This window comes from Hirundo rustica, chromosome 1, assembly GCF_015227805.2.
Source record: "Hirundo rustica isolate bHirRus1 chromosome 1, bHirRus1.pri.v3, whole genome shotgun sequence".
NCBI lineage: Eukaryota > Metazoa > Chordata > Aves > Passeriformes > Hirundinidae > Hirundo > Hirundo rustica.
The window spans coordinates 23,036,400-23,178,948 of NC_053450.1; the positions used below are offsets into that span (position 1 = coordinate 23,036,400).

At 43.8% G+C, this 142,549-nt stretch overlaps 4 protein-coding genes across 8 annotated transcripts; 3 read left to right on the forward strand and 1 right to left on the reverse strand.

Annotated features, from left to right (window-relative positions):
- Positions 1 to 5,115: 5,115 nt before the first annotated feature.
- PTDSS1 (phosphatidylserine synthase 1) lies at positions 5,116 to 34,363 on the reverse strand. Of its 3 annotated transcripts, none has more exons than XM_040075176.2 (13): positions 34,089 to 34,363; positions 28,728 to 28,819; positions 27,180 to 27,224; positions 24,922 to 25,046; positions 21,624 to 21,782; positions 18,910 to 19,061; positions 17,374 to 17,515; positions 16,274 to 16,386; positions 14,722 to 14,787; positions 11,844 to 11,943; positions 10,624 to 10,692; positions 10,027 to 10,096; positions 5,116 to 8,704 (listed from the first exon to the last, which is right to left on the reverse strand). In XM_040075176.2, exons 1-13 carry the CDS (start codon positions 34,265 to 34,267, stop codon positions 8,595 to 8,597), a joined length of 1,422 nt encoding a protein of 473 aa, XP_039931110.1. In that variant the 5' UTR covers positions 34,268 to 34,363; the 3' UTR covers positions 5,116 to 8,594. The 3 variants fall into 3 exon arrangements, with proteins under 3 accessions (XP_039931110.1, XP_039931102.1, XP_039931119.1); XM_040075168.2 differs by having other exon boundaries at positions 5,116 to 8,707; XM_040075185.2 differs by having other exon boundaries at positions 5,116 to 8,707; positions 10,000 to 10,096.
- A 163-nt stretch (positions 34,364 to 34,526) lies between these two features.
- On the forward strand, positions 34,527 to 50,010 carry MTERF3 (mitochondrial transcription termination factor 3). 3 transcript variants are annotated; one of them, XM_040059128.1, is made up of 8 exons: positions 34,527 to 34,640; positions 35,063 to 35,411; positions 37,592 to 37,744; positions 38,717 to 38,906; positions 41,915 to 42,062; positions 43,261 to 43,332; positions 46,039 to 46,200; positions 48,052 to 50,010. In XM_040059128.1, the coding sequence occupies exons 2-8, from the start codon at positions 35,081 to 35,083 to the stop codon at positions 48,244 to 48,246; spliced, it is 1,251 nt and encodes a 416-aa protein (XP_039915062.1). In that variant the 5' UTR covers positions 34,527 to 34,640; positions 35,063 to 35,080; the 3' UTR covers positions 48,247 to 50,010. The 3 variants fall into 3 exon arrangements, with proteins under 3 accessions (XP_039915062.1, XP_039915079.1, XP_039915071.1); XM_040059145.1 differs by having other exon boundaries at positions 34,626 to 34,651; XM_040059137.1 differs by lacking the exon at positions 34,527 to 34,640 and adding an exon at positions 34,645 to 34,803.
- Positions 50,011 to 50,525: 515 nt separating this feature from the next.
- LOC120750438 (cytochrome b-c1 complex subunit 7) lies at positions 50,526 to 56,104 on the forward strand. Its single transcript, XM_040059158.2, has 4 exons — positions 50,526 to 50,613; positions 51,848 to 51,919; positions 53,579 to 53,745; positions 54,960 to 56,104. The coding sequence occupies exons 1-4, from the start codon at positions 50,595 to 50,597 to the stop codon at positions 55,035 to 55,037; spliced, it is 336 nt and encodes a 111-aa protein (XP_039915092.1). The 5' UTR covers positions 50,526 to 50,594; the 3' UTR covers positions 55,038 to 56,104.
- Positions 56,105 to 89,005: 32,901 nt separating this feature from the next.
- Positions 89,006 to 99,877, forward strand: GDF6 (growth differentiation factor 6). The gene is made up of 2 exons (XM_040073079.1): positions 89,006 to 89,365; positions 98,997 to 99,877. Exons 1-2 carry the CDS (start codon positions 89,029 to 89,031, stop codon positions 99,866 to 99,868), a joined length of 1,209 nt encoding a protein of 402 aa, XP_039929013.1. The 5' UTR covers positions 89,006 to 89,028; the 3' UTR covers positions 99,869 to 99,877.
- The last annotated feature ends 42,672 nt before the right edge of the window (positions 99,878 to 142,549 follow it).

Sequence of the window (142,549 nt, forward strand, 5' to 3'; positions counted from 1 at the left end):
TGGATGCAGCCCAGGACACATTTTGCTTTCTGGGCTGTGAGCCCACATTGCTGGGTCATGTCCAGCTTTTCATCCGCCAGAACCCCCCAGTCCTCCTCCACAGGGCTGCTCTCAAAGAGCTCTCCCAGTTTATATACAAGATCTACTTTGCCCTATGTGTGTTGAACCTTTAGCAAGCCTTAATTTTACATCAACAGCCAAGGTATTGGTCATGAAAGCTCACTGGAAAAGGTAGATAAATTGAAGTCAGTGAAACAAAATTAAATGATGATCAGAATATAAGAATAGAGGGGGTATCACCTTGCTCCTGTTCCATCTTACATTATATTTTCATTTTTAAGGACTAAGAGATGTGGATAACATTCATATATTTACTACACAAACTCTTTCTTAGGAAGTCCCATGGTAATTTTCAGGTAACAGCATGGAACCCAAAGGTCTGGGATTTTACTCTTCTCTTTGTCTTCAGCTTCCTGAGGAAATGTAGACAAGTGACTTACCCTTTGTCCCCATTTCTATTCTTTAATGTGAATGTACTGGCCACTCCCCCCCTCAAGTCTGCAATTACCTATGCATTGTTCCAAAGAAATTTCTTCAACATGGAAGTGGTACAAGAAAAAAAAACTCTACAGCATGAAAGATCATTACTGGTAATCATGTTACCATCCCTGTGAGAAGAACTGGAACTGAATGAACAGTGTGTGCTCCCGACACCCGAAGTCACCAAGTGGAACATTTCACCCTGAGAGATATTTTGGGATGTTTAGAGAACATGTCACCAGGAAATTGCAATTCAGCTCTATCTGGTTTCCCCACCCCAACCTCTGTCCTGCTAGTCCAGATGCATTTTAAATGTGGGCAAATGGAATGCATAGATGTGGATTTGGGAGCCAAATATGGCAAAGTCAGGAAAAGGGCAGAAATAATAGTATTTAAAAAGTTATAAGCATCATTTTGCATCACCTACAACCCTTAGAGAACATAAATAAGAAAAAACACAACCCTAAATGTCTCAGCTAATGTAATAAAAGGTCTTGGTTTTCTTCCAGGTTATTTATTTGATTAATGTAAAAATATGACCCTTAGCAATATTTTTCACCGTATTCTTTTTCCTCTCCATTAAGTACTGAAGTCAGGCTACAACAAAAACCAATACAGGCTTACCTATATTAGTGGCTACCCTATGCAGAACCAGATTGAGAAGAGCAAGGACACTGTTTCCTCCCGCAAGGAATGATGGCTGCAATTTCTTCTTCCAGCTGACCATATAGAAGTTAAATGATTTTTCTTCCCAACAGCCATCTTAGCGTTAATAGATAGAAGTCATAGTAATTGGTACAAGCTGGGTGCCTTGTTGAGGTTTGTGACCAGAAGGATTTTCCAAATCTTTAGAAAAAAATGACACTTCAAGGAGAAATGGGAATTCTTTGCAGATGGTATGAAGCTCTGAATGCTTGCTGATAAATACTCTGAGTCATCCAAAACTCTGAGCCACATAAACACACACAGCAATAACAACCTGCACCCAGTGGCTTCCCTGTCCCAAAGAGATTGGCAGGGATGAGGGATAGGCTCATCTGAGCAAGGAGAGGAACTCAAAACTTCATGGCTACAGCCACAAACTCAAGGGATTGGGCAGCACTGGAGATCATGCCCTGGTTCAGTTGAGCTCCTGGGAGCAAAAACCAAACCACCTTTCCAAACAGCAGTCATCCTATCCCTCCCAGTGCCCTACACAAAGGCCAGTGGGAACAAGAAGAAAGCTGTAAGAACCCTGCCCAGAGCTTCATCTCAAAAATCTTCAGCAGAAAGTAGTGCTCCCTTCAAATCTGGAAGGTACTCAGACAAGAAATTGGTAGTCTGTGTATGGTGGAAACCAGAATAGAAGTCCATTGCTCTTGCTCTCCAAGGACAAGAGCTATCATTTAATGCTTTAAATAAAAGTCTTCTCAAAGCTACTAATTTGATTTTATTTTGCTTTGGTTATTCTTTAGCAAGTTTGACAACAGGGGCACTTTGCAGGACTGTGCATATGGCACTTGTAATTAAAGTCAACGGGAGTTATGAAATCTTTAAAACCGAGCCTGGGTGGCTGAAGCCAGCAGCCCAGAATTAGAAGCAACATTTGAAAATCCAGGTCACATTCTTTGTGTGTTTGTGCTACAGCATCACCTAGGGGCTGCAACTGAGATTAATGCCTACTCCTGGACCTTCCAGGAGTACAGACAAGACTTGGATGCTTTCAAATGTTTAGGTGTGCTGTAGTCATTGTCACAGATATTGTACTGAACCAGGCTCTGAGCATTTTGATGAGAAAGTTCATCTGGTAGATTTGTGTGTACATATACAAATGCACACAACTATTTTATGCATTGTTTTTTGAGCAAGAACCACTAAAATACTGAACTGGAGGGCACAGCAGTTGTAGAACTTACTTTGGATCACAGCCACAGGAATGCTGCTGCTGTAAATTCCCCTACTCTAAAAACATTAAATAAGCCATCCAGTTATTTCATGATCATCTGAAAACTGAGATCCTCAAAAACTATGAAAATTGAACCCATGTGTTTCCTTAGTATAGTCTGGCACTCACATTGTTGCTGATTATAGGAATTCAATGTTTATAATTTGCATTCTTTCCCACACTTGCCTTTTTTTTTTTTTTTTTTTTCTCCATTGAAGTAAAAACTCACTTCATCTTACCATAATGTAATTTAGACTGTTGAGGGCAAGACTGCTCCTTTGTGAGAAAAACAAAATCCAAGCATGAGAGACCAATTCTTGTCTTTCACTGAGAAATTATGGAAACAGAAGAAGATGCAGTCCAAATTAAAGACACAGGAAGGAGTTGGAAACAAAAATTGACACCCCAAATTTCCAAAATCTGAGATAATCATGACTTGGACTCAGACTACGAAGGAATTTGATAAATTTTGCTGAGCAGCTGGCCAAAGTGAACATAGAGGTTACAAACACAACAGAATACTTGTGCAGGATCTACTCTTTGTGATGTTCTTCAGATGGATAGCATAATTGCAAAAAGCAACAGCATACGTGGAATCATCCAGAAACAAACCAACCAACCAACAGTACTTTCTCCAGACCCAAACTGGGTTGCTAGTCACCCTCATGGTTAACACATACAGCTCTCACATGCAGGCAGGTTACTGGCTTCATTGGTACAATATAAAACATAAGCAAGCCTGAAAGCCTACTTACTATCTTCACACTGCCAATGCTAGGTCCTCTGGCCCCAGCTGTGCTGACACGTCTGAAAGGTGTTTCACTTAGTCCAAAAAGAATTGAAAGTAGCAGAGTCTGACTATCAGCGGGCTTCAGAGGGGGCTCCTACAAATGAAAGCAGCACAGGGGAAGGCACCTGAGGTGCACCTGCAGCACTGACAGATGAGTGAGCAGGCATAAAGCTAACAGACCGTGTATCCTGCTGGGCATAAGCCGGGAGCAAGGTTGTCCTTGTATTTTTCAGCCCACTGTACGAAGAGCTTAGGGTTTTCTAGTCCTACTTTCTTTGAGCAATATATAAATGACCAATTCCTGACCAGCCATGCTAAAGCAAAAGTGAGTAACGTGGGAAGGGTGTTAGTCCAAAACACATTTCCACTTAACTGGGAAACTGCACCTTTAGGGAACTACTTGAATTTTCTGAATTAGGACCACGGCCTGCCACGGCTCCAGAGAACAAAACTGGTGTGGATATGAAGGCAGATCACACCTGCAGACATAGGGAGCCAGAGTACTGCAGGAGGTATTTTGAGCATACAAGAAGTAAAATCAGCTCAGAAACCTCTGGTTAAACCTAATTATGTGCTCCTTAGAGCGCTCTGGTCTATACCAGAGGGAACAGGTGGCTGAGGAGAGTAGTGCTTAGGCCCATGCAGACATTAATAGGACATAGCTGAATGTGAGGGCTCAGACACTGGGCACACCAACACCTTTTTCAATCACAAAGCTTTTGGCTCCAGCTTCTAGTCTGGGCCAAACCATATGATCTTAATAGTGTGCAAGTAGTGCCACAGTGTGACTGAGAACAAATGAAGCCCCTAGGCCCATCTGACACTGCTGATTAAGCTCCACCCTCAACAGCAACTAACAAGACAAAAAAATCAAAGATTGATAGTTTAAATGTAGTAGAGCTCCATGCTTATAAAGGACCACATTTCTGAAGTGTTGCTTCTTAAACAAAGTTTCTTCCACTGTTACAATTTTTTCCAAGTATTTTTAATGCTTTAATGAAGAATGAAAAGATAAACACTTGCCCTTTCTCTAATGTAATAAACAGTGTTCTGAGAGAGGTGGCTCCTATAAATTTTTAATCAGGTATTTTCCCACCCTTCAGAAAAGGTTTAGAAACAGAACACTTGACTTTTAGGTGCTCCTCCCAGACTATGAACAAGGTTAAGGCCTTAAGTTGGCTATCCCTAACTTTACTACAACCTCAGAATATATGGCCTCTCTGTAAATCAGAATTCAGAATGACAGGTCATGTTAAAGGAAAGCCCTTCCCAGCAAATCAAAGTCCCAGTATTCAATGTCTGTATGGAGAAGTTGAAGAAGAAAAGGAAAGCTATGCTGCGTTACAAACTACATATCTGGCTATGAAGAGCAATCAACAGCTCACAATAGGTTTTAGGAATAACAGAACTGGAAACTGCTGTTGTAGGAACTGTCAGCAATGGAAGCCAAAGCAAGGTGTTTTAGACACTCAGTGCCACCTTTATACTGGCTGTTTACTTGCTGACAGCCTATCCTACAGTCCTGGAACAGGAGGCCTTGTTTCTTCTTTGCAGATCTGATCATGAGACCATCTTGCAACTCAGCTCTCCCATGCAACAAAAAAACCACCAAAAAGAACAAGTGAGATAAGAACTTACCCTGTACACTAGAAAAATTTCAGAAGGGATAATGTAAATGTTCTTGTTATCAGATCTACTGCTCCAAAATAATAAATTACAGCAAAACCTCAGAGTGCACTGTAGGCTGCTCAGGAATGACACCATTTGTCAAAATTAATTTACTTAGAATAAAACATAATAGCTTCTAAAGGCAGTATGTAATCATTTCCTATGCCTTACAGGTACAGACAAACACACATACTGGTGACATGGGTTGATTTACTCAATTATTGCAAAATACAATACTTTGCAATCAATACAGAGTAATTTTATTCAAAATTATTAAATATGTGGTAACATCCGTGTCCTCTTGTGATAATAAAGTAAAAAAAAATAATGTTTTAACAGCTGGAACAAGTGATGATCTTCACAGAAGAGTAACAAAAGAATTGGTCGAAACCATGCTCAAAATATTTAATTAGATGTGGTGTATGAACTATGCAGCAACCTCACAACTGGAATTCAGTGCTCAACACGATCTCTAGTTCATTGTATACCTCTGCTTTAAAATTCTCCATTTTTATTTAATCTACCACTTAAAATTCTTGCCACTACCCTCTGCTTACACCCCACTGCCTCAAATTAGCCTCCCTTCAGTGACTGACATTGATGGACAGCCTCTGGAGGGCTAATTCCAATCTCTCCATAGCAGCACGGGAGATCACTGGAGGACAGAGAAAGGAAAGAACATCAGAAGCAGGAAAGTAGGAACGAGAGGCTGTGACAGAACAAGCAGTTAAAAACAGGACAGCACATCCATGACTGGTACAAAACACTGTTCAAGCAGCAGAACTCACACATGGATGCGTGTTGCTAAACAGCTCAGTGACTTGTCATTATAGGTGTTACACACATAAGGAATTCAGCAACAGCTCGGTAACTGATGAAACTGAGATCACTAATTTTACAGCAGTGATCAAAAGCACCTTTCCAATGCCTTCCAGTGCAAAGCTCACATCCAAAGTGATGGGCTGAAAATACAGTTGCCAGTCAGTGGAGGACTTGTGAGAACACATGTGAATTCCAGCCAGAACCGCTGATAGAACAGACAAAGTGTCATTTACCAAGCAGCACTTGAATAGTTTACTTACGCTTCCCTTCTCGCTAGCCATCTCTCTTTTAAAGTAAAGTAAGAAAAAACCCCAACAAACCCAAGCAAAACAAACAAACAAACAACCTCAAAAAAGTAACAACCAAACCCCACAAAAAACCAAACCAATAAACACCAACACCCTCCCAACCCCCCCCAAACCAAACACGACACAACAACCAAAAAAACCCAACCAAACACAAAAGTTTAAAGTAAAAACACTTAATTGGAAATAATTTAAATGTTGTCAAACAACATTTCTTCAAGGCCAAGCTGTTATAATAGTATACAGAAGTCAGCTTCCAACGAGATGACACTTCAGTATTTCTCTTTCCAATATTTTTAGGGTGCAGTTCAGCAATGTGAGCACCAGGTCTACATTTACAAAACTTGTGCTTGTCCCCACAGGCAGATAGATGTTGTACTTCAGCATCTGTTTACACATGTAAGCCTTGTATACGTAGTTGGTGTGTATACCCCTTACAAGTACAAAATAAGCTCTCACATTGGAAAACCACAGTACTTAAAATACCTAAACCATTAGATTTCAAACCTCTTACTTTGGTATTGAATCGATAGAAAATTTACAATGCCATTCTTCAGTCTTACACAGACTGAGTTTTTAACCAAGGAAACAAAAGAAGTAACAAGTCTCAGTATCCAAAGAAATCTACAAATACATTCATCAATATGTAGTACATTACAAGTACAAAGGCAATATATGGAATTGCTATAGTATGAATGAAAGCAAAGTAGTTGTAGGACAGCCTGAAAATCTTCCTAACATATTTTTTCATGTTACATTAAATGTCACTGCACCAGTGATGATATAGCAGCTTCCACTACATTACTTTCCAAGTTGTATGCTCCATGTTTGATTGAAAAGCAGGGAAGGAAATTAAAGGCCTCTGAGGAACTCAGCACAACACTTAAGTGCATTGAAAACATTGATAATCTGTGGCACATAGGAATTGATGGATTACATAGGATACTTTCTTCTATTTACAGTATCATACACTTGTATAAATTCTCTACTGCATTTTTTCTTTAGTACCTAGCCTGTGGCAAATCACAGTAACATTAGTCAAAAAAAAAGGGGAAATCCCATTTTCTCATAAAGACTAAGTAACTAAGGGTATTACTTATCCTTGCTTAGGCTACCTACCCCCCTGAATGCCTTGAATACCAAAATTTAATTGGCACTAAAACATTTTGATAACTTAATACAGAAACTGATTGCTCATGATTTCTTACCTCTTGACTTAATTACTACATTCACTGCTGGAGAATTATCCACTTTGCTAGATGTCACAATTAATATATATTAAAAAACAACAACAACAAAACAAACAAACAAAACAACAAAACACAACCACCCAGATAAAAAGTAAATCATTCCTCTCAAAAAACAAACAAACAAACAAAACCCCCCCAAAAAACCAAACTACCAAACTTGCAAGAAAGAGTAACTTTGCTGTTGAGTATCTGATGCATGATAGGAAACACCACAGCAATGGGGTCAATCACAGTGACCTCATGCTGCCTCTCAGACACCAAAGACTACAGCAAGTCTTCACAAATAATTATGTTTATGGAGATAGTACGCTACTTAGCTTCAGCAAAAAACTGCCTTATCACCAAGCTCAGTAGGGCATCTGAGCCTTCAAAGCAGTTTCTGATACCAGTCTGAAAACAATAGGATTTCTGGGTCCAGATAGGATGGAAGCAAATAGAAGGAAGTAGGAAGAAAAGTACACAATGTGGCACAGGTGAAAAAAAGACAAATTTACACCTGAAAATGCAAAACACTACAATAGAGAAGGAAAAACAATGAAATAAAGTGACCTCTGTCACTGAGGACAGGAGGCACAGCCCTCTACTATGAAGCAGATTTTTATATATGTATTTTAAAAACTTAAAAAAATTGAAAATGTATGACTCAGGCAGAAGGACAATGTGGAACAAAAACCCTCTGTGTTTGAAGATCAATTTCACATCATTTACAAGAAACCTGGACCCATTTACTTCCAGGTAAAACCCTGACATAAGGCCTAAAGAGCATTTAAACAAAAGCAAGCAATATTAAATTTTTAAATACTAACAATTGCATGGGAAATTTTGATGTGACGCTGAGAAAGAAGGGCAGAGTAGTCAAAAGGGTTGCATACTCTTCTAGAAAACAGCACAATAAACCAAACAAAAATAAAATTCCAATTAACTATGCCAACTGACCATCAGTTTACTAACCTTTGGGTTTAAGTCCTCAACTAAGATATTAAAAATGAACTTGCAACACCTGAACACAAAACAGGGAGTACCTGCTATGATAAAACAACATTTTTTCCAGTATACCCTTCATGAACTTTTGGTGCCACACACTGAAGAAACTGTATTTACATCAGTGAATGGCAAGTGTCATCAGGCAACGGTCTGCACAACACTGTTGGCTCCATCTTCATCATCCTTCTCTTCAACACCTCCTTTTTTAAACTTTTAATTTAAAAATTGATCTTCCATTTGGTAATTCAGAGCCAGGTCTGATCTTCTTTGTCACTTCTGGTCACACTGTAGGATGTCTTTAGATACCATTCTTATTTCTTGCCAATTCCATTTGATACTTTTGATTTGGAGTGTCGATTCCTCCTCCTAGATGAATGGCTTTCACTATTGACTGACTGTTTTGGTGGACTACTGTCAGCACCTGCTGAGAAATAAATATTTATTTAATACATATGCATATTTATATAGTTGACATTGTCAAGCTCCTATCTTGAAAGGCAGTAAGGCTTTTTAGAGTGTTTACAGTATGGATTATTTCAGGCTAATACAAACTGGTTGATACTTCTACTCCATCTAGTGGCCTATTTTTTTTAAAGCAATTCTTAAGATTCATGTAAAATTCTTTCCGTCCCCCCCCCAAAAATCAGTTGTTTGCTATAGCAGAGTACAGTGGAGAAGCATCTTCCATTTTAAATCATATCAATAATCAAACCTCCCCATTTTTCTTAGTGGCAGGTACTACTATCAGAAATTAAGAATCACGCAAGCAAGGTCTTTTAAGGATCTTTTAAGAGTACACCTTCTAGATTTCAGTCTTTCAAATTACAGAATATGTTTTATTCTGAGAAAAAATGGGAAGCAGTGGACACCAAAACAAGAAATCAAGAACAAAACGTGAAAGAAGCTGAAGCCTGTAATTAATGAAGTAATAGAAAGTTACAAAGAAAGGATTTTTTTTTTAAATCAGATTTCTCCAGCATGCATAAATGGGAAAAACATTCTGAGTACAAATAATTTTTCTCCAAAATATAAAAGTCCACAAATTTACTAAACTGAGAATAAACATCCAGAAAAATCATGTATGAAATATAAAGAAGGTCTGCCAAGGGTGCTGTTCAAGCATATGATACATAAGAAATATTTCTAATATTTCTAATTTTACAAATACTTGGAGCATAAACTCTAACAGATAACTTCCAGGTGTGAATTTTTGATATTTTTTCAATAAGCAAGGCCACACCAAGAAACCAATGGAGGAGACAGGTAACTGGTCTCTACTGTAGGGAAACCAAGTCAGAAAGAAGCTGCTTTGCTTAGTGCAGAGAAAGCTGCTTATGATCATCAGCACTGAACTGACAAGGCAAGTGTTCGTAAACACAAGGTCCAGGGCACATTGCTGACTATTTCTTAACAAGCAGAAATAAAAGTACAGCAAATCAAACATGCTATGTTCAGAGAGAAAACCTGTCCACAACATTTATGAAATGCATAATGCCTTACACCTACAATAACAGCCTGGAGTAACAGCAGAAAAAAATCAGTTGACACATTAAAAAATAAATACATTTCCAAGAATCAGAATTTAAAAGGGACTAAAGAAAAATAGCATTGCAGATGATTTATCTGCATTGGTCCCACAGGGATGTTGGACCAAGTCCAGCTGAAACTAGGTAAATATCTCAAGCCTCATTTTCTAGCATTGAGCCTTAATGATACCATTTCAGGAATACAGCAACAGAATACCTCTGCTGAATTTAGAATGAAGCCAGGAAGCATCTGGACTGTATGGACTGTCTTCACTTTCTGATAAGGTCTGCAAAAACAAGGACACGTGTCATTGGGATGTTGGGGGTTCTTGTTTTCAGTACTCCTTCCATTTGCAACTGGACTTATAAACTGTGGTAGAAGTCCTCATAAAACATTCAGACATTGCTTCAGACTTTTCCCTTCCTAGTTAGAAGGCACCACATAGATGGTACAGTATGAACTCACCACTTGCCACGTGATCTGTTGTGTAACCAAGTATTCTTAATATTCCCCTAGCATTCCACCTGTACAATGGGAACATTAGCTAACCATTCATCCTTGAATGCTTTGCTAAAATTACGGCCTCATTTTGAGTAACTAAGAGGACAGCATTCTTTAGAAACCACAGTGTAATTTGGGATCTGTCCAAGGCCTGCTGAATTCAGAGTTCTTTCTATTGACTTCAGTCACACTCTAGACCATCCCCCCCTCATCCCCATTTATGCTAACTCTGGTAAAGAATTCCAATATCTAGGAGCTTTGGAGTCTTAACTCTGGAATAAAAGAAAAACCAGGCTTCTTTTATATAAGTACCTTTTCTCGGTGGCCGTAGTACTCTGCATACCAAACCATACCATATAAACACAGGAAAGTTGTAAAGGCCTAAACAAGGGAGAAGGAAAAAGAACAACAACAACAAAATAATCTGTAAAACTTTTTCCAAATTCCTTGCTGATTCAAGGTCTTAGAGTCCCTGGAGATGCTACATTTAGACTTTCATGTTCTGTTTCTACCTGCATCTTTTGTCAGGACAAGTAAGACTCACGCATCAACTTCAAGCTACACACAGAGCCTGCCATGGGGTATGCAGAATAGGGAGCAGGAAAATACATCCAGATCAACCACAGGAAACACTGCCAGTAGGATTTCTATCCACACTGTACAGTCAACACACAAAGGCAGTTGGTAGACACTTGTAGGGATATTATCAGGAACCACCAGTCTGGGAGAAAACCAAATTCTGCTTCTTCCTGCTCCATGATTCAGGCTAGGTTACATACTTGGTTTCATGGTACTCTGATCTGAGAAGCAATTCAATACTTTTCTCCTCTGAAGTATCAGGAATAAAACCACAATGCTAAATAAGAGAACAATAAATCCCGACTCCCCATCACCTGTTCAAACTGTGTAACCAATTAGAAAGGAGAACTATTTATCTGCCAACCCATTATAAATGCCTTATTTTTCACTGACCATGAAAAATGTGTTTGGCATCAGAGTTACAAGTCTGGCAAGACAAACAGCCATTTAGTGTTATAAAATGGGCATTTCATGCTGCATTTGCAGTAATCACACTGAAGTACAGAAAGTTACAGGCTTAGTGAGAATGATTTGCTTGATAAATGAGGGGTGTTTATGTAGTTGTAAGACTTCAGTGTAGCAAAACACACATTGCTTATTAACACTATCCATTAAGTCCTGTTCATTTACAGCAGGCACTACAGCAAGCTCTGCTAGGCTCTATCAAAATGACATCATCTCTCATAAAGATAAAGCATCCTATAACTACTGTTTGTTTCATCATTAAGAACCAGTAATCTGCTATGTCAAGAAATGAGAAAAGAAGTTATTCTAGTCCCTTCAAAGTGAGTTCTAGGCAATCTAGCATTTGCTTTTACTAGGACATGCACAAAGCTCTCTACCAGCATCGCCCCACAATGATCCCCTGCTGCCAATGTTCCAGAGAGGAAGCTATTTAGATGCTTTCAATGCTTTTGTCATGCTTTATGTTTCACATGAGAAATCTCACTTACCACACAGAGAAGCCAAAACACAACATACAGTATTTGTGTTTTGGAAAAAAGATCTTGTCCAAACTTTATGCACACAATAGCTTCGAGGAAGGCAATTACCCTGTGGGTAAACAAAAGCAGGGGGGAGAGTGATTAAAAACATGAAGGATTTAACTCACATGTTCACAACACAGACCCCAAACTCTCAACTCTAAACAAGCACTACCCTCTAGTGAGCCCACACCTTCCTGACACCACCATTAACTGAAGTTCTTTGACAAATGTCTTTTTCTTTCTGTACTTTTCTCAGCATAAACAGCATACAAAAAATGATTGACTGGCACTTCACTGTTCCATGGGGCTCCAGGGAATAAGGAGCGTGTGCCAATAGTAGAGAATCTTCAATCGTGCCTACCACTGTGCTTCAGCTCTCACCACATATAAATTTCTTTTCCATGCTGAACACCCAACAGACTCCCTTGATGGATGAACTAGAACTGTGCTTTGTTTGTTTCTCTACTAGATGCAAATGTATGACAATTCTAAATTGTTTAGTTTGCTTGCTTCACATGTATTTCCCATATTTTCACATATGAGAAAATTCATATAAAACAACATTTCAAAGTCTCTGAGAATCCATGCATTTGCTCTGGTTTATCTGTAAACTCAGGTCCACACAACAATATCAGAGGATTTGGAAAGAAATGTGAGAGGAAAAAAATGCAGTTTTTACTTTCCTCTCTGACACTAAAACAATAAAAAAATGTATCTCCATCTCTCTCCCTGCTACCAGGTGTTTATAACTTTTCAGGTTCAAAGCTATGAAGGCTTGTCCACCACTTGTTTATGAATCCAAAGTTTCTATTGTCTGCCATGGAAATAAGTACAGTTTGTATAGGTCCTGAAGAGAAAATTACATATGTTTAACAATACAAGTGTAGAAAAGTGACACTAAAACCTGCATTAAAAGTGTAGAAAACTGATTCATCTCAATCTGAAGCAAATCATGAAAAACACCATTAAATTTAAAGTGTAATACTTAGCTTGTTCAATAGAGCCTTTAAGGTTGTACATCTGAGCAGTACATGAAAACTCCTCACCCATGTGCAGATACACTTAACATCAGGTTAAGTGTTCCAGTCTCCTAAGCTTGACACTGCAGGATGCATTCCTTTCAGAGAAGACCCAGTGTTCCCCATGAAAGAGGAAGGAAAATGTGTGCTTGACTAAACCACTGGTGTTGCAGAGATGATCCTGGTACAAGTAATAAATCACAGCTTTCCCAGTACTATTTAATGTGACTTCCAGCATAATGAGGGGGGCCAAAACTTAAAACTGTGGTAGTGACATCCAGCTGACCAATATACAAATCAATGAGATGCATATTAGCAAAAAACTAAGAGCAGTATTACTCTCTTGGGTCACTAATTCTTTTTCTTTCTTAGTTTTATACTATTCTTACTGATCCAGCTGCAGAGTAAAAACTCATGAAACCAAACTACAGGAGTGGGAAGAGAAAGGGTTATGAGATACTCAAAGGTATAAACAAAACAATAGACTATTTTCAATAAGGACTCAAAAAAAATACAGCTGTTTGCCCTGAATTTATACATTCCTTCGATTATTCCTGTCAAGAATACTTGGGTTAAACATTTTTTACAATAGGACAGCTATCACAGTTGATGAAGTGGTAAATCAAGAGAAAGAAGGATACTAACATTGAAAGGTGTTAGTGTCCTACTGAAGGGTGATGAGAGCACTCCATAGAACTAAATATGATAAGTTTTCATTCAAGCAAAATGGTCTTGTAACATCCTAACAGATATTCCTTTTTGAAAGGCTTCATCTTAATGAAAATAGTGCAATTTCAGCAGGGCTGTTGCAGTGATCTTGTTCATGCTTTACGTTGCTTACTGTACATCTATCAAGAGTTACAATAGTTATGTCAAGTTGAAAAGAAACAGTTGCATACTAATGAAAGGCACTAATTTTAATTATACCCATAGTTAGGCTGCTTAAAATTCCATTTGTGCCTTTAGAAGTGTCTCAGTTAGCACAGATATGAATGTTCTATATACTTCTTTTATTTGCTCCAGAAATTATATTCTAGGTAGTTAAATTACTGGAATATTTCCTCTTTTTCTGCAATCAACAGGAACTCCTAGCGAAGCCCTGGTTTTTCTAGCAGATCACAGAAGTAAGCAGTAGGAAGGAGAATAGTTATTCCATACACACTTCCTACTATTAGATCGATTGTGGGTGAATGTTCTATTGCAGTTCTTGTTAAGCAAACCTATAGACATTTGGATATCTATTTATTGACACACATGACATCACATTCAGTAAGAGCTTTGGACCAAGGATGATGGTTCTGTAATCCATAACAATTTTTCATAAGTAATCATGCAAACTCTTCATTTAAAGGTATCCTGTAAGAGAAAAAAAGAGAGTGCAGCCAAGGTGACCATGGCTCATAGTACACTCATTGATGTACTGGATAACTATGCCTTGTTTCACTATCTTCTGCTGTGATGCTGCTAAAGGCAGCAATGCCCACCTTGGCAGCCAGGGAAACATTACTCTCACAACCATCAAACAAAGGCAAGCTGCAGAGGCAAAAGCTTTGTCCTTCTCACCTGACTGAGAATATGGGCAGAAAGGCCAATGGTACTTTGAAGGAGCCTAGCTTTATCCAGTAGTTCCTAGTTCTTCCTTCTGTTGTCCTTACTCATTCCATCACTTCCCATGTTCTACCTCCAAATTCAGAATTTTCCTTTCCTCTGAATTTGCAAAACCAAAATAAGACAAGGACCAGCTTCATTGGAAGTGCCTGTTCCTGTGCTGGACCCATCCTTAACACTTGCCCAAATGCTTCAGGAATGCAGCAAGAAACACTTACCCGAACACCCAGCACTGAGTTCCCACCCTCTTGCACTGTGTGTCTGTGAGGTAAGCATAGTATTGCCTGAGAAGAGGAGCAAGAAATTTTTTCAGTGAAGTTCAAAGTCCCCAGAATGTTTACATTTAGAAAAAAACCTTTGTGTTGCAGATGTATCTATAGTGAAAATGAAGTGCTGATGGTTAAATTAACATGCAATCATTCTGGATGTCTACAAGATGGTTTCAATTCTAGTAGGACAGATTACCACATATATCAAATAGCTTAAGACAACACAGAAAACAATCCTGAGAGCAAGGACTGGGAAAGTACCCAAACTAGTAGGTTGGCAACATTTGTCTCCCACCTCTCCACTGAGTCTCCAATTCTCATAGGCAAACTGCAACAGTTTCAAAAGAATTAGGGAATCCCTCTTTTTTTTTTTTTTTTTTTTCCCTCCCACCCCCCCAGTTTGTCTTTTACTTATTAACAGCTGCATTTTCTTGAGAAAAGTAGGTTTGAATCTTGAAAGGATATAGCTATATAGCTATTCCATCTCCTGTTTGAATAGTCTAACTACTGTCATATTTTCCTCTGAAGAACAGTAGAATTTTTCACTATTTTGAAAACAGTATGTAGACCATTCTGCTCTGCTCTCTATGCTCCAGAAATTTAAGAGTTTAGAGAGGGGAATTCCAAAGAAGTGGAATCAAAGTTCCTGTTCTCAGTTTCTGATTTCCACTGACAGCTGGGGAAGACAAGTGTTATTAGTTCAACAATACAAGGACTGCTAAAGAATGAAGACTTCTATAGGTGTGCAAGTGCTATAAAGAAAAACAAAAAACCTTACAAATTCACATATACAAGAGCTCACAGGGTGTTTAGTGTGATTTAATTGTGTCAAATCACTGCACACAATTTGAGACAGTATTTGAGGAATAAACCAATTCATGGCTGCCATTTAACGGTCCAAGGTAACATCACTTTGGACATGCACAGGGAATTCTCTGCTTCTAACTTCAGATCTGCATGCATTCTGTCTACCTCCAACTATGTAATGGGGAAAAAAAGAAAATTAAGGGACTTTGCTAACAATGCATGACCAAAAGCAGATTCATGTTCCTATAGAGCTGTTAATGCTGCATATATACTGTTCTGTTCTCACAATAAGCTGCTGCTTGATCACAATAAGGAGCTGTTAGAAAAACCAACAGTTCTATTTTTCCTCAGCTGCACTTTTGGGAGCACCTGACTCATTAACTTGAACACTTTCACATGCAGTCCTCACGGATAACATATGCAGCTAACTCACAAAACAGGGAGATGCTACACAAACAGGAGAAGGAACAGACTGGCTCTGCATCCCTATGGCAACACAGTTGTTTATGTACATTTTACCTCATTAGTTTATTTGTCAGGAAATACATTTTATTGACAAGAGATGATTGCTTTGCATTTCATGGTGGCATGTTGTGTAATGTGCCATACTTATTCATAAACTATATGTAGTTCTGTAGCCTAGAAGTTAAGCTACTTTAAATGAAAAAAAAAACCACCAAAACAAAAGAATTACCTTACAGTGGGTGCTGTAATGATTCCTATGAAGAGAATTCTCCCCCAGCTTAAAGGGTGGCTTGCTTGGAACACAAAGATATGTTTCAAAAAGAATGTGTTCAACTCAGTTAGCTAGATTAAAAAAAAAGCTAGTTAATAGTGTTCAACTTATATAACTCCTAATGAGTTAGTACAGAAAAGGTGCAAAGATTAGTATGAAAACATAGAAAGAAATCTGTGTTCTACTATAGATTTCTATAGTTAGTAAGTCTACTATAGTTGGTAAGACTGACCATTGAAAGAGGAATTCCTGCTTGGTCTTTTGTTAGGACAAGCAAGTAATATACTAGTAAAACAAAAAATTCTCCCCTAGAAACCTCTATGAAAGTATTTGCTCTCTTTCCCAAAACTCATTAAGGAACGAGACACTAATTCACACTTCAGAGGTCTTCTGATAATTTGCATATCCTAAATTAGGTACAAATGACCAAGGCAATTTTGAGAGAGAAGCAGAAGAGATCATATATTAAAAACAAACAAACAAAAACCTCAAACAACTATATCAAATATTTATGGTTTTCCTTTAAAACACTAAATTAAGAAAGTAAAAAAAAAAAATCACAAAAGTTTTAGTTTTAAGTTTTTAAAGCATTTGTGACACATTATAGACTCTAGCTGGATCAGTGACAGTCTTCTGAGTATCACTGAGCCATTCAACAGTCAGTGGGAAAGGAAAAAAATCCAAAAAAAGGAAAGCAAGCAAACAAACACCCCCACACAAACCAAACAAATGACCCCCTGCCACATCAACACAACAAAACCAAAATAAATTAAAATTCCACCACCCAGAGCTCGCTGCCGAGCAGTTTTTAAATCTGTGTCAATTGCAAAAATCCGATGTAGCAATCTTTAACATTTGGTTTTTTCCACATATTCTGTAATTACACTCCTGAACTACCACATAACTCCCATGAAAGTGCCCTGTCCAATTCTGCATTATCAATTCTACTGTGTATTTCACTAACAGACATACATTCCACCAGAAGGTTTTTTCGTCCAACATAGCCAACAAGCAACTGAGCTGATGGCAGCTTTGATTTCATAGAATTTATTTCTTACCTGCCAAATAATCATGAAAAGGTAGACTCCAGCAACTCTCTGAAATGAAGACTTTGGATCAAACCAGCGGACATAGGTCCAGCTGGCTGGGGTGAACTGTAATACAGCTCTTTTGATTTTCCCTGTGGTTGTGTGAATGTCCCTGGAAAAAAATAATGGCTGGAGTAAATACAAGGAATATACCAGAAGGAAAAAAACAAAAAAGCAACAGCCCTGTTACTGATGTTTCTGAGGAGCATTCACATTTTTTTGATCAACACCAGAGATCTTCTCAGACACAACTTTGTACCAGGCAAGGGGGAATTCATAAAAATATTCTATTAAGCATTTCAGTCAAAGGGCGTATTCTGCTAAAGAAGTCCACCCTTCTCTATCCTTAGTCAACAACTCAGTAACTACAAAAAACCTTTATCATTCTTTTCACAAAGAAATAAGGACAGCAATTCTGCAACTTCCTTGCAAAATCTAGAGGTTATTTCCTCCTTGTCTATGTTGCCACTGCTCTAACCCCAAACACTCCCTGTTCTAGCGCTCACTGACATCAATCCTTCAAGAATCTGTCAGATTCATTATTCATTACTTTTTTAAGGGGCTGGCTCCACAGGTTTAATAATACTGCACCTCCAGAACATATAAGCCCTGCTGTTCTGATATCAGATGCATGTGGACCTCCTGGACAGGTGTGATAGTACTGTTAAAAGCTAGAAAGCATTTAAATTCCATTTTGAAAGGAGATTTAATGCAGGCTCATCTGACATGTATTACTGCATGTATTACATGCAGTACAGAAATTCACACAAGGTACAAATTTGGAAGTCATGATCTGAGTTGCTTTTCTATGTCTCAAGGCAATTCACTGCACTTGACCCTGTTTCATCTACACCATTGGTAATGTGCAGATAACCATGCTTGCTACCAGCTAGCAAGAAAGAAGGCAGGAGAGAGGCAAAAAGCTATGGAAGAAACCACATCTGGACAACTAGGAACTGACACTAAGCTGTTGCCATAAGGCCATAAGCTGTTGCCCTTTTACACAACAAATGCCTCTTTATTTTACAATTACTCAATTTATTTTAGAAGGTCAGCAATGAGGTAAGGCAATTCACAGTACAGGTATAATCAGCCCCATGTCCCTACTGCAATTACAGCTAGTGCTGACAGGTTGCCACACTAATGCATCACCAAGGTGAGCCCAAATCTAGTTTAAAAATGTTCAATGAGAAAACCATCACCATTTGTTTTGCTCCCTGACTTTCTCAAAGTTTTATGTATACAAACGTCTTAGTTTGGAAAGACAGACAACAAAATGCAAATAGCTTTGCTATTTTGTACTGTCCATTGGCATCAATGCTTTTAACTTAAAATTGCAAAAGAAAATTATATAGTCACATTTACAAACACACGCTGTACAGTAACATTACTATGACTTTGATATTTAACATTTCAAATAAAATTATAGCACTGTTAGCACAGTCAGATTTCATGCTAATTTTATATGTGCAAAACAATGTTTATCAAGCTTTAATTTAGACCTACTTGAAGCTTGCCCAGTGATAGGTCCTCATCTCCAAGAAACGACAAACTACCATGCCCAACCAGATGCCACCCCCGTTACAAAGGAGGATGTCCAAAATGACTTGATCCCACCAGCATTCAGCAAAATTAGGCAGAAGGTGCATGAAGAAGAGCTATAGAATACAGCAAAAAGATTCTGGGTGAGGAACAGCACAGAATTCATATAAATTCACTTTTAAAGTACACATTCAAAAATCAGTACACAGCATACTTTGAGGACATGAGCCACAGCCACTGAAATTTGATGGGCATCCTTCCATTAACTTCAGAAAGTCTTGAACAGAACCACACAAGACATCAGAAGTTCCCTTCTCACTGTTTCCTGTTGAGACTATGCTGTATATAAGGATACCATGCAGCTGTTGGCCTCTCAAAGATTACACACAATACATTAATAGAAATGTATAAAACAAGCAGAACTACTGCATTTCTTGGAGGAAATAAGGCGGTTTGTGCTTTTAAAAAAATTAAATTAAGAGAATCTTTGTTCCATTTTTGCTAAATAGCTTCAAGTAGTATGTTTTCTAAACCAGCAAGAGGATGCAGCAAGTAAAATGGATGCATTTGTAACAGCTGTCAGAACTAAAGCATGGTGGTGTCCACGACGTAAGATTTCTCTATTTCAAAACTCTATTTTCAGGAAATTTAGTGACTGTAAAAAAAAATTAAGAGTCCAACCACATTAGATGACATTTCAGCAAGCTTTGCTGTTGTCCTTGATACAGAATGGCTCAAGAAGTTAAGAGGATATTCCACTCTACTGATGTAGTGAGGGGAACAACTGGGCAGAGTTAAGGCAAAATATAAACGTTTTACCAAGAGCTAGAAACGGATTCACTGCCTCCCTTTCTCCTTTAATAAAAATAATTTTATTTTCTTATTCTACGAGAAAAATCATTGCAATCCAAAAAATAGACCGGAAAAACTACCTATGGACAGGAAATCAAGACAGCCATGTGTTAAGCAGTCCCTCTGCTATACTTAAAGAGATAATTAACAAAACACATAGCAAACTAAAGAATGTACCTCCACAAAAACAGTACAATTATAGTCAGTTAATGGTGTGGCTGTGGAAGATTACTGGTATGATTTTGTAATAAAAAAATCTTTTGTTCAGAGATGCAAGCATAAAGTACTGAAAAAAATCAGATTTGAGTAAAGGAACAAGAAGAATGTTTTCTGTATACAGCAAGAATGAATGCCGGCCCATTTATAGTACATTACAGTCACTAATGCTAGCAATGACAATTCGTGTGAAAACTCCTGCAAAAGTGTATCAAAACCACTTGTTTTTCTTTGACAAAGCTCTGTGAATTTCAACCTTTTCCAAACCGAAAATTTGAGTTTCTCTTCAGGACCTAAATGATACTGTGTTGTTCATTACCCTGCTAAAGATTCCCTTTCATCATTTTCATTAATTTAGCCTCAGCAGGGCGATAGCCTACAAATGTCAGTCAGATCCAGGCAAAGACACCAGAAGTTACAGATAATGAGACAACAAAACCCAGAGCTCAGGTGTTTGCCTGTCCCTAAGGTTCTCTAGCTGCCTTCCCAGAGTGAGAGACCAAGGTCTTCCTGCTTCCCAACTTTAATCCAACAGTATGGAGCATGAGGCAAGTTTCCCATTTCAGAACAAGGAGTTGGCTGAAATCCATTAATGCTAAAAGGAGATGCTCAGCTAAATCCCTGTCTAACTGCCCTGATAGCTTCTGGAGGTTTCTAATTACTCTCCTGAATTATCTAATTCATCAAAAATACAATTGAGTGGTGATAACATATCTGTTTTGAACCTTGTCCAACATATTACCTGTTCCAATAATCTGCCTTCCAACAAGGGGAATACTTGACACCTGATGCTGTGTCAAATTGAAGATGAGGGTTGTGCAATGAACAATAAGAGTATGGATGAAACAAATCCAAATACATTCTTTTCCAGTAGGAAAAAATTAGTACAGTAACTAGCTAAGGTGTTTTCTGTGAATGGGTACTTGTGAAATCCCAGTCTTAAGCAATTTCAAAATCACTTAGAAAACACAGTATCCTTCAATGCCACAGAGCAAAAACACATTTTGAAGAGGAACTTGTGGCACCAGGATTTTCAAACTCAAAGGTTTAATTTTAGACAAACAAATCCTTATCTATATTTCTAAATTATAAATGCTTTGTCAGATAAGCCAAGCATTCTCAAGACAGCAAGCTTTACAGAAAACTGATTTTAAAGACTAAGTTTAGGTGTTTACGTCAAGAAGATCCCTCAACTCCATTTCACTTGTACATTATGCATGACTATACACAATGTATGATATTGTTGTATGTGAGGTAAAGGGACTATGAGAGTAGATCACAGATACTGCAAGGTGAAAAAGAACAGTTGCTCTGAATCAGGAAATATGTGAAGTAGAAAAAGTAGCATGATCCCCATAACAGCAGAAAATAAATTATGAATGGCACAAATAGGCTGACCTAGACTTCCTTTGTATTCAAGCAGTAATAAATCACTTACCTAAAACCCAGCCTGCTGTTGTCTGCTCATTCAGCTGCATCAATTAGTCAATATCTGGTTTATAAGACTTAAAATGTAAATCTATACTGAGAACTAGTAACATTCACTCTTCCCCCAAGAACAATTCACATGTCACAGCTTTGCTGGTAATTAAGATAAAAGGGAGGCCTACCTCAGTGAGCTCCCAGGTGATGCTAATAGTCCAGCACAACCCATAGCTGCGGATCAGCAAAGCCTTCATAGCCCAGCCCCAGAAATGTCCAAAAGCAAATATATCAAAGTGGCTGAGGATTCTCTCCCAGGTGATAACATGACAGTTCACTGCATACTCCTGTTAAGAAAAGAAAAAATCCAGAACAAAATTGCTCCATCAACACACAACTTCAGAAAGAAGAAACATCTTTCCATCCAGTGCAATAAGCCTGGAATTATAAGGGTATTAAAATTAGTGTTATTTAATTTTCTTATCCTTCTAAACTGTGGCAGAAAACTTCCAGTATTAAGACTCAGTGCCATCACAGTACAGCTCTAATTTAAAGGGAAATAGAAGACCTTGGTGCCTGAAGAAGAACGTATTTCCTAAGTGACAGAGAAGCAACAAAAACAATAAAATCAGGAACAATAAAACCAGCAAACAATACTCCAGAAAATACTTATTTGCCTCTCTTTGGAGTCTTGATTTGAAATAACCACCTTTCCCCAAATTCATGCTGCCTGATAATCAGATGTGGCTTATTAGTGGCTAATCCTCCCCATTTGCTGATGTAATGTTACTCATATCAATGTTTACTTGAGTATCTTTTCTGTTTTATTTTTCTCACGATAGCAATTTCCCAGAACCCATTCATATTGAGGATGTTCAGTCACAGGCTTGGATTGAAAAAAAATTTAGGAGAAGATCAAATGGAACTTGCAAACATTTTTTCACAGATGAACAGCAGATTCCTTAGGAATACTATTTAATGTTCCAGTCACTAATGACAAAGGAACCGGGTTCTCATAACATGTACAGCAAATGCTAGAAATCACTGCCCAACAAGAAAAAAAAAATTGTTAGCCATCAGGAGGCTGCAGCTGTGGGGTTCTTTCTCACCACTGGGCACAAACTGAACTATTCCTAACAGGAAACATACATGTTTAAAAAAATCTCTGCTCTTCAATCCTCCTAAAATACACATTGCCACCTGCAGGTGACAACACAGCACTGCTCAGTGCTGTTGAATCAAGAATTCTCTTTCAGGCCAGGACTATTGCTAATTCTGCACAAATGAACACAAATTATCAAGTTGAAAAGGAGATAGCACAGGAAGATTTAAATCCTGCCCACCACAAAGAGAAGAATGCACAAATATATATATATATATTACATATAAATCCTTCTATCAGCAGGCAGCTAAGTCCCACTGTGGGATGATAGGAGCTGTGTAGGTCACTATAAGCAACCCTTACTGCTGGTGCTTTCTCCTGCATGCCTGTGCTGCTGGTCAGAGAAAGGTGCACCACCTGTTCTAAGGCTTGTAAACCTGCAGCTTTGGTGCACTGAGAGAACTGAAACTGGCTCCTTTGCCAGCATGAGAAGCATGGAATACACAGTAGGTATAGTCTCCTTGCTATATCACGATACCTTATGATGAGTGAACACAATGAGGCCACTCCAAAAGTAAGGGTTTTTCCAGAGCTCCTACTTTCTTGCTTTTATTTTTACTGGGGCTTTTTCCTCTCTATCTCATTTTTCCAGCTGCAGTTCTGCCAGCCATACAGTGAAATGTGTTGAACTTTTTTTAAACCCAAGCAACTTTGCTAGTCCTGCGCAAGCAACCAAGCTGCAGCCTTCATTACAGCTGCACTTTAAAAATTTACTCCAGCTTTAAATGACAATATCTTGATTGCAAAGCAGACCAGGGCAAGTTTCCACTGACTGCTACAGTGTACTGTGGTTCTGTGCCAGTAGTAAAACTAGTCCTCCCCTAGTTAGAATCTATTTCTAATTTAAATGACAGGAGAGCCAGGTGAATCTGATAAACCAACAGACTCCTTGCCTCAGCACCCTTTTGTTGCTCAGCAACACCACTGACGCCCGTGCTGGGGCTCCATTTAGCCATGTGTCCTCCCCCAGTCCGAAGGGCACGCTGCCCTCACCTCTCCAACAGCACAGGTGGCTCCTGAAGAACCCGAAGTCACAGCCCTAGAGTTGCACAGCACACACTGCTGACAGGCTGAGGTGCAATACCTGAAGTATCCAGGATGTTTCCATGATTTTCCAAGAAGCCTGCACGCAGCCCTCACTATCAATCAACTAATGTGAGCTTACTGGACTGTCAAGATTTCCTTTCCCACATCTGCTACAGGGCAGGAGTTTGCAGGCACTGCTGATGAGGTGCTGTGCATTGGTTTGCATAAGCAATAAATTGCCACGTGTGAAAGATAACCTCAATTTCCCTGCTGATGGGGCACGAGACTGATAAAAGCACCTAGTATACAACAGGTGACCACGGTGGACAGATGCACAAACCCAAGGTCAAGGGAGCATGTTGGTCAGGTGGTGAGGAGTAATTTAATGTGATAGTGAGGAGGGTAAGATGGGCAACTCTTGCCTCCCCATGCGGTAACCCTCTTCTTCTTGGTGCCCATCTGCTCACACTGTGTTCTGCTTGCCTCCCTGCATAACTCACACCCTTCTCCCAGGCTTCTTTTTACAATCTCAGCTCTCTGCGTTCATGTCCCCACCTGAAGGGGAATGTTCTCTGTATGGAAAACTCTTTGCAAGCTGCTCAGTAAGCAGAAGAACAAGCCTGGCTTTTTACGCCTCTCCAGATTATGGTCTATGGAAATAATTTCCCAATGGTAACATCATCAGTGCTCAGTTGCTGACTGACTGGAAGGGAGTAGAGTCCTGCAGTTGCCATACAAACATGTGCTCCACAAGCTCCATAGCACAACAGTAATGTACTAAGGTCTGAGCAACAAGATGAGACAAAAGTTCTTTGAGTGTAGCACTGTGGCATCAAAAACCTTGATGTGGGACACATATCATACAGGCTTCATTTAGATTCTACCTTGCTAAGTCTATTTTCAGTATCCACAGTCATATCTATTACCAAAAAGATTCCGAAGCCACCCCGCTGCAAACAATATCATATTCCAAATTGCACACTCATCCAAACATCTACATTAGAAAAAAAAAAAATACTGAGAAGATTTTTTTTCATATCAGCAGATTTCAATGTAAATAAATTGTCATTGACACAAAGGACTTGTTGACTCTGTCAAGTATAGGCACAAACTTGCATTGCTCATGCCAGCAAATTCTAAACCAGCAACAAGGTGCAGCAAGTAAAATGGATGCATTTGTAACAGCTGTCAGAACTAAAGCATGGTGGTGTTCACGACATAAGACTTCTCCATCTATCCATTCCCACTCATATAAAACATGCCTTAAGTGTGTGCAATAAAGTGCCATGGATACATACCATAATATCTGCTTCCCTTGTGGCATATCGAAGATTAGGGTCCAGCCAGTACATCACTGCTTTTACCTGCTCAAAGTTAAGGAAGAGCACGAACACCAGGAACAGAAAATAGAGCACACTGAGACCTGCAAAAAGACGCAGTTTTAAAATCATGTTCACTCATGAAACTGCTTGGAACACAGAGCCCAAAAAGCTACTTTCAAACAGTTGTCCTACAAATTAATTTCTATATGCAGCAGCTACATGCAGAAAAGCTGAAGAGATACCAGTCAGATGGCAATGTCTGAGCACTCAGCCCTTCACACCCCTCCTGTGACAAGTGATACAATACATGCTTGACTGCATGAAGCCAATCAAAACAAAATCAATCTAATCAATTCAGACGTATAGTACAAGGCTGTGATCAGGAAGCTCCTCAATAAGATATCCATTAGGATCCAGGATTGCATTAGCTCTGTCCTTTTGCTTTAAGTATTCTTGGTCTCATTAGTGCAAACCCCTAAGCCTTTACACAGATTTCAACATAAAGATCAATTAAATAATGCCACCTGGAAATTCTGAGCTGCGCTGCCAATAAAGAATAATTATAAATATAAACTAATGCATGTCTGAGTTACTTCTGTGAGCTGGCAAATTTGCTGCTTGAACATTTTGAAGATAAATATGATTACTATTTATTTTCACACCACTATAAGTTATGAAACACAATTGCATTTGGGAGTACCATTTCTCTCCTCCCGTCTGAATAAGGATTTTTTTTTTTTTTTAAGAAAAACTTATTAGAATTTGAGTCCTAGGTGTAGCTGTGGGTAGCTGAAGCTTTTGCTGGAACCATATCTTTACATTATTGACAAGCTCACAGATATCCAAGACCACATTTGGAGGAGGCATATAAACACTATTTCCATAGCCTCAAACATACTTGTATCCTGCTGCAATGTCATTAGACAGAAAGAAGGCAGAAAGATTAATGTGAATAAACTTAGGATCTGCCATTCTAAACAAACTGCAGCACTACTAAAAAGGCCTTTTAAACTATAAAAGGACACACATGTTGATAGCCCCCAGTGTACACCAGAAAGCAACTTTTGTTCTGAGACACACACACATGCACGGGAAGTATCTATATGGTCCTGTGCAGTCCCTCCCAGAAACACAAGAGGAACAGATGTCACCCTGCTAAAGGAAGCACAGTCTGCAGGCCAGAGTGCATCTGGAAATGTTGAGGACGCACCAGTCCTGCCATTCATCTACCAAAGGGGTCTGAGAACTGAAGCACAGCTAAATGAACCACACCAAAAGAAGCAGAATTACACAGAGAAAAATGTTGCTCCTGATTTTGCACGCAGCCTTTTCCCAAAAGTACAGGGGTCAAGCTCTGACAGTATCAACATTGAGAATGACCTTTTACTCTACACGTGGTGAAACTTGAAGTGAGCAGTAAGACCTGTGCTCCCCAAACTTCCCAAGAAGCAGGTTTGTTTAATGGGCCCTGTCTAATCAGCAATATCCTCTCAATGTCAACAGATGAGTAATCAGCTACTTTGGGAAGCTACTTATTTTTAGATATAAGGTGGCAGGAGAGAGGAACATTCAGTCTGCCTAAAATAATCAAATGTGCAGTCTAGCATATGTTCTGTGAACCCTGTAAAATTCCTCATGATTTTGCTATGTAATTCAGATGTTTAAGGAGCAGGATTTCTCTTGTTAGTTTTGTAGCTAACAGAATTCTTTTTCAAACTATGAATGCAACTGATATTTACAGGTACTTTTAATGAAATAAGTTACAATTATGAATCTATACATATCAAGAATACTAAAAAATGTTAACATATACAATTATACAATTCAATAAACATATAAAGTAATAGCATATTTTGCCAATAATGAAAAGAAACTACCTACTCAATTGGATTTAGAAGTCAGACAGTATATGCAGTAGCTGGGGTTGGAAGAGCTGACAGCAGGAAAGGTGTGGGGGAAGGAGATTGGGAAGCACAAAACAGAATTAAAACAGAGTATAAGAACGAATGACACCTTTTCGGTGATTTCTTTTAGACCATCCTGACACAGAGTAACTACAATGATATTCCCAAACATAACTAAGAATAGATTATAAGCAACTGCTCAGGAGTGGGAGGAAAGTAACATTCACACAAGTTTGATGCACAATTAGGTTTCATTACAATTCCATTCACCAGAAAGTTAAAAAGGCAGGTCCCGCAAAATCAGTGCAGAAGACGGAAACACAAACTTACCAAAAACCATCCTCCATAGGGCAGGGTGAGGACGTGTAAAGGGTCCTAGAGACAGCAAACAAAAAGCTTATCAGGACACAGTCAGCAAGAACCACAAGATTTATTTTTGTCCATATCATGTATGACTACTTGGCATGAGCATAGATCAGTTCTTCATCAAACTATGTAATACACCTGAAAGCTGGAGCTCTGTATTGCTAAAAAAAAAACGTAACAGCATATTTCAGAGTGAAAAAAAGGAGACTGCCATTTGGTAACACAAAGAGAATTTTTCACTGTTTTTATGGAGTCATTTCCAGAACAGTAGCATTTCTTTGTTAAGCAGACACCACATCTCAGGTGTCACCTGAGGATGTCCTGACCTGGTTTCCAGACTGCAGCTTGCTCCCAGTTAAGACATCCCATACAAATTTGTCTGTGTTAACAAAGAAGCATGGTACTTAGCCTTCAGACCAACAAGAAATGTTACCGAACAGGCCTCCTGAAATTTCCAAACTGAATGTCATATATAGCTGATAAGAGGGAAGATATCTATGCTCTTTACCAGTGTCAATTTATTTACTTTAGAGCCAGTGATGAAACAGGTTTATTAGACTAAAAACCTCTCAGCTAATGTGAACAGCAGACAAGGTAAATCTGGTGAAACTGGAAAACATCTAAAGATGAATCATACATCCAGGTAGCAAGAAGTGGCTCAACAAATATTTTCAGCACAGACTGCAGACCTCTCTTTCACCACTCTACACATAAAGCTTGTTTTCCTCTGGCATTTAGTTTTTCAGGCAGCACTTTGTGAAAACCGTGCATATAGGACTTTTAACATATAGGAAAAACACATCCCAACTCTGCAGTACAAAGCTGCCCTGAACATGATCACTGTTTTATCCTGAACACTGCCCATTGTGAGACAATTTAGACTTGATCCAAGAACCACAATTTTGCTGAGAGCAATAAATAAAAATTAAAAAACCAAACCAGACAAACCAGGTAGAAGCTCTTCTTCCACAGAATTAAGTGACACACAAATGTTCTTAAGTTTTTACACTTTCTGCTCCTCACACAACTACCGAACTTTTGTCCGACTTTAACTTCTACTGAGCAACTGTGGTTTTACATTGTAAATGCAACTTAAACCATTTATATCACTATCTTCTGGTAAGGTGTTGTGTCTGAGAATTTTCAGAATTATACTTCTGTTGAAACACACTGAGTTAAAATTGTCCTAAACATTATTTAAGGGTCTGTTAGCATCATCACTGAGCAATCTGAGCTGCAACTGCACATCTGCAAATAGGACACTGCTTTTGAGAACTTGACTTCCTTGTTAAATACAGACTATAAATAACAAGCTATAAATAACACTTATCTCTGCTTGAGTATGACTACAACCCATTTTAGACTGTTCCTTAACATAAAAGAGTTCAAATGAGTAAAGAAAAAATACACTGAAAATTTGTATTCAAATAAAATTCAAAGTAAATATAGTGGCAAAAAAGAGAAATTCATGTTTAAAAAGCATGAAGTATAAGCTGTATAAACCTTACTCACCATTAGGAAAAGCTAGAACACTGATGATTAGAAAGAAGAAAATCACAGAGAGGATACCCCTCCAAATATTATCCTCTGGTACAGAATCATCCCTAAAGAGACAGACAACACACTATTAAAGTACATTATAAGGATGAAATCAATAGGCCCTCAAGATATATTATTTAAATAAAGAATACATGGAAATTAAATATAAGAAATATGCAAGCTCGTTATGTAACACATTAAGATAGTAATTGCACTGAATGATTTTCACTCTACATTTCTGGGCATCCCCTTCTTACAAGAGGTTTAAATATTTAGTAAACACATGCAAGCCATGACGTGTTAGAAGTGGCACTGTTAGATGCATTGTTAGAAGTGAGTGTAGAAGCAATGACCAAATTTAATATAAGATGGAAAAAATCTTCCTGCTTTAATGTTTATAGAAACATCATCAAATTACTTTTACATAGCAATTTTTACACCTAAACTAAAACCTCTGGAAGCCTCGATGCAATTCCTAGGTTTCCCTCTGCTGTTTTGGTGCTACATGCAATTCCCTTCACTTCCCTTTGCCTATCCCCAACAACAAATGCCTGAGATAAGGGCAGAAATAATGATTACAACCAGTCTTTAGAAATAATTAATGTACAGCTTGAATCTGTAACAGAGACACAGCACAACTTAAAAGACCCACAGAAAAATATCAATTTGGTTTTAGATCTATTAAGCCAAAGCTCTGAATATAGTATCATGCATTATTTGTGCCACTGTTATATTATTATAGCCAGAAGAGAGACCCAAGAATTCAGTTTGGAATGCCAAGGCAAACTTGACAGAGCCCTTTCTCTTCAAGCGGGTAGAATATGGTAGCAAGATTAACAAAATAGCCCTCACCTAACTTTTCTAACCAGCAGACAGCTTCGGGGATACTTCAGTAACACAAACAAAACTTCAGACTATCATCATTTAAACACTGAATATTTCATAATTATCACCAACTACAACTGAAGTCAAAGTTTTATTATCTGCCTAGTTTTCACGTACTTACGATGAGTTTATCCATTTAAGTATATTTCTTTATTTATTCACAACATGGTAACAAAAGAATTCCCAGCAAACTTTAAAGGTATAAAGCTCTTCCTGGCAGAGCATCTGTCACATTTCTGGATGGTTCAGTAAAGAACCCATGACAGCATAAATGCTCTCCACATTAGATCCTTGCCGCAGTTAGAAAATATTTCTCACTTAGCCAAATTATTTTCCTTTTCCTTGAAACCAAACTTTAACAGCTCCACTGCAGGCTTTCATCACTGTGATGCATTTAAGCACTGTGTTAGTTTAAATGTATGGAAGGAAAAAGTGCATTAAACACGAATGGTTTCTCTGCAGGCCTTAGGGACTCCCCACAGCATTTTTTTAAAACCAGTTGAGTTCAGCTTTACCTGTCATCTTCCAGCAGCCATGCTGCACAGGCTGACATTTTATACCAGCTATAAACCCCAAGTCCCAGAACTTTACTCTGGCTCCCTTGGCAATCCCAAGACCTTATGCCATCCAGTGCACTTCCTAGCCAGAGCCTCTGGCTCTGATGGCTCAGAGAGCAAAACCATATCCTTCTTTTAACACATTCAAATACCACATGGGAACATGCTGTCATGACTGCCACGAAGACAATGAGCTTCTTCTTCTTTTTTTTTTTTTTTTTTTTTTTTTTTTTTTTTTTTTTTTTTTTTTTTTTTTTGTAGATGGAACAAATAACTACAATCACATCAATTCATCATGGCCAAACAAAGAAGTGGAAGACGTTGTGATCACAGCACTTAATTGCTGCATCAGGTGGGATGAAAGGTCCTCACCTTTGCATATCAGGATTCTAAGTACTACTCAGCTTCAGGAAAGCTGTCCTAGTCATGTTGGCCCCACTTCCCCCCAAAATCAACAAAGATGTATGCAGTGCTAAAATGCATTTCATTCCATGTGAGTGGCGAGGCATTTTATTTTGTCTTGCAGATCCATTTCACAAGGGATAGACACCCAATCTTCTTGCCAGAAGCAGATAAGGACAGGTGGGAGCAAGAAACTTGCTGCTGCGCACTAGCTGGTATAAGAATTAGCGTTTACCTGGAAGAACTATTTTGGGGAATGCCAAAGGGAAAGATGCAATCACAACAGGCTGTAATTGGGAAAATGTGTTAAATCTTCCCCTCACTTAGCCCCAGAAATATTTCCATTTTGAAATACAAGCATTCATGCAGCAAACCCAAGATTTCTAATGCTTATGTGGGAGGACAGATGAAAATTCTCTCAATTTTAACCCATTTTATGAGGGCATTTTTCAATTCTGTGGCTTTTTAGAGAGTAATAAAAAAAAACCCCAAAGTGCACAATAACTGCATAATCTTTATCCCTCTTCTCTTCTTCTCCTGAGCACTAGATTACAAAAATGTCAACTAGTGAGTTATTACATCACAAAAAGAGAGGATACTCAAATGAGGAAAAAATAGATAGGACACTAAATTGGAATGTGGGAGAGGGAGGAAAAATATCTTACATAAACTCAACCAAACCTAAATACACAATAATCCAGTTTAATCAAGCTCATTAATCAAGGGACATGGAAGACAAAAGCCCTACATCCTCACAAGTCTTACTTCTGCTTCTACAAACCCCTGCAGCTTCATACCAGAAGCTCCTAGTCTGTCACCTTCCTCGTCCTATTGTATCCCACAAAATATCCCTTCCAGGACTCACTCCCGCTAGTTGCCTCTGGGCTCAAAGAGGACCACACACCTCTATCTAGGGTGGAAGAGGACAGGGAAAGCTAGAGCCACTCCGCACCTCCGCCCCAAGGTGTAAGATGGAAGAAAGAGAAGCCTGTATCTGGCTCATTCAGCAAGAAACAACCAAGGAAGCTGCAGTCATTGTTAGAAGCACTAGAAGGATGTGCTTTAAAGAACAGAAAACCTCTATTCCCTACTTTAACATAGAAAAATTAAACACACATTTCTTTTTCTGGATGATTATTATTACCATACCTGAAAATTACTGCTATCTGTTTCACCCTTATCTGTCAGCTCAAAGACTGTAGCAGCTGCTCTCAGTGATCCTAAGTCCTAAGGAGGACTTCATGCTATGTATGTCTTGCTACACGCAAGGGAAAAGCAATTTTCAACTTTCATGGAACCCTTCACATAGTGCTGACACAAAATTATAGAAGAGACAAGAAAGGCTCTAAGGAACAGAGCATTTCCTCTGTCTATAGTGAAGTTCCTTAAAAAATAAATTTTACTTCACAACATCAGCATGAATCTATCATAGAAAATCCCCCACTCAACGAACTGACGAGGAGAGCTACGGAACAACTGACAGCAGAGGGGAAGCAAAGAATCACTTGTGACACCTTACAGGGTCCTTCGCCCAGGAAGTGGGAAAATGAACTTAAACATCACCTTATTGCATGAGTCAGTGTAGACTCAATGCAATAAGCTGATGGAAACGGACACAGACTGTAAAAGCATGTGGGAAAGTATCTCCTCTTCCCCAGTTTCTCAATGAGTGTATATGGTTTGGATAGTGTCTCAAATGAGGCCCAGAAGCAGCACTCATATCACTCAGGAGATCTATGAAACTCCTACAATAGTTGAAAATAGCAGAAGGAGGAGAGGGGAGAAAGTAAAATGAGAGCACCTTCCACAACCTGAGAAGAGGTTAAATAGAGAAGAGTTAAAGAGAAGTCAACTAGTATTTAAACACATGAAGTGAGGCAGAGAGAGACAGAGGGAAGAAAATGAAACTGAAGAAGTCAGTTAGAAAGTCAGCAAAACAAATGGAAAGACAAACCAGCAATCCTCTTGGAAAAATGCAAACAAACATCCCAGAAGTGAAGCAATTTTTATTCGGGCCTAGAAGACTCCAAAGTGATGAAATTGCTTCTTAGCTCATCCTCTGCTTGAAAGAATTAATGGCAAAATTCCTTCCCCAAAGGTGAGAAATCAATTCCATTAATCCTTCAGAATGTCATTGTGATGAGAATCTCTTAGTGACTCAGAAGCTTGACCTAAATTAGCCCTTCAGGGAGAAAAGTGATCAGGCAAAGGGATGAGGAGCACTTGTAGCAAGAGGTCTGTAATTAAACATTGTAGCAGAGCACAGAATACTCTATGATCATGGAGTTAAGATGGGATCCAAGTAGAACAAAGGATGTGCTCACCAAAAGTATCTTCCTTGGGGCCATGCACATGTTGAAACAAGAAAAGGCATACCTCAGACCATTTGCAGTTACGCTATTTTACATTTCCTCATGCTCCTGTCTCAACTCAAGCTAGGCTTGGCCATTGTTGCACAGCTGATAAAAACTATCTATTTGGATTCTTAGAATAAAACATAAGATTACACATTGAACTGTGTATCAGACTTAGTGACAAATAATGACTTTCTTACATCAAATGGAGAGCTGTCATGAATTAATCTTTTAAGGTGACTTTTAAGGGAGTGATTCACCACCATAAGAGTTTAAACCACAAGATCACTGAAATCCATGATTGTGTACACACAATGCCACAAAAGCTTAAATGAGCCTAAACCCACACTGCACTACCTAGCCAAAACCTCTCAGAAATCACTGCCTAGAGACTACACAATTTAGTCTCAAGTAGGATTATGCAATCATCTTCACATCCAGCAGGAGGCAATAAAAAGTATGCACAACTTCAAAAAACATGCAAGATACCCATCAGACTGCACCTCTATACCCTTTGTTTTCAAGTAAGGCTCCCGAAAAATCTGTCCATTCCTAGCAGGATCACCACGAATGACTGCACGGGTGATGCCCACAGAGCCCCTCCTGTGGTGCACAAAGGATGGGCTAAGCCCATCCGTGCCAGGGCCTGAGCCAGCCTGAGACTGGCCACAGACAGTGTGGGGTACAGAAGCGGTGCCACGGAACAGTCATTCCCGTCCACTGCACGCTTGGGAAATCATCGACATGACTGATGTCACTGCGGGGCTGCTCGATAGCCTAATAAAGCCCATTTTTGGCAACTCCTCGAAACACACATTTTAGTAGAGACTTTAGCAGAGATCCTCAAAACGTTTAACAAGTTCCCAGGAAGCGCAGTGGGGCTGATAACCGCTCTGGAAAGGAGGGCAGGGTGCCCGCTCTCCAGCACGGGCCTGCCGAGCAGGGGGCGCGGGCGCCCGGCGGCGCAGCACCGGCCCGGGGCGCGCACCGCAGGCACGGCACGGCCTGGCCCGGCACGGCCCCTGCTTGCCCCGGGGCCGGGCACCGACCCTCCCCATTCCCTGCCCGGACCCTCTGCCCGCCGGGGCTGCCGGCACCCAGGGGCGGGGCAGCGGCTCCCCGCGGCGGCCGCGCACCTGGTGAAGGCGAAGGCCATGAGGCTGAGGATGGTGAAGCTGAGGAGAGTGATGGTGTGCGGACGGTAGAAGAACTCCAGCGTGATATCCTCCACCTGCTGCTCGTTGATCATGCGGAAGTGCAGGCGGTAGTTTACGTCGTCCTTGCTCAGGGTCCGGCTCCCCACACACGACACCATCTCGCCCCCTCTCTCTCTCCCCTCGTCTCAGCGCAGCTGTGGTTGCACAGGGCGGCGCGGCCCGAACCGGCGCGGCCCGAACCAGCCCGGCCACCAGCCCGGCCGCCCGCGCCGCGTCCCGCCGAGCGCAGCCGAGCGGGGCAGCGCCGCGCCCGCCGCGCCGAGGGGCGGGGCTCGCCCTGCCGCGCCCACAAGGCGAGAGAGGGAGCAATGGAACACGGGAGGGGGGGAGGTGGGGCCACACCGACCCTTTAGAACACGCGGAGAGAAGGACGCCGCTGCCTGTTCCCCCCGTTTCCTCCCGAGTGGTCTCGCCCGGGCCGGGCCGGCGAGCGGGGCGCGCACGTGGGCCGCGCCGCGCCGTGCGGCGCAGGTGAGGTGCCGGTGGGTCCCGCTGCTCCCGGGCCGCGTGGCACTGCCCCTTCTCCCGCAGGCTGTACGCAGAGCCTGTCGGTCTGGGGAGCTCTGGGAGGGGAGGGCGGCGAGCGCGGCCTAACCCAGCCTCCCCGCCCTGTGGCGAGTGTGCGGTGGCGGCTGTAAGCGGAGGGCCCCATCTCCCTGTGAGGGTTTCGGTCCTGGCTTAGCTTCCCCCCTGCTCCCAAGGGAACGGCTGTTCGTACAGGGCGGCGGCCTTCACACCCGGCTCCTCCGTTTCTCGCGCGTTTAAAGCCTGAAGGCAGCTACGTGGTTCATTGTAGTGAGGGATTGCTGTAACGCCCGGGGGATTCACGCTCCTGGCTCTACTGCGAGGCAGGCAGCACCTGTGTCAACTCCGCACCCATTTTCTCCCTGTAGGATGCTGTGCTGAGGTGGATGATGGCTGTGTGGGCTCGGCAGGCCTCCCGCTGGTGTTGCCGGCTGAGCGCGGCCCGTGCTATTGAGTTTCCTCGGAGGCCGAGGAGTGGCGGCTGCCCCGCACGGGCCTGCCGTGAGTTTTCCCCTCTGAGGGTGCTGCCCGCTGGAAAGGAGGCGGCTCTGTGCAGACTGCAGGCATACAGGCAGGTGTCCGTAGGAAGCTGTTCCCCGCCCGACAGCGCCAAGGATGGATCCCTCTCTTCTCCCGAAAGTAACTTGCCTTCAGTACGACAGGAACAAGCAAAAGCAGAAACATTACCTGATCTGAGTGCAAAAATACTGGACGAAGGTAAGGGGCTTTAAGGGATACCATTTCTCCCTGGTCTTCGTATTATGTTTTCAGTATGCTGCTCTTTAACCCCAGCCGGGTTCTCCTTTTTTGCCCTGTTTGCGCAAAATATGTATCTGGAGTTCCCGACTTTCACTTCTGTTTAGCTTCGTAGTTAATTCCGATATTTATGGTCAATGTAGCTTGCAAAGAGTACCTTTAAAGTGAGATAAAGGTACAATGCTTTGGGTAGAAATGTAGGTCTGGAGCTGCCATTTCAAGGAGTTTTCATAACCCTACCTGCATCTGCTGAGTGTTTGCCTTTCCCTCACAGATGTGCTGGTATTAACTAAAAAGGGGGGGGGTGGGGGGGGAGGTGTTTGTTTTCTGGAGGGCAGGGTTGTTTTTATTTTGAGCGAGGCTGGGGTTTTCCATGCCTGAAGCAGCTCACACTACAGGGCCGTGTGAGGGATCTAGGATGACCAGCAGGAGGTAGTAGTGTGAAGCCTCCTTAAGCACTGCCCTGATGAGAAATGCTTGCCCAACTGTCTCCTGAGGAAAGGAGATAAATGCAACGGCGCTTTGTTGTTGTTGCCCTGAGGAAATTTACTCACTTTCCCCCTACTTTTATGTCTAAACGAGGATTATAATATTTCCATCCTTTCAAATTATTTTGGGCATGCTGAGGAAACTTGCTCTGAATTACATATCAGAATTGTATGTTCAGATTCTGCTTTGAGCCCAGCCAGCCTGCATCATACAGAGCTTACTATTTGGGGTGTCTCAGAGCTGCAATGGAGATCTGTGTGTGTAGCTGGTTCTGAAACAGTGCTGCACCAATGTGATGGTGTGTGGCTGCACCTGCGATGCAGTTTATCCACATGCCAGATTTTTATCTGCCAGCAGACTGACTGGAGAATGTGCGTGTGTAGCATTTTGCCCAGTTGACAGTCTATATAATAGGATAAACATAATTGATAATTTTGGGGGATTTTGGTAACTTGAAGTATGACTCCCAACAGGCAGTATAAAGACCTCAAAGTGGTAATAAGAGATGTGCATGCATCTGGAAAGGCCTTTATTGTATATTGGCTTGGTCCTCAACAAGTTGAAAAAAAAAACCAAAACCACTTTATATTCCTATAGATTCCTAGAGAGTTCCTATTCAATTGTAAATATTGCTGAAAACATTTTACTGTGCTTTTGTTTCTGAGGCTGTGAGAAAAAGACAAGACCCTCAACAGCTATCAAGCTAGTCTGTGCAACTCTTTCTGGAGCGTTAGGCATATCCTAATTACTTTGGAATCTGTTGTAGTAGAGTTGGTGTGCCTTTGTTTCTTGACATGGAACAGTGTTACCCTGGTCTCCAGGAAGCCATTATACAAAGGTGTAGAGCACAGAAAATACCCTTCCTGAAAAGTTTATCATCAGGGTGTCTGATCAGTAATCAAACTGATGATTGACATGGATGCTAGAAGCTAGCCTGCAAACAGTAATCTTAATCTTGCCACTGTGAGCTCCTGTCAGTGGAAAAATAGATCTGTTTAAAGCATTGTTTTTTTAAAAGACACTGAGTTCTGTAACTTGGAACACTTAAGGGAAAACAAGCACGGTCATGTTCCCTTTGAAACCTTAGTGAGCAGGAGATTATTCCTTTTGCTATTAGAGATAGTGGCAGTCAGCTGCCTTTCTGTAATGGATAAGATATAATGGCTTGGCTGGAGTTGACTATGAAATACATTGAAAGTTAAAACAGCTGCATTTCAGGCATCACATTCAGGAGACCCACAAATAGTGGGCTTGTCAGGTTATGAAAAATAATCTTTGCAGTAGCATTTTATTTGGCTGTGATCAGGCAAGAATGCGTTTGTGAAGATGTAAAAGATGATTCTTTTCTAGAGGGTGATGTGATCTGTTGTCTGCAGTGGTCCAGGCAGCAGACTGAGGGCAGGCTTGCTGGGTACTACTCTCAGATTTGGCCATATGAGTAAAAGTTGATGGGCAGTGACCAGGAGATGGAACAGAGGCAAAAACTGGGAGCAGAGTCTGTTTTTATGTTTTCAAATAATTGGTTGGCTGTTTATCATGTGTCGCAGTGTTCCTGCATTTTGAAAAGGATTTTAGGAGATCTGTATGGCATTAGGTGGGACCAGCTTTGTCTTTCACAAAATGCATTTGGGTCTTCTATATTTGTTTCTTAGACTGGGATGACATCCCACCTTCATCTGCTTTGGAAGTGATTTCTGAGGAAGAAGCTGTACAGATCATTGCAGAACCACTTCTTCCCATTCAGTCTTCCACACTCCGAGATTATGTTGATCACTCAGAAACCCTTGAGAAACTTGTCCACCTAGGTATGTGTGATTTTGTTTGTGTGATCTACCTATGGCAGGAGCTTTGGAGATCATGTAATCTGTGCTTTGCTCTTACTGGTTACTCTGTAAACTTGAAAATGGGAACAGTGACCAATGGTAAAAAGCTGCAGAATGTTATCCAGGGTAAATGGACAGAAACAGGGGACTGTGTCACTAGCAATGCCATGCTACTGGGAAACAAAGCTGGCTGGTGTTCGTCCCTTAGTGCCTAGGGAGTTAGAAGGAGGCATCTCCCATGGCTTCAGGAGATGAGGATTGCTGCATAACTTAATTGGTCTTTCTTCTTTTGGGCTGGTTAAGGATGCTTTAATTTGTTGCAAAACAACTTGCAGCTCTCAATCCTTGGAAGGAAGGAGAGAGAATGGTTGCTGTGCATAATCTTAGGAGTGAGGCAGAGCACATTGGAGAGGGATTGATGAGAACCTTCCTTCTCATCAGAAAACATTTGGCCTACAGAGATACCCGAGTTCAAGCTTCCTGACCACCTTGTTGCCCAAACATGCAAGGAAGACTAGAAAGAGGTGTGAGCAATTAATATTTGAGGGGAGGAATCTGTCTCCCTGTAGTAAGAAATTGCTGTGTATGAGTCAGTATACAAAGTCACTTCATTGCAAAATTTTCATCTTCCCTTTTATAGCAGATTTGGAAATTTCATGCACACATACTTCTGTGCAACAAGAGCAGGTCTCTAAATGTGGCACATGCAGGATTCACTGCAAATGCCTTTCTTCAAAAAATAAACTCAGCAAAAGCTTCTAAAATGACTGCTTATTTTATCTGGAGTCTCTCCACAATATACAAGGTGTTGTAGTCTTGCTGTGTTGGGTAATTAAAGTTTGCAAAATCAGTGCAAAAAATTGAGTAGTCTTATAAAGTCCAATATGCCTTTGTGAAACATTTACAGAAAGCAGGGTCTCTAATTAAAACAACTTCTAATTTTATTTGTTGTAGGAGTTGACTTATCCCAAGTGGAGAAACGTCAAAAGGCAGGTCAACTCTTACTGACCTTGGACTTTGAAAAAGATGTAAAAAAAATACTTCTGTTTCTTAAGGATGTGGGTATAGAAGACAATCAACTGGGACTGTTCCTGACCAAAAATCCATACATCCTTGGTGAAGATCTGGAAGCTTTAGAAACCAGGTAAGCCTTTCAAGCAGTAGCAGGGTGTTAAGCCCTTTGGCTTGAAGATCTTGTTTCCCAGTTGCTTTAGCCTTGTCTGAAGGAACCTGTGCTGCCTGCTGCCTCCTTTCTTACTCAATCCCTGTCTCCGTGTTCTTGTGCCTGTTGGCACTAACATGCAATGGTATCATAAGTCAATACCTTCGTCCACCTATTAACAAATTGTAACAAATTAACAAACTGTCTATTAACAAATTTTACTGTCCATCTGTGTCTCTGCCGCAGAGGAAGCAGCTTGCCATCTTAGGGCACTTGCTTTACTTGTGTCAGCTTTCTTTCCAAAATGATATCCCTAAGGCTTTACATAAATTTGTACAATATTAAACTCTTCAGTCACAATTTGAAACCTTGTGAATTCTGCAATCAAAGAAGCAGACCAGATTCTTCTGTGTTGACATCTAATAGCAGCAGGAGGTTTTGATGACATATTTTTCCAGTTGTCCAGCTGAAACTCAATACAACACTACAGCGAACTGATTTGTGTGTGTGTGTGTGTTGTTCACACTTGTATGGCCTTAAACTGTTCTTCAGTCTTTAAAATGAACTTTTATTTATAATATTACTCCTAATTCAATAGCGTTTTTTTCAGAACAACTCCTCTGTGTGTATGTGCATATTTAATGAACTCAAAACTTCCCAGTACTCCGGGGAAGAAAGTCTGTCGTCTTGGCTCTTGCATGTAGTAGCATTTCTGTCTGAAACAGAAATCTGAAAGTACAGATGTTTAGAAACAGGCACATGAGTAGACTCTTGTATAGCATAGGTCTAGCTTCTTTCCCCTCTGTTCTTCTAATCTCGTGTTCAATGAGTGGCCTTTCAGAAGCAATATCCAAAAAAATAGCCTGTGTCACTTTCCGGCGGTAGTTTTGAGTCTAAATATCAAAGCATATTGCTTACACCCTTCTGAAGAGAAGTTTTGGGGGGGGATTTTGTGATGAATATCCTAACTTTTTCATGAAGTCCAATTTTATTTTCAGTGACTCTCATGTGGCACCAACTGGTTAGTGAGGTAGGGGCTGAGCAGTGCGATCTGATTTCTTCTTAATTTTATGCAGTATGATTCCTCTGTAAGTTTGACTCTGGTGAATGATTTCCTGCAGGCTTTAAAGTAAGTAAGTGTGCTGTATAGGCTGTGAAGTGAGTGTTTCTCAAATAGCTGTCTTTCGAAAGCTGAGTATCACCTTTGCATAAACAGTTTGGTGCAGATGGATGTGGTATTGGTTACATCACTCTGGAATGTTTTATTGCTATGGATTCCATGTTGCCAGGAAACAAAACACAAATTTCAATAGGTTTGGCATTTGACTTCAGATAAACACTGTAAAAATCAAAACATTCCATAATTCCTAACAATTTTGACAGTTGCAAATCAGTGTCTGTACTGCAGCTGCACCAGATGCTTTGTTTTATGCTGGTGTTAATAATGACTTAAAACTGTTAACATGCTACATAGAACTGCTGAGCCCTGTAGTAGAACATGGGCTAACCTTGGTGCCAGCACTCACAGATGTATCTCAAACTTTGGCCAGGTTGGATAGTTGTGTTCCTTTAATTATGCTAGTTTCTAGAGTCAGATTACTACAGTCTTGCCATCCCTCTTTTAAGTTTCTTGCCTTGCCAGGAAGAAATACTTCAGGTGTGAATCTTAATGACTTGTTAACAGAAAACAAGTGGAGTCAGGACAGCCAAAAGATGTGATTTTTAATCTGCTCATTTAGCAGTTTCTGAGATGTTTGGAAGCTGTGTCATTTCCATTGTCATTGTCTGGTGCCTAGGGTGCTAACTTCTGTGTTGAGGTGTCTGCTCAGTTAGGAATTGGTCCTCTAGAGCTTGTTCTTATATCTTCCATGTGGGGGGTTTTGGCTTGTGATAACTTAATTTCTGAGGATGTGTAGAAAGAGGGAAGTTATACTGACTGGAAAGTAATTTTATTTTTTTTCTTTCCACAAGACATGGTTTAACAGAGAGCCCATTTTTTGCTAAATGTCTGCTTCTGCGGAATATTCTGCAACCCATTTAGTATCTTAATTACTACCAGATAAGCCAATTCTTGTTTGGTCTTAGTCGATCTGACTGCAAATACTTCCCAAATTGCAATTACTCTCATCTATAACCAGAGGAAGCCTGTCCAAATTGTAGTTTAGTTGTTTAGTACATGGTAGTATGTGGATTAATTGTGTCTCTTTACTTTGTGTGCTGTATTTCCCCTCTTCATGCCTTTTTTCCTGCGAGCTATGATAATCATCTACTGCAAGTAGTACTTGAAATAGGATTTTACTTTCACTGAAATCAACAGAGTTTGGAAAGAAAAAAAGAAAGAAAGCTCTGTTAAATATCAAAACTTTAGTCAACTCCTCTTGCTTTCTGATGACCAGATGTTTGTTACTCAATTGTTAGACCAGTGACTGAAAGTAGGGACCTATTTGTGGCAAATGTAATTTCAGCTGATGTAGAAATGTCTTTTTCGACAATATCTCTGCACACAGCATCATTGTATGATATTTCTACTCCAGTGCTATTGGCAAAACAGGAATGCATGAGGTATAGTATTCTGTTCTTTCAGCAGTAGAAATGGAATTCATTAAAATAGCAAAAGGCTGTATATATCTTCTTGTCCATACCCTATGATGATCCATTAATGTGTTTGCAATCTAGGAGACAGGCTGGTCGTTAAATGTAGGTTAACATAGTTATCTGCTTAAGTACAGCTGGAAGGAATTAAAATCTGTCTTCGGTATTGACATTCTGCTCTGAGGTTTATTTTACTTCTAATTAATTGGAAGGGAGGCTATTTTGCTTTTACGATAACTGCAGATTTCATCCTAATTATTTTTGGCAGGGTTGCATGTTAATGCTAGAACATCTGTCCGTTTATAAGATATCGCTGAGGAATTTAAGTGATCACTGAATAAACGGAGGCAATAAAATTTTCATCACTGGATTTTATTTTGTTTTTGTTCTCTTTCTAGAGTGGCTTACCTAAAATCAAAAAAATTTGGTCAGTCAGAAATTGCTCAGATGGTCTCAAGAGCTCCATATTTGCTGTTGTTTTCCGTGGAAAGACTGGATAACAGACTGGGTTTCTTCAAAAATGAACTTGGTCTCAGTGTAAAAAAGGTAAAGACTGAAGTCTTCAGGTATTTTGTTAGTGACAGTTGTATGAATACTCCAAGTGTTTGGAGGTTATCAACAAAAATTGTGCTATCCAGTAATGTCACTAAAGGGTTACAGGAGGGTAACATCGTTTTAGCTGTCTGTGGAAGTGATATGGACACCTAACATTCAGAGGACCTGAAATACAGTTTCTGAAGATGACCTGCTACCGGTTATTATCAAATAAGCATGTGTATGTCCAGTTTATTTGAGGGGGTTCAGAGGACTGAAATAATTACTGAAACAGCAAGCAGCTCTTTGAACTTCCGGAAAATTATTTGGTGCTCTTCATCTCTTTAAGATACTGTAACATACTTGCATCATCATTTAAAAAATAGTGAATATCATATCAAGATAAATGCCAAATCATATGCTCAGCTCATCGAGAGTGACATCTGGCTTTGCTCATGAGTGCATACCACATTATGTGCCTAGTGGGTATTCAGCACCGTGCTTTGGGATCTTCAGGGCAGGTAGTAGCTGGACTTGCCTGGAGTAAGTGGGCAGTGTTAGTTGTGTCCTGCAGTAGGTGGGGTTTGCAATGAATGCCAAATTCCAAGTGGAATCTGGCGTTCTTCTATTAGCTGAACAGTTGTAACTGCTACAGTGCCCTGTTGCTGGCCTTTCCATGTTTGAGGTGAGAGATCTCCTTGGAAAAGGGTTTAGTCACTACCTTATACTCAGGGTGGATTACAAGTAATCAGACACTTTAGGGAATGTGGAGTAATTTCTTGTAGTGCTGTTACACCGTGGTCTAACCAGATTCTGAAGTTCGCTCCACTGCCACTGAAAAATCCTTTTATAGCCTCCATTGGGTAGTGTGTTGTTTACTTTTTTAAAAAAAGATGGGAAGAAACAACTTGAAGGCTGAGAGAAATTGGGCACTTGAGCTTACTTTCTCCTTTTGATGTGTGCTTTTATTCCCTCTTCCTGTCTGCTTTACAACTGTATTATATTTTGTTTTCCAAAAGAACATTTTTGAGTAATGTTTTGCATCTTAACATACTGCTGCTTTGTGCAAATTTGTCTTTGGTGTAGATAAAATGAAATACAAAATGAAATGCAAAAAACAAAGTTTAGATAGGATCTTTGTTTCACAGATACATTTACAAAGAAGCCTTCAGTAAAACTCTTTAATTTATGTGGTTTTTTCTGATTGTAGACAAAGAATCTGGTAATTCGTCTTCCAAGGCTACTGACTGGCAAATTAGAGCCTGTAAAAGAAAATCTTCAGGTGAGCTTATGAATAGATAATAAAAGTGTATTGTATATCCATACAGTGTAAGGGTTGTCAGAAGATAAAATTCCTGTAGGGGATTGTGTACAGAAAGACTTTAATGAAATAATTTTAGTGGTGGTATAAAATAACTGTTGAATAATGTATTTTCCTCTATAGTGTGCAAGCTTACCCAATACATGGAGAGTTATCTTATTCTGTCTTCTACTCTGATGTAGTGCCTTCCTGCCATAAGTTGCTATATGATGACATAAATGGTTACCCATTTTTTAATGAGTAGAAAAATACTCTATCTTCCCCCTACCCCCTTAATTATTATGGGTTTTGCTAACTTGGATTGTCCGTAAGTATTTAGGAGCAAGAAATGTGCAGTTGATTATTTTTCTCCTGGCAGGTAACCAGCCTGCCAAAATGTGTATTTGACACCTATTGTCTGGTAGCAGATGGTCGTTATTAACAACTGTTGGGTAAATAACTTCAAACCCATGGGGATTACTTTCCCTTTTGAAAATGTAACTATGTATTGGTTTAATTACTGTGCTGTAAAGCCATCGAGGCCAAACAGCATGATGTAGTGTAACAATTTGTGAAATTCCATTATCCTATAACAAGTAACTATGAATCAAAATGTATAATTTTCAGACAGACTCACTGCCCTGAAACTATGAAACATTAGAAATCTTGCCATCTGAAATGTGTGTGTGGTAAGGGAGGAGACTGGAAAGTAGCAGACTGTTCTAATTAATAGTGCTTTCTTTTTAACACACATTGTTTCCACAGGCTAGGGAGCCATTATTATAATGAATGTGTTTTTAAGACCTTCAGTTCTATGTGACTATCTTCTTTATCTACCAAGAAATACAGTGTAGCACCTTTATTTTTAAAATATGTGAGAGAGGGAAAGAAAGTAAGAGTTTTTAGGTCCTCGCTGTTGGAATCCCCTAATTCTTAAAAGATCAAGCCTTTCAAGAGGTTGGATTCAGAGTCTGTGTTCAGACCTGCATGTCCTAAACTGCTGGTGGGAGGAACATAACAGTTCAGAAGGGAACCGGTTGTATCCCTCATTCTGAATGGTCTGTTATTTAGAAGGAAATACAGCAGCTGATATTGGTTGTCATAAGATACAAGCTGTGGACTAAATGTGCTGAAGGATGGCTTAGTCCGTCCTCTGAGGGTTTTAGCAAGCACAATTAGAGATGCACTGCCAGGGTAAAACCTGAAAGTTTGCATTAGCATTGCCTATTGTGGGAATAATGCATACTTTGTGGAGTTTTGCTAAGGCTTACTTACACAGTAAGGATATTAGCGTGTGTGGCCTAGAGAGTTATTGAATATTAAGTATATTTGCCGTCAGACTGACTGCAGTCAAAGCAACTTACACTTGAGCTCACCAATCGTGTCAAGAGAGCTATTCCATGTCACAGAGTAGAACATAAAAGCTCAAGATTATTGCCCCAATTAGCTCTACAGTGGGCCCAGCTTTATATCTGCAGTGATTTAACATGGGGTCTTAACTCTGGTTGTGTATCTTGATCCTGCCAATGCAGGTCCATGGAAGATACCACTCATTTTCATACTTGAATGTGATCTTAGTTGATTGGTATTTTGTGTGGTGCACATATATTTATAAAGCAAAGAAGTTAAAACAAGGATTTGAAAGACCTGATTATAGTTGCCTCTAGAAACTGTTCCCAGTAAGGATTTGGAAGTCCTAAGGTAAATTCAAAACCCAGATTCTAAGCCCTTCCCTTTATATTGACAGGCAGTTCTGGAAAAGAGCTGCAGTCTTGGCACATCAAACTGGGCAAAACAAAAACACCACCTTCTTGCCTATTGAAGTACCTTAGTTTGATATGAAAGTCTGGTTATGTTAACTGGCAAGCACACCCACTTCATGACTGAAAACAAGCTGCTTGCAAGTGTCACTGGAGGATAGAAGAAATGACTGACTTAACAGACACTCTTGTATGCTGAATTCTTTCTCAACAACTCAATTAATTGCTTGCCATTCTGCACTTTGGGAGGAGTGCTCATGATTTTATTGAAAAAATGTGTTTTGTTTTCCTTTTGGGAAATCGTAATTGAAGTCAAGGCAGTCTCTGAAAAAGACATCTTACTTTAGACATTGTTGAACTGTAGAATACGTTGAATACACCACATACTCTACACATCTCTTTTAGGTTCAGCAGTCTTAAATTGAAGGCTATGGAAATAACACTCCCTATTATAAAAAAATGTAACTTGGATACATTAGCAAAAGAGGTAACACATTAACAAAAGTAGGCACTAGCTATTGGATTGCTGTGTTTTACAGCTCCACAAGAAGAACTTCCCTTGACAGCTTGGTATGGAAAATGATGAAGGACTCTTAGGAGAGAATTTTTATGCTTGTAACTGCCATATATAGAGAGAGACAGGGGGTTTTTGTTCATATCTCAGACAAGCTGAAAAATACATAACCCTCACAGAAGTCATCTTTATTTTGGGGATATTCTGTAGACAAATTACACTTTAATCCAGAATGATACATGATTTGCGTTGTCTGACTTGAGAAGAACTGAAGTGGCAGATATTTTTGTGGCTTGCATTCTTGGCTGCATGAAAAAGGATAAAGGAATTTTGCATTAGTTTATTTCAGTGGCACTTTAAAATAAGCTGCTTGCTGTAGTTGACTTGTGAAGATAAAATTGTGCTCTCTTTTAGGTTTGTCAAATTGAACTTGGTTTTCAGCGTAATGAAATTCAACAGATAGTGTATAAAACTCCCAAGATTTTAACTGCAAGTAAAAAGAGACTCAAACAGACATTTGACTACTTACACAACATAATGGGCATTCCCCACCACATGCTTACTCGCTTTCCTCAGGTGAGTTGTTAATCTGGGAATAAATTGTCGATGCTTTTGTCACAACCACTTTACTAATGTGCTGAAGGTGGAGCCTTGCTCTATGCAGAGCATAAGTGAATTCTTCAACTAGCCTGAGACTTTTATTCTAATTGGGGTAATTTTTATTAGCAATCCAGAAAGTATTGAGGATTTTAGTGTGGAACTGCTGCATTTTTTCCCTTAGCACGTGTGATGTCCCTACCCACAGTCTTGTGAATTTTAAGGTTTTCAACAGAGGTAGTCATGCTTATTTATTCTGTATTCCTGCAAGAGAGATAACTGCCTGCTTAGGGATTTGCTTTTCCTGAAATCTTACCTAAGAGACACAAGAGAAGACAGATTATACAAAAGATCTGTTCATTAGATAACATTATATGTATAACACAAACACTTCTTTCAGGTTTGTCTATTTAAAAAAAAAAGCTTTAAAAATTTTAGGGTCTGAAAATGCAGTGTAAAAGTTGTCTTATTGTTGGCTTTGTGGTAGTTCATCTCATTATTGTTCTTCCCTTTGTTTCGAAGGGTAAGTGGAGAGTTTGCTCTGTTCCTTGTTCTTGGCACAGTCTCTCCCTCTTTCCTGTTCTTCGCTTTCACCCTCCAAAACTGTGAGTTCCAGGATACAGGTTGTGCACTCAATCTAAGGATGGTTGAGCCTTTAACTTGTGCATTCACAAATGCATGTTTTTCTCCCTGTACTCACTTCTATCCTGAATGACAGTAATGTTGAAAATAGGAAATGTACAGGAATTTTTTTTTGGTCAAATTCTCTCTGATGTTACAGCTGCTTTTATAACCATTCTTTCTGTCAACCATCTCCATAAATGGCAGTTAAGTGGGTTTTTTTCTCCTGTATTCTGACTCTTAAAATTCAAGGAAGGTAGAGGAGGAACAGTAGTTTTGTTTTTCCCTCGTTGTTCAAATTAGTTTGCATCCTCATGGAATTCTTCCATCAATGTAGTCTCTTTTTTAGTAGAACCTCTGCTTCTTGTAGCATTCATATTTTCATCATTATCTCCTCTATAGCATCTTTCATCTCCCTCTATTCAGTTGTACTGCTTAGAAAGGAACTTTGTTTTTACAACTTTAACTGTGCATCTCATCTTCCCCACTTCCCTCTCATTTTAAATGTTTTGCTGATTTCTGTTTCCTCTGCCACTGTTCTCATCTTTGACTGTCTAGATGTTTTTGTTTGTTGTTGGTGGTGTGTCTTGTTGTTGTTGGGGGGGGGGGTTTTGTTTGTTTGGGTTTTTTTGTATGTGTGTGTGTGGCAAGTATCTTCGATGGTAGGTATTGCTGTGCAGCAGAAGACAAGTGATTGTTTTGAACCACCACACTGCTTTTTGGCCAGGTTATGATGACAGGAGTCACATCCACTCACCTTTGCCCTTACCACTGTGCCAGTTTGTTGTTTGCATTATGCCATCTGGTCACCTCTTCATTTCTTCCTTATAACAGTGGTCATTTGAATCTGATGCTACAGGGAAAGCACTCCCTGTTACTGAATATCTCCACTTTCTTGGCTGTGATTACACAAAAGTAGTATAGTTGTTATATAGAAACAACGCTCAAGCACATTAGTTTTTTTGTATCACTCCCTGTTTTCTGTTGTGTGTGTGTGTCAGCATGTTGTATTGAAGTATTTATTTAGAGCTTAGATAATTTATTTATAAATGTAACCTACCTGGTGTTTGACATAAATTAAAGGAAAATAAACGTTTTTTTTTTTTACTTCCTAGATGTTCAGCTTTTCTAAAAAAGGCTCTTATTTTCGATGCCTCAGGGTCTGGAATTTAGACAACCTAAAAAAGTCTTCCCTTTTTTCTTTCTTAGGTTTTCAACTCAAAGCTATTACGAATCAGAGAGAGGCATATGTTTCTTGCATTCTTGGGAAGAGCCCAGTATGACCCAGCACAACCCAGCTACGTCCCTCTGGATCAGCTGGTATCCTTGCCCGATGAGGTGTTTTGTACAGAGATTGCCAAAGCGTCTATGCAGGACTTTGAAAACTTCTTAAAAACACTTTAATTAGTAACACATGTAAAAAAATATATATAGAATTAAGCTATAAAATAAACATAGTTTATAAAACTATTTCCCTCTAAGGTCTCTTAACTTTTTAATTACTGGTTTAAGAAGTCATTGTTTATGAAGCATGTAGGATTTAAAGGCCCACAGTAATACTTACAGTAACTTAAAAATGTACTTCAGAAGGATTGAGCCAATATGTTGATTGCTACTAATGCAAGCCTTGCAATTAATCACTAACTTAATTCAGAGTGGATGATGCAGCACATTAACAGAAAGGTAAATTCAAATTCTTCTTTTTTCTTTTGATAATGGCAGAATTTTGGGAGATTGGAAAACTGGCTAGTGACTTAATTCCCTGTCTTGTCCTCTGTTGTCTTCTCCTTTCACCCTCTTCTCCAAAAGTTAGAAAAGAAAAGATAGTGTGGTAGTGAAATAGTGTTGTGTTTACCAGCTTGAGCTAACAGTTATTTTCCTTGTATGGTAGAAAGAATCACACCATTAATATGTGACATTCCTCATACAGAAAGGCATTTGTTTCTATAGGTTACAAAGGTGTTTCCTTGTGAAGCTGACTGCTGAAATTAGTATCCTAAAAGCTGGTTAAAAATGTCAAAAAAGAAAAACCAGCAAACTGAATTTAGGCAAATTATAAAAAGAAAATAAAGCTGTTATTTCAGCTGTCCCTGAAATCTACAAACACTTTATTTTAGTTACTTTTCTCTTCCCCTTATTCAGTTTTTCCCCCCCCCCTCATACCAATGAGATTTGTGTGGCTTTCATATACAAGTTACCATATGAAAAGAGGCTGTAGTATATATTAAGGTGATAGAGTTGGTCAGTTGTAAAAGCTGAAGTAAATGCTGACATTGGGCATCATGGGAGTATTAAAAATACTTGATCTTATCATTATGCAAAGCATGTTAATATGGAATTATCAAATGCCTCACAGTGTATTTGGGAAAAATGAAAAGGCTGCCTAAATCCACATGCAAACTGATATTGTTTAGAAGTTTCCATTCCTTCATTAAAAACAGTCAGTTTCCTCCAGTTCAGGAAATCCGAAATCCAGATGTTTTAATTCGGATTTAAGCTTATTTAATGAAAAAGCCTCAATGATTTAAAACCTCATTGTTGAAGCTAAAAATAGCAATTTTTATGCACACAGCAGAATAAAATTCAAAAGGTGGGAAATAAAGTAAGGTTAAAGAGATTTAAAGAATGAGAATAGTAGTGATCTCTGGATTATGACTTTGGTTAAATTCTTAGTCATCCAAATTAAGATTCTGAAAAAGAAGTGCTTGAAACACATTGGAAAACCACATTCATTGTCTACAATATATATCTGAGATGACTTGCCTTTTTTCTCATGTTTCCTGTTCTATGGTCCTGGAAGGATTGCTTAAAATACTTTATTAAATAGACTGTTCGTGGTGGAGATGCATAACAAGTTTCATGGTGGCTGAAATGTGATGAATAAGCACTTTCCCCCATTTCCTCCAGTTAAATAAAAGTATCCATGTCTGATATGCTTACTTGGATTTTTGGCTGTATTAAATGCTAATAACAAACTATAATCTTCAAACGGTCTTGTAAAAAAATAATGTTTATAGTAAAAATGTTAATAGAAAGTATGTGGGCTCATAATGTTTGAGTTAACTTTTGCAGGTTTGCTGCACTAGCCTTATTACTATGTATTACCATGTGACAAAACATTGTAACAGAAACTATATTACAGAGTCTGTATATTTTGAATGCCTCAAACTTTGAGCTTTAAATTCCTTTAATATTTTTAAATGTAGAAATGATTGTCGCCAGAGCTAAACCAGTTTCTTTGAAATGTTAAATGCACAAGCTTCTGCCGATGAAGAATGGAAGCAAAACATTTAGTGGGAGTGCTAAAATGGGAGAGAGGCTCGAAGAACTTTGAGGATCATGACATAAACTTTGCGCCTTTACTATTAAAAATAAACAAACAAAAACCATAAAAACAAACAAACGAAAAAACCTTTTCTGACTGAAACTGCCCTCTCCGTTTCTTTCAAAACGCAGTGGTCCCTTCCTGAGGGAATGGCTGGGCAGATGCAGCGATCAGAACGCAGAGCCGCTCACCTGGCGGCTGCGATAGTTGAGCAGAGATGGCTTTCTGCTTCTTGGCGTGACCGATGGGTGCTTTGCTCATCGTGCTTTACAAAGCTCCTTTTTACTTGTTTTATTATTTTCGGCTGTCACCTCTACCCGCCCTCCCGCCAGGGCGCATGCGCCGGTGCCGTTGGGGGGCATTGGCGGGCCCGCCCCGCTCCGCCCCGCGCGTTTCCCAGGAGGCCGCGCGCCGCGCCGAGGTCAAGATGGCGGCGAGGGCGTCTGGTGAGGCGGCGGGGGCGCTGGGGGGGCGGCGGGGCCGGGCCCGGGACCGTCCATGTCCCCCACCCGCCTGCGCTGGGCAGCGAGGCTCGCCCCGGGCAGCGAGGTGGGCCGTGTAGGGAGGAGGGGGAGCCGGGGAGCCGGGCTGCGTCGTGTGTCCTTGACGGGGACAGCGAGTTGCCGGTTCCACAGTCGCCGGGCGAGTCTCGTCGCCGGCCGTCCCGTGGAGGGGAAGGAGCCCGGCTCCGATACCTGAGCTTTCTGGGCGTAGAGAGTGCTCTGGAGCTCTAGAGCAAGCCTTGGGCTGCTCATGAGGGGCCTCGGGCGTCGCTGTCCTGCGCGGATTCCGACTCGGCGCGCAGTTGGGCTAAGGTTATTCCTTGTCTGGCCCTAAAGGACGAAGGAGCAACTAAGTGACCTGCTGAGGAAATGCTTTATTGACCTCATTTGGGTCAATTTTATTGACCTCATTTGGTGTTTTGGGGTGATGTGGTAAGGCACATAGCTTAAACGTCACATAAAATAGCTCGCCCGCGCTGCGTTTCCGGTGTTGTGCCGTTCGTGGCCTTCTAGACGCCTTGTTGAGGTACTTGATTATGTGTAAAAGCATCTCTGCCATCCTGAACCACATTTAAAGGAAGGAGGTTTGATTTTTTTTTTTTTTTTTTTGTCTGATTGATTTTTTTGTTTGGTGGGGGTTTTTTGAGGTTTTAGTGTGGATTTCGTGGTTGACTTTGGCAGCTTCTTGAAAAAGGAATAGCAGTCAAGTATCTGGAGCGGAGAAGAGAGCAGAGGGTTAACAGTATAATAATATTCTGGGCCTGAAGTCACATAGCAAAAGCCGAGGAACTTAGATAGATTATTGAAAAAGAAGCCTCATGATTTTGCTGTATGTAGACACTATGGGTTTGGCTCATGTAAGTGCTATGGAATACAAGTTCTGTCTGTCTGTCTTTGATGAGGGATTGGTAGCATTTTTCCAGGTCTTGAAGCAGCCCAAAATTCAAATCTAGTGAAATGGGTTAAACTCATGTGTAATGAGCAGTCCTTCTACCAGTTCAGTGTCAGTTATGGGATACTGAGAAGTAGAGGCCAAGTCATATATGGTCAAATTCAAACTTGATGCAATGTTACATTAGTGTATGCATTGGAGGCAAGGAAGTATTTGTGTACTGCCTCAATAATGTGTAAATGTTGAATTTTACCTTGCTGTGCAACTGATGATGGTCACGTTCAGTTGCAGGAGGTGGTCGCCTGTTAGACAGGATTCGCAAGTGGTATTACAATGCAGCTGGGTTCAACAAACTTGGTAAGTGTTTTGCTGAGTTTTAAAAAACTGCAAATATAACAGTTCTCAAACTAGCTATGGTTCATAGGCGGTAGATGTACATGCAGGTTGGCGTAAGTATTTTTGATCAAAATTAGCTGCTACTTCTGTGGCAATAGCTTCAGTTATTTCTGTTATTTCTGTTGGCTAATGTTCCAGTGAATTGACTTATAACAGCTAAGGCCAGGCTGGGTCAGTTGAAAATCTTTGATAAAGCAGTCCTGAAAACCCAATTATTTACATTTCCCCACCGAGTCACTTTTACTGGCTGGTGTCTTCTAACCCAAAGACTGTCCTTGAAGCTGGAGAGGTTCCCACTGATAGTAGTCAGCCTATGCAGTACTTATGCAAGGTATCCAAAGTGCAAAAAAGATTGTAGTTTTTCTGCGCTTTGTGTCACCATAACTTCAGCTGGCGTCACTCTGGCCTGCGCAGTGGTGGAATAGGTGTCAAAACAGGGCTTCCTTAAGGAGAAGAGGGTCCCTTAATGGTATTGTCTTCAGTTTATTCAGAGTTGTTACCAAGTTTGTTTCAACCATTTAGATGGTAGAACAGTTATTGGATGACAAGAAACTGAATATTCAGATGCTGCAATTTATTGCTCACCACAATGCAGGCAAATCTCTTAAAGGAAGTCCTGCTCTGGGGAAGTTAGAAAAAAATTGCAAGAAAACTGAAAACAGGTAAACTTAGATTCTTCCTCCAAAGATGCAGTGCTTAATTCCTCTTTGATAATGCCTGTGCTGAAATTATTACTTCTGTTGCTGCTCTGGAAACGTGAGTAAAAAATTATAGAAGCACCAAATTTAATATAGTGATTAAACTAGCAGCAGTGCTCCCTGTGCCTTTGAAATAAATTACAAAACTGAATTTAAGAATTTGTGACTCAAAAGACATTTTTGTTTTATTGAGACGCTACTGCCAAATCAGTCACATGAGATGAAAAGCTTTAACCACAAGTCGATAGGTATGTTGTAGTAATCATCTTGGAATGCTACAGAAATAATATTTTGTCCTATTTTGTTAATACCGAACCTTACAGAAAGGTTGGTTGAGTTTCAAGAATCCTTTGTTCGACAGAAGGTGTGGGAGTGTCCTTAGTTTTGAGAGGACTGGGTGTTTCTCCCTGTTTTAACTTTCAATTTTGAACTCACGCACCAACGCAGAGCTTCAGGTTTCCATAGCTTCATATAGTCAGCAGAGATATTATGAACAGCTCAGTTTAGAGAAAAAATCTTCTGTACTGAAGGAATCTCATCTGTGGCTGACTGACTCTAATGGATTCAGAGCTGTCAAAAATCCTTTACCTGGACAGTCACCTTAAACAGAGATATAAAATTATGTGCACATAAGTTGACCCCTTAGATCCTGAGAAGTTTTTATTATGTATATTCTCATGAAACACATTGAATTAAATACCCATTTTCCTTATTCCTCTTTAAGAAAAGGAGTGAGAAAATAGAGTCTGTGAAAATCAGTGATTTAGGATTGCATGTTCTCTGTGACCAATTAGTGGCTCTCCTGGATTTGTTTGATTTTTCTTCATAATTTTGTACTGGAAGTGTTTTGCCCATGGTACATGAGTCTGTCCTAAGTCTTACTGAAGAGCATTTATTCAGTGGTAAATTCTTCTTGGTACAGGGTTAATGCGAGATGATACATTGCATGAAGATGATGATGTCAAAGAAGCGTTGAAGAGACTTCCAGAGGATCTGTACAATGCAAGAGTATTTCGCATAAAGCGAGCGCTGGACTTAAGCTTGAAACATCAGATCCTTCCAAAAGACCAGTGGGTGAAGTACGAAGAGGTACGTGCATGGAATGTTTCGAAGGTCTTAAACAGCACTGCTAGGACTGATGGTTGGGATTTTAATTCTCTGAGGAGACACATGTTTATATGCTCTTTATAATGAGTAAATGAGTCAGCATCTCATGCACTACCTCTGGAATACACTTTTGATTGCAGTTTAAAAATCTGTTTTTCAGTACGAATTACCAAATTTTTCTCAAGATGACAGAAGCTTAAGCTGCTGCTCAGACTTGCAGCACGTTGTTTGCGTTCAGACAAAATATTTCTTCTGAGCTGTCAGATAAAGAAATACAATATAAATGTAAATAGCTTTGAAATTCTTAAAGAAGGTCTCCTGCTTTTGTGATTAATTTCTTAATCTTGCAGAAATTCTTGAGCCAAAGCTTTTATTCATGAAGGTGCCAAGGAAGAATAATTTGAGGGGAAATCATGCATTAAAATAAATGTTATCTTGTAATTTAAAAAACAAACTGCACTTTCCTTATCAGATGTGACTAAATTTTATTTTTTGGTAGTGAGTTGATTCACAGATTTTGCATCACTGTCTGCCTCAGCTTTCTCCAGATTACCCGTCAGAAAGGAATTTTATTGTTAAACTTTTGACTAGAGGAGAGTATCAAGGTGTTAATGCATCTCTGGATAAGCAGAGGCTGTTGTGGTCTCATAGGTCATATTTCAATAACAGCTGCATTGAATAATTGGTCGTGTATTTCCTCAAGCAGCAGTTTGGTTTGTGTTAAACATGGTCAGGGTGTTCTACCAAATGCAACTTTACAGTGCTGGTTAGAAGTTAAGCTCAGAAAGAGATTATCAGGAGTATTATTGTCGGACTTTGAGCTAATTAAAGTGGATACTGTGCATTACTATAGTTGGACTTTGAACTAATTAAAGTGGATCTTGTACATTTGGGTATCTGCCAAAAATCCACTGTTTCTAAAGGCATGGCTGGAAGCATCACTTTGCCTGTTAATGCTGATGTGGTGTTAGGAATTAGTGGTTGCTGCAATAGAGAACTTGTCATTGCAGACTTGGCAGATACAAAGTTTACCTTTTCAAGGTAAGTAAGGCTGGATTTATTTTTTGGGTCTTTTTTCTTGATAGGTTGGTGTTTAGTCAAACCTGGGGAGGAATGAGGAGCAAATAGTCTGTGGGAATGATGTGAGATGTTTCTGGACCTTGCTGTAAGTTTAAATATATTCTCCTCTTTTTCAGGATCACCCTTATCTCGAACCATACCTAAAAGAAGTAATTCGTGAAAGACATGAAAGGGAAGCATGGAACAGGAAGTAACTATTGAACTACTTCATGCAAATATCCAGATATTTCTGATATTTTTAAACATTTGGTCGTAGAAGTCCGTAGGGAGGCAGCTGTGAGGCTGAGGAATACTGTTTCAGCTTGTTCATTGAGTCTGATCATCCAACTAAAATAAACATGTCAAAATATAAAAATCTTGGAAGAGTTCTTTCTAAATGTTAACAAGCTAATGTTCGAACCTTTCCTGTGGGCATATACGTTACACATTAGCTTAGTGGTATGCAGTCTTCATCCCAGCTTTTGAATCTTACTCTTTTCATCATACAACTGTTTTCTGCAGAAGTAGAATTAGGTCAGAAATGTTCAAGGCTGTTGTTGCTAGTTGCTTTCTAAGTTAAAAATGAGATTTGGTATTTATTTGTCACTTGTTGCTATAGACAGCAATACTGAACCGGTGTTTGATGTTACAATGGTATTGTGAGACAGCAGAATGTAATATTCTGTGTACCCAAGTAGATACATACTGTAAAAATGGAAAATATTGATGATTCCTTAATCATGAAATAGGAAATGTTTCACTGACTTTTTATACCATATACATTGTTAAGCCTTAAAAACTATTTTCATGCAAACCATAATGACTGTCTCACTTAAGTTTTTAGACTTTTTATTCTTTTAAAGAGTAAAAGTGGTATTCTGATGTGCTTTAAACAGCACAGCACTTAACACAATTAACTTCTCATGGTTATTTTGTTGGGGTTTTTTTTCATCACTTAAAGCATGCTCTAGTTTTCAGTGATCAGTATCCAGAAAATACTGGCCCTTACTGGCTGAAGGCCTGGAGTTTAGTCTTTCAGTTTAATGGTAGTATGAATTTGAGACAGATCCTGGTATTAGGCATGAAATTCAGAGCCTGTTGTATAACCTTCTGGGTGAAGTACAGAATTTTGCTTGATGATGGCCCCAAGGTTTGCTTTGTTCCTTTTGTTGTGCACGCTTGTCTGCCAAATGCAGTACTCGGTTTACCAAAAGAAAAAGGAGAAAACCACATCTGATGTTTTGAATTGGTATCACCAAATAAATAAAATACTGGATTAGAAGCTTTTAGCTTTGCTCATCAATCTGTTACTAACCTTTACCTACTTGCTTAAGTCCCTTACATCTGTAGGATTGATATAGTGATCCCTCAGGACTTAACAGCCGGATGCGGCAAAACAAAATTCTGCAAAAATATCTGCATTGCCAATATTCCTTTAAAGTCTGCGTAGAAATTATATTAAGAATATGAGGTTTTGTTTTTCTCCTATAGTAAAATCTAATTATTGAATCGTACATACAAATATATTTGATGTATTTTGGGAATTTAATGATTTTCTTCCAAGAGACAAATTGGGCACCAAGTTTTACACTTTATGGAATTATTAGAGTGTAGTTTTCTAATGAAATTAGAACTACTTCATTATCACTTAGAATTATATTAGAAGGCTTAATTACATAGTGAAAGTAGTACTTTAGAAGCATAGCTGGTCAAATTTCTACAAAAGCTAGAATTCAACGGAAAGACTCTGTCTGCTTATTTGACCGCAGGCTTTAATTAAGAAAAAGGTCTCTCAAAAAGTCTGGACAAAAGGGCTTTATTGGCATAAGGCGCTTAGATATAGGCTGACCTTTGAGTGAAGTGCAGAGCAGCCGTGTCCCTGTTGGCCTAAAGCATCTGGAATCACTGACCCCTTTACTTTCAAATGTAACATCTTAAACAGTCAGAGATGAGTAGTAGCAGTTAATAAAAGAGTCTTTCCGAGTGATCTTTTGGGCAGCTCAAGGGAAAGAAGAAAAAGGAAGCCATGTTTAAAGCTTACCTGTTCACTGAGGCTTCATTTAGATGAGTTTTCAGATACTTCTAACTTGGATTGATTATTTTTAAATTTTCATAAGGTGCAGTAGTCTGCTGTTGCAGTATTTTGAAAAATTTACTATTGTCTAGTTGTATTTTGGAAGGCTATTAGTAAGGTAAATGTTATTTGCCATTTTTTGGCAGAGATGGCTGTGCATTTGAAACATTTAGGAGTAAAATGTTAATTGAGGAGGTAGGTGAGGAATAGGGAGGAGGGAGGCTGGTGTAAGAGTGGCATCTGTTGCCTAGGAACCAGGAGCTATAGGAGCTTTGTGTTAAAGACCAAACTCTTCTTTAGGTTATGTGATTTGAGATTTGTATGCTTCTGCTACTGGCTAATGAATGAGTAGCATTTCATATCTCACCCTCTGGTGTTCCCCTCTGTGCACACTGAGTTGACAAGCATTAATTTTAGCCAGAAGAAATGGGAGTTTTTTTGTATGTAAGATTTGTATCCTCCTGGTGACAAGTTGGAGGGTCAGCATGATTCCCAATTTTGAATGTTTGCAGATATGCTTAAAAAATACCGGGGATAGGAAGGAAAGCAGTTGCAAAAATGGGGTTTCAGACCTGCAATTTCACTAAAGATTCCATCCCACCTGTCCGTCTCTCTCTATGATCCTGCCCTCTGAATCATCCTGGCCTGTGCAGCCATTAGCTGCAAAGTTGACTCATTTTGAGGAAAAGCTTGGTAACAGCAAAGAGGGTCAAATAGCTAGAGGTGAAAAGAAAAGTCTAATGATGAAGGAAAGAGCATTCTGCTTTGGAGAATTGGGATTTCTGTATTCTGCTGTCACAAGGTTCTTCTGTAATACTAAGCAAGACACTTAGTTCACAGAAGCTCCATAAGAGTTTTGCTAACTGCTTAGTGTCTCTGTGCTTGGAGCTACATCTGCAGAAGTGCAGAGTGTATCACATCTATGCCTAGGTTCAGTTCATCAGTTCTGAAAATATGAGGTGCAAGTGTTGGTCTTTATCCATACACACAACGTTTACTACAGGTGGTGGTAGCAGGAGCAAATTTCACAGGGGTTCTCACAATCCTTATTCCTCTGGTGGTAAGTGAAAAACTACTTGCATAGGAGATGATGTATTTGTGGCATGTACGTGGTACTCATGCACTGAAAAGAATTTCTGAATGAGAAGAGTGCCTACTGGGTAAAATATGAACCTGCAATTTTAGGTCATATCATCATGTACAATGCAATGGCGAATCTTGCATCTCATTCCTGGTTTTGAAACCTCTATCTTGGTTAATGTAGTTTTTTGGATATAAATTTTATAGGGATTCCATGAATTACTGAGGTATTTTTGTAATTTTAGTTTACTACATGGGAATTATGTGTTATTAAAATTAGGAGTCTGAGCTGACATTGCTAGTCCAGCAGTTTGATGATAATTTAGCTTAAATTATTCTTCATCACTTTTGAGCAAACGTGCTTCACTTGAAGTTCTCTTTATTAAATGCATAATGAAATATAAGAATACGTTTTGATTGCTGAAGATCATGCTTGCAATGTCAGACCGATTTCTTTAAATTTTGAGTTGGTCAACCCCAAAACAATGGATTTTTTTCAGCACTGTAACAAGAAACATATGCTTGTTTTATATCCAACTTCCATCTGAAGGAGAGCTACAGCAGATACAAATCCCATAAGAATTTTGATGAAACGTGCTTGTCATTTTAATGGAAGCGTTTTAGCATTAGTATGGTAAACATATTCTGACTTGAGGCATTTTCTCTCTAGATAGCAAAGGTCAAAGATGACTTTCAGGATTTCTCCACAGTGTTGGCGATTGGTTTTCATGGCCTGAAACTGTGGCCAGGGCTAGGGCTGCTCCTGGGCAGCTGAACAGGCAGAGGCAACTCCTCCAGGGTGACACCAGGGTGACTTCTCATAGCCTCTTTTAGCTGTTCTATGGCCCAAAGGGCTAACATCTTGAAAAATTGTAGGCCATGAACTTAATTGTAAACAGTTTGTGTTGGCATCTAAATACCGTTAAATGGGGCCTGATCCCGAAACTGTTTCCTCAAACTCTCCTGCAGGCCCTGTGGAGCTGTAAACTTCCTTCAGTGTCAAGAAGTTCCTGACTCACCCAGAACCTCTGCTGCTGTTGCTGGGATGAGGTGACAGGCAAGTGTGCTGTCCCAAGGTGCCAGAAAGCATCTGCACCTCTGCCTTCCTGGCGAGGTGTGTATTAACACAACGTGTCTGGAGAAGGAGCCCTCAATGCCTTCTGCTCCCTGGTGATTTAATGCTAGCTTATGCTGGCAGCCTCTCAGCTCAATTAATTTTTCTTCAAAAAAGGTGTGGAGTCACAGTTCCCTTCTCTGTGAATGCTTACATATTTTTACATAATATTTACATATTTTCTGGAATGCAAGTAGGACTATTAGTCCTTCTGGCTATCTCTTTTCTGCTATGAAAGATCTGATAAACTGTACCAGGAGACATGAGGACTCAAAACGGTTGATTAGAGCTTTTTTCTAGGCTGGTTTTTGATGTGCTTCATAATAAGGGCGATGCCTGACTCCACCTGCCTAGAGGCATTGCCTGCTTGGGCGCAATTACTGCCCACCAGCTTCTGCCCTGCTCTCTCCTGAGCCCTAGCTCAGGATCAGGGAGATAGGCCAAGGGCTTGAGTGAGGAATGCAGCGTGGGTGAGGGGTTGAAGTAGACCCAGGATTAGGAAATCATGCGCCAGGATCTGAAGGAAGTATAAGGAAAATAAGTTGACCTCAAATCCCCTCTGCCCACTTTGGAGGTGCAAGGTGAGGGTGAGTTGATGCATTTATATGCAAACGTGGTTTAATGCGTTTTGGGAAATGGGACTACTGAGTATGAGTATGTGGAGAGAGGTATGAGGTGGTTTGACAAAGGCAAGGGTGCTTTTCAGGCCACTGCAGAGGGTGACACTTGTGTGTCCTAACTTTGGGAATGCCAAGTTCATGGCACTCATTGAGGCTTGAGTTTGCCCTAAAGAATATTTAAAGATCATCCACTGACCCTTATTGTGAGTGAAATCCAAGCTGTCCTTGCCCTGGGTCCAGGATGGCTGGATATGGCCTAGGGGTCCATCTCATGTGGCCCAGCCTCATCCTGTTTCTCTCACGAAAACTGGAACATCTTCAAGAAGATGCCCCCACAGTTACGGGGTAGGTCTGAGTTTCAGGTGCTCACATCTCTGCTGCAAAAGAGGAACACTGGATCTTTCTTTTCCAAAACCTAAGCAAGTGCTGGAATTGCTGTTTTATGAGGGTGTGCTGCTTTGGTTCCTGTGCTGGGAAAGGATCTGGAGCCTGAAACCCGATCAGAAGGAGGTAACTCAGCACAGCTGGACTGTGCGCTCCTCAACCCTTCCTAAAGTGGTTCCCCACTGGCTTGCATGGATCTGGTTCTTTGTATCTAAATCTTCTGGATTGCAAGGGGAGGCTGTGTAGTGAGACATGGAGTTAAGCACTGCTGCACTCAGTATTCCAACACCTAAGCCCTTTTATGAAGCCTCATACTCCCACTGCAGCCTAGCAGATTGAAATGATTGTTTATAAGCAGCATAGTTCAGAGTCCAAAGCTCAGATCTCTTCAAGGCACTTCAGAGGGTTTTCTGTCTGCAAGCTGCATTCCCCAGTGGAGTATTAGCTTAAAAAGATATTATTAGGAAATAGTCATAAAAGCAGCTTGATCTGTTTGGTTTACTTCAATTAACTAAAAATTCTCCAAGTTCTCCATGTTTCTCGGCCACAGTCCCTCATCCTGAAGAAGGTGGACAAAAACTCCATCACTGTGCAAGCGGGCCCCCAGCAATACTCTGCACTCAGCTGGCCTGCTGGAGCTCCCCACGCTGTCATGGCAGTGTAGAGGTGGCTCTGATAAAAAGCAAGATGCATCCTGCTGCCAGGTAAGGCTTGGCTCAGCTCTGTTCTGTGCACTGCAAAAGCCAAGGTACCAGAGGAGGGGTGAGATCATAATTTCAGAGCTCTATGGAGGCAGACATCCCTGCCTAGGAGCACTTAGGGCTCCTAGGGCAGGGCAAAGTCAGGACATAGGGCTGCACTGACAGCAACTAGACGTGCTTTATTTATGTATTTTATAAAGCAACAACAGACCATATTTCCTTTTAGAAGTACAGCTCTGTTTTTATCTGATCCACAGGCTCTTGCTCTTTCTTATGGAGAGGAGGGGTGTAGTCCCCTTCACCTCTGGAGCTCTGGGGGATCTCTTTCATGAATTTCCATCCTTAGCTTTTTGTAAATTTATGAAACGCAATGGTGTGTCTGAACGTGTCCAAAACGGTCATTAAAGCCTTCTTCAACAAGCTGCTTCAAAAAGAACAAGAGGAGGTATGCTTTGAAAGGGGACTTCTCCTCCAGCTCCTTCCACCCGACACTTTAAAAACACATAAGACACAATAAAGCATGTGTTGACATAAGTGAACCTCAAAAAAACTATTGGATTATTTTGAAGGAGTATAATCATAAGCGGGGAGAGTTATCATCCTTCACCCAGCAAAACAATTACATCAGTGCAGCTTGGACTGGGATCTGCCTTAAGATCTCCCAGATGTTGCAAATGGTGTAGTTGCCGATCAGTTGCTCTGGGTAATTATAAACTGTCAGATGGAGGAGGGGAGGTTGGTTCTCAAATGAAACAACATAAAAGCTTTTAGGGGAACTGTAGAGAGGAAGAGTCACTGTTCACAGCTGACACCAAGAGCCGCAACAGTCTCTGCTTATGCCTGACTTTGCCAGACTGATATTGTGGACATGTCTCAGAGCCTATATTAGACCTGAGCTATGGCATGCTGCATAGAGATGAACCCTGCAGCAAGGGGTTTGCTGTGGACTGATCCTAGCAGACCTGCTCAGAAATCATTTTAGCAGAATCTCCTAGCCTGGAATGAGGGACCTGCTGCTCACCTCACTAGCAGAAGCCCATCTGATCCTGAGGCAGAAGATGCCAGCCCCGACACTCAAATGGAAAGAGGCAACCTGGATAAAAACTTCCACCTTGCTGGCCCTGGGGGAAAGCAACATTCCCAGCCCCAGGGTTGGTCCCTTGCTCAGACCTGGCCTGAGCAGCTGGAGGATGGAGCCCCAGATGAGGTGTTGGTGCCGTGCTGCAGCACAAGATTTCAAGGCTCTGGAAGCTGCAAGAAGATGGGGAGCAGGTCCCCGACACTGTAGGTGGGTGACTCAAACACTTACCAGAGCCTGTCCCCAGCTCAAAGGTTCATTTTTGTGCAGTTTCTCTAAAGCATTTGTTGTTTGTAGTACAAAGAAGCTATGGATGTGGTGAGCTTCTGCCAGAAATAAACCTTGGCTCCTCTCCTCATTCAGTGTGACTGCTACCTCTCTTAAACACCAGCAGGTAACTGGGCTCACGAAGCTTGCTCAGGTCATCAGTGACCCTCTGCTCAGTCCTTTGAAGGATTTAGAAAAGCACCAGCATCCTGAATCGCCTTTAGGAATCAGCTGGGAAATGCTTCAACCTTAGAAAGAGAGGGTATTTTGGAAATCCCCCATGCTGGTGTTTCCATGGGGTTTCCATGGGGTAATGTGAAATTGGTGAACTGTCTCTCCAAGGTCTCTTCTGAGAGCCTCAGATCACGTCCCCACTGGGCTCCAGCCACGCCATCTGTCCAAGTGGTGAGTAGCTGGGGTGTCCATCCAGGTCCCTGCAGCCCAGGAGTGTGGCAGAGCCACGTTTGCCAGCTTGCAGCAGTACGTCAGGCTGTGGACAAGGGCAGGTGATAGCATGGTGAGGGTGAGGAAGCTGGGTGGGCAGCAGCCACCCCCACATGCCTTAGGTGGTGAGCAGCAAACAGCACTGGCAGGTAACGCTGCCCGGTGCCACGGCAGGGGGAACACAGGCTCTGGCCTCAGTTACCAGCGCTTTGCTGCTTCACCACCTGCTCAGTGGGGTTCCTGAACCCCAGTACAGACAGAGGTGCACTCAGGGAGGCTGTGCTCAGCCACCACCTTGCAAGAGTAACCCAGTGCCAGCCATGCGGATGGCTTCATCAGCACACAAGGGTGACAAACTCAGCGGAAGGTCAGCTACACAAAAACGAACCCCTGGCAACGCCAGTGCCCCAGATGGAGGGGTGGCTTTGTCCTGGACACAATTATAACAGTGGAGAAAAACACATCACCCATCTCCAGCATCACCTATCAAGGCCAGCTCACCCTGACACAAGGTGGGGCTGTGCTGTAACAGTACAAGCACCACCAGAACGTCCTGGCATTGTCTTCTTCCCTTTTTTAATTTCATTTTTCAGGATGACAACACTTTAGAGGTTTATGACCAACAGGAGAATTTACTACTAAGTCATATACTGATGTAATGAAATCTAATATATGCTGTGTAATGAGTTATGAGATGTTATTTAGTTTCAGGGTTTTATTACTTCAATCAGTTATGACCATATTTCCTTTTATATGATTGCTCACCCTTTAAACATACCAGATGACTGTATAAAGAACACCTAATAAAGTCTGGAGATGTTAAAATATAAATGTTTTAATTTTTGCCATAAATTTGTTTCAATTCTACCAATGGTGGCTTTTGCACTGGAAGTGGTGCAGTCCTTGTTAGCTGTGCAGACCGTGCTAGTGTTGACTTGTTCCTTTGTAGGAAGGAGCTGGACAACTGTGCTTCATTGCAAAGCACGGTTAGTCACCAACACTCACCCTTGGTGATTATACACAGAAAAGGAAAGGTCTTTAGAATATAAACAAATGAAAGACACCGATCTGTGATAAAAATCATTATTTTAATTAACCTCTCATATTTACCCTTGCAATTGCAGCATATACATGCCCTGGTTTCTACCAGTCTTCAAGAAGGGAGAATCAGGCTTATGTTCTTCAGCATCAAGAGCAAATCCAGGGATGTTCTTCCCGTGTACTGTTTGGCAATCCTCCTAATTTTTCCACATTTGTGCATTGTATTCTAAAGTCTATTGGGATAATATCATAGTAGTGGAATTATATAGCTGTGAAATAAGATCAGGATCAAGTCTTTAATAAATCAATGTCTTAGCAAGCAAAGGACAACTGCAGGAGTAGAGCCTTGGTTGTGACGTGTTCACAGTGAGTGTGGAGCTCTCAGAAATTACTGTAGAATGTATTTTACAATGTTAACAACTCCACAGTAAGAGTTTGTGTCTGAGTGGATACCGACTGCTGTAAGACTGTGGTATATGGCTGCTGTCTGGGGAGCCACCCGCTCATGGGAATGCAGAGGTCTCCAGCTGCTGGCTGGGGTCCTGCACAGGCATCACCTGCCTGGAGATGACACCTACGTACACAGATCTAAATATGACGTTCTAATTTCCTCCCCACCTCTGCAACAGGCAGCTCTCGCGTGGTTTGCTGAACCTGGTGGAAGTCCCCACTGCGGGGTCCAGGGCAGGGGAAAGCGAGCAATGCTGTGCTGGCTCGGAGGCTGCACTGCTGCTGAGCTGAGAGGAAAGGGCCTGGTAAACCTGGGCCACTGAACAGGTTTTCTCAGCCAGCTTCAAGGGAGAGAAAACTGCCTTTTAGTTACATCTGAATTTACAGTTTGCAGCAACCAGAAATATTTTCACCATGTTTAATCTGCTGTGACTGTGGCTGCCACCTATGTTATGGCCCAAGGGATGATCCTTCTGTTCCATTGCCTGCAGCAGAAAGGTACCAGAGGCCCAGTTTGACAGAAGTTTCATGCCCATCTCCATCCCAGCCTCCGAGTTCTGTCTGTCATAAGCCTGTGCCTTGTTTAGCTGTGGGTAGTATTGTTGCCATATGCATCCCCTTCCTTCCAATTCTGCAAGGCAGGGTGTCATCTCAGAAGAGTCCCTCTGGACAGCTGTTTATCAGTTCAATGTTTTTTTAGTTGTACGTACATCAATATGCTTTACTTTCCCAGTAATTATTCAATTATTGATAGCAATACTAACAGAATGGAAAAAACTTCTAAATTATCCATCTTACTTCTCCATTCTATTAATATCTTTATCACTAATTGCATAAGTTTTAGGAGAACTACAGCAAGAAATGAAATAAAGACTTTACTATTCACCGTTCCAGGCTAATAATTCAGCCAAAGAGAATCATACATCAAATAAATGGCCAAGTGTACTTAAAATGTGTCTTTGTACAGTAACAAGGCACAATTTAATCCCATTAAGAAAATGTTGGCAGTGGCTTAGTGTTTGGGAATATGCCACTGAACTGTCCTGCTGTAACCCTGGATGTAGGAAAAGTTGAGACAAAGCAGCATACTCAGTTTGACACATCTTTGCCCTTTAGGTCCTTAATGATGCAGTGATTTACTGAAACATTTAATATTGTTCAACTGCAGAAATTGTCTCATACATGGAAGCTAAGCACTAACATGCTTACTGAATGTGCCCTATCTGCTGCTTCATAAGCAAAGTTTATTTGCAACTCCATAAAACACAGATTTCTGAGCTATCTCGAAACACCAGGTCCACATATTAATTTGTAGGAAACAAAATCTTTGTTCCATGTATATTATTTAAAGTATAAAAAGACAGGTAGGTTAGTTTCTCACTAACCAACAATTTAAGAAAAACTTTTTTTTCCTCAGGTTTTAGTTTTCATATGGGTTACTCTGCTTTTACTTTGCTCCCATTATTTTCATAAGGATCCAGAGTACTTCTCTGTTCTCCAGGTTTTGTGTATGTGGCACTCTGCTGCCACAATTGACTTCTTTCTAATTAAGAAATATTTAATATTTACCACAGAAAAAATAGTATGGCTAGACACATTTCTCATGACCACATATTGTATCCTTGGAGTTTTAGCTACGGATCTTGGGAAAAATACTGTGTGAATTAGTGAAACATTAGATTTTCAATATGAAGTCACAGCTCATTCAGTATAACTTACCTCCAGCAGCATGCTGCGGGCTCAGCACAAGGAGGGCCTGCTGCTCTGGAGTGCTCCTCACATTGCTTCTGCTCCTCTGCATGCACACAGCTTTCTTTCTTTCTGCTGGTGTGGCACTTCCCTGAAGCTCTAAGCACAGAAGGAAAACGGGTGTTTTGAGTGTTATTAAAATACACAAACACTGTGAGTCGGAAGTAGCAATGTTCAGTGCCTTCCACTGGTCCTCCATGCAAGTCTTGCCTCTAAAGTATCACCTGGGTGGTTTCCCTGCACTGTTACTTGCAATATCACGTTCCTGTGTGGAATGAATCACTTGACAGAGCTTTGTGACTCTTCATACTGTAACAGCTTCTAGAGAAATTCAAACTGGTAGTTTCTGTAATAAGGCATGAGGAAATATATTTGCGTAGTGCATATGTGTTTCACAGCGCAAGGTCAGAGAGTGCCCATACATAATGGGCTACAATGTGGAATAAGAGGGTAACTATAGATATATGCATAACACAAACATGGGTGATTACTTTTTCGCTCTCATCCTCTGGCATGTGCTGTCAAACCAAAGGGGGGGGAAAAAAAATGCCGTCTCCTTTCTGTGTGACTGTAGGAGTCTTCGCTTCACAGAATAATGTTTGGAAACCACAGACAGCAAAGAGTGTGGCCCCATAGCGATGGGGTGGCCCCATTTTTCTTGCACTAGTCACAACGCTAAGGATCTGGCACAGATGCTCAAAGAGGCTCTGCTCCTATGCTGGCAGCCCCGTGGTCATGGCCAGGATGGGGTAAAGGTGCTGCTTCCAGTGGATTTAATTCAATGAGCAGAGGGGCAGCACAGCGTGGTGAGGTGAGATACCCTATCAGGGCTCAGCACCAGCACTGGCTCCTAAGTGACTCTTTGCTGCCGGCAACCTGGTGTTGATGTTTTAAGGGCAGCTTGCTGTCAGTGGAAGTGATATGACAAAAATTAGGTAGGCAAGAGGGATTAAAACATGTACAATATTGCAGAACTTGTTAGGCTCAATTACACGAGTCAGGAACTAGTGGAGTGTTTGAAGACCTGGAAATAATTCTAATTTGTCATACCAGGAGACTCCTTCCCAGAAACCAGCTGGGTAAGCAGAGGCAAGTCCACCATATGGAGAACAGATGTCTCAAGGGAGCTGAAAAGAAGATACTTTGCTAGTACTAAAAATATTCAGTATGAGGAGGTGATAACAAGTGCTTCTAAAGAAGAAACAATTATTTATCATTGAGTAGACAATTTTTACTGTTTCCTAGAACACAAACCTATGTGCTTAAATAATCTCAGACTGCCAGAGCGAAGAGGCACTGATTCACAACTTGGGGTAGAAACTATAATAATAAGCAGATTGCACATCTTGTTTAACCATCTGATTTTTAAAGCATATTTTATCACAGTCTGTATCACTGGAAAAAAAAAAAAAGAAAGTAAGTCAGAAGAAAATGAGTTATTGGTGTACAGCTGTTTTAATGTACAAAGCAGTATGGTTGCCTTTGCCATTTGCAGCTTGGATGTTTTACTTTTTTCCCTTTAATTAGGAGCTGTCATGGAGGCCGACTCAGTTTATAACTCAGTCTTGTTAGAACGGTGTCTGTGAGAGCTGCCTCCAAGGTCCAGATCTGCTAAAACCTCAGGAATGAGATTTGAGAGAAGCACTTCATCGCTGCCTTTGGGTGCCTTAGGAGATGTGCTGAGGGAAGATCCAACTGAATGAGGAAGCCCAAGGACTGCTTGAAGTGGAGCTCTGCAATGACTTGCTCTATAAGCAAAAGCATGCAGCTGTGGCTACTGCCTGTGTAAGTACCAGCCAGGGTGCTCGCACATGTCCCAGGTAGATGGCTGGGTTTTCCTCCTGACAGAGCTGCTCTGCTTCCCGAGCAGCAGAATGAGAGCTATTGGCACAGCTCCTTCAGCTCCTGCAGAACCCCAGCAAATTACTGCAGGGAAAGATAAAGCAGGACCAGCAAGGTAGGGCCCTGCGGCTTATTTTCTGGTGTGGAGGTGAGAAGAACTGTAATAGGTTGTCTGCAACAGCCATCCATCGAATCTGTTCTTAGAAACCTCTGTCCACAAAGGCAGCCTGCTCCTGAGCTTATATTTGATTATAGCTGGGTAGTTTGTCCTGCTATCTAAGCTAAATCTCCCTTGCATCCTGTTAAATCTACTACTCCTTATATCCACTCTCAGTGGATATAAAGATAGATTTTCATCCTCTTTACAGAAAAAAAAATTAAGGCTGTTATCCCACTCCCTTTGGACCTATCTATCTTCTCTTCACTAGACTAAACAACTCCTAGATCTTTCAATCTCTCCTCACAGGTCAGATTTTACAAACCTTGTAATACCCTTGATGGTCTCTCAGGGCTTTCTTATTTCATTTACATCTTTTTTAAAAGGTGATGTCCAGTTGCTGGATGCAAAACATGAGAAGCTCCCAATGTCATGAAGTTACCCCCCAGCCCTTAGCTTTCTCATCCCCACGTGTACCCTTGTGGGTGTCACCGAGGTCAGCTGGGGTGTGTTTACCTCCAGGTCTCTTCTGCTGCCTGGTTGGTCACTCCTTGTTTCAGTATGAGGCCTTTTGACCTCCTAGCACTTTGCATGTATCTCTCTTTGATTCCATTTGTTGATTCTGGAAAACCTATCCAATTTTTCATAGCTATTTTGAATTTTAATCTTGGGCTCTACTATGCTCACAATCCTCCTGGCTTAGTGTGATGGGCCGATTTTATAAGCATACTTTATTCCATTATCTGAGTTACCAATGAAAATATCAAACTGCAACAGACCCCAAACAGACCCTGGGTGACCTTATTAAAAATGCATTTTCAGTTTGATGACAAACCATGATAAGTCCTGCATGTTTTCCAACCACTTGTGCACCCACTGATTTATGATTTCATCTCACCTTAGCTGTCTGTATGAGAAAGTCATGGGGGACACATTCATAAGTCCCCCTCAGTTAGGCAATTGCTATTTTAAAACTGAAAAAAAACCCCATTATTAAATACATTTTCTTTTTCTGCTGATCAGTGCTGGGATCTGCAGTGATTATGAGTCTGTAATGCACCAAGCACCCAAGGAAGCAGCTAGGAAGGGAAGGAGGAGAGCAAGGCAGCATCCTCTGTCCTTCCCTCTCATCTGCACATGGGTGCTTCAAACCAAAACCCAACATCCCTGGCAGCCAACAGCGAGGGCAGCAGCACCCACAGCCCTGGAAAGACCAAGGGATTGTTGCCAATTCAAGGTGAGAAACATTCTCCTTGATTCAACAAAGGATTAGCATATCTATGCAGCCCTCACATGAATGGGGAACCCTCCTTCAGTGGAGGATCTGTCAGAGGCAAAAGAAATATCCTCCTGGGAGAGCACAGGGCAAGGTTGTGTTTTTCAGTCTCAAGCTTGAGGAGGATGCTGCAAGAGTGACAGAACTTTATTTCTAGGGAAGAGACAAATAGTTTTTAGTACGCATTTTGGTTGCGTGAGGCTGAGTGTATATTGGGTGCCACGCCGACTTCTGCAGCCACAGGATTCAGGACAGAGCCTTTTCTGCTGGTAGCTCTGGGCTATGTATATTACACCTTTACATTCAGTTTGATACTGCCTTTAGACTGCTGGCCCCCTGCCAGTGCAGCTGCAGAGAAGTTGGGGAAGTTTGCCATAATTTGCTTGGGAATTCTTGTGGAAAGTGAGTTTCACCTACTGCAGTGGAAAAGGATAGATTTAAGAGGTTTGGGATTCTTTTTGTCCTGAAATGTTCATCCTCACTTAGAAGTAAGGTGGAGTTTAACATTAAAATATTCCAGCTTGAACATACAGGACAACTGGAAATCAGTGTTGAAGACTATTCAGAAAATGCACTGAACTCCTGCCCCAGATTAAAACAAGGCAAATGTTACTTTAACAAAGATCCTGTGGAAGTTGCTAATACCAGTAAAGAAGAAGATACTCTCAACCCAGATTTTGGTGGATACCTTTAAAAGTCAATGAGATGGGTGTCCTAGTCACTGCTCAAGCAGCAGCACAACCTCAGCCCGAGTTGGGCTTAAGGCAGCCTTGTCCACATGCTGCCTGGTCAGCAGCCAGTCTTCCCCTGCCTTCAAGGAGTGAAGGCAGTGAAATCCTGGCACTAAAACCTCTGCTGGCACCAAGAGCCCCAGCTGCTACACCCTTCAGCTGCAACGGGCGTCTATCAAGCCTAGAGGAAGAGGACTGCAAGGGTATGGACAATTAAAGATAGACACACAGTGGACTTTTATGTGTTTCCTATCAGGAAAAGCGTAAGTGATGTTTCAGGTTTTCAAGAATACCCTAACTCAGCATTTTGCTGCAGCAGGGTGGTCACTGGGCTTTGGACTGCAGCCCAGCCAAACAGAATGGAGCTTTTCGTCAGTTAAAGTCCAAGAAGGGAATAATGATCTCAGAGTTTTGTATTTATCATTGGACTTGGCCTCCTGACCCTTCCAAAAGAAAGGCAATGACTTGAAACAGTTTTCACAAAGCCAAGACATAAATGGTTGCAGTAAAAATTAACTTTATCCTGATCTCTCTTTTTTTTTTCTTTTTTTTTTTTTTCTTGTTCTCCCCCAGATACAAAATTTCTATTATGTTTGGATAAATCTTGCCCCCCTGGTTCCCTCAGAATGGTCAATGCAATTCTCCAAATTGGAAAGTTATGCTGGCCCAAAGATGTCACTATCTTGGCAACGACTCACACAGCCCCAAACCGTGCGGAGTTCTGCGGAGTTTTGTATGATTCAGCAGCAACAAGTGTGAAAAGGCTGAGACTGCTAGCACTCACCCTTCCTCAGCCTTTTTGTGTTCCTGGAACTCCCTGCGAGCATTGCTGGCTGCAGATATTTAAAGAGCAAAAAGAGCGAGTACTGAAGTTAGTTGGTTTTTGTTGTTGTTGTTGTTTTGGTTGGTGGTGGTTTTTTTTTTTTTTTTTTTTTTTTTTTTACCTTAGTATTTTTCCTTCCTCTTTTTTCATTGCGGCAGATATTTATGCTTTTATGGACATGAAAATCTTCCCCTGGTTTATCTGGTCTATTAGCGCCAGCATGGAACACCTTGCTGTCCTAGAAAGTGCAGTGCAGTGATGAGCAATACTCCTTGTCCCAGCAGCCTTTCTCCTCACGGCAGGCACTTTTTCCCCCTACCCAAGAAAACATGCAGGGTTTGTGTGGTGAAAGCACAGAGGTTTTTCTGTCACATTGTGGGTGCACTTTCAGCATGGTGAAGCACAAGCACTGGCTAAAGCAATGAAGTATCTTATATGTTCCCCTTTACAAGCTGCAGTACACCAAGAGGTCTTTGCATTTTTGTCAGAAGGCTGGACGTTACTGCTCTTTGAAAACTTAAAGACCTCCACATTAAAAACCCCTCAAAACCACAACAGAAAAAACTCTGAAAAAAGACCAAGGGATTTCTATGCTTCCCAGTACACCTATGGAAAATGGAGACAAAACCTTTCCATGCAACACCTACAAAAGCATGCTACAGGATTCCTTTATGCCTGCCACAGCTCGAAGCTCCATGTTTCATCTTTCTGGTATGAAACAGGGGCAAGATCCAGGTAACCTAAAACACAAGTAAATTGAGACTTTAGACTCAAAAATCCACCTGATCCTAGGCTGTGATTTAGTCTCCAGTGTGGTATTCTCCAAAGAGGTACTTAGATTAATTGGGTATTTCCCAGGGCACTGGCACCTAACTTCTGGCATTTATATGTCCCTCAGGCACAATGGAAATTGTTAATCAATGTTAAATTAATTGGGTGGTGGCTGGAGGTTTTGAGGAGGGGAGCTCAGAGAGTCAAAACCTTTTGACAGGCAGGATTTTTGTCCACCTGCATTGGCTGCCTTGGCAGAGGTGCCAGTGATTAAAAGGACAGAACCTCATCTCTCAGCCAAAACCAGCTTTCCAGGTGCCCAGTGAACAGCACTGTTGCTGCTGAATGCAGAGCTGAATTCACTTGCAAATGAAAGCAAATTCACCTACAGTTCCAACAGTGAAAGAAATCACATGCTTGGTTTTAATATATAATTGTATAATTGGTTTTATTCTTCTTTCCCACAAGGTACATGATTGCTGGAAATTCCTGTGCACAATCTTTTCTTTTTCCGTTTATTTGTCCTTATGCAAAGCTAACAGCTGGTTTTACCTATGAGAACCAGCTCACAGATGCACTTCAGGATATAAAGCACATTTATGATAAGACACCTGATAAATCCCTTTATGTTCCATATCTTTCCGTAAAGCTGGGGAGGGGGAGAGTGGAGAAGGAGAAAAGACCTGCTTTAGGATGATGTCATGGCTGTTGGGCACATCTGCCCCAAATTAAATTACCATCTAAAGGGCTTATTTCTCAAACATATTTCTTTTCAGTTTGGAAGGAGACATAAAGCAGCGTATCCCTTCAGTTTGCATTTGGGGAATCTGAAAATTCGGGATCACCCTCCACAGTATGCCAGCAAGATTTACTAGTGCTGAGCCTCTCAGGTGATGATGCTGTACAAGTTACATGAAAAATGAATCTTTCTTGGTTCCTTGATTAAGTTGTGACTCCTAATAAATCTTTCAGAGACATCAAACCTGTCTTGCTAAAAGCATGAGGGACCTTCGCAAAGCCCTCTAAGATGGTGTGAGAAAGAGGTCTCATCTGTGAGAAGAAACCTTTAAAAACTTAACCTGTTTGAATTTAAAAATATTCATTCTCAATCTTTCACAGTAAACTCTATGTGCATGCCAGAACTGGAAGACAAAAATGCAGAATGCATAGAAATAAACAACAATGTTTAAACACACCAAGAATGAAACATTTGCAAGTAGACTGTTTTGTCTTCCTGCTGTACCATCCCCACCCCCACACACTCCCCCCCAAAAAATAGCAACAGGAAAAAGGAAGAAGGGACATGAAAGGCAACTACTCTTTTTAATACTTTCTGTGTGATCTTTTCCTATGAAGGCACTCATCCTCTGTGGTTTGTGGGTGAATAATAGGAGGAAGATTCTGGACCAGAAAAAATCCTTGTGCTCTTGCTGCCTCTCAGTGTCAACAGCAGGTGTCCCCAAAATACTCATGGTGTCAAAGCCCCGTGTAACAAGGGAACATTTTTTTCTCCTAAGCAGACCCCCCTGGACCTAGAGGCCATGACAGAGGGAGGAAAAGATGCAGGACATGCCACACACATGTACAGCCTTGTAACTGCCTGGGCAACCTGTGTTGCCTCTTTCAAAGTCCCAGCCAAACAGCATCAAAACACAGCAAAACCTGTCAGCCCATCTAGAAACCATGGCCCTGCTTTTCCAGGACTCTAGCTGGTGGAGTTGTGCTCATTTACACCAGCTGAGGAACTGTTCCTACATTTCCACCTGGTTCCTGAAGATTTATATACTAATTCCCCACAAAGCATTACAATGGGGGGAAAAAAAATTGCCTAACTAGGTCCACAAGCCTTATTTCATAAGTGAGTTATCTCAGCCTTGCTGGGTCAGATCTTACTGAGAGGACGATACATCCAGCGCTGTCATGTAAATCATTTCCTTTTGAATACTTATGTCTAATCAGCTTCAGACCTTGTTTTGGACACATTGTATGTTTCATAAGCTGAAGAACTCTCTATGATTAAATCCTTGCCTCCTGACCCCAAAATACATCTGAACAAAATTGTCCCATCAGGAGTTCAGATAATTGCTTGGCCTTTCCTGTCAGTCATAAACCAGACAGATGCAACTTTTTTGGACACTTCCCCACACTTGACTGTGCTTTTCAAACATATTCCAAACTGCGTAAGAGAATAGGAATGGTTGCTTTTATAAATGTGCGGTAGTTCATATGCTTAAGCAAAGAAAACAGAGACTCTCTTTGCTGGTGCCATATGTATTATTGTGTGATAAAAATTTACCAGCATGTAGTTCTGCAATTATTGTTCTCACAGCTTCATTAGTCTTAAATCTTATTTATTACTGTGGTCTTTCTTCTTTCACTGGAAATCCCAGGCTCTCCCTTTTCTTGCGCCAAAGCTTACAGAGCACCGAGCAGTCCAGGCACAATTTGAAGATTCTATCTTTCTCACACCCAGAGACACTGTGTTTAGGAGGAGTTTTTCTGCTCCCACACACGGCTCCAGGACCCCTTGCGGACCTGCAGCCGTGCAGTTCTGTGGATGCAGCGGGGATGGCCAGGGGCTGACCCAGCAGGACACGGGCACGGAGCGAGGCTCACGCCTGCTGCCTGGCCACGGCACCCTCCAGCTCACGGGGCTGCGGCTCACAACAGGGACAGCCCAAAGTCCTCATTGGGGGCTGAGCTGGGACACTGCCCACGCACTGCTGGGGGCAGCAGGGACAGCACAGCATGGACTCTGCAAAAGCAGGTAAAAAGTTTGCTGTTGACTTCTGAGGGGACCACGATTTTCTTCTCCTCGTTCTCCTTGACAGCCTGCTGGTGTACACAGGAGAGCTTGGAGAGGTGAGAAAATTTGCTGGAGGAAGCCTGGAACATATCTGCTGGTGAATGGCAAGTCACCCCATGCACTTGGATGGAGCTAAATCCTGAACAATGAGAAGTATTACAAATATTCAGACATCACATACAAGGGTTTACAGAGATCACAGTCCTGAGTTGAAAGTCTGGGAATTCCTCAAGGAGAAGGTGTGGTCTGGGGCAGTGCATGTGAGCCAAGAACGTTCCCTGTGCCTCTGCAACTCTCAAAATCTGATGAGAAAATTAAGTTCATGGGCAAAACACATTGTGAAAATGGAAAGCAGGCTGCTACACTCAACAGTAAGTTGAAAGAATGGAATGTATGTGAATGTTAGAAGAGAACAATCATTAAAAGTTCATTCTACATCAAGAAGAAAACTTTCCAGTGAGCAGGAAACAAGGACCTGCAGGGCTGGGGTGCCACAGAAGAACCTAATTTCTGCACCTGAGTCCTGGCTGCGCAAGCAAAGCTGCAGAACCATAAACATCATCTCACAGACCATTTGGACGCTAAGCCTGTATGTGGTTCCTGCAGAAAGTCAGGCTCTGTTAGGCATTACTGTGCCGGTTCGAGGTGCCAGCCTCTTGGTGGTTTGACGAAAGTCATTGATATCTAACAGAGATGACAAAACTGGACATAACATGACTCCATCTGCCACAGTTGTAGTCTAGCTCTTTACACCTGCAGCAAAGAGTAATCTGGAAACAAAACTGCTGTTTCTGACTCTGGTGAGTGACACATGGGGCAGGGTTTGGCTCCTGGACAGCCTCATATGTGCCCATGTCTGTATGAGTTACAGCACTGCTCCTGAAGCTCATGCTGGCTTTTTCATTCTGCAGGGTACCTTTGTAAGCCTGTAGTCTCAGGCAGAGCTCACACAGGGTTTACAAGGCTGTCCTGTGAGGATGTGGAGAAGAAGCACGAATCATTGGAAAAATTGTATCCTCTGCAGGAGCACCTGCAGCAAAGGCCCCAGGAGTCCCCTGGGTAGCTGCTGCACCCATCAGCATGCCAACGCCCACAGACCAGCACACACTGAACTGCTTCTCTCCAAACTTTTCACTCTTTCCAGACTTATGCTCAGTGTAGGAAAATAACTTTCAATTTTTCATATCTCTGCACTTCTCCCTTCACTATTGAGAGAAAAGCCCTTATCTCAGAATCCTGCTGTGCTGCGTGATTTAGGTTGGATGCCCACTGTTTCAGCTTCTACCTTCCTGTTTCCTCACCCGGGATGCGGGGAGCGCGCCCGCGTGTCCCAGCCGGAGCGCAGCCGGGAGAACCCCGGCGGGCTGGGGGAGGGGCGCGGGGCCGCCCGCGCCGCTCGCTCCGGCCGCCAGGTGGCGCTGGAGCCCCGGGCACCGCCCGGCCGCCCCCGGGAGAGGGGAGGGGGCGAGGCGGCACCGGGGCGGCACCGGAACGGCTCCGGGGCGGCACCGGGGGGACACCGGGGGGACACCGGAACGGCTCCGGGGCGGCACCGGGGGGACACCGGGGGGACACCGGAACGGCTCCGGGGCGGCACCGGGGGCACACCGGGGGGACACCGGAACGGCTCCGGGCGGCACCGGGGGGACACCGGAACGGCTCCGGGGCGGCACCGGGGGGACACCGGGGGGACGCCGGAACGGCTCAGGGGCGGCACCGGAGGGGCACCGGGGGGACACCGGAACGGCTCAGGGGCGGCACCGGGACGGCCCTGAGGGGAGCACTGGGGTGGCACTGAGGGCGCACCGGGGTGGCACTGAGGGCGCACCGGGGCGGCACCGGGAGGGCACCGGAGCGGCACTGAGGGGGGCACTGGGGTGGCACTGAGGGCACACCGGGGTGGCACTGAGGGGGAGCCCGAAGCGGCACCTGAGCGGCACCAGGGGGACACCGGAACGGCACGGCAGCGGGGACACTGTCCCGGTAGCTGCGGGGAACGGGCCGCCCTTCTTCTCCTCTGGCCGCTTTCCCGGCCGAGGGTCGGAGCACGCCGGGCTCTCCGGGCCGCCCGTAAGCTGGAGGTGCGAGGTGGAGGTCAGGAAACGGGAGCAGAGTCCTTACGCCGTGTGTCCCCTGCAAAGCCCGTGCACTCCTCAGATGTTGGCCTCAAGGGGGAAAAGTCTACTCAGAGCCTAAGTGCCAGTCCCACAGAGCGCATTTCGTGTCACCCAGTGGTGACACCCATCAGGTGCCAGTACGGTGCCTATTTTCACTCGGACATCTCCCTCCGAGGATGTTCATTCACAGACTGCCCGGCTTTTCACTTGGATGCTGCTAGTTCATTTGGAGTGATGCATGGAATCCTCCCGAGGACCACCTGAACAGAAACTCCTGGGAAAAAAAGCTTTATCCCCACTCAGTGCTTTGTACAAGCCTCTGAAATACATAATGTAGTCCAGGCACGGTGGTTTGGTTGTACTTTTAACTGGCTCTCTGTAGAAAAGTGTATTTCTTGTCTCTTTGCTCTGATAATTTAAAGTGCTGGTGGCTCTGAGTTTACATCTCTGCTCAAAGCACACGCAGCATCTTTGTTTCATGAGGGCTTACTTCAGTTAGAGACATTTGGGACTGAAGTCCTTCACAGTACAGACAGAGTCCCCCAAAACTGGGGACCAGGTCCCCGTCCCAGGTCTTTGCAGCCACCAAGCCCAGCCAGCATTTTGTGCTCATGTGTTTTCTCCCCAGCTCACTGATACGGGCACTGCCAGGTGATGTGCTCAGCTCCATTCCCAGGCACCTCATCAAAGGGCAGCCCCTGACGTTTTCCAAACACCATCTGCTAGTGTTTATTTTGGCCCTTCTACAGGTGTTTCCTAATTATTTTGTGGAAGAACATGGAAAACATGATTTAGGGCAACCCATTGAAGGAACTGTGAGACTGAAGGTGAAAACTCCCCAGGTGACATCTGCTCTTTGTGCAGCCCCAGTGCTCCATCCTGCCATGCTCTGACCCTCGGTACGAATGTGCAGTGCTGAGCTCCTCAGGAGAGGCAAAGCCCATCCACAAAAGGGCTTGGGAGTTTATACAGAATGCAACCTCTGCTCTGGAAAACCTGTGACTTTGGAGACGAGTGGGATTTGGGGAGGCTGAAAATGCAACAAGAGAAGCAGATTTTCTTCAGATGCTTGGATGCTGTTGTAGGCTTCATGAGCCATCAGTAAATGAAAAATGAAGTTATTTTAGTAAACAAAAATGCACATGTAAGCATTGAAAGGTGAAGTCAGAAGTTTGGAGTCAGTTTGCATTTTAACAGACACAGAAATAACAATGAACTGAGGAAACATGCTTGTTTTTAAGGCTGCCTAAGCAAAGCCATACAAGTCAGACAGAGAGCCATCAAACTCAGTTACGCTGAATAATATCCTATTACTCCCTGGACAAATAAGCCAGTCCTCACTGGAGCTATCAAGGAATACCATTCCATAAATTATATACAATTCTGAACTTGTTTTTTAAACATATGTTTTTTGTGGGGATAGGAAATCCATTACATTATTTTTGGTAATGTCCTCTGTTTCTATAGTACTGATAAAGCTCAGTCTATGAAATGTTTCTTCAGCTACCTCAAGGCAAGTGCTGACATTACCAGGAAGCCAGCAGTGCTAAAGAAAGAAATGTACATAAATGAAAGCCTGGGCTGAGACTACATGTGATGAAATGGAAGATGCCCAGACAAACATTAAAGTGTTTCTGCTGACTTACGGTGGAGCTTTGTCCTTTTGCTGAAGAACTACTGTGGGGTTTCAGGCACAGTTGAGTCTTGATGAATTGTGAGGCAAATTTTGATTTTGATTAATTATTTGGTAAGTTTTGAGAACTGCATGCATGCAGGGAAAGTCTCCCTATAACATGCATTTCTCTGGTTTCCGTTCCTTGTCGTGCTGCTGTTGGGGATATTGAACACCTCCAGTTGTGGAATCCCTGCCCCGGGAAAAGGACGGTGTCAACTAAGCACAGGCAATGCTGAGATTTATAGAGAAGTAAAGACAACTTCTGATATTAAGCAAGGAAAGCAGAGCTGGATAAAAGGCTTGCTTGAGTAAAATGAAGCTTTTATTTTTCTTTTTTTCTTCTTCCCCTTTTTCTTTCTCAAGCTTACAAAAAAAGAAAAATAGAAAATCCCCACTGATTGCATCCAGCTGTTAAAATTTTATGATACTGAGATTCCCAGTTGTCATGACCACTTCATGTAGTTTAATATGCAGTCGTATTCTTTTCAGTTTCATTTTCTTCCCCAACTTTAGTTAATAAAACACCTTTCAGACAGCCTGTTCGTAGCAGTTATAGAGTGCCTGGTCGTCTTTTATAAAGAGGAGAACGGTGTGCGGCTGTACCTTGGCACATGAGAAAGTTAAACTGCAACCATAATTCCCATTACTGTCAGTGAGAGCAAACACTGATGAAAAGGCGCTGCAGGCTGAACAGCAGCAGGTTTATTCTGAGCACCGTAGACCAGCCCTGCAATAAAAAGGTCAGCTCTCTGCTCCAGCCCACTCCCCTTGACTGTGGAGGGCTTTGGGCCCACACCCAAAGTGAGCAAATCTCTCCAAACTTCAGACGCTCAGGGGCAAACCAGCACCTCCCAAACAATTGTACATTTATTCTGTTTGATCCACAGTGAGCAACTGTGTTTGCACAGTTTCAGCTTGGCTTTTATAAAGGACTTTTTTTGCTGCTTGATTGGCACAGATAAAATACCCAAGATAAAGGCCATGCCCATAATTTTATTTGTAAATGCACTAATATTCTTATTCTGCCATCACCCCCATTTCCCTCCTGACTCACTGGTGTCCGCTCACAACAGCAGGCATGCATGTATAGGAGGTGTGGAAGTGATTCCCCATGCCAGGGCAGCTTTGGCATCAGTGGGGAAGAAGAAAACTCCAACAAACCCTTCTGCTTCAGAGCTCTTTGCTTGGTACAGCACAGTGGCATTGCTCTGGCTTGCTGCCGCTGCTCCTGGATATAGAAAGAACACCACCATACATTAAGAAAGAATAAATGTACACATCAGCAGCTCAGGGATCTGACCAGCTGATTTAATTAATCACAGAACAAGCATTTTAAATAAGGGAATTCAGAATTATGATTAAGCTGCAAAGGAAACAAAATATGCTACAGGCAAGAGGGTTTTGCTGTGCTCTGGCTGCTGAATGCTTCTTTTTGAGCCTTGGCATTCTTTTGTGTAAGTCTTTTGCCTTTGTGGTGTTGAAAATGGTTTGAGGAATCTATTTAATGATGCAGTTTTATGTAATAGGTAACCACATTACTGCATTAAGTACAAAGCAGTCAGAGGAACTGCAAATGAACTTGTTGATTTCATAAGAGGTAGCACTGATAAACACTTGAGTCAACCAATACATTTTGTGGACGATGGTAAAGGAAATATTATCTTCTGACATGTTTAGCTTGAGGAAGCTTTATCCTTCCTATGCCAGTATTTATAGTCATAGTTTAATAGGAAGCCTCTAATGATAACATCTTACTGCTTGTTTAATCATCTTTTACTGAACAAAATAGCTGAGTTAATTCGGGACCTATAAAGGATGGACACTATGGCTGGCTGGAATAGGAGCATGGAGGCTCCCAGCGGCTGCTGGCAGGCATGGGACTGTGTTGCAGCATTGCCCCTTGGAGAAATACTTCAACAGTTTCTCCAGGGCAAGTTGTCAGCTGCCATTTGCTGTGCCTGCCTCTCTTGTGACAGGGGTAGGAAAAATGGCTTTTCAAAATATCATAGGTTAGCACAATTTTGTTTTCTAGATATAGAGAAACGTAAAATGTTTTTTCCCTGCCCGAACTGTGTCGTAGGTTGGGGGGAGGAGGACAAGGACCTATTAGAAAGCAGGCTGGGATATTGACAGCTGAGTTGACCAATGAGAACTGTCAGTGCGACTTCGGAAGGAACATTTAAATCTGATCTGCAGCTGACCGCCCGCTCTCTCGCTTCGGTGAACAGCCACGAGGTGACGGGGTGGTCGGGGCCGGGCCCGGCCGGGTCGGGCTCTGCTGCCCCTCTGGGCGGCCGGGCCGGGCCTGGCCGGGGTCTGTGGGCCGCTGCCTGCACGGGGAAGGCCTGGGCCGGCTGAGCCCCTTTCTCTTGCTGCTGGCAGGGGAGAGGGGGCAGCTGCAGCTCGGCAGTGTGAGGCCATGTGCTCAGACCACGGCAGAAGGGGCCAAGACATGGCCCAGCTTAATCACCGCTAGCAGCGGAGAAAGAAAACCTGCAGCTCTGTAACAACTCTGAGCTGGACTGCCCTAGATGAGACCGAGGGGTGGAAAAAGAGACATTCGCCGGTTTCTTTTACCAACTCGTCGTGTGCATGTGGCTTTGCCAGCCCGGGCAAAAAATTTAACCCTTTCTTAGCAACACAGAACTGTTAAAGCACAATTCTTCCTTGAGAGAAAGAAGAAAGAAAAACAGAAGGTACATGGAACAGACACTGCATGAAGTCAGATGAGAAGTGAAAGCACTAATAATATTGGAATAGGATTGAAGAAGTGGACATTTTAAACTGGACTCTTCTAAGGTAAATTATGAAGGAATGAATTGTTCTTTGCAGCATTCTTAGTATTATTATTTTGGGTTGAATGCTATTCTAATCAAAATTAAGGACTGGTGTAATAGAGATTTATTTGGGAACTTTGAAAATCCCCGCTCCTGGGTCAAAAAGGAGATCTCAGCTTTTTGAGACAAAGATAATTTTAGATAAGAAGAAGTATTCGTAAATAATACCCCAAATACACTGAGAAGCTCTGTGGATAGAACATCACAGTCTACAAAACTCCGGGTGGCAACAGATGTGTGACAGCACTGGACTATTGTGACTTGCAGCATACATCTTCATGAAAGATCTTAGAAGGACTCTTCTGCTAAAATAATGTGTAGTTATGTCTAAGTAGTGAAACTGACTGAAAATCCTAAGTTGTGTCTTTCTGTGTTGTTCAATAAGAAAGTTAATAGTTCCTAAGAGGAAAGAAGTGTGGTTTTTAAAGTTTCATTCTGTTTTAGGGTTTTTTCCAGCTTTCTTTTTTTCTTATTCTTTTAGTGTGTGTTAATAAAACCATTTTTTTTGTTCATTTTTAAGCTTAAACCTGCTTTGTTTATTTTTCTCCTAATCTCTCCCTCCCACAAAAATATTAACACTAAAACCCCTACATTAATTGGTGTTTCTGCCTGGTTTTATTAAATTAAAACCACTACACAAAATTACAGATATTTTAAAATGCAAAAAAAGAACTGGGAAATGAGCACTTGCAGCATGTAAGGATGTTTTCTGAGATGGAGTAGAATTCACATCAAGTCCCTTTATTTATTGGGGAAGATCCAGCTGACAGCTAACCTTTTGATATAAAACCACTATCAGATTGCCTTTTCCTGTTTTTCCTTTATCCCCTCCTCCTCCCCTCTATGCCTTACACTCCCTCCTTAGTAAACCAAACAACAAGTAAGGGGGAAAGACTGGAATTACTGTAGCAGATATCACCATCACAGAGTTCAGCCCATGCCCCTCCTTCCCCTGCCGCCATCCTCAGGCACAACTTCTTTGGACAAGGGAATACCCTAAGCCCAAGGACTGCTGCAGCCCATCTCCTTCCACTGTCAAAACATTGCCAAGGGTCAGAATTAATTTTATACTTCCCAGGAGTTTGTTTGGTTTGCCAGAAGCTATTCCATTGGCACCTCCCTGATTTGGATCCATATGCAGTGATTCTCCTGCATTGCTCCTGAAGGGTTTCTCTAGAGCAAATGGCTCCAGGTCCTGGTCTGGGAAGGCAGTAAGCAATGGGCTCAGCAGAGCTAGCACTGGTGGATTGCTTTGAACTAATGTAAGGAAATACTAAATTTTCTCTACCAAGAAAATAATTAAATAACAGTGGCATGGTGGGAAGCAGATCCTGTCCTGAAGAGTTTGTAGCTGAAACAAAGAATGAGGCAGAAACAACAGTTAGAAGAGGCACGGTGAGACTCCTGAGGTAGTGTGAGTAGGGATGAGATTGGTACCCACATCTTTGAGGTGTCAGATAAGGGCTGATTTTCACCCCAGAACAGGTAACAGAACGGTCACCAAGACATCTTGAAGTCATCTCAGGGTCTGTGAGAAAACTCAGCTGCTGTGCTCCAAGTGGCCATGCAGTGCTGAAGTGACAAGAGGGAAGTGAAAGAAAAAGAGATGGATGAGAAAGGAATAGTAAAATAAAGGGATGCAAATAAATTTCTTTGTGTTGTTAGGCCAGACTGCAGTGATGCAACACTTTGTACAGAATCCTTCATTTTCTTTTGAAAGGAATTTGCTCTATGTCCCCATCTCTCTCCAGTCAGAACATGTAGTTGTGATAACTCATAACAGCAAGCATTATTTAATAGCACCAGCCTGAGTGAAACCAAAGATGGAAGTCTGAGCTGAGGTATTCACCCCAAAAACCTCAGAATGCCCAGGTAAATCTAGCTTATCAAAACAGTAAATATTCTTACATAGAAGGAAAAAAAAAAAAAATCTGCAAATGATTTCACCTTTTTTCTAAAATGTGAAGTTACTGTGCATATATGAGCTCCCACACTTCTTGAAGCAAAGAACAGCCCTAGACATATGGTAACTCAGTATTAAAGACAAAAAATAATGTAATTCACCCCACAATTTGAGGGCTGAATCCTGCTGGATCTCAGTTCCTTTCGTGTCCTATAGAATTAGGAACTGTGGATTTCAAAGAAAAAATGCCGAGTATCCTCTAGGGCTGGTTCATAGTATTCTGACTTGCAAAAAGTCAGACTAAAAAGAAAACAACGAATTAAAGTCCCACAAAATTCCTCAGAACAAAGAAAACTGCATTGAAACAACAGCTTTCACTTTTACTCCCTCAAGAGCTGAAATAAGCAGGCACTGAGGTGGTAAGCAGTCCTCATCCTGCCACCAGCAGCAGGATATACATTCTTTAGAAATGACAGAAATTGTCTGATTTACCAGAGTAGCTGAACAAATTAGAAATGATGGTGTGAGTGAGGGTTTGGTTTATATAGCTGAAGTTCCAAGACAGAAATATAGATTATGACCGGTTAATGGAGACTGTGACATTCCCTATACATGTAAATAAACACTGAGTTTGAGAACCTCTGTTTTCCCCAAGCACTAGTAAATAAAAGTATAACAGAGACTTCATGTAAAGTAACCATATGCTTATAATTATACAAACATTGTGGATCCCCTGTGTGAAATTTCACATCTTTATTGCGTCTATTTTAATGTTTACAAAGTTAGCAGTAATTTTTCAAAATCGAATCTATCCTAAACAGGAAAAACAATTTCCTACATCATTTTAATTTTCTGCACCAGAGCAAATGAAAGCAGGATCACTGTTGCAAACTTCTTTCCTTTCTCCTGACCTTCATGCTGCAATTTGTTTTCCTGATGTCACGATGTTTTTTGATGCACCAAGAATGCAGGAGTGGCTTCACTCCTCATGTCCATATATTAAGTTTTTAACAGTGAGTGAGAGACAATGTGGTTCTAATCTAAGACAGTGACAAAAATGCAGAGAGCTCGCAGAGAAACAAAGTTGCCACTGGTTTGTGGCAAAATAAAACACTGCGAAAAGCAACAGTGATGCCTAGGGTTAGCCCTGCTCTTTCTCCCGACTTTTCTTGTGAAAAGACTAACCACCAAAAACAGGAGAATAGGAAGAGAAATGGGAAAGCCTGTTCCCACGCCGTGGGGCTGCACAAATCTCCGCTGAGCCGGAACATGGGAGACTCATCTGGTAGAGCTCTGCGGGTTGTAGGGTGCTGGGAGAGGTGCAGATCCCCTGCGGGATGCTTGGAAAGTGAAACAGAGCTTTCTTTGGAGGACCACAATGTAGGAGGTACTTCAGAATCTCCTAAAGCAACCCTCTTTACTTGGGTATGCTCCTTTATCTCCTGTTAGTTCACTCCTGGCAGTTAAAAGTCTTGATCTGCTCAGTCTTTTGAGGTTTATGCTGACGGTTTCTAGATAGGGCATGCTGAAATAAATATGTTTAGGAAAAATGGATAGTTTTCTTTGTTGAGAAAAAAAAAATTAAAAAAAAAAGGCCAATGTGATGGTCCAGAATACAGGCAGCACAGAAGGAGCTTGGTGCTCAATCACAGAAGATACTCTTAGCGAAGAGTGGGGCAGCCTGGCTGGGAGGGAGGCTGTGAGAGGAGCTGGCCCATTACCCATAAGGGAAGATCCATCCAGGGAAAGGGAAACAGCTCCTGGGCCAAAATACAACTACTGAAAAATAAATATTCCAGCCAGTGTGAAGCACTGAAAACCAACCTTTTCAGGAACACTGCAGAAAAAATTAGAGATGCTAAAAATGTTGAAGATAAAAGGATAAGAATTTAATGCCTCAGAATCAAGGACTTTGGGGAAAAAAAAAAAAAAAAAAAAAAAAATCCTGTTTTCAAAGTCCAGGCTTGTGGAAGCTGGTGTTTTGCTGTAAACCAGCACATATGGACTTCACAGGCATTTTGGAAAATGTGCTAACTGCTGTGCTGGTAGGAATCCCTGTCCCCGGATTATGTGGTGTAACCATGGCCTTTTTGGAGCCTATTGTGCTAAAGTGGGGAAAAGCCCATAGTTTGAGGGGGTACATTTTCTAGTCATCCTAATAAAGAATGATTTTGGTTCACAGAAATAAAAATCCCACAACAGATTGTTCATGTTAAAACAAGCATCAACCTAGATGCAAAAAAATGAAAAAAATACTAAGGAGGAATGTCTACAAAACTGATCAACCCTGTACTTATATCCCTTACGCACCACAGTAATTCTTATGAATGACCACAAACCAGAGGTGAAATGAATGATGCTTACGTCTTGGCTTGACCCCTTTGCAGGGGTGAATTTTAACCTCTGACATTCTCCCCCAACATGGCTGCTCATATTATGGTTACAGCAAGAGAAATTTCCATTAAACTTCCAGATTAAAAAAATCACATTTGATTTGGACTCTGCTTCCTTACTTTCAAATTTGCCTCCATTTATTTATACTTTTCCCGAGAATAGCAAATTCACAGAAAGAAAAAATGTAAAAGACGTGAAAAATATGTGCACTAGTGCAAGCAAATTAATGAAACTAGTTTTAAAACTGCATTTTTGCAGTCTCCAAATTGCTTTCATTCTGAGAAACATATTTGAAATTAAAATAATGTTACAAAATATGTATAATACAATTATAAACTGAAATCTGACCAACTTTTATTGTTGAGAAAACCGGAAAGGAAACAAGTTTTTAAAACACTATTCTTCTTTTCTGGTGGTTGCTATTATTTTCCTCTTTTTATTGTTGCTGCCATTATTTCACTCTTTGCCATGCACTGAAGCGGGGATCCCAAGTGTCTCACAGGCACTGATTCATTCTCATGCTGCCCCACGAAGTGCCCACTCCTGCCCTCAGTTCCCAGGTCCAGTTCCACACAGCTTTCTCAGGGACAATCAAAACCAAATCTTCTTAAGATGGCTCAATACATTCAAGTCCCTCTCGGTGACCTGACTGTGTTGTTCCATGAGGCGCAGCAATTGTTATATCCCCACAGTTCTGTACTCTGTCATTCCCTTAAATGACTGTCTTGGCAATTAGCTGTGTTGAACAATGGCATTGTCTTCCAAAACGACACGGGGACAACCCTGAGCAACCTAAAGCTTTGAGAAACGGGCTGGAAAGCAACACTGCCTATTTATGGCTGTTACTGCTACCTCTGTGCAATCTCACCCACCAAGCAGAAGCCTTTGGGGTGCTACCGGGAGGCATCTGCCCTAGCAGGGCCTCAGCCCACACACTGCCTGAAAGGTCTAAAGAGCCAGAGGAAAGGTCCTGGTAGCTGCAGAGGGCTTCAAGTCAGGCCCCTGATAAAGAAGTGACGGTGCAAAGCAGCCTTCCAAATCAGTTATAGAGAATGAGTTAAAACATGCAAAAGCAGCAGGTAGAAATTAAGTCGGGTCGATGGAAGTTGCTCTTGAGACCTTGCAGCTTTGCATTAGTATGAAACCATCTCCCCTCGGGAGAGGAGGAGGCCAAGGGAGGAAAAAACTGAGAACAAAGAGGGAAGAGGAGAGACAGACCAAGAGACAAAGGCAGGAAGGGAACAGACACTCCGGGAGCACCAGAGGGGACCCTGGAAACCAGCAGAGTGAGAGAGGGAAAGGACAGCCGTGCAGCAGCAGCATTTGGGACCACAAGGAGGGGATGTGGGAAGTGGGAACAATATCAGAAAAGAAAAACAGGACAATGAAATACAGCAGGAGAGAAAAGAAAGAGCCTGGGGGGCTAGGGTTGGGCAGAAGTTGACAGAGGAGAAACTGGAGCTGGGCAGCTGATTGGAGATAGCCGGCAGGAGCATGGAATAAGTGAATAGGACACAAAAGGGACAGAAGGAAACAAAAAAGTGATGATAAGGCTCCGGAAGGAACTGGGTCATGGCAAAAAAAAAAAAAAAAAAAATAGCCAAAATGCTAAGTACAGAGCAGAAAGGGTGGGAGTGGCAAAGAGGAGCAGAAGCAACAAAAGTGAGGCATCAGAAAAGAGGAGACAAAGGGACAGGAAGAGGGGGGACGCTCCCAGTGCAGAAAGCAGCTGATGGAAAAGGAGGTTAGTGGTCAGGAGGGTGTCTGTGAAGCCAGAGGATAGACAGAAGGAGTGAAAGCACAATAAATAAAATAGGGTGAAGAAACGGCATAGAATGAAGTGGGAATTGGTTTTGCAGAACACTTGTCTCATTTCTGCACTGTCACTGATACGTTTTTGTAGCCCTGTCTCTTCACAGTTCATCGGCCAGCATCTCGCAGTACATCTATCCTGCTAAAAAGAAGCCAAAGCAATGACTGGCCCCGTTCTCTAATCCCAGCTGTATGGTGTGTCCCACATCCACATGGGCACATCCAAATGGCCATCTAGGGACAGCCCCTGGCACAAGCCGTAACTTGGAACAGGCCTGGGTATTGGCTGGGAAAGTGCCAGTTGGCATGGGCCAAAACCATGCCAGGGAGCTCTCTAAGCCATGTGTGGAAGGCTACAGGATAGTGTGAGCTCCTATCTTGGAACTGTCTTTTTTTGTTAGTAGGATTGCAGTCTGGTTCACTTGGAACCTGAACCTGTCACTTGCATTGAATGTTTTCCTTGTGTTCCTCATAGTCCCTAGAGTCTCTCCATAGGAGATGGAGAACACAGTGGGACCAAGCAAACTGGGATGTGCCATGCTAGAAACCTGCTTCATATGCCTCTCAGGGTCTGCCTTATCTCACTGATCCTGTGTTGCACTGGGAACGGTGCCAAGAGCCCAGGCATGAGCTGCTCTCTCTTGGCAGAAAATGAGAATGGGGAAGAAAAAGACAAGTCCACAAGTCCAGTGTATGACTGCATGAAGAATGGCAGCTGATGGAGGAGCATGGCCAGTGATCTCAGATTCACTGTGGGATGTATGCCAGATTCCCTTTATTTACTATGGACCAGGCTGCCACAGCTAAACACACATTGACCTCTTACTGGAATGAGAGGAAAATCCACCAGTGGTCAGATAGGAGAGATAGGAAGAGGTGGACAGTGGGAGATCAGGACAGGAAAGAAGAAAGGCTCAGCACAGGGCAGAGAAAAGCCACATGGGGAAGTGGAAGAGGGTGATTTGTGACTGCCTGCAGCAGTGCCGTGGTTCAGGCAGGAGGATGAGAAGGTGAAGGAGAAGCAAGTGATCAGGACAGGTATAGTAGTACAAGCACGTCACTATGCTTTGTCTGTGGCTGTGAATCCTAGACAGGTAGTTGGAAGAAACCACTGGAGAACTGACACCAGTTTTATGCTGAAAGATGCACCTCTGAAAAGCCAAATGAAAAGGGGTGGGTGAATTTCTGAATCCTTGTACTTCTGCTCCACTGCTGTCTTTTGCACGACCAGGACAAGGCAAATGTGTGCCTTGCATTGAGGAATCTTTCCTGCCTGCCCCAGGCTACCCTGATTATCTTTACAGCATTGCCTGCCCAGTAGCGCCCAGCACTGCCTTTTGTCAGGCCCCAGCCTGGCACTGTGCTCCACTTGGGCCAGTCCCCTCGTGGTAGCCGATTTTCAGATTTTGAGATGAGGAGAATGGTCTCTGGCTCTTCCTATGCTTTCCCTTCTCTAATGGGTGTCAGGGCCTGCCTCAAGGCTGCTAGCTAGATGGGCCCTAGCACATCCCAAGGTGGGACCCTCACTTGCCACCAAATTCTCCTTCTTATAAGACCCCTGTTTTGTGCCAAGTTTTCAGGCACATAGCCACGGGAATACAGACAGCCTCAATTAATATCATTAGCATCGAACCAATCTACCCACACTCAAACCTGGAGAACCTGCGAGGCACCTGAACAGATGACAGCACCGGGAGGCTGATGAGAAGCGGTACCCGAGAGGTGGCAGTAAGACGCGCGGCATCTCTCTCCGGCCCTCGCGTCCGCTTCCCGCGTGGGGTACGCAGCCAGGAGGGAGCGAAGGGACCCCCGAGCACCCGACCACGGGGTGTCCCGCCCCGCCGCGGACCGCCCCGCGGGGCGGGCTGGGTGCCCCCACGGGGCGGTGCGCGGCGGGGCGGTACCCGCGGGGCGGGGCGGGCGGCTGCCGGCCGAGCCCGCCCGGGTGCAGTCGCCGCTCCGCGCCACGCCGCCGCGCAGTCCCCGCGCCGCTCCGTGGGCCGCCGGAGCCGCACGTCGGGCCGCCCTCCTCTTCCTCCCCACCGCCGCCGCCTCTCGCTATGAATGCACGGCGGGCCCTGCTCTCCGCCGCCTTGCTCGCCGGCCTCCTCTGGGATTTACCTTGCAGCCTCCCGGCTTCCCTGCCTGCTTCCTCGGAGCTCGCCGCCTCCCTCAAAGAGGGTCGCAGCCGCAGAGCGCCGCGGTCCCCACGGGAGAACCGCCAGCGGCAAGGGGGACACGCCACGGACCGGGCGCTCCCACGGGCGGAACCCCACGAGTACATGCTGTCTCTGTTCAGGACTTACTCTATCGCGGAGAAATTGGGCATCAACGCCAGCTTTTTTCAGTCGTCCAAATCCGCCAACACCATCACTAGTTTTGTAGACAGGGGACGAGGTAAGTTCTGCCCCCTCACGCCCCTCACGGTCCCCCCGGGGCTGCGGGTGTCCCTTCCCTCTGCGCTCCACGGTACGAGGCTCCCGTCCCGCGGAGCCTGGTGCTGGGGAGGTGGGGAGCGCGCTGCAGTGGCCACCGGTGCTGTTCCCCAGGCCGGTATTGCAGGAAAGCGCAGATCTCTCGGTAAATTGAGAGTCGCGTTGTTTTATTTTGAAGCAAACGGCCCCGCGGCACTAAACCCGAACCGAGGCAGACCTAAGTGCTGCGTGCGAGAAACACGAGTGTTCCTCCGCGAATCGTCATGGGTTGGTGGAAAACACGACCCAGCTCCGTAGGAGAAATTTGGGTGTAAATTCAACCTTGGGGGAAAAAAAAAAAAATAAATTAAATATCGCTCTTCTGGTTTCTTTCCACCCGCTGGAGAAAGGGTGGCTCTTATCGACGCGGTTGCACGGCAAAAAGAAAGTTTAAACTGACCGAGGGCAAACGTCTTCTGCCTGAGGCTGCTCTCGCCTCGGGTCGCGTTATCGGGGTTACCTGGAAGAGCCCCGGCCCCGTCCAAGAGCTCTGGGACTGGGACCCTCCGGCTCCGCTTGCGGGGGCAGCGTGCAGCCCAGGTACCGCCCGGTACCGGGACTCAGCGAGGGGCGGCCGGACTGGACGTCTGCTCCGGGGCTGCATCCCTTGAGCTGTATGCCGGGTTGGTCTTCACGCACCCCTGGGCCGGGATTGGCAGCGGGCCCCGCTACCCCGGGGCGCAGAACTTCCCGGGCAGCATCGGTGCCGCGGGGCTCCCGGACCCGCTCCGAGACCTGCAGCCGCGGCCGGGCCCCTCCTGTGTTTTTCTGTCGCCGTTGTATCGTTCGTACTCGGGGCCGCGGGTGCGCATTTCTTGTCGATCCAGAGTAAAATTTCCCGTCCGTAAAAAAGACCCTCTGCCCCTTTTATTCCCCCCTTTTTTCGTTGCTCTGGTTGTGAGCCATTAGGAACAGACTAATTAACAGGTTCTTAATGAAGGTTGCGCTTTCGTTCCTCCCCCTCTCCCACATCTGAAGACCCTCCCCTCCGTGCGCGCCTCCTCGGGCACTGATGTACCTGCTGGGGGCTGGCAGCGCCGGGAGCCGGGGCGGCTCGCCGCCCTCCCGCCGTGTCCCAGCCGTTTTAGGGCAAAACACAGCGCCGGGAAAATCGCACGGCTCCCTGGCGCTACAGAAGACCACCGCCCCAAACCAAATCGAACAGAACCCAAACCGACCCCCTCCACCGCCTCTCCGAGCCGGAAGCCTCTCCCCGCCCACGGCACCCAAGGCTCAGCCCCTTGCCCCATCGCTCCCCCGGGGTCGGGGGTTCTTTTCGGCGGAGGGAGCTCGGCGGGGCTCTCCTCCCGCCTCGGTGCCCGTCGCGCCTCTCTGGGCTCGGGAGGATGCGTGGAAGCGCCCACAGCGTGTGTGCCCCTCGCGGTCGGAAGCCCCCAGGTGTTTTCGAGGGGAAAGGGGACGAGGGGTTTTGTTCTTCCCCTTATGGGGGTTGTTTCCTTCGTCGCTGTTAAAAAGCGGGGGAGGGAGGAAGAGGACTCGCTTTCTCGAAACACGGTTTCGAAAATTCAGCCGTCAGAAAGGAGCTGGACCGCTCCCTCTGACGGCGAGGAAACGGGGTGCTAATTCTGTGAGCCACAGGAAATGGAGCCGCGCTCGATACCATCTTATTCTTCATAACCAGAAGAAAGACAGTTAATTTAACAAATTCAGCTCATCTCACTGCATGTGAGATTCTACTCTGAGGGAAGTGATTTGCTAACAGAAGTCCTGGTTTGATTAAGGAAAAGCCTCACTTTTCCCCATTGATTTTGATTTGATGTGTCACAGGCTGTGACCTTCTGCTGGACCTTCTGAGGGTTGCTTAGCATCAAGCCACTGATTGGAGTATTTCAACTCAGTGATCTAATTGAGTGTTCATGTCATAACATATCAAATATTGTCTAGTCTCCCATAATGAAGTGGACCAGCCGATGGCACATCACCAAAAAACTTCAAGAGAGCTTCCGTTCCTCTGAAGTGGTAGCTATTTTACTGCCCACCTCCCCGTGGGCTCCTAGCCCAGTTAATTGGTGAGCTGGAGTTGTGCTGATGATGAACAGTCTCTGCTCAGGGAAAGCGGGGAAGGGGGGGCAGATTTTCTCTCAATTCATTTGCAGACAATCTAGCCGCCCAAATTGACCCAATTAGATGGGCTGTTCTTTACCTAAACGGCAGCTCCGGGGGGGATATGACGGTGGCCGTCCCACCTGCCGCACGCCATCCTGCACGGCAGCATTTCGAGGGGGACAGCAGCCCTCAGAAGAGCGCGATGCAACTTTTAGTCCCGCCGAGAAACACCCTTCCCTTACGAGGCGGGCGGCCGTGCCTGCGTGTCCGCGAGTGCGTTCGGCGGGGCCGCTGGGCTCTGGCCGGCAGCAGCTCCCGGCCGCAGCAGTCCCCAACCCGCCCGTCCCGCCGCCCTCCGGGGCTGCGGGGCAGAGCGCTTCGGTGCGGACACCGGCAGCCGCTTGCCTTGGTTTCGCGTCTTCCCTTCCCGCTTGAAGCTTAATAAGATCGTTTTCAGGGTAGCTCGAGAGGGAGAGAAGCCACGCTACCGCTTAATACATGTGTAATTTCCCCCCCCCCGCCGTCGGTAGAAGAAGAGAGGAGAAAGGGGGGAAAGGGCTTGAGACTCCCCCTTCTCCACCCCCTCCGGCCCCCCACTCGCTCCCCCTTGTTACGGTCGCAAGATCAGACAGGACCTAGCTGAATGTAGGAAAATTACTGTTGGCACATGAAGTAACTCATTAAAACGCAGATGGTGCTCTCACTGGCCTCAGGACCCCCAGCATTGGAGCTCCACAGTAAGGCAGGACAATTAGGAGCTGCAAGGACTCCACCAGGCAGGGAAAAAAAAAAAAAAGAAAGAAAAAAAAAAAAAAAAAAAAAAAAAAAAAAAAAATTGAGAAGAGAGAGAGGGAGCTGGAGAAGGGAGCTATAAACAAGCAATCCCACAGCTAGGAAGAAACGCGGCATGACTGGGAACAAATCGAAAACAAAAAAGAAATAGCCGGAGTGAGAGGGGGCACGATTTTCGAAAGGATCTCCGTGGGAAGGGATTGCCACGAGGGACGGCTGCTGCCAGTGCCCCTCGCCTCACCCTTTTGTGTCTGCAGAGCTGCCCGCAACACCGGCACCACGACAGGACTCCCGCATACGAAATGCTGCGGTCCACGCCTAAGGGACGGGGAAGGCGAAATAGGTCGAGATCGTCTCCTTTTTCCCTCCCCGTTTTCTTTGTGCAGTTTCGCGTTCCAGTTGGGAGGCAGCTGATTCGGATGGGCAGGGATCCGAACATCGTTATTTTGCTCTTGCCATGAGGATCGTGAGGGTGGCGAATAGAGAGAGAGGGCTAGGACGAAAGGGGGATCCCGTGTGCAGAAACAGAAAATGGCCTGGCTGTGCATGTGGCAGAAGAAAAGTGTAAATCGCACTTGAAGTTCATCTAGTACAACATATTTATGCAAAACAGCGGGTTTCTGGGTGGACCGAAAGCTGCAATGCAGTGTAATATGTGCAGCGCCTTCGCCCAAGCAGTGTTGTCGTTGGCAGAAGGAAAATGAAATATAAACAGGGAAGTATTTTAATGGGTAAGGAGGGAATTCACAACTGTTAATTATTTGGTGACCTTGTATTCGATTTGTTTGAGACCCTTATAAAAACACTAATGCAGACCAGACGGCCGGAGCTCGGCAGCGAGCTGCCGCTCCTCATCCCCGCCGCGCACTCGGGAAAGGAGCGAGCGGCCCGGTCCGACCCGGCCCGGCCCGGCGGGGCCTCGGCGGAGCCGATGGCGGGCGGGGCCCGGGCGGTGGCTCCGTGCTGCCGGTGTCGGGAGGGGTTTCGGGGTTGGTGTTTCACCCCGCGCCGCGGGAGCTGCGGGAGGCAGCAGGGAGCGGAGCGCGGGGCCGGGGCGCGGGCGGAGAGGAGCTCCGGCTGCGCCTCTCGCCTCTTCCCAGTAAAAATGGGGGCTGTCGGCGGGGGGAGTATTTTTTAGTTTAGTTCGTTTGTTTCTGGTTCCTGGAGAAGGCGCGGGGGCTCGCGGGGCGGGAGGGTGGTCTGGGGAAGCGGCGCCGGGAGCTCCGCAGGTCAGGCAGATCGGCGGGGCGGTGCGCGGCCGCGGAGCCGCTCTGCTAACTGGACGAGTAATTAACGCCTATCAAACCACTCCGGTGGCCCTTTTCGGACATAGTCCTGATTTTTTTTTTTTTTTTTTTTTTTTTTAATATATATCCAGAAACACTCCTGCGGGGCTTGCTAAGAGTCATTTGATATTTTATTTTTTATTTTTTTTTTTTTTTCTTTTGGGGGAGGGTGGGACACGGAGGGGACGCAGGTCCGAGCTCTCCGCCCCGGAGCTGCGGAGTTTCCACCGCCCGCGGGGAGATGCTGTGCCGCAGCTGGGCTGGCCCCAACCGGCAGCCGAGTGGCCCACGGGGAGAAAATCTGGCGCAGGCCGGGGCCACTCGGTGTTGGGCACGGCAGCGGGGAGCCTCGCCCTCCTCTTTTGCCTCCTCCCTTCACAGTAGAAAAAAGACCCAAAACGGTGGATCGGAGAAATCCCTCTTTTTCTTGCGATTTAGGGGTAGGCTGAAACTGAGGGTAGGAGTCCTCTCGTGCCTGAAGTCTGATTTATGAGCGAAAGGGGATGTTTCATTCTTTGCTAGTTATGGCCAGATCTGCATACTCTCTTGCTGTATCCTGGCGCTTCCACATTTATCGCTCAGAAATATCTTCGCTTCATTTCTTAGCTCCAAGCGCTGGGAATATTCAGGGCGATTTTCTCAACATGAATAATTTCAGAGAAATTATTTCTCCTCCGTGGAAGTATTTCGGGTAGCGTGACCACCGCAAAATGGGGAAAGGGAAAGACGCTGCGTTAAGGTCTGTTACAGCAGGTAGAACCCCCCCCCAAGGAAGCTCCTGTCCCCCTCGGAGCATCCCCTGAGGGCTCGGAGCCTCGCAGGACGTCTCGCAGGTGTTGCAGCGATCCCTCTATGCCCGGGAGGGCCGGGAATCGCTCGTGGGAAGCGGGGAGGTGGCGGCGAGCGGGACAGTAGGGCAAGGGCAGGCAGCCTTCCCGGAGCAGGTACGGTACAGCGGTGATCAAAGGTACATCGCAGCCAGGTGCCTCCCCGCTCCGAGGAGGGAAAAAAAGAAAAAGAAAAAGAAAACAGCCCTCCGAAAACTAGTTAGTGTTTTTGGCAGGATTGGGAATTCGTCCGAGGAAGGTGTGGTCTTTCTCGGTTACTCGATAGCGAAATGAACGATACATTTAAATCTAATCACTCGGTGTAATAAAAAACCGCGGCGAGGCGGGCGCTGGGAGATGTGGAATTGAAACCCGGAGAAATACCACACATGGAGAGTCAGCCCCTTGTTTCCGCAGTTTGGGTTGTGCTCCGAAAGAAATACCTGTCAGCCTTGCGACTCTGCAGACAACGTGCGGGCAGACCTTCGCAATTAGGGACAATATATGTTTTAATTTCCAGATTATTGTTGTGCGAGGGTCTGCAAAGTGTCTTTAAACTGGAAATGTGCTTTTGGTTTGCGAGTTTAAATATGGCTTGAAAGAGAATTTGGGAATGGGAAAATTCTTCTTGAATGTGGTTTGGGTATAATTTGCAGTGATGTAAAGTTAAGATCTGAGCCCTGATGAATTGGCTGGGAGCCCAGTACCTGATCTGCCATGAAAAGGGAAACTTTGTGTAGCCTTCGTTAACCCCCGTCTCTCTTCAAAGCCCAGAATGCGGCGAGAAAGCGACCCAGGAAACGGGAGAGGCTTCACACAGGGAATTGAGGGAAACGTCCCAGCCCAGTCATTCATTTAGCTTCGGAGATGCTGAAGCCGCAGCAGCCGCAGCGCGGAAGAGATCGTGGGGGACGGCGGGCGGGGGCCCGGCGCAGCCCTCCCGGCCCGGGCCGGCGGCGGGAGCACCGGGCACGGCGCTGCCCGAACGCCTCGGGAAGGGCAGAACGGAGTAGGGCTGCTCTCTCCCATCCACTGCTGACACACCCTTGAATTTCAGATAGACCTACTCCCTCCTTCTGTCCCCTCCTTCTCGCGCCTAATATTTAATTTGCGCCGGCCCCCCCAACCCCCCCCCAAAAAAAAAAAAAAAAAAAAAAAAAAAAAGAGAGAGAGAGAGAGAATAAACTACGGAGAGTAGAAATAGAACCAATACTTAACTGCGGAGCTAACATTCATCTACACTAACGCTACAAATATAAACATCCCTCCCCGGTGCATTTTCTGCAATGTGGCTTTCACCAGCCCAGCTGAGAAGACTTCGCTGCTCGCACCAAGTATTTCGGTAATTGGAATAGGACAGCTTCTGCTGGCCTGAGAAAAAGGCAGATCTCGAGCTGGCTGTTAGAAAGCCCGGGTTTCACCCCACTCTCTCCTTGGGTTTAAAGGAAAACTGAAGAGGACAAGCCCCTATCCGTTGTGCACTGCCCACAGGGAGAGACAGGGACAGTCAGGGTGTCTCCACGCCGTCTCTGCTGCCGCTCTTTGTGTGCTGGGAAGGCAGCAGCTTCGTTGGAACAAAGGGTCCCCAACCTAGACCCGTCTTTCCCCGTTTTGTGGAGGTTCCGGAGGTCCCGCTTTCCCTCCCCGCCCTCCGCTGCTTTTCCCACCCTCTCAACTGCGCTGGGAGCGAGCCAGAACTGGTTTAGGATTATGTATTCATCTGGAATTATTAGGTTACAAGAGTGAATAAATAGCGTTTATCTGATCGGATTCAAAGCTGCTTATTTGAAACAACCGGCAGCCCTGCCCCTTTCCCTGCCCTCCCGGGAGAGGCACGGGAGCCGGCAGCTGCCTGAGCCGGTGGGACTTTTCCAGCACGGAGTTTCGGTGCTGCTGAAACCCGTCTCAGAGATGCGCTTGACAGGGGGCACTTTTCTCTGCGAATCGGCGGTGTCCCCAGCGTGCCATGCCACCAAGCAACCCGGACCAGCCGTGCAGCGCCCCAAACCCTCGCCAAACTGGAGTGTCAAAAGATGCTGCTTGGGATGCATCCCTGAGCGAGCGTTTTGGCACCCGCACTGCCCGAGCTGGTTTCCTCCCGCACCGCCGAGTGACAAGGGTCTGCAGACCCTTTAAAGCCCATTTTCAGCAGCAGAGGGGATATGCGGGGAATTCAGCTTCTCGCTGCTTTCCTCCCGTCTAAGCTGCATGCCTGGATATTACCCCCGAATGGGATTATTTCTTCCCCGCGACAGGCCACCCGCGTGACAGTTCCTCGGGAAGGGGAGAGGGGCCGTCACCTTCGTGTCCCACCATCCCTAGGGAAAGGGCTGCCCTTTCCCTGAAAGCTAAGACTGCCGGGCAGTGCTGCCGCACTCCTGGCACCTCGGCAGAGATACGGGGGACGCCAGCACCCTGGCGCTAGCCAAGAAGAGGACGAGGAGGAGTGTGTGTGTGGGGTGTCTGCTCCAGAGGGACAGCGGCTTGGGGGCAGCACTCTCCTCACCCGCACCCCATGGCGACTGGGAGTATCAAAGAGAGCGACCGTCTCTCTCTGAAACCAAGCGGGACACCCGCCTCTCCAGCCCCTGAGCAACGCGATCGGTTAAAAGCGAATCCCTGCCCAGGACCAGCTCTGTCCACATTCCGAAACTGGGGATAGCGGCAGGGGAAGATGTTGATCTAGTTTCCTCGACTGTCGCTTGACCTCTTGAACGAAGGTCTGAGGCATCTCGGCAGGGCCAGGAGATCCGTCTGCGCCCTGTCGGGTGCCCAGGTATCAGACAGATGTTGGATGCAGAAAAAAACAAAACAAAACAAAACAACTCAAGACGACGAGAAAGAGGAGGAGGAGGATCTGCGCTTTCTTACCCGCGGGATGCACATCCCCTTTTGTCTGAAGCTCCCAGGACCCCTTTGAAGGAGGGGGCAATGATACCAGAAATCTCCTGAGCTGCTGGACCCTCCTCCCGCAACCACGTGCACCTCAGCCCCTGGCCGCCACGGCCCGCGCCTGTGAAGGGCAGAACTACCCCCAGGCGCCCCCAAAACCCACAGGAGACTCATGGACAGAATCCTGGTCTGTACTTGCAGCGCTGACGAAACTGTCCAGGACCTCTAGGCAGCTCCCGATGGCTTTCGCTTTTATTTTCACAGCTCGATAAAGCAGCTGATAAGCCTGGACTGTGACATTTTTCGGGCTCTGCTCGTGTTTTTTTCGGTCTCCTCCCGCACTTCCCGAGCGGGACGCACGACCGAGCTGCCTCTCGCCCCTCGCTGGGAAGGAGCAGCCCAACTGCAAGGAAACAGACAAGCCTGAAGCTGGAGGCGGAGGCAGGGATGCGAAAGGCCCGGGTTCAAATTCTCCGGGATGCCTGAAGGGCCTGACCGATTCCGCATCGCTCCCGCCGGCGCGCAGTCCCGGGGAGGCGGGGAAGCCCCGGCTCGGGAACTCCCTCTCCTTTGCTGACTCCCCGTGCCGCGGCCACACTCCTGGAGCGGGGCAGGTGTGCGGGGCCCGGCTCCGCAGCCCGGGATGCCGCCTGCGTGCGCGGCGCGGTCCGGGCGGGCGGTGGGGCCTCCCACGGCCGCTCCCTGCGGGGCGAGGGGGACGCGCTCGGCGGGCAGCCAGGCTCCGCCGGAGGATCCCGTGGCCTGGCTTCGGGACAGGTCCTTTTCCGAGCAATTCCCGCCGTCCCTGCTGCACTCCACGCTCCGTCTCCCCGCTGACGTCTAGGGGAACACGCAGCGACGCAGGGCGACTGTCGGATGTGCTAATCCGCGCTGATTAACCGCGCGTTAATCCGCGTTGATTTTTACATCGCCGTGGCGCGTCTGAAGGTTTTGGTTTGCATAAATTGCCCCCTTGTCTCTCCTGCCCCGCAGGAGGTTCCCAGAGACCTGTCAGGTAGAGGCGAGGCTGTGAAATATACTGATTAGGAATCGCAATGAACTTTGATATCGATAAATAACAGGCGGGTGTATATTTCTTTAGTCTCTGTTTCTACCCCTGGGGCGGGCTGGTTTCGGAAAAGCGGAGAGGGGGTGCTGAACAGAGGCTCCAGTGGCACTTTTACTGTAGGAATCTACACGGGCTTTACTAGCTTCTGGGGAAACAGAGGGGCTTTGGGAATTTTTGTATTTGCTGGGTTGTAAACATTTTATTGGAAAGCAGCTCAGGGGAATCTGGTTTGCTTTCTGCGCTGCACTTTGTACACCGATGTGTCAAGAAAGAAGTCCAGGTTTTCCTCAGAGGAGAACAGATACGCGTATATGGGGCCGATAGGCTGAGGATGTGCGTGGAGCGGGGTCTGCCTCTAGCGCTGGAGAGCCGTCTCCTGTCTGGTGCGGGTTCTTCCATACTTCCTTTCCTTTCCATATTGCTCCCTTTCCTTTCCATATTCTTTCCTTCTCCTTCTTTCTCCTCTCCCTACCCTCCCCAGGTCCCGGTCCGGCTGGGGGTGGGGTGGGGGGGTGAGGCAGGCAGGACGAGCCGGCGGCGCTCCCTCCCTTTCCCGCCTCGGAGACCTCTCGGCAGATCCCCCCCCGAGCGCGACTGACTGTAATTATTTTTATCTCGCAGACGATCTCTCGCCCGCTCCCTTGAGGCGGCAGCAGTACGTGTTTGATGTGTCGACCCTCTCGGAGACGGAGGAGCTCGTGGGGGCCGAGCTGCGGCTGTTCCGCCGGGCCCCCCGCGGCCGCCCGCCGCCCGCCGCCCCGCCGCACGTGCAGCTCTCCGCCTGCCTCTCGCCGCGACCGCTCGACTCCCGCGCCCTGGACCCGCGCCCGGCCCCGTCCGCCGGCTGGGAGGTGTTCGACGTGCGGCAGGGCCTCCGGGAGCAGCGGCCCCGGAAGCGGCTGTGCCTGGAGCTGCGGGCCTCGGCGGGCCGCGGGCCGCGGCGCTGGCTCGACCTGCGGGGCCTGGGCTTCGCGCGCCGGCCGCGGCCGCCGCAGGAGCGGGCGCTGCTGGTGGTCTTCACCCGCGCCCGGCGGCGGAGCCTCCTCGGGGAGCTGCGCGCCGAGCTGGGCGCGCCCCCGCCGCCGCCGCCGCCCGCCGCCCGCCGCCCGCCGGCCCGGCGCCAGCGCCGCACCGCCTTCGCCAGCCGGCACGGCAAGCGGCACGGCAAGAAGGCCCGGCTGCGCTGCAGCAAGAAGCCGCTGCACGTCAACTTCAAGGAGCTGGGCTGGGACGACTGGATCATCGCCCCGCTGGAATACGAGGCCCACCACTGCGAGGGGGTCTGCGACTTCCCGCTGCGCTCCCACCTGGAGCCCACGAACCACGCCATCATCCAGACCCTCATGAACTCCATGGACCCCGGCTCCACGCCGCCCAGCTGCTGCGTCCCCACCAAACTGACCCCCATCAGCATCCTCTACATCGACGCGGGCAACAACGTGGTGTACAAGCAGTACGAGGACATGGTGGTGGAGTCCTGCGGCTGCAGGTAGCGGGCGGGACGCCCCTCGGCGGCAGCCGGGTCTGCGTCTGGCGGAGCTGCGGCGGCAGCGGCGAGCGGGGCCCCGTCCCGCGCCCGGCCGAGCGCGGCCGTGGCGGAGGGCACCGGCGGAGGGGCGGACCGGCGCCGCGGCAGCGTCGGCCCGCGGCTGCCGGCGGGGAAGGGCGAGCGGGCCGAGCAGGAGGCGAGGCTCCCGCCCGGTCCCTTCCCCGCTCCCCTCTCCTCCCCCGGGGTTTATCTGGCGATCTATCCTCCTCCCTCCAAAGGTGAAGGCAATTTACCAAGTACAAAAAGAGTCGGGGGAGGGAGAGGGAGCAGACTGATCCCTCTCTCTGAAGTTGCTCTGAAGAGGGCTGTTACATTTCTGCCCTCTCTCTTTCACATTCCTTCAAGCTTACCAGCCAGAAATAGCCTACGCCCCCCCCCCCCCCCCCCCTTCCCCTCTTTCCCCCCAAAGGGGAAAAAAAAAAACAAACAGAAAGAGAAAAGGAGAAAAAAAAATACAACCAAGAGTTGCTTAAGATTGTAATTATCAGCTAGGTTATATTTTAAGACAGCAGAGAAGAACTGTGAAGAGCGAAGTGTTACAGAAAGCACAGCTGGGGGGGTTGGAAAGGAAACTCCCTCGGGTCTGTCGAAGAGTGCAAGGATGCCATTGCCAGGTCTCTGGGTAGCCGTGTCGCGGCAGCCCTCGCCACTTGCAGCAGTATTATACGCAAATGTTGTGCTGGAGAAGGCGTTTTATGTAAGATTTCTCTTTCCCACCTTTGGTTTCAGCTGTGGCTTCACCTGAGGAAAGTGCACTTCGAAGCTATGCCTAGCCCTTTCTTAATGTAATTGTTATGTTCGTAGTTTCAGGCTTTTCCCCACCGATTTCTAGAATTGTTGGCTTATCTGGTATTGCAGAGCTACAAACTTGTGGAAAAAAAAATAAAAAAGAAGAGAATAATAATATAAAATGCTAATAAAAAGACTCGACCAGGAACATTAATTTAAAATGCACATTTTGTTTCAGATGCACTGTTGTTCATATAAAAGTTGTAAATATTTGTTTATTTAAACAGACTGAAAAGTGCAAAATGGAGATGAACAACATGCATTTCTTTTTTAATGTACAAAACATGATATGCACTCAAAATGTTATAATTTCTAATATTTTTAAAAGTTTATATTTGAGTTGTACAGAATTAAGCATTAATCAAATATTTCATCCTTACTTAACATTATCATTTCCTTAAGATATTATTACAAGATTTAAATTCTGTGCTACTAATGGAGAAAAGAATTTTTTTTTTTTACTGTCTACCTCAATATAATGCAAGTATTTACAACTCTGAAGTTATCTGAGGTAAATTAATATTCAGAACATTTTTACAATACACCTTTACTGGACGATACTACAACTATTATTGTATTATTAAACATTTTTTTTTCCAAAAAGTCAGCTTGCTTTTATATGTTCTATTATTTGATTAAGTAATTCGGAGTTCTCAAGTAAATATTGGCTCTAATTCTAAAATGCTGCAGAGTTGAGTTGGATCAAGTGCCACTTGAAGGCACACCTAAAGCCATTCCTCCTGTCTGAAGACTTTTTGTACTCTCACAAGATCTTTAGTTTCATCTTTGGTATATGCCAGTGGCATAAAGCTGCATTGTGTTTTTATGCATTTTATGCAATGATTATTGTAAGTGGGAGAATGCATTAAGGGGAAAAATTCAGGCAAACGTTTGTAAATCTCATCTGTACTGGGGACATTAATATACACTGTATGATGACGATGAGCAAAAGACGATGAATGTTTTATAAATGATATTTATTTTGATGCAATGGGTAATATATTTATTAAATATTTCCTGGCTGTCTCTTAGATAATGAAGAACTATTCAATGAGTAGCTGTTTCAGTAAGAGAAGGATCCTCTCGCAGTGATGCATGCAGAGGTGGTACAGGCAGCTTGGGGGCTGTGAGCCCCACTCTCAGGAAAAAAAATAAAAGCCTCATCTTATATGCATAAGGGCTGAAAGAGCTGCTCACCTTGTGGAATGTGTTTGAAAGCAAGGTTCCTTTCATGGAAAATAGATTTTTTTTTTTTTTTCCATATCACAAGATCTGATCCCACGTGTTTTTCTCTGACCAGCTTTCACTCCCTTGGACTGGTGTTTAAACAAAGGAGTGCAGAATCGGGCCCGAGTGTTTGAATAGCAGCAGCTAAGAGACCTGTGGAAGACTCCAGCCTTAGAGCTGGTACAACTGCCTGAGGAATATTGCTTTCTAGTACTTAATAGTGTTTCAAGTTCATTACTAATAGTAGATTTAGAAATTATAGCCTTTAAAGGGCTTTGGTTTTAAAGCCAGGTTCACCATGTGCAGTTCTGTCTGGTGTGAACTTTGGTTGCTGTTCTAACCACACCAGTTCAGTCTTCTGCTATGGATCAAGACTCTGCTCTCTTTATGAGGGAAAGAATGGGCAAATGATGTCCAGCAAGCTGCAATATACTATGAGGAAAGGTAATTGAGATATGTAAGACATTGTCAACTGGAAATGAACATGATGTAAAATCTAAAATTTTACAAAATTGTTGGCTAGAGAAGGCTGAATGAATCATCTCTTTATTTTGCTGTCTGTTGAGCAAATGAATTATTGTGTGTACAGACAATGCTTTGGCTAAAACCGTACACTGAGAGTTTCAATGCAATTTCCTTTCCATGTAAAAACCAATATCGCTTCTGTTGCAAGCCCATTCATCACACGCAGGGTGGCAAGCTGTGCTGTCACTGAGTTGTCCTTTCTGCTCTGCCTCAGACATGGCTTTGGGGAGCTGCATCAGACAAAGTTCAACTGTGGGAGGCCTCAGAAAACTTCCATCAAAGGAAGTTGTTAAAGAAGAAATGTTTTTTTGTCCTGGGTGTACACTGTAGTGCAGTTTGTACCTTCTTCTACATTAGCCCAATTTTTGGTGACCTCTTTAGTGGCCATAAAATGTTTGAAAGCCCTTTGTCCCAAATGTCTGTGGTTGGTGACCTCCAAGAGGAGTAGAGAATAGGTAGAAACTGCAGTTATCTGCTTTGGAAGCACATTTTGATTATTGCTTACTGAAGGAGAGAAAACACTGGCCTTTTTGAGCACGTGCTCTGCATACTATAGCTAATATAACATTATCTGAACCCATTTTGGCAGGTCTGCTATTCCTAAAGATGGGATCTCTGCTCACTTCCTTCTTTAGGTCTGCAGTATTCTTTTGCACAAATCTGCAAGGGAGCAATATTGTGCTGAAAGGGTGAAGTGAATAGATACAGCAAAGCTGATTGATGATTTTTCTTGCACTTCCCGTCCTCTCTCTGACCCTCCCCTCAAGAGATACCCAGTAAATTGAAAATGTAACAAAAAGACACCTGTAATTATTTTTTCAACTTTTTTTTACTACAAATTCTGCAAGCCTTTGTTACAGAGCAATCCAAGTATGGAAATGCAGTGGATACACGGCTCAGATCTCTTTGTCCTGCCAAAGTAATATGAAATTTCTTTTCCATTTCTCATCTCCCCATGCTCAAAATCACATTTAAAAAGGAGAAATTATTTCTTTTATTATGTTGCTGGCCAGAAGAGGGAGCAGAATCTATGAAATAGTGTGAATAGACAACGAGGGACAGAAGACAGCTGAAGCTGGTCTGGCTGATGGTGTGATACTTATCAGCAGACATTACACAATTCATCCATCACACTGGCTATGCTGCTCAAGCACAAGAAAATCATTGACTCATCTTTGAAGTGTAGATATGCATTGGAACAAATTCTGAGTACATGAATGAAAAAAAACAGCATGGGATTTAAGCCCTTACTTTTATAAGTAAGCTCCTTTTTGGACCACAGACTCCCTCTTACATTTATTTGTCAGAGGGGTGTATTTTTGAAAATGTGCTTTTTTTGTGGGGAAAAAAGCTGGAAATTCCCCATGAAGAGCATATCCAATCTTCCTCCTTGTTAGCTCCACATAGATGAGAGGTTGGCCTGTTTACTGCATTTATAAAATTAGCATGTTGATTTTTAACAACTCAGTGTTTAACCTCAAATATTATTTGAGCTGATCACGTTGTATGAAACATCTTCGCAAACTCTTATCTTTGCTTCAGAAGCACATCTGAAGCTTTGAGGAAGTCGAGTGACTAAACTTCACCCTTGTCAATCATTCTGAGGCTGGGCAGCAGGACAGGAGATATCAATAGTGTGTAATTTGTTCTCTCACATAGCAGCCATGTGCTATAAAGGAGTATATTCCCCTAGAGCAGGGTCCTCTTGTCAGCGTTCAGCTATATTATGTGATTAGATTTCCAAATATTTGTTCTTGTTTCTTTGCAGTGTCAGATCCATTGTAAACTGAGGATGTTCCAGCTGTTCATAATTGTGAGGGAAGAGAATCAACATATTGTCCCTGCTATACTCATCATATGCCTTTTGCTTCATGCTGCAGTCTTGCAAAGTACCACTGTCTTAGTTAATATACATTATTATTCAGTGTATTATGCGGTTGGGAATTAGAAATGGTTCACCCAAGGTTTTACCCAGACCTAATTTTGCACAACGTGAGACTAATGCAGAGTATCGGACTTTATATTTGCCAATGTGCTAGCATTTTGACAAAACCAGTGGTCATTTAAACTGTGAATGCTGTCAACCCCCTCTCTGGAACTGAGAAATCTGAAATTGGACTGTGGATCTTTATCCGATAAGACTGCTTTCCTACTAGCAACTTTCTGCACCATTTTTTAGGAAGACCTTAGGGAGAATCTCCATCCTATGGAGCATTGTTAAATCAGTGAAAAAACCACTGTTTTTCAGAATGTGAGAATTTTATTACTGGAGAAAAATGAGTGAAAATGCTCCTAGGACAGCAGGGTTTGAGTGAGTGGGCAGGAGAGACCTCAGGTGAGTAAGAAAAGTGGAGGTCTGGTTGACAACTCATTGCTTTGGTGGAAGTGGGAAATTGCAGGAGGGCTGTAGAAAAACGAAAGGGATAATGTAAGGGCAACCTGCCAAACATCTGAGATGTTTTCACTCTAATAGTAAGAGTATGGAGAATAAACAGGAAGAACAAGAAGTCTTGGGACACAACAAAGGCTACGGTTTAATCAGCATCATGCGGGCTCAGTGAAATGAATTGTGGCACTTCAATATTAGCAGAGAGAGTATAATCTATGTAGGAAGTAGAGGCAGTCAAAAAGGGAAGAGTATTATCTGGTATACTAGGAATGTACAGAAGGCCAGAGAGGGGGGAAAGACAGAGTGGTTGGAGATGAAACAGAGGAGCAGTAAAACCCTACTAAAGATCACTGAATGAGGAGGAGGTTGATGTCACATTTTGGAGCAACTTCTGGGAGTGTCCTGAGGATATGAGGTAGTGGTAATCAAGGACTTTATCTAACCAGGTTATCTGCTGTCAGAAAATTTTAAACCCAACAAAACAAAACCCAACAGCACAGCAAAGCACAGAACAGCACAAGTGCTCCTGTAGTTTTTGGAATGTGTTTGGACAACTCTTTGTTTCAAAGTATTAAAGCAGTTATGGGAGACATGGCCAGATAAGATATGATAGATACGGTTAATAAAGAGAAACTTGCTAGAGAGCAATTTGAGCTCATGCATTTGTGGAGGAAGAGAGCAAGACCAGATGACTCCTGTATGGCAGATTTTCTCACTTTGGGCAATTGAGGGCGAAAGTTCTGAAGGGAGGAGCCAAAAGAAGAAAGAATCTTAAGGAAACAAGCAGTTTGGAAGAAATCCTTGAAGGTCTCATAGGAACCTATCTTGCTGGCAAGGAGGACAGCACTGGAGAAAATCAGAGGATCTGAGTCAGAAGCTGTGTGGTTGTCTGTTGACAAAAACTCATCACACAGAAAGTGAGCAAAGACACTACTAGGATAAGTAAAAGAGAAGGATTGAAGTATAAAGAGTGTGAAAGGGATCAGAAAAAAAAATTAGGAAAAAGGGAAAAGTATTATCCCTTCATGGGGATGTTAAACAAAGGACAAATGACAGAGTGGGCTGAAGTGTGGTACACCGTCTTTGCATGTAGGACACAATTGAAATGAGAGGCTGAACACACTCAGTACTTGTGAGGGAATTGAAATGCAGCTCACAGGAGAGAAGTGAAGGAACCTTTGAATAAAGGGCATATACTCAGAGCAGAAAGTCCTGGGGAAGTTTATTATAATTAAAGAACTAACCACAGGAATTTTTGAAATATTAACAAGTGTATTTAGGAACACAGAGAAGATTTAAAAGGTACCAAGAACTACAGACCAGACAACATGTCTCAGATACAACCAATACTTTGAGAATTACTGCAAAAAAATTCAAGTGCTTCATGGGATAGCAACTGCAGAATGATAATGTGATAAAAATATCCAGTGTGAGTTTATCCAGAACAAAATATATCGAACTAGCCTCGTGTTCTGGTTGGTAAGAGTGGCATGCAATTCAAGCATGAACATTTCCACAATTATTTTGCTGCATTAAAGGGACAGTTTGATATAAGTACAGTGAAATGTAGTAGCAACAATATACACTTAAGCACTTTATGAAAAATATAAAAAAACCTAGGTATTAGTGCTTATACAAGAGAGAATCTGAATTGTATAGTGAAATGAATTCTGAATACAAGGTAGTGAATGAATCATTCAGTTGCCCAGGATAATCCAGAGAATAACAACTGGGGTATTAGGTGTCAGAAATATTCAGACATCTAGACTAATGAGGGCTCAGGTAAAGCGCTGTGCCCAGTTTTAGGGATCATGATCAAACAGGTCATTTTCTGGCATCTTCTGGATCATTGGTAGTCTGCTGACCAGAGACTAACATGACCTGGGACATCAGTATATCTGGGCACAACAGATACCTATGCAAGGCTCACTCAGGGCCAGCTCTTTCTCTCTGTCTTCTGAAAAATATTTTCAGATATGTCTACCAGGGTGGGCCTTGCTCAGACCCTTGCCATCCAAAGAGGAGGGAGTAGGCTTCCCAAGGTGCATGAAGAGCTCTGTAGTGTCACAGTGCCTGAGATCTTTTAATCATAAACTTCCTGAGACTGAAGAGAGCTAAAACTGTTATGCACTCATCTGCAATTTTCTCCCTTGAGACATGCAGATCTGAATTTTCCTCTTGAAATGGGAAAAGGGGGATTTTTTGTGATGCCTATTGTGGCACATAAACTGGACTGTACACCTTCTGGGACATCATTAGTACTGAGCAGAGTGGAATAAATATCTCTCATAACTTTATATGAGGCATTCTGTTTAATGCAGCCAGAAGAATGCTTCCCAATGAGGCAGCCCCTTTGTTCACGTCCACTCAGACGGGGTCCAGCACTGGATGAGAGTTTCTTGTTGCCATCATAAACCGGACAATGGGTCATAGCATGACAAAAATGTGCTTCTGTGAATTCACCAGGCAAAATTTGCTGTTGATGCCAATTCTGGTCAAAAAACTCCCAAGCCTCAATCAGGCTAAAACCAGTTATCTGCACTTTCCAGCAGATGTTCTGCAGCCAGCTGTGTCCTACAGCTGACTCTGAAATACTTTTCAGAAACTAGGTTTTGTGTCCTCAAGAGTTTTAATCTAACATTGCTGTTCTGTTGGTCATTTTATATTGGTTCACCTGTGGAGCTCTAGAGAGGAGCCTTGGATATTAATGTGACCAGGCAAATAAAAGCAATGAAAATCTGGTCCATCTTGAAGCAGAAATCCTGCCCGAATTCGCTGAACTAATTCCCTGTCAATGGTGCCGCAGAACTCGGCACTGCAGATTCCCTCGGGGGACGCTTGGGGAAAATGCAGATGAACTCAGCGAACAAACCGTTTTAACATGCCCTTTGAAATATTCAATTGGGCATCCTGAATAACTGAAACATAGTTATAATACAACCTGTTCTGAGCAACTGTTAATTTTCCGCCCATGTTTCTTGATACAAAGGTGCTCTCAACTCAGACCCAGACTAACTGAGCACCTCCGGCGCAGACCCCGTTCGCGCCGAACCCCCCAGGAGAATTTCCCTTAGCTGCGCAGCTATTTCTGGGGGACTGTCCTGCCAAATGGATCCCCCCTCCCTCGGGGGAACCCTACCACTGGTAAATATCCCCTGTGGGTGTACTTACCTTCTCCTGGGACGTGGGGGTGTGTGGGTCGTGTTGGTCTGCCGCAAAGAGGACTCTGTCTGGGGTTGGAGCTGCCCTCTTTTCCCCTGGAGCTCGGTCTCCTTGGAAGCTGAATCATCAAGAGTGCGTGATGCTCAGAGACTGTTTCTTCGGGCTATATCTCAGCCCCAGTCCATTCGCAGGGTCTATCCCGTCACCGGGGGGCCCTGCGTGGGCGCCGGACGCTCTGTCACCTCAGGGCCGGGCCCCGCATGGGTCCAAGCTGCTTTGTCAGCGTGGTGTGCCCCACGTTGGGCACCACTCTCCTGTGGCTGTGCTCCTTCCGCACCGAGCGGAAGCTGGCCTCTGGCTGGCTCAGATCTGCACAGCCACCAGGGTGTTTTCAGTCCGGATATGCAAGCAGGTTAACTTTACCTGCTGGCTCAGCTTCTCAGCAGCAGCTGGACCAAGTAGAGTCGTGACAACAGCGGCAGTAGAAAAGGATGGCTCTTGGCTAAGCAGGTTAGAAGATGTTTATTCAGGCCCAACTGCGGGAAGTCCACAGCTGGTCCAAACCACAGGCCAGAGAGAGCTTGAATCTCCCTCTCTGATCTTATAAGCGGGGGAGGGATCAGGGGGGGTTACAACAAGACAACGAATAAGGGGATTCAGGGGGCAACAAGGGGTGTCCACCTCCAAGCCTCGGACCACTAAAACAAAGGGCAAAGGAATTCGCCCCGGGGCAACCTGTCACTTGACGCTCTCCCTCTGAGATTTCCCAATCTTGGGAGGGGTTCTGAAGTGATAGGCAGGCTGCCCCAGAGCCGGGGGGGGGGGGGGGGGGGAGAGGGGATGGACATGGATAGGTGGGGGGTGGGGTGATTGACATACAACACCTTGTTATACAGAAAACTCAAAAGGGGATGGACTGTTACAAAACTGGGGATACAGTGAACTGAACCATAACATAAAACTTCTTATAAAAACTTAATAAAACAATTCTTGCACCGCCACACAGAAACACTGCAGACATGAGGGGACTCAGTTCTTGGATATATGTGTTCAGGCCCTTGGCACAGCTCTGAACTGAGTACAACATACCTGCTAATAAACCCACTCACATCTTTGATTAGTGAAGACGAACATCCAGTATGAGACAAGCTCCCAGACATTTTTTTTGTTTTGTTGTTTCAGAGAGAAGTAAATTACTATTATCATCTAGAGTTTGAATTCTGTAAACCATACTCCTGTCTCTTTTTGTCAATAATCTACAAGCAGAATATTTTCATTAACAGCACTGAAGTTGTAATGACTCTATCATTCGGTTGGTCTTTCTTTTTGTTCTTTTAGAGCAGAGTCTAAAAACATATTTAAATTGGGGTGTATCTCTGCCAAAGGCTGTTTTGCTGGGAGACAATGCAAACAAATTCATGACTGACAGAACAGGCAGTAGAGCCATAAAACATTAGGCATCTGCTGCAGGTATGGTTGAAAGATTTTGAGAGAGAAAGAGGAAATAAAGAAATGTTCATAATTTAAGGACTTCTCAAGTATTTCTGACCTCACATTTTATCTCCAGAAGAAGGGTACTCCTTACATTCAGGTGAATGCCTAAGATGGCAAGGAAGATGGGATTGACTTAGGGACATTAGAAGTGTGGCAAAAAATTGGAAAGTAGTCACATTTGCTTGAAAAACAACAAAACCCAATTTCTTCTCTAATTATGAGAGCTATGGTATTAGAAATTGCTGAGGCATCTACACTCTAGCTGCCCCTTAATACCACACTGTTACAGATGTGAGAGGTTTAGAGCAGCTTAGAGAAAGCCAGGACAATGTACTCCTGGGCATTATGTTTTGTACAGGTTGGTAGTCCTTGTGGGTTTGCAAATATTTCTTGCTCTGGGTTCTGCTCTGTTCTCTATCAGCAACCACCAGGACAAATTCCTTGATGTGAAGGTAGAATTTCTTTCTGATGGAGCAGTCCAGAGATAATGCCTTCTCCTCCCTACAGCTTTGGCTCTGGTCTTTTGTGTTTGTGGCACAAGCTTTGCCGGGAGCTCTGAGGCATTTAGACTCATAGCTTAGCTAGAGGGTTTTGTTTTGTGTGAGGAAGTATATGCATTCGAATTCAGAACAGATTGTTTTATGCAGTGTCAAATTCTGTGCAGATGGAACACGATATGATATGATATGATATGACATGATATGATATGATATGACATGATATGATATTATATGATATGATATGATTGATATGATATGATATGCTATGTTGAAGTGGGATATATAGCATGTGGCTATAATTCAGGGAAACACATTTCTCCAGCTGGATACCTGCTATTGAGTTGGAAAACACGTGTCCTGCATTCTGGTAGGCTTCTACCAGAACAGTGAGAGGACATAAAAGATAGGTCATTTCTGGTATTGAGTATCAGCTAATACTTACATCTGTTTCCCTGGTTTATAGTGCTGTTCACAATTAAGCCTCCTGTTATCACAAAAAAAAAAAAAGCTATTGCTGAACTCTACACCCACAAGTACATGTGGACAAGCCAACACCTGCAAACAGGCTGGACTGCTTTTGGGCTGGATGACCGTGCCCTCCACCCTTTCCTGTCCCCAGGAAAAACATAGCTCACGCTCTCTCAGGGTGCAGCACTTCTTCCAGACACCAGCCCCTGACTCTGGGGCTGCGTCCCATGTCTTCAGGGACCCCCTGAAGCTGGAGATCCCCTTGGGTGCAGCATTGACCTACAGCCCATGTCTTGCTCAGCCTCACTGGGGTGCTGCAGTGTGCATCTGGATGGGAGCAATGGTGGACAGAGAAGCTGCAGCTCTGCCTGAATGGTCTGGCAAGGTGCAGGCATAATTTCACAGCATCCCTAAGCAGGCAGGAGCTGAGTTGTACATGATAGACCTATTCCTTAAGGTAAATGGGCTCATTTGGCCATTGGCCAATGGGAGAAGTGAGATGTGACTTAAGCTGTATTAATCATCAACTTATGCCTTCTGCCAGGCAGAGGTAGGCCATGCATACAGCTTCTTCTGTGGTTCAACTGTTAAATACCTCGTGGTCAGACTCATGAGTAATTGCCTGCCTCAGCCTACTTAAAATAATGAAACAAGTATAAACCATTGCCCTGGAGTGATCCATCCTTTTCAACACTGCTGTTCCCTGCCTGCTGATCACCCGCTCTGCTCCCCTGCACCCATCCTGGCTCCAACATCGCTCTGCTCCATCCCAGCCAAGCACGGTGAGTAAATAACCATTTCTCTCCTGTGATCAGGCTAACAATGCTCCCCACTCACACCCTTACCTCTGCTTTTTCTTTTGCAGATTCTAGTCCTCTTGCACTTAGTTTTATTTTCAAAGCCTTGTGCAGCTAATAACCACTCTGAATGTTGTCCTTTCTCTGGCCTCTGGGAGGTGATGGCCTCTTTTACTTCCTCCTTCCTCTCCCTCTTCCAGTTGTGGCTTTTTCCGTGTTAGTCACCCCTTCCTACTCCCAGATTTAAAGCCCAGCATCACTGTCATAACTATGATGAAAACACAGTTTTCTTATCTTCAGGTGGACTGTACCCTTGCAATTCTGCTAGCTCAATTCACACTATGCTGCCTCCTCAAAGACTAGTCTGGCAAAATCTTGACAGCAAATAAACAACAACAACAAAAACCCCAAAACAACAACAACAGCAACAACAACAACAACAACAACAACTAAACAACCCCCCCACCAAATCCCAAAACAAACAAAAAAAACCCCAAACCCAAAAAAGCCACCAAAACCCAAACCAAACCAAACCAAACCAAACCAAAGAACCCCCCCCCCCAAAAAAAAAAGCAAAAAACAAAAAACCCAAACAAAACAAAACAAATCCCAAAACAAACAGACAAACAAACCCAAACCAAAATCTTTTCACAGTGGCTTCCCCGCCCCCCCCCCCCCCCCCCCCCCCCCAATTCTTACCTAAAAAATAGCTACTTTTTTTTTTTTTTTTTTTTTTTTAGTAAGTGTTGCAAAGCTCTGTCCCCTCACTGGAACAGATATATTCCAAAGAAGAATAAAATAGATATTTATGTGAAAAAAATATTGCTGACAGAAATTTTACTGTTGATATTAAAGAAGGTTCTACAAGGATGGAGGTAAAATATCACTTTCTGCGTTTTTTTCATCTCTGCTTTCTCCATTTCTTCAGTACCATGTGCCAAGCAAAATAAGAAAACACAAAATCCTAAAGACTTAAATTTTTCATTAAAAAAGTGAACACTTTCATTTCATTACAGGCTTATTTCCTCAGCAAGTCTTCTCACTCCAGCATTCTGGTTTTTGGGTTTATTTTCAAGATCAGCAACTGTTCCCCTCCAGCTTGGGGCAGCCGGGATGCTCTGAGACCTGGCAGGTTCAGCGCTGCAGGAGCCAGGTGCAGGTGAATGTGCTGGTTCCTGGTGCACCACTGGGATGTGACAGTGCCACCAAGAGCAGGGATTGTGCCTTCCTCTGCCCAGCACACCACCCTGGCATGGCTGAGCAATAAACCCAGACACCATGCTCAGCTGCACTGGCTTTTCCCCAGAGTGCTGATGGCTCCTAATTCACCTAAAGTGACATAACTGGCATGGTACAACCCATCCCTTGCTTCCACAAATTTTAAAGAGATTCCTCCTAGAAGGCTGTGGGAAGGTGAGAAATATATTTGTGACCTGAGGGCAGGTGTAGGTAGCTCCCATGGTGGAGACTCTGGAGCAGCTCAGCATTTCCCTTTTGCAGGCAGCCTGCAATGTATCTTGATGATGAAAATACTGTAATTATACTGACTATTTCTAAAACGTTTTTCACGTTGCACTACGGACTGAAAACAGAAAAGAAAAAACAAACCCAAACCAAACAAACCAAAACAACAAAAAACCAGATGCCTTGCATGGCGGTTGTGGAAATTGCAATGCATTTTCTGCCTTTCTACATTGCAATTTTCAACATATTCTATGCATATTCCTGTCCCCTTTATGCATGAACAAATTTTGAGATCCATAGACAAAAAAAACCCCATTGTATTTAAAAATGTTCATTTCATTAACAATATAAAAATTAAAAAAAAAAAAAAAGAAGAAAAAAAAAAAAAGAAAAGAGGAGGTAGAAAACAAATTGCAGGGCTCTTACTCCTCTTATTTGTGCTGGAAGGGGAAAGGAGGTCATGCCACTTACATGAGCAGCAACGGCTCAACAACACAGCCCCAGTTCTGGATATTTGTAATCAAACCAAAATCAAAACTGATGATGCCCAGAGGTGTGTGAGGGATAGAGCTGCTCATAAACATCAAATAAGAAAAAAAGTCACAGCAGCTGTTATTAAGTGTAGTGAACACTCTGCTCTGGGTTTTGGCCCATGTGCACTCCTGAGGCATTCATGGGGACCCTGCGGGAGCTGATGGAGGTGGTCATGGCTTGCTGATGTGTGCAGTCAGTGTGAGAGGCTCTCACTTCAGAAGAGGGAGTTCAAAAACCTCACTGACATCTCCATTTCCCGCCCCTCTCAGCTCCTGGACCTTACAGAGGATATCTCTGCTGCCCATTTAGGATGGGGAGAAGCTGAAGGGGGTAAACTTGTCAATTCTCTGAGGCAGCAGATGCTCCATGAGAAGATGGCGATTCATGTGCCAGAGCAACAAAGCAGGTGGGAGCTCTCCAAAGTAGCATCCCTTCAAAAATGGGGAAAGCAATCCCAGTGAAAAGTGTGGCACGTGCCTCATGTGGCAGTGAAGTGACCCCCGGAATAGTCTCTGCTGGAAGCTGTCCAAAGGCTACCACACAACAGCTGGTGGTGATTCTCAGGGTGGCCCACAGTGGGTGGTGGTGGAGGGTCACTCCACCTGCGCTGGTGGGGAGTAAGTGTGGCTCACACCTTGTTATTAACCCAGGAAGGAAACACAAACTTTGATTTCCATGACCTTTATGGAGGAATAGTGCTCAGCATTGTTGTGACAGAAGAAGAACTGCTTTTAGTACTGTAATTTTTAATAGTGCTCAGCATTGTTGTGACAGAAGAAGAACTGCTTTTAGTACTGTAATTTTTAATAACTGTAATTAGGGCACATAGATGCTGTAGGAAAGTCCTGATCAATACCTTGGGATGATGGAGCCAGATATCAATTCCTATCAAAGTCAGACTGACTAAGCTCTTGGAGAAGTATAATGTTTCTGTTTAATAACAGAGAAAGTGCACTAATGTGAAGAGTTGACATGCTATCCAAATTTTGGACAGCTCTGTCTCTCCTGAGTTTTGTGTTTGTGATAAGTAAGTAATGTCCCACAGTAACTACAGACCTAAATATTTGGCTGCCTGTGTATTTCATGGGAAGTTCCCTGATTTTGAAAGGTCACATAAATGTTAGAGTTTGGCCAGATGTGAAAACCAAAGGGCCTCCCCTGAGTGCTGCAGACCAGCAAGTCACTGGTCACCTTTGGATGCCACAGGCATTGTTCATCAGTTTATTAGACAGGCTGTACGCAGGAATGATCTCTGTGGAGTTAGGAACTCCAGACCAGTGAATACTTCTGTTCTATTTGCAAGCTGTTGGAGGGGAAAAAAACCAGCATCTTTTTTATCTACAACCTTTTCCTCACTGAAATACGGTTTCCAAAGGAATCTGAGCCAAGGGGCCTGATGCTGGCTTTATGCCTTACATAGAGCTGTTGCTTTTCATGCAGCGCACCTGAGTTCTCAAAATGGCATAAAAGCCAATTTAACCAGTCTCAGAGGAATGGGCAGGGGTGTGTGGTGCCCTTCTGGGCACTGCAGATGATGGGAGTGCCCATGATCTGTCCCAGGGCATGGTGTGCTGGAACACTCACGGCTCCTCTTGGATTTCCAGGTAAAAGACCCACAGTGCTGCCTGCAAAGGTTACTTGAAACTTTTGTCTGCTTATGAAAGTACCTTTCCGGTTGGCTTGCCTCAACAGTGGAGGGCCCGTGGTGCTGAGGGATTCTTTTGTATTTCTGAAACAAGCTGTATAATGGTCCCTTTCACACTAGTGTGCTAATGCAAAAGGCAGCAGCAAAGCACCTCCTCCCAACACCTCACAGAGCCCCCCAAGCTCTGCAAATATTAACAAACAAGTGACAGCAGCTTTCTGGTGGCTCAGTGTGACATGGAGAGTGACATGGTGGCATCCTGCAGAAGCCCCAGAAAGGTGAACTGGCTGAGTCTTTGCTTTCTCATTTCAGCAGGTGGTCTCATGTGGGCAGCAGCATCTCTTCACCACTGAGCTTCAAGTGGTGTGGCTCCTGGGCAGGGTTGCCCAGACCCTCTTGTACCTGCAGGGCTGGCTCTTCGATCCTGTATGCTGGGGTGTAGTTAGCAAGACCTTTCAGGTCTAATATCTGTGCAGGATCTCATGGAATATGCTTCTGCTTTCCTAAAACAGTCAGTGGTGACAATTCTCTCCCTATTTCCTCACAAGTGTCTGAGAGGGTGAGTCATTGGCAATTCAGACAGTTTTCATATGATCACCGTCCTTGTATTTACCCTGGCACGTGAAGCTGGACAAAACAGAGTGCAAAAACCAGGCAAAGATAAGGAGCTACTGTATCTTATGTTTAGTTTAATGTAACAATTTGAGAGGAGAAACTGGGAGATCTCATGCACGGCCTCAGTTGGCCTGAGTCCACATCAGCTTGATTTACTCCAGCTGAGGATCTGGCTCTAAACCCTTTTCTTCCTCATAGATGTAGCTGCAGTCAAGCCAGCTGGTACCTGTCTTTGCAGATGAGCATCCTGTGTAAAAATTAACAGAGAGCAAATGGGGCAGCAAAATTTCAAGCACAGAATGGCAGCATTCAGCAAACCCCTGCCTCTATCCCAAAGCACACCCTGCAGCTCGGGATTTCAATCACCACAGGACTTGATCTAGGCTATGCTCTGCTCTCCCTCTGAGTCTTCTCCCGCCTGCCCCTTGCAGATACCTGTCTACAAGCCCCTGCCTCTCGACTTCTGTTCAAGCAGTATGTCCTGCCCTTGCTCTGGCAGAAGCACACTGCCTTTGGGGATGGCAAGATGCATTCTCTCTGGCAGACTTGCTCCTTCTGCCTTCTTATATCTTGAGTACTCTCCTCAGACTCTTACACTGACCTTGGAAGCTGGATGGAATTGTGCCATGGATGCTTTCTTACGCAGTCTGCAACTGAGGCCACATCCACCTATTTCAGTCTCAGACTGATTTTCTTCTACAGAGAATAGGAACAACAGACATGAGAAGATTTTTCAAGGCTTCAGGAACAGTTTCAGATCTGGACTGAAAATCTAAAATTTTGGGTGCTCTTAACTCATCATAGAGGTCCCTTCATGGGGAAGACCTGGATGGAAGAATTTGTATGTATTTGGGGCACCAGTTGCCAAACAGACAGGTTGACTTTCGGGCTGCACGGCAAGAGAAACTCCATGGGCTCTGTGCAGACAAAACTGTGCAGAGTACGAAACACTCGGGGGGATGCCTGGGACAGGGTGCACCACTGAGGCTGCACCCAGTACTGCCACCACAGATTTCAGATTCTTGTGGATGTCCCACCTTCTTTCCCAGAAGGGTGGCATTAGCTTACACTGACCCTCACAATACATTTCCAGCTCTCTTATCCCTTTGCAATGCTCTATCTGTCAGCATACACATTTTAACTGCTTCTCTGCAATGACTTTGACTGTGCATGAGTTTAGAAAAGCCACAGGATTTCTTACAGGAGTCTTGCTCCTGAAAGCCTTCAAAATTTCCTATCATAAGTTTTTGTCTTTAGCTGCCCATTACTTAAGTTGCCCCTTAGCCTTATTAATATCTATCCTGCATCCCATCTTTGGTATACCGTAATCCTTTCAATGACACAATCTGAAGTAGCAATATAACAATGGGTTATATCTTTTCCTCATGAATTCCAAGTGATGAATTCCTTCTGCCTCTCAGCTATCATAGAATTGTAGAATATGAAGAGTTGGAAGGGTCCCATCAGGATCATCAAGTTGAACTCCTGCACACGACACCCAAAGTCACTCCATGTGCCTGGGAACATTGTCAAATGTTTCTTGAACTCTGTCAGGCTGATGCTGTGACCACTTCCCTGGCCTCCTGTGAATTGTGGGAACTCAAATGTCTGTATTTCCAATTTGCAGTCTCTTTCACTGGAAAACGGTAAATAACAGCGCAGTGATGCCACACAGAGGATACAAAATCCAGTGAGCTGATTTTTGAGTAACATCCTCCATGATGGAATCTTCTGCCTGTACATAACACTGTCTTCTTTCCTTTCCATCTAGTCAGTGTGTTGGTTCCATGAAAGCATTGATCTTCACTCACCATGCTTTGTAAACCACTGTAAAAACCAGCATATCAGTTCCTCTTGGTGATAAATAGTTTTTTATCAGTGTAACAAAATTTCCTTGACCACCTCCTGGCTATCCCTCCTTCCAACAGAGTCACAATGAAGTTCTACCTAGTGACAGAAGTTGAAAGTTTCCTGGTTTTAATGTTAATTTAGTAAAACATTTTACATTTGTGGAGAGATACTAGTTTGTCATTAATGGATTCTTGGCTTGATGCCAGCAGCTAATAATTTTAGTGGTCCTCACACATTCAGCATAATTATGCAATTTGGGTAAGTGCACTGAGGTGTGCCTTCCTCTTCTTGAATTCTGACCTCAAAAAATTAGTGCTGGAGGATGGACAGCCATCAGAGTCTGGAGGGGGGGAAGGGATGAGGGGCTGTGCCCTCCTGAGCTTTGCAAAGGTTATACACAGCTCCTGGCAGGAGAACTGTCCCTGTCCTGTGAAGAACAGGGTTAGCTGGAGACCATCCACACACTGGCTGTGCAATGATGAGTTCTCCTGGGTCACCCGGGGTCTTGCCAGGAGTATTGTCCCCTTGTTGCCCATGGCCCTGACCCCACATTCCTGGTGAGATCTCCCTGTCCCACTCCTGCCCTCTGCTCCCCAGACCACGGGCAGGCAGAGCTGGCTGCCAGCTGGGGCTGAAAGGCAGAGCTCTGTGACTGCACAGGTGGGATCTGGACCCAGAGCACAATTGTGCACTTAAAATACCTGCCTCACGCAATCTCCTTTTCCATTGGTAGTTAAGATGAAGCCACTTCTTTCTTAAAGGCTCTTCCTCTATTAGTCTCAGTGACAAGAGGAAAGGTGGCAGTGTCGTTATTTTTCCATGGGGGCTTGCATTTGTTTTTGGCTGGAGAAGTCAGGGTGTTGTACACGTACATAAGCATTTCAAGGGTATGACGCAGTGGGAGAAAAATGAGTGCTTTGGTGCTACAGGTCAAGTTTATTTAACACTGCAATGTTTTAAAACAGAGTGATGCCATTTCAATTAAATACCCTAGAATGTTTTGCAAGGTAATAATTTTAGAAACTTTTCAGAACTACTTTTGCAAATTGAGCACATCTCACATAAAACACCCTGGCAATAAAATCATACGTGTGAGAAAACATATGCTGAGGACTTCACTAGAAATGAGGGAAGTAGTAATTTTCTTTTCAGGACAGGCTGGTTTGTAATAAGATGTAATTATATTGCTTAGCCTGTTCTGTATTTCTCTTGCAATATTTGTGTTTTGCTTCTCTCTTGCATTGTGATAAAATTGTAAGGGACAATGAGAAGAGAAAATAAAGCCAGGAACCAAAGGGCACTTGAATTTTTAGAGCACATTCAAACCTGCCTACATCTCTTTCTCTTTCATCTGCAACATCTCCACTCCTGCTCTCTCTTTGTGTTTCCCACTGATCAAACTCAGTTCCACAGCTAGGACTGACTCAGACCCAAAACTGAACTTCACAGAAGACAGTTGTAGGGACTAAAGAGACAAGGGACATTTTAAAAGTTAATTCTGTCTAGTTCCCTTGGTGTTGTGACCTCTGGATTTGTAAAACTGTGAGATTTCTTTTGATTATTGGAAGTTTTGCAAGGGATTTTGTTTTTCCTCAGAACCATTGGTTATTTGATACTTTTCTGTTAGGAAATATTTGACAAAGCCATGGCACGACGGTGTGTCATTCTGTTTCTGGGAAGAATGGAAATCGGAAGAAGGAAATTTCCAAAGTGAGTGTCAGATTCTGATCTCTTTTACAGAAGGATAAATCCAGGGAAGCTCGGTGCAGTTACTTTAGCTTTATGCTAGCATAAATAAGATAACAATTTGGCTCTGGGAATCTCTGTGTTTCCCCGTTTGTTCATCTAACAGCTGGCAGCTTGCTTCTTACTATTTCTCTTGCTTTCTGGGCTAATTTGTCTTGCCTGGTGCTCAAGTTGGGGCCAAATGAACTTGGGACTTGGTTAAATGAACAAATGTGTTTTGCACAACACACAACTATGAATGGCTCAAGATCTTTCACACGATCATACATATTTCAGATTTCCCAAAGGTCAGAAATTAATGGCTAGTAAATGGACAGAAATATTACTTCACACAGTATGTAGTCAACCTGTGGAATTTGGTACTGCAGGAGGTCACCGATTCAAACAATGGGTCAGGATTTGAAAAATGGCTGGATAATTTTATATCAATTAATTACACTAGGAGGTGGACAAGCAAAGATTGAGGTAAGTAGGCCCCTTGCACCAGTGTAGACATGAACACCCCTGTGGAGACTAGGAGGAATTTTCCCCTTGGGTTGTGCCTACTTGGCCATCAGCTTTGCCTGCTTTCCTCTGTCATTCCACAGCGGGAGACAGAAGGAGAGAGCAAGTGAAGCTGAGGTTTGCAAGGCTCCATCTGCTGCAAAACCTCAGATCCCAACACTTCCTGACTTTGAAGGAGTTAACATCTACATCTAGAGCCAAGCCAGACCTACATTACCTCCACCTGCTTTAGGTGCTTTTTGAGTGTTATCTGTGTGCTGGATCTGGTACACGCACACTCACTGACAAACAACAAAGTACACATTCACATATGTAAGCTGATGCACTGCTGTTTGCAAATTAAGTCAGACAATAAAATCCCTTCCAAACCATAGAAAGTAAGTAGCTCAGCCATAAACCATGAGTCTCTATTTAAGCATTTATACTTGTGTTTTAACCTCTCCTTGGGAGTTTCCTAGTGAGGGCACCAACCAGCCCAGTGCAGCTGTAGGTATCTAGTGACACTTGAGAGGACCTGACACACCAAGAGGTCTTCTGGTGGTTGGTGGGGAGAGGGTTTATGGGAAACTGCTCTCCAGCTGCTTGGGGCCAGGTGACACTGGCTGGGGCATCTCAAATAGCCCAAAAGTCCAATGCTGTGGCAATTAAATCCTACTTACTGCGTCAAAACATGAACACACATCCTACCCAATGTATCCCCAAAAGGGAGCTGAGGTTGTTTTCCAGAACTGCAGAATGCTTCCTGGCACAGCAGTGATCACTGTCTAGGGCAAGGTTTGGTGACAGATGTGCTGTGTGCTAGACCCAAACTTGTGGTATGGGTAGTACTGTCTGTAGGCCTTAGAACTGGGTCTAAGCCTAAGCAGGAGTGCAAGCATGTCTTCAGAAGTACAACCTCCTGCAAACCTGCTTTTCTAAAAAAGCTGACTAAATCACACAGAAAAGAAGAAAGGGTGGGAGGATTCCCACTAGCAGTGGTAGCAGAAAACATGAGCTCTGAGAAGGGGTTTCAGTGGAGGCAGCAGGTAGGTTTGATTTGGAGCACCTGGAGCAACATAATCGTAGATACTTGGTTTCCAATGTTCACTTTCTGTGGAGGTCCTTACAGAGAGAACCCAGCAGTACATGGGAGAGATCTTCTCACCATCTTCAGGAAAAGACGCAGGCAATTATATTTCATAGGAGAAATTATAGAATTGCACAGCAGAGGAACACAACTGACAGCAGCATATGGAGGGAGCCTGAGAACTACACAGAATTGCGTATCACTGGATTTTGGTCCATGTTACATACAGAGTCATTATTTTTTATTACTGACTGCTCTGACTGCATTAAACACCTGAACAATAAAGGCGTCGTGGTTTCCTGTCATAGCTGGGAAAGTGATGTCAGTGGGAAATCTGTCCCTAGCTCCTCTCAAACCATCAGATTTGCCTTTGAGATGGCCAGAGGAGTTTGAGTCAGCTGAGCAGTTCCATGCTCTGGTTTCAACACATTAAGACAAGAAAAAAAAACAAAACAAAAAACCAACCTCTCATACAAGGACTTTGAAAAAGGTTTATGCAAATAGCAGGTCTCTCGCTTGACTCAGGTAATCTGTGACTTGCCAGGTTTTTAGAGAAAATCCTCACTTTTCTGTTTGGAACCTGGCTGGGAGGGTGGATCATCACATGGTGACTATCAGTTCTGAACAAGCTCTGCCCTTAACTTTTTTAGGTTCAGCTGAAAATGAGTTTGCAAACAGCCTCAGCATTTCGAGTCCCACTTTGAACTGTTGATCAAAGAAATAATGACATTTCTGCTTTGCCCAGCAGAGCTTGGGACAACTAAACACTTTGAGGTGATCTTTCCGGCAAGTAGGAAAAGTCTTCCTGCTGATGTTGCCCATGATGAAGCTTGCAGCTGCAGTGAATAATCTCTGGATTCCCAATCCCTTGCAGATGCAGACACAGGCCTCCTCTCCTCCTTTGTTTTCCTCCGCTGTTTTGTCAACTGTGAACAGAGACCAGCCAGCAGCTGCAATACGCTCATAAAAAAAGGCAAAGGTCTCCACTCACCTCTGTCTCCCAGGCAGCTGTTCACAAATGTCGTGCTCTTTACTGTTGTCAGAATATTGAAGTATCTGCACGTGTTGTCATGCTGAGAATCCAGAGTGCCTTCAGCTGGTGGGGTCAGAGGCCCACGGTGGCTGTATGTGACCAACAAGCCCTGGCCTTGCACAGGTTGGACTTGAGAGGGGCACCTGCACCAGCAGGCAGATCCACTTGTAGCCTGGGAGTTTCCCATACATGTTCAGTGGGTTTCAGATATCCAGAAACTCCCCTTGCGTCTCTTCTGTGTTTATGATCTTTCCTCCCTGAGATGTACTAAAGCGGAGGAGGAGCTGGTACTCATGGACAGGCAAGGTGTGACTCCAGTGAGTTCATCCATATGGCTAACCAGAATAAAACATTTGTTATCCAGCTGAACAAGGCTTTTAGTGGGAAATGCTTCACAGAATCACAGATTCATCAAAAAATATAATTGTAGAATATTTTGCTAAAACACAGCAGTGCCTAAATGAAGCTGCTGATTGTTTCTCATGTCCAGAAGAAATTTTACCTTTCCTTGGAGACAACCTGGAATATCAGAGACCGAGATTCAACCCCCTCAGCTAAACTAGAGAATCTAGGTCACCTGTAGGGCCACCAGATGTCTTCCGAGTCTGTTTTTTCATCATAGCATCCATGGAGAATACTGTATTTTGATTTCATTCTACAGAGAAATAAAATATATTGACCTTCATGTTTCACACAGAATAGAGTCCTGGTTTTCAGAACAGGCCTAGCTAGCAGCGAGTAATGAGACTGAGCTTTAGGGATACTACATCCCCCTGCATATTTTGGACTTTGCAAATTTTAAATTAATGTTTTGCAGACCTAGGCATGCAAGGCAGTCTCACAGACATTTTTATTTACCTTTTTTTGACATCCAATCATGAAGAACACTTTATTTTTACAGGCATATGAGTATGCATCTGTGTGTAACAGTGTAAGTAAAAATTGACACATGCAACAGTGGTCAACAAAGAGCACTATTTAAATGTCAATGCTTAGCTTCAAGTTAGCCTTGAGATACAATTAGACACTACACAGTCAAGTCCTGTCAAGAGCAGGAGCAGGGCTAAGCAAGCGATGGTCCTTCCTCATGCCCTTGCTGGTGCAGAAGTACTGCTGAAACAAGAGGGCAAAGGGAGCTGGCTGCTGGTGGAAAGCATGGGTAAAGGACCATGCTTCCTGCCCAGCAGGCCTGGAAAGGCAGCCCAGAACATCACTGGGGTACCAAGCTGTGTGCAGCTAAATCCAGCAACATGGATATTCAACTGATTTAATCATGCTAGTAATTTCTGACCAGGAACATTTACAATAGGATTTTCTTTCTCGAGCTGTATCAACACTTGGCATAGCCATGATGTGTAGAGTCCCTACAGAGCTACTGATAAGTCCATGTCCAGGCATTACAGTATGCAGGGCTATGTCTCTGAGGGGGCTCGTTCATCATCATTTACAATCTCTCTGGGATCTGCTGTAAAGGGTTGTCATCCACATCACCTTCCTCCACTGGATTTGCCAGGAGCTGTGTGTGACCTCCTAGGACTTCAAAACATGATTCATTGTGTATTACAGAATGTCCATTCCTCTGGGCAGCCATTAAATTGCCTTTGATGTGGGTCACCGTGGAAGGATGAAGGCTGCATGATGTCACCAGTTTCCCTCTGATGGACCCACGCAGCTCTGCCAATGTCAATACAGAGTGGTGGTGCTGGCTGGCTGTGAGAATCCCTGTGCTGAGTCCTTCCAACCCTGCAGGATCTGTCAGGGGTTTATCAGCCTGTCTGGCTGCTACAGGCAATGCTTCACAGACCCCTGCAAAGAATCAGCACAGGCAACTGTCACGCAAGTCAGCATCGAGCTGAGCTATAACTTCTGTTTTTAAAATAATACTTCTGCGGAGCTTTTTAGTGTTCCTCCTGGTCTCTGCTTTGGGTGTGTGTGCCTGTGAGGGTGGAAGGAGGGTGTTTAAGCTATGTATGCATCTGATACTCTTTTTTTGGTACCCTTGCAACCATGAAAAACTCAAAGCTATTTTGATGATGGCTCAGAAAAAAAACAACTATGCTTTGACTGGTCTGCAGTTTCTGGTTTCCCAGGAAATTAGCAATCAAATTTTAATCTTTTGGGATAATAGGAACAGGGTATAGAGTAAAGCAAAACCGCAGATATTGTAAAAGCTACTTGCATCTGGCTCTGGGAATATCTTTATCTTTGAAAAACTTAAAACTTGGCTTGCAGGAAAGTAGAGTGTCCCAGACTGGTCTCTAACTGCCCCCAAAGCACTTCTAAGCAGCGTATCTAAAGCTAGGAGTCATGGATGTTGCTAGCTCTGATACGGGCTCCTACAGACGCTGTTGGGCAGGTGTCCTTTATGTCCAGGGAAAGCTGGTGCCTTGACAGAGTCCAGAGCTAGTGCTGCTGCCTTGGCAAGTATATATATTCATATCATATCATATCATATCATATCATATCATCATATCATATCATATCATATCATATCATATCATATCATATCAATCATATCATATCATATCATATCATATCAATCATATCATATCTATCTATCTCTAATCTCTATCTCTATCTCTATCTCTATCTCTATCTCTATCTCTATCTCTATCTCTATCTCTATCTCTATCTCTATCTATCTGTGAGGTGCAAGATGAGTTGAGTTCAGAAGCTAAAGCAAAAATTACAGTAAGTAGTCAGGAGGTGAGTGGTGAGGATGGCAGGAGATGTGCTCCTGCATTTTACAGGTAGTGAGGGGCACAGGTGTAGGACATGGCTCCCACCTGTGGGTTTGGGTCCCACCTTGGTGGGAGGCAGCAGGAGGAAGAGGGTGCTGCTCACCCAGGAACATTTCCTAGGCTTACTCACAACACAAACCAATGTGAATCATCCTCTACATTTCTTCTAAGAAATGGGAAAGCTCGTTGCGAGTACATGACAAGCAAAACAAACAAACAAAAAATCCATCAGTGAAATAGTGGGCAGCAGGCAGGGCTGGTGGGAGAGAAGCTGTGTGGGCAGAGAGGTTTCACTGGGGGCAGGTAGCCAGTGACTGACTGTTACTTGTTGCAGGACCATGACATGGAAAACGAAGCCAGGTCAGCAGAAAAGCTGGCAAAAATGGCAGCGTTCAGCTAAAGACAGCCAGAGGGAAGTGTTTGTAATGTGATCCTGGAGCAGAGTACTGCCTGGGAATGGGGGATAGAAATAGCAAAGAAATTGTATCTTCCTATTTTGAGCCCAAATGTGATTGTAGAACATATTTTCTCTTTCTTATTTTTGTAATTGAGTAGGATCATGTCAGTGAAATCTCTGATTCTACCATCTACTTTTCCTAATTGAAATGAGCAGGAGAACTCCCTGTAATGCCTGGGCTGGGAAGCACAACCAAGAACCAGGCAGAAAAGCAATCATGGCAAAAGGGTTGTGAGGTGATGGTGTCATCAAACTGAGAAGAGCCAAATGGTGGAAATATCAAAATTACTTGTCTGGAATTAGGGAAGGAAAAAAATCACAGACAAGGTCTAAAACAAGACCCACAGACTTTGCAGTTGGAATTAAGACTTGAAACAGCTGGAGATGTCAGAGAAGGAATTAAAAGAGGGTATAAAATATGAGCTGAAGGCTTGACAAAAAATGAGAGCAATGTCTGGAAGTTTCCCAAAAAGGCAAAGGAACAAGCCTTAGATTGAAAATTGTTGAAGACAACATCTACAAAGCATTTCTCCATCTTGGGAAGCCACCCAGGTGCAGCATTTTAAACCAGCAAAGGCTTTGCTGACGTTTTTGATAGCCTGATTGCTGTATTCCACATGAGACTATTCACCAGAAGGAAGGCACCCAAGCAACTTGTGACTGAATGAAACTTCTAATTGATTTGAAACTTGTCAGCAGAAACAGATGGATGTGAAGATTCCAGAGGATGCATTTTAACTCTGAGAAGGATGCTGGAGGTCACAGTGGTCATACAGTCCCTGGGTTTTACTGTGACAAATAGGATTTGGTATAGCACTTTCTTAGTGTACTCATAACCTAGAGGCCTGAGGAGTCATCATGCCTTACTCCAGAGATACTAAAAAAATTATCTCTAGGGAGCAAAATTCCATAACTCTTGCTGAAGCAAAAATCATCCTTAGATATTTTTGCAGATCAAATAAAATTCAAATCCCCAAGTTCATCATGAGTGAGAATATGAACAAAAAAAATGCCAGCTAGAGTGATTCAGGCTAACTTGAGCACAGAAAACTTGAGTAGGTTCTAAAGAGCGTCTTTGTAATGGCCTGTCCCAGAAAGCTACAATTTCCCATTCACTACAATTTCTCGTGGCAGGAAGCCTGTGGTTGGGACAGCAGTTGCCATGGTCATCTGCAGCCATATGTGCTGCTCAGACACTGTGCGCGTGGGAAGACGACAGTGCTGCAGGGTTGCAGCTGTGCACAGCCCTGGGCACCACGTCCTCCCAGAACCTGCTCTCCCAGCTCCAGTTGTGGGCACCAGACATGAGCAAGGAATATACAGAAATGCATGAAAAGGGAAGGATGCCTCTTCTCTTCCTGTGACCTGCTGGGTCAGGGGAATTCACCTGCCCAGGGTGAATGTGCCTCACAGTACAGCAGAGGACAGTTCCTGACCACAACAAGATGGTTTGGACTAAATATGCATTAGAGTTGGGAGGCACACAGCAGAAATACAGTGTCTGAGGGTAGCAGGGAGGCAAAGTCACAGAGTCACAGCATGGAAAAATATCTGAAGCTGACAGGCACTTCTGGAGATTGTCTGGTCCAACCCCTGCTCCAACACCATCGACTGCAGCAGGTTGATAAGGCCTGGGCCCTGTCAGACTTTGAATATCTCCAAGGATGGAGACTGGCACCTCCTTGGTCAGCCTGCACCAGTGCTTGACAGCCCTTCACATAAAAATGTTTTACTCTTATGTTTTAAATGAAATTTCTTGTGCTTCAGTTTGTGAGGCCAGTCCCCAGTGCCTGGGAGGCTGTCTCATAGGAAGCAGCATGTTGGTGACTGCAGAAGAAGGGTGAGGTCAGGGATGAGGGCCTGCCTGATGAATGGGATGTTCTATAACCACCGGCCCTCAGCCCCATGGCAATTTGGTCTGGTGGTGTCAAGATTTACTTTCTCTTCAGATTTGACAAGTCTTCTGCAGAAAGACACCACTGGACACAGACCTTTCTGTGCTTTGCAAGAGGAGGTGGTGAGAGTGAGATAGGTTGTGTGGGAGGATGGTTCCTGCAGAGCCCCATCATCGCTCAGGCAGCAGCAACACCCCCTGCCCTCCCCTTGGGCAGCCCCTCTCCCCACCTGATTGTTGCAGGTGCTGGCAGTGGCATGTCAAAGATGCTTCTGCTATGCTGGATGTTTATGGGGGATCTGAGTGGGAAGAGCTGAAGTTTTCATGCAGAAGTTGCTTAACTTCTTTTCCCAAAATGTTCCTGAGGTGTATTTGCTGTGAGTCACCTCTCTTCTGGTCTTGGACTCAAAAATAAAATAGTAGAAAGAAAAAATCCTGATGGTGACAGCGCAGGCTTAGATGTTAAAATCAGCTCTCCTTTGTGGGTAGGAGCTCATTTATACACATGATTTATGCCTGTTGGAATGAGAGGGACAGACTTAACAAATGACAGGTTTTGAATGGTTGCAAGTAATGTTATTAATGTCTGCTGACTTGGTGCCCTGCCCAACTTTGAACTTGTTTCAATTGTATGGGGCTGAACAAGAGCTGCATGAGTTTTGAAATATTTCCACATAAAATAAGCTCTGAGACAGATGGAGAAATGTGAGTTTCCTAATGGGGCCTAGTAGAGAAGACTGCAGGAATGAAGAAAAAAAAAAAAAAAAGGTTATAAGAATCTTCCTTAGTTGAAACAGAAACAAAGAATCAGAGGAAATACATTTCATTGCCAACCACCATTGCCTGACGGGTTGCACTGCTGCCAATTGCAGGACAGGCTCTTTCAAGAAGGTTTTTGCAACACCTTTCACCTGCTCTGCAGGTCAAGCAACACTGCATCCATAACTCCAGCAGCTACAGCCTCCCTGGCCAGTGCTACTGAATCCCAGCCTTAATTTATTTAAACGCATACAAGATGATTCAGTAGGTGCTAATGCTGCTAATTCAGTAGGTGTTAATGCGTGAATAATTATAGACATATTTAAGCAGCTGGTGCTGTGCCTTCAAAAGTTTCTGTGCATGGAAGTTAATAGCTCTGTGGTGGCATATGTGCTTGCATGATATAAAATGAAGATATTGGTAGCAGCTCCATGTTAAAATTTGAGTTAACATTTTCACTTGGAGTAGAATTTAAACTTCTTGTTTTACCCTTGGATGTCTCTAGGCATGGTACAACAGATCTTCATAAAAGATCTGGGGTTTTTTCTACATTCTTTAAAAAACACCCCACTGGTTTTTTTACATCTGTCCTTGATTTCTCCTCATTTCTGAGGATCCAAAACAGCACGAGCTCAGTTCTGACAAACTTCCTCCACATACGTGTACTGATGATATCCTAGGGCCAGGCCAGATGAGAACAGCACACACAGACAAATATTCCCCTTATTTGCAATAGCTATTTGGAGCTAGAGGAAATAGGTGTTGGAGCTGCTCTTCACTTGACTAAAGTCTGTTTACGTAGTTCCAGGTGAATCCTTTGCCTTGAGCAGGTGACAGGGCACCTCAGATGGACACACCCCATAGAAAATATACCTGTATGAAGCACAAGCACTGCAGAATGACAGCAAAAATGGGGACAATGGGAACAACACTCCAGTCTGGGCTCCATTGACTGTAAATAATACTTTCTCATGTATTTTGCTGTCAGGACAAAAGGGTTTCCAGGTTTCTGCTCAGAGGTGCTGAGCACCTTGTAGGATCAGCCCCCACAGAGATCTGGGCTGAGGGAGGAATTGACAGCAAGGTTTTGACGTGTCAGCTCTTTGGCTTTGGGACAGAAAACAGGGTCGAGTTGATGCTGCCTGGTAGATTTCCCTGGGTCATCCTGACAGCTGTAGAAAGCCCTTTATTGCTTTTACCAGATAACCAGGAGGAGCCTGCTTTCTTTCTTATCCCCTGCCTTCCTGTAAAGGAAGGGTCAGTGCTGCTTCCCCTGCACCGCCTGGCCAGTGACAGTGCCCAGCACAGCCTTACAGGGGAGGGGTCCTGCCAAGCAGACCTGAACCAAGGGCTCAGACCCAGGCATTTTCTATATATAAATATACTCCATGAGAGCAGAGAACTTTACTGACCCACATCGCCATTATTCCAGCTTTTTTTTTGCCTAGAACAGGTGATGGGACCTCTGGCCCATCTACGATGGCTATTTTCAAAAAGTGGCATGGCTTTGGATGGGAACTATTCCACAGACATTAATGACGTCACAAAGCTTAGATTAATTAAATAAGCATTAGTCTAGCAGCTGTTTAAATAGCTGCACATTAGACTGACTTCCAGTGCCTCAGTTTTTAATTGATGGATGTCATGTGAAGGTTTCACACTATCATTTGGATGAAATACAGATTTTTGAAGATAAAATGATATCCAGCATTTTTTTGTTTTTCCAGGAATGCCATATTAGTATGTTCTCTGTTCCTCTGAAGAAGGCACAAAGCTGTCTCACCAGTATCAGACATACTGCACAGGAATGGCTCACAAATGTTAATTAAAAAAAGTCCAGGATGACAGGCAATGAGGTCTGTTCCCATGTGCTTTGTATGCAGGCAAGGAAGTCTCAGAGTTCATGAATGGTTAATTTATACTGCACTTTAACTTATCTGTTTCTTGAGTGCTCCCAGTCTTTTAAAAATGTAGTATAAATTTGCACTGGATACCCCTCGCCTAAACTGATTATCAGTATCAGATCCAAAAATAATTTAATTCCTCTAAACACTACCTGTTGCTTCCTGTTCCTCTGTACAATAGTTTATTGTCTGGCTCTGTTGTGCCACATTTTGTCCTGTCAACTGAAGCCACAGATGGGCTGAAAGGGGAGATGAAAGTGTTCTGCAGTTCTTTACAAACCATAACCCAAAACCCAGGGAATGCACTTTACATCAGATGCCCCCTAGCCATGCAAGTAATGACTGTTTTACCTTCATCTTTGTACTGATATCTGTGAGTTGTCTGGGATTCAGAAAGTATGTATGGTGCATGGGGTGAGGGGGGCAGAGGGTGTTCATTAGATAAAAGCTACATTTTCCTGACTTGACAAAAAGGTGCACTGTAAAAGAACTCACTTCACAAGAATTTGCTTTTTCCATTGTTATAGTTACAGAAAAGTTCAGTGTTTAGTGCAGTCCAGTATTTTTCACTGAATAATCCTGCAGGAGCAGGAACACGAAGAAATCTGACCTGTTTCTGTCTTCCCCGGGACAAGCCTTTCTCCTCTGCCCCTTCGTCCCCGTTCTGAGGTGGAGGATGTCTGGTATTTCTGCTTCTGAGGAAAGCACCTCTCACCCTCACTGCTCCCCCTGAGGTGCTGCTGGGGGGCCCTCAGGACACCCAGTGTCAGGAGAGGCGACTGCTGCTGGGGAATCACCCCCAGCCACCCTGCTGCTGCCTTCCCACTGAGGAAACCACACTTCCCTCATCCCTGGGACACAAGTAACTCAGGTGTGAAACTCAGATGTAACTCAGGTATAAAATCCTGTACTCATTCATGGTTTCTCCCTCAACCAGGTTTTCATTATTGACACAATATTTTCTTCAGACTTTCTCCTTTCCATAATTTCCCTGATTCAGTTTCCAGCTTATTTTGACAGACAAATCCTCAGATACACAAAAAGAAGAAAAAATGGAACAGGAGAGGGAAGGGAAGGGAAGGGAAGGGAAGGGAAGGGAAGGGAAGGGAAGGGAAGGGAAGGGAAGGGAAGGGAAGGGAAGGGAAGGGAAGGGAAGGGAAGGGAAGGGAAGGGAAGGGAAGGGAAGGGAAGGGAAGGGAAGGGAAGGGAAGGGAAGGGAAGGGAAGGGAAGGGAAGGGAAGGGAAGACCCCCCTGAAACTCCACCTCCACAAACCAAACCAAACTAAATAGAAAAAACCCCAAACAACAAAAAAAGAAAGCAGAGCTTTACAGGATGCTTGGGATATAGGGGGGAAGAAAAAAAAAAAAGAAAAGCAAGCAGCCACGACGTACCAGCAGAAACTGACCTCTGCTTCTAGTGAGATCCTTGATCCAAAAACCTTTAACTGGGAAGAGGTGAAAGATCCCTCCCTGGCCACCACAGTGGATTCAGACAGTAAAAGTGGGATGGACAGTCTGCTCTCAGAGGTCTCCCAGGCATGGGAACAGGTAAGGGATGAGGCCAAGGGCCTTGCTTAGGGCTTTCTTCAGAGGTGTCACTGCTGTGCAGACTTCTGCCAATGGGGCATGGAAGCAGTGTGGAGCCTGGGGCTAAGGGACTGGGTTTGGCTCGAGAAACCTGGGCAGGCAGAGGCTTGGGAGAGGACAGCAGTGCTGCTCTAGCTCCACAGAGCTGCTCACACACCCCTGGGTCCACAGAGCTGATGATACACCTATGGCCAGTGGGGTGCTGGTTATGCCAGGAGAGCCATACTGCCTCCCTAAGCCACTGCCTGGGACTTAAGATCCTGGTACTAAGGAGCTCAGAGACTTGTTAATGCTGTATAGAGACCTTTTGACCGAAGTCCAAAACCATGACTCTTCTTTCTGGCATCTGACAAGTCCTGAGGCACCTAAAACTCTGCACTGGCCTAAAGAAGAGCACCTCACCTTCATCTGCCAGCCCACAAACATTTGGCATTTTTCCTAGGCTGGATGTTGTTCCAGCCATGTGGCCCAGGGGCTTGAGCCAGTGCTGTCTGCACCTGTTGTGCTCTGCGGGAGTCTGGCCAGGGCAGGGTCACAGTCGTGCTCTGAGAGCCAGTTAATTGCTGTATGTTAATTAGTCATTTCAGGAACTGCGACGATAGATGTTAGGGCAAAAATGAGACCCTCAAAGTCCTTCTCTGGGCGTATGACTGAGGCTGAGAACACTCTTGCTTGCTCTCTTCCTGTGGTCCAAATTATCTTTCACAACTCCTTGCCAAGTGGAGCTGTTTCAGCAAGAGCAGTTGATTTTACTTCTCTTTCCTCTCTGGAAATGCTGTGATATGAGCCCTTGCAGGCAGCTGAGCCAGCAAAGTTTGGGGAGATATTACCTTGATCTATCTATTGACCATCTGCACTAAGAACACCTTCTCAGGCTTTTTTCCCTGAGTGAAAAGCTGGGTTTTCCTCAAGTTTTGAAACAAAGCACACACTTAGGAAATATAGAGAAAGAAATAATACTTAAGGTAATATTTCACACCCAGGTTTTCCTTATTGGCCCATTCAGCAGCCCTCAGCACAGGAAAGGGTGCTGGTAAGGTGCATGGGACATGACGCCTATGTGGGGAGAAGAAAGGGGTTAGAAAATTGCTGATCTAATTTTAAAATATTATACAAGAAAAAGAAGTTGAGAAAAACAGACACCCAAGTGATTGTTTCTCCAGCAGAGGCTAGCTTCTGCTCTGGGCAGAAAGGATGCCCACTTCATCTCGTACCTTAACTTACAGAAGCACTGACAATGACAAATTATTTAATAAAATACATAACTTGGGATTCACCCATAAGAAATCCAGTGGAGATCTTAGTGCTTCAAAATTAAAGTTCACAAAATAAAAATCACCATAATTTTAAAATTCCTGGGGCAGGGTGAGAGGCCCAGCTAGCCCTATGCTGACAGCGACTGGACCACCATATGCCAGTGCTACAGCACTGCCTTGGCTGGGTTTGTTTTGCTAGAACGGATGCAGCCTCATTGTTCAGGGATGGTTCAGCATAGGACAAAATGACAGCTGTGGGAAGAAGCCACAGATTTCCATCTGAGCATTTCTCTGCAAGAAGCCAGAGTGTCCCTGAATTGGTGGCACTGATCTGCACTGGATGTGCAGAGAGTTAGGCCTTCAGGGAATCAGGGCATTCCAAAACCACAGGGAAAACAAATTGGTCATGAAGAATGTCCCAGCTCTTTGACCACATCCAGCATATGTAATTAGATGGGAAACTGCGTCTTGGCAATAATTTCTGAATGATTCCTCGCAACAATTTCTCCTCTGGCTATCAAACTCTGAGCAAGTGCGTAATCAAAACAGCAGAAAAGACTGATCTCAAAATATGCTTTGTTCATATACGAAGGAAAGGTGGGGGCCATTTCAGTTGTGTCTGATAATCATAGAATAGTTTGGGGTGGAGGGAACCTGTAAGATCACCTTGTCCAACCCCTCTGCAATGAGCAGGGACGTCTTCAATTAGATCAGGGTACTCAGAGCCACCGTCCAATCTGACCTTGAATGTTTCCAGGGATGGGGCATCTACTGCCTCTCAGGGCAACCTGTAACAGTGTTCAATCACCTCCATTGTAAAAAACCCTTCTTTCTTAGATCTAATCTAAATCAAACTTATTTTAGTTTAAAACCATTACCCTTTGTCCTATCAAAACAGAATGTTTCAAAATAACCTAGCGAATAATCAGTAATATATTTAATTGTAACAATGACTTTGTAATATTAGACATCCTTGTAAGATGAGTTTGTAGTAGAGAGTGAATACATCACAGAGCAGGTATCCATTAATTTGCTGGTACAGCACAGACCAACCACACAAAGAGCTGGCCAAAGCTCATGAGGCTGTGTAAAGCCTGGAGCTGACCTGCCCTTGAGCTGCTCTGGGAAAAGTGAATCTTGACAGGAATTTCATGTGCTGGATGTCTCAGGACAAAAAGTCAGGAGGTGTCTGGAGAGCACAGCGGAAGGGGTGTGTGGGACACCTTTGTCACCAGCATGACTGTGGTGTGACGTGCAGGCACTGGCAGGCAGCCAAGGAGAGGCATGTGTCAGGGAGAGAGCCATGAGCAAACATCACTCTCAGCTGGTTGAGAAGAGGAATCCATAAATAGAATTCCCTCTGCTTTAGATGAATGGAGCAAGGGAGGTTTTCTGGGCTCACATGTTTGTTTTACTTCAGTGTTTCCAACGAAGACCCTCAGAATCCTCTCTGGAGTACTAAAAAGTACTTTCTGTGATGTCTTGTTTTCTCATCCAACAAGGATTAAAAAAGGTGAAGCAGAGGAAACAGGATGCTTATGCTTTGTGGTAATCCTGGGCTGTGTTTCTGTCTTCTTACTGTTTCCTTCAAGACTTTTATATGTGACAGCCACAAAGGGTGACAATGTGGTTGGCTTCTCACAAAGCTTACTCTCGAGTGGGGGATTTTCTTTGGAATATTGCATTAGTGGCAGTGGAAGAAGCAGTGGAGCATGATCAGGGTGGGATTGTTGACCTGAAGAAATGCGTGTTAGTGCAGTGACACATTGCTTCCAAGGAACAGGAAACAAACCATCAAGAAAGCCAAAATGATGCGTCATTTCATAACTGGCATCTCGTAAGTAGTGCTATATGTCCCAAATATCTAACAAACACAAAAAAAGAAGAAAGTAAACCAAATTTTACTGAAACGTAAGAGTGTTAATATTCAGGATCACACCAGCAACAATATGGGAGATGGGCAGGAATGGTTTTGAAAGGCTCTGCCATGTCTACTGGTTTTTATTCTACAGAAGAACTGAAACCACTGATTTTATGAGAAGAGCACGGAGAGCAGCAGCCCAGGCACTGGAGAGGAAATTGTCCCCTGGGTAATATGGTGCCATGGAAATACAATCTGATAGCCAAAGTCACCAGATGGTGCTATTGTGCACACTATTTTTGTGCGTGTGTGACCATCATCTGTGCTTTGAAGGGACCTTGAGAGGTTTCTCGGTAGGATGAGAGCTCTGGGGTGGTTTGCTCTCTGCCTTCCTCCCTCCTGGTCCAATGCAGACCTTGGGGCTGAGCTCTCCTAGGCTGATCACTGTCTTGTTGGCCCCAACTCCCAAATGGGGATGGCCTCCATGCCATTTCACCTTTCACCATCTGAAGATAACAAATAAATGAAACACACTATACAGAGAAAACTCCTCCTTCTGAATCACTGATTTCTTCCCTATGGGAAATTCAATCTCCTCTCAAGAGGATGTAAAAAAAAAAGCTGGGTCTTCCATCCTGCCCAAGGAGGAGCATATCTTGCTCAGTGATCAACAAAGCAAAGTACCTTCTGAAATATCCCAGACCAAAACTACCTTGCAGCCAGGCACAAAATTCCCATCCTTTGGGCTACAATCTCACAACACCGAAGGGTACTGCTCTGTGCTCCAGGAGAGTTCTTCTTCCTGGAAAGGCTCTGCTTTCTCTTCTGAGTGAACCCTGTAGATCAACTCCCAACAGCAGGATCATGGCCAGAGCAGCTCTGCAGCACCAAAGCATGATGAGCAGAATATGTCCCAGGTTCAGAAACACCTGTCTTGGTTCCTGTCACCACCAGAATAATACATGCAATATTACATATCTACATAATATTAGCTATTTAATGGTAATAGTTTATATGCATACAAGCATATATTAATAAAATATCAAATCATAATAATATTATCAACAATAACAATAACAATGACAACAACAACAATAATAATAACAATAACAATAGCATATGCTTTATACCTTTATAATAGGACCGAGTCCCTGTAAAACACCTCCATAACATTATCTCTGTGGGACCCTTTTCCCAGAGGGAGCATGCTGCAGGTTCAGTGGTGCTTGCTGAACCTGGAGGTAGATGTGGGAATCACCCACTCACTTTGTCTCTCCCTGCCTGGAGTCTTGGTCTGCACTACCACCATCTCTGTGGTGCTGATAACCAAAGCAGGTAACTGCACAGGAGGAGGACATGGACCTAGCCCCAGATGATCCTTTGCAGAGTTCTGTGTTGGTGTACTTGTTACATGCCACAGAATAAATGAAAGGCAGGGAATGGTGTTGAGCTGACCAAACTTAGACCTGATTTCAGCATCTTGCAGTGGTAGGGGTGCAGACTGAGGTAAGGGATGTAGACTGTAGCTACATAAGTTTGTAATATCCATATTTAACTGGGAATGTACAATGCGAGAAAAAAATGTAAGGGGGAACAAAGATTTGTGTTGGTGCTCCAATCTTAGCTGCTGTGGTGGTCTCTAAAGGGAAGATCAGTCCAGAAAATACCTCTGCTAGTATCAGGGATCTGGGTAAGGCACAAGATTATGTGATGGCCCTGGTGAGACTTCACCTGGAGTGCTGCATTCTGTTCTGGGCCCCTCAATTCAGGAAAGACATTGAAATGCTGGAGAGTGTCCAGAGAAGGACAACAGAGCTGGTGAAGCATCTGGAGCACAAGTCCTTTGAGGAGTGGCTGAGGGAGAAGGGGTGATTTAGCCTAAAACAAGACCAGGGAGACCTTATCATTCACTACAAGTGCCTGAAATAAGGTTGTAGTGAGGTGGGGGTCAGCCTCTTCTCCCAGGTAAAAGTGACAGGATTAGGAGAAATGTCGCCAGTTGCATCAGAGGAGGTTTAGATTGGATGTTAGGAAAGGGTTGTAAAGCATTGGAGCAGACTACCCATGGAAGTGAGGTAGTCACCATCCCCAGAAGTGTTCAAAAAACATGTGAATATTGCATGGCTTGATGATGAACATAGTGGTGGTTAACAGCTGGACTAGATGACCTTTAAAAGTCTTTCCCTACTGCGATTCTATGATTCTGTGATTCTATGTTAAAAGTTATGCATTATAATTATTTTGCTTTATGCCCAATCTGTAAGTTGCTCAGTGAGCCTGTTTTTTCTAACGACTGTTCTCTAATTCTTTTTCAAAATGCATAAGCAGCTTCTGAACAGTATTCATACAAAAAGTGTGACCCTGAGATCCTGAGTAACATGGGAAAGGTAAAAATGGGCATTTTAAAACTGTCATTGCAAGATATATCAGGAGTAAGGCTGAGAGGACTAAACTCACTTTGGTGTCATCTCCTGATTGAAGTCCTGCTGCTGCCAGTGCTCATTGGGCTGAAGATCAGTCTGTGCTCTGTGTCTGGAGCAGGAATGAAAGCTGCTGCTTGGTCTCTAACCCAGAGAAGGACCTGCTCTAGCAGGTGCTAGTAGGGGGTTTGTAAGATGCCCACACCACCGTTCTCCCCCCAGAACTGCCCCAGGGCCACAACAGGAACTTTCTGTCTCTGCTGCTTGAACAATAGCACTCTCTCCAGTGCGTACCACGAGCAAGCGAGTCCATCCCCAAACATGGAAGATAAACCCCCTTTGTCCTAAAGCACCTCACTGCTGGCTGAGTTCTGCTCCTCAGTGATTAAAACCAGGGGGACATATTTTTGACTCAGAAACCAAGGGAGGACAGCAGCTCCCTCTGAGTGAATGCCTTTTGCCTTGCTTGTACCTAACCATGGCCCTTAGCTGCAGAGATCCAGCAGCGAAGCTGCACGTGGGGAGAAGCAGCACTGGCCTGCAAGAGCCCCCATGCAGGGGCAGGGATGGGGCTGGGACTGGGGCACTCCCCTGAGTGAGTACAGCTGCTGGAAGGGGATGAAGCAGCATCCGAATGCTTTTAGCAACAGACACAGGACTTGAATCAATAATACAAGAAAGCCTGTGGTCGGCGGCATTTCTGGCCACAGCAGATGGACCACCATTCAAGGAAGGGTTTGAGGCTTCCTCTGCCTGAGGGGATTTTAAACCACATTCCCACATTTCAGGCGAGTACCCTCATCTCTCTCTGGCCTGTAGGTCTGTGTAGAAACTGCAGCATTGCACCGCCAGCAATCACAGGGCTGGGAGGAAACTGAGCAAAAAGCTCAACTACTGCCGGGTAGTTGTCTGGGCAGGGCTGCTCTGGTGTCTACACTCCAGAGCAGCCCTGTCCATGGAGATACTCATACCTCAGCTGGTTATGACCCTGTACTACCTGATCTAACTTGAGGTTGTATTTCACTTTGAAGTTTATCCTGCTCTGAGCGGGGGAGGGACTAGATGACCTCCAGAGGTATCTTCAAAGCTAAATTATTCTGTGATTCTATGTCTAGCACTGTTTTTTATCCAGCTACTGTTTCAAGTAAAATCCCTCAGTGAAGTCCCCTAGCCATTAGGTACAAGCATGTTGCTTCTTGCCTGCTCTACCTCTGCCTCCGTAAATCTAAGGGAGCTCAGCTGTGGAGGTAACAGAGTCTTCAGAAGGTTTTCATAGAATGCACAAAGATTAAAAGCTACTGCAGTTGCCAGTAAGGGCAAGACTCTCAGAGTCACTCTTACTTAAGTAAAATCTCCACTAATTTTGTCAAAGAACTAAATGATATATTTTAATCATTTGTATAACTGAAAGTTATTTAGTTCTGTATAAAATTTTGCATAGAAATCCACTTTTCTGCTGGTACCTTTGAACAAATAGAAATAACCTGAGTGTACTAGAGAAAATATAAAAGTGCATTTAATCGCAACGGAAGATACGTTGACATATTTGTTGGGTATGAACACAGGCAGATAAATGTAATCATATACAAAACCATTATATTAAATGAAATTAATTAAAATAAATACATTTGTTGTATCTTTTAGCAGCAAATAAATAAATAAGTAAATATTTAAATATTGATTTAAATTTGGTTTTTTTTTTAACCATTATGTTTAGATGCAGAGAAGTACAGTCCGTACGGATTGTATAAAAAAAGATGTAAAAGTTACACATTAACTCAGACACTGGAAAACAAAAATGTTGATTTTTAGCATCTTTAGGGTGAGAAGGGTTATACTTTAAAAAAAAAAAATATTTTCAAAAGCATGTCCTGTTTTCAAGCTGTATTTATTTGCCATGAAGTAACAAGTTCCACAGTGTGGTGTGTTCTACAGCAGATGAAAATATTTAGTGCGTTAAATTTATGGCCGAGGGCAAGGAGCTGAACTTGGGAACCTATTTAAAGTGCAGTGGAAGTCTGTAAAGATAACGATGGGGAGTTGAAAGCAGTGAAGCCTCAGACAGTAATATCTCAATAACAAAGAGCTGATACTTTGCTGCAGAGGCTTTCTCAGCAACAGTTGGTCCATTTTTGTCATTATGTCTAATCAAGTCCAGTCTTGCCTCGGCCTCCCCAGCCAGCAGTCATCCAGCACTTAAATATAACCGTATGTGTCCAGTGTGATTACAAGCGTCGTAACGCGCTCCCGGCTCTGTCCTCCCACCTCCAGCTGGCCCCAGACCCCAGGGTGTCACATTCCAGGTTTCATCCTCTGAATGGCATGTGAGGTTGGAGGGCGCAGGGGAGGGCTGTGGGGTGGCTGTCACCCATGGGCAGAAGCATGTCCTCTCTGAGCCCAGCCACAGCCCCAGACACCCACGATGGGAAACTTCACCAATCCTGCCAAACAGCACCTGGACTCAGTACGGGCTTGGGCTCCCAATGCACCTGTATTTCTTCAGATTATCATGGACTTCACTTCCCTGGCATTGACCCTGCCTCCACTGGAGGCCAAGCAGGTGAATCCCCACCCCTGCCAGGCAGAGGACAGTGTTTGCCTCCTTGTGCAAGTGGAGACAGGAGGCAAGAGCCAAAGGCAGGAGCTATCTGAAGTGTTTTCTGCAATTACACTGGAAAATCCTTCAGCATGAGTCAGTGGTAAAAAATTTAGAAAGTGCCAAGGAACAAAATTAACATATGAGAGGTTTCACAAGGTAAACAACTTGACTCATAATTTGCTTAGGTTCTAATGTTGTCTACATGGCTTAATGCTCTTGAAAGGATTCCTACTTTGAGTTGATAGTTAGAATAAAGACATTAAATTACCCATATTGCTTATTAATTAGGTACAGGCACAGGAATCCCAATTGTGGCTTTGGATACATTTTTAAACAAGTTTTAGTGAACAACATCCACTACCCTGAAGGCAGCAGAGGACAACAAGCCTTTCCACAGCTGGGGTAGGATATAGGGTTGTATTCATCCCTCCTGCATTTTACCAAAGTCGCTATCCCCATGACCCCTTCTAAAAAGTGTTGAACAGCTTGTGGGAGTGATGGGGTGTCCAGCATAGGTGACAGGTGGATGCATGATCTGGGACTAATAATCACCTTAAGGCCACTTCTCTGAGCCCAGCTCCAGCTGGGATGAGGAAGGCTCTGAACCTCTCGTGAAAAAAAGCTCTTCATATAGTGAGTTGTATATTCAGTGAGGGAACAAAGGCCTTGAGAAAGTGGTCCTGCTAAATGTTCTTAGGATTATAGTTTCCCTGTTGGCTCAATGGTCTCTACTAATACTGGAGAGAACAGAGAGGGGCAGAGAGCTCTGCTGTTTCCACTGTTTTTCCCATTTGTGCCAAAAGCCTGGAGAAGCAAAAACAACTCTGCTGTAGAGGCCAGAGGGCTTGCTCTGGTGTGGTCTGGGCAAAGTGATATGCACCTATATGATGAAAAAATCAAGTGATTTTAGTGTGGGAGCAGCAGGCATGAGCAACCCACCCACAAACAGGAGGGAAAGGTAATCTACCTCCCCTTTCTACTGCTGCTTCCAGTGCCGTGCAGAAGACAGGCAGGCAGGGGAGAGACATCTTGGGAGGAAAGGGCAGTAGGCTGCTCCATGCTCCTTCCCTAGAAAGGAAGCTGAGTGGCTAATATTATCTGTATTTATTATATTTATGTGGTGCTGAGCTCATCTTTGAGACATCTGGGCCGAAGAACAGTAATTAAAATGAACAACTGTTGACAGCATTTGTCACAAATTGAACAACTGGCATAAATCAAACTGCCTGGAGTCTCAGCCATCTCTCCCAAGGAGTGAATAAATACCATCTAGCCAAATTAAGAAAGCTCTGTGGAGTGCAAATGTTTGTGGCACAGAGTCAAAAACATGCCAGTGTCAAGTTCTGTTTTGGTTCTAGAGGAGCAAATCCCCCAGCCCAGGTGCCCTCCTTGAGGGATGCCTGTCTGCCCCCCACCCACCCCCACCCTCACTATGCCTCTGATTCCAGCTATGGCACAAACAGAGCAGATTTTATGGCAACAGGGAAGGTTAAAAGCAGCAGCAAGCTCTGTTTGAGGGTGGATTTTGCATTGTGTGCAAATACCACCAGCTTTTCTGCTTAATGAAGTTTGCAGCTAATTAAAGCACAAACCAAACCAAAATCCCACCCAAACTCCTTTGAAATCCATGAAATGCAATACATAGGATGTATTTTATAAGCACTCAAGTTCATTAGGCAAAGATCCATCTAACCCAGTATCTCAAAGCAACAGTTTAGGGGACAGCATAAATATTGCTAAGCAGACCTAGTGCCATCTTCCAAGCCTTCTCATAACCTCTGACCATTTGCAGCTGAGAGACATTTAAATGACAAGGTTTGGGAAAACAAAATCTAGCTTAGAAAAAAAACACACCAAGCATACAATAATTATGGATTGAGTTTCTTGGAATATACAAATTCATATAGCACCTTTATTTGTTTCTTAGAAAGCTGGCAGATTTTCTCTACTTAGACCAGGGGCCAATTCAATACCAAAGTCCATTTGTAATTAAAGTTGCTCTTCTACTTTCTTCGAAAGATTTTACGGCTGGACCCGAGTGTTGGTCCTACCCATCACCTTCCCTTTTCTTCCCACAACTGAAAGCACGGGCACTTTTCTGAAAGGCATAACCAGAACTGCCCTGGTGCTGAGGCTCTTCTGTAGCTTATTGGGTCAACAAAAATTTAGGGCCAAATAAAAACAGGCAAAACCACAGAGATACCCCCAATCTCCCCCTCGGGGCTGCCCTGCCTCAGGGCCCTGCATGACCCCAGGCCAGCTGGACGAAGCGGGCTGCAACATGTCCCCAGCCCCAGCGAAGAAGGTGGGACAGCAATGCAGAGTATTATTTCAGGAAGCTCCCTGGCTCGGGCAGCGCTCACTCACAGGGCGCGTTCTCGCGTTTTGCATTCATGTGGCTGCAAATAGGTGCAGGAGTTCATGCCTCCTCACATAGCTCCAGCAGTGGGGTGAGAGTGGCCAGGAGCTGCATATAGGACATCTGGCAACAGCTAGGGGAAGAGGCATAGCCACAGATCGGGCTTTGCTGCCCAGGTCTGTGAGCCCCATAGCAATTCTCCTCCACAACAATTCTGAGGCTTACAAGTTCTGCGGGTGGCTGCTGAAGGTGCAAAACCATGTGTCCAGCCCATCATTGCCCCCTTTCCCCCAGCCCTGGCACCCTTCCCAGTGCTGCCCCTCCAGCTGTGCGTGGGGAAGCACAGATCAGCTCAGTTTCTCTAAGCTCCAGAAACTCCTTGCAAGTTCAGTGTCCCATCTGCCCTAGCAGACAGACCTAGGCTGGCTTGCATCTTCAGACCTTGTTCTTTAAAGTTGGCTCAGTTGCTTTACAAGGGTGCTGAAAGGTGTGAGGGACCTCTCTTGCCAGTACTTGTTCTCTTTTCCTCACTCAGTAGTGCCCATCTTTACATCTGCAGACCTGAAATATCTTCCTGCATCTGGATTCAGAAAATCTCCAGTTTTCTGGTTTTTCTCAAAGTGTATAGAGGAGCAAAGACTGTGCATGCAACCTTTCAAACAGCATTTCCAGCTTTCTTCTTACCCTTATTTATTATGTGTTTGGCACCAGCTGTAGCTTGAGGCATTGTTATACCAAGCACCAAGCAAACACGGAACAGAAAATCTGCTGGTGACTAGAAGAGTTTGCACTCTTAATTGCATAAATCAGTGCTGTGATTATACACAGAAAAAAACCTGCTAATTCATGGCAGCAGCTGGAAAAATAAGAATGGGTAAGTTCTGATTATTTTCTCACAGTCTCAATCAGAGCCTCACACACTGTGCTTCCGGCATCTCTGCTCTTTCCAGTGGTGACCCCTTCAGGTTCACCTCAGTC

Coding starts and splice junctions, on each gene's coding strand:
- PTDSS1 (XM_040075168.2), bottom strand. CDS start 34,267: ATGGTGTCGTGTGTGGGGAGCCGGACCCTGAGCAAGGACGACGTAAAC. Junction 19,062..21,623: donor TCACCTGGGAGCTCACTGAG/GTAGGCCTCCCT, acceptor TGTATTCTATAG/CTCTTCTTCATGCACCTTCT. Junction 14,788..16,273: donor ATTACAGCACCCACTGTAAG/GTAATTCTTTTG, acceptor TCCTCTTCTCAG/GCAATACTATGCTTACCTCA.
- MTERF3 (XM_040059128.1), top strand. CDS start 35,081: ATGATGGCTGTGTGGGCTCGGCAGGCCTCCCGCTGGTGTTGCCGGCTG. Junction 37,745..38,716: donor TGAGAAACTTGTCCACCTAG/GTATGTGTGATT, acceptor TATTTGTTGTAG/GAGTTGACTTATCCCAAGTG. Junction 46,201..48,051: donor TGCTTACTCGCTTTCCTCAG/GTGAGTTGTTAA, acceptor TTTCTTTCTTAG/GTTTTCAACTCAAAGCTATT.
- LOC120750438 (XM_040059158.2), top strand. Junction 51,920..53,578: donor AGCTGGGTTCAACAAACTTG/GTAAGTGTTTTG, acceptor TTCTTGGTACAG/GGTTAATGCGAGATGATACA. Junction 53,746..54,959: donor AGTGGGTGAAGTACGAAGAG/GTACGTGCATGG, acceptor CCTCTTTTTCAG/GATCACCCTTATCTCGAACC.
- GDF6 (XM_040073079.1), top strand. CDS start 89,029: ATGAATGCACGGCGGGCCCTGCTCTCCGCCGCCTTGCTCGCCGGCCTC. Junction 89,366..98,996: donor TTTTGTAGACAGGGGACGAG/GTAAGTTCTGCC, acceptor TTTATCTCGCAG/ACGATCTCTCGCCCGCTCCC.